The sequence below is a fragment of the Sarcophilus harrisii genome, chromosome 2 (assembly GCF_902635505.1).
Source record: "Sarcophilus harrisii chromosome 2, mSarHar1.11, whole genome shotgun sequence".
NCBI lineage: Eukaryota > Metazoa > Chordata > Mammalia > Dasyuromorphia > Dasyuridae > Sarcophilus > Sarcophilus harrisii.
In genome coordinates, this window is record NC_045427.1 from 323,009,050 (window position 1) to 323,153,228 (window position 144,179).

At 35.6% G+C, this 144,179-nt stretch overlaps 1 protein-coding gene and 1 long non-coding RNA gene across 2 annotated transcripts; one reads left to right on the plus strand and one right to left on the minus strand.

Moving 5' to 3' along the window:
* Positions 1-15,293: 15,293 nt before the first annotated feature.
* On the minus strand, positions 15,294-39,298 carry LOC100916945 (tripartite motif-containing protein 15-like). The gene is made up of 7 exons (XM_003756349.4): positions 39,161-39,298; positions 38,245-38,340; positions 19,857-20,087; positions 18,812-18,834; positions 17,824-17,939; positions 17,070-17,102; positions 15,294-15,994 (listed from the first exon to the last, which is right to left on the minus strand). The coding sequence occupies exons 1-7, from the start codon at positions 39,161-39,163 to the stop codon at positions 15,429-15,431; spliced, it is 1,068 nt and encodes a 355-aa protein (XP_003756397.1). The 5' UTR covers positions 39,164-39,298; the 3' UTR covers positions 15,294-15,428.
* A 125-nt stretch (positions 39,299-39,423) lies between these two features.
* LOC116421590 lies at positions 39,424-105,059 on the plus strand. Its single transcript, XR_004232035.1, has 3 exons — positions 39,424-39,574; positions 57,991-58,145; positions 104,837-105,059. It is a non-coding gene; the product is annotated as an uncharacterized LOC116421590 (long non-coding RNA).
* The last annotated feature ends 39,120 nt before the right edge of the window (positions 105,060-144,179 follow it).

Here is a 144,179-nt window from a genome sequence, read left to right on the forward strand (position 1 = left end):
AACAAGGATGTCCATTTTCACCATTTTCATCAAATCACCAACCATTTCACCAGAGTTGGAAATACTGCTTTTTCATTTAGATAGGAAAAATAAATTAAAGCAATAAGAATCAGAAAAGAAGCAGCAAAAGTAGAGGTTTTATTTAGAGAAACCTAAAACTACAACTAAAAATGCATTAAATAATTTGTAACTAATAAAATAGCAGTATTTAAAATAAAGCCATACAAAATTCTCTGTCTTTATGTGCCAATAAAACACAGAAGGAAAAGATAGAAAAAGGAAATTCCATTCAAGATAACTAAATCTAAATAATTTCTAGAAGTCCAGCTATCACTATTGTGTTTAGTAAACTCAAATACATCAATTACTAGGTCAAGGACTTTCTATTTGGCGGAATTGTTAAAAAAAAAAAACCCAAAAAACCCAAAAAACCTGGTATTATTAGAAATTAGATTTAGACTGACATCTCATGCTGTTTATGACAATAAGCTACAAATGGATCTAAGACATATATATATATATATATATATATATATATATATATATAGTTATATAGTTATAACATAAACAAATTAGTCAAGGGAAAGAGATACTATTTAAAAGTGAATGGAGTAGACTTCTTTACCAAATAAGGGTTAGAGATGATCACAAAAGGTAATATGGACAATGTTTATTATCTAAAATGGAAAAGATTTTGCTGAAACAAAATTAACAAATTTATGATTATAAGGGAAACAGTTAACAGGGAGAAATATTAGTGGCAAATTTCTTTGATAAGGTTTTCAGTAATAAATCATAAGAATTTATTCAGTACTTGCTATGTGCTAAGAATTATATTGTACATTAAAAATACAAATGTAAAGAATAAAACAATTCTTACTCTCAAAGATCTTACATTCTAGGAGAGACAAGTATGTATGTATATGTACATACACCATATATACATACATATATGTAGAATAAATATAAAGATTTTATATATATATATGTATATATATAAACACAAGGTAGTTAAATATGAGATTGTTAAGAAAAAAAGGCACTTGTTTTTGGGGAAAGGGAAAGACTTCATGTAGAAAGTAATGCTTGCTCTATATCTTATGAGAAAAGAAGGATTCCATGAGACAGAGATGAGAAAGGAATGGATTCAGGGGAGGAAGGACAGCCAATGCAAAGTCACAAAAATGGGAAATGGAGTGCTCTATGTCATGCAGAGTGCAAGAAGGGGAAGAGATATAATAAAGCTGGGAAGACAGATTAGGTACAGGTTGTAAAGGGCTTTAAAACTTTTAAAAGAAGCTTTCATTTATCTTAGAGGCAACAGGAGCCACTGGAGTTTATTCAATAGGGGAGTAACAAGGTTAGATCTGACTAATTCAGGGGTCCTCAAACTACAGCCCATGGGCCAGATGCCTCAGGAAGATGTCTTCCTGACTCCAAGCCTGACACACTATCTATTGTGCCATCTAGCTGACCCTCTCTTTATATACATAAACACATATACATATTATCTATCTATCTATCTATGTGCTTCTCTATTGATCTATATGATATGCTGATGTTTATGATCAGCATAATGATGATAATGAGCTGAGGGACCATAGTTTTTGTAGCTCCAGACATTGCATAATCTTTAATATTAAAGACCAATTTAAAAGTCCATAACTCTTATACCTGTGACCCTTAAGGTCACATTTTGTCAGTTTTGAATAAATAAAAGCTTTTTCTTTGTCCTCCTTTGAACCACCAAACTATTTACATACAAAAGAGATACTGTCCCAAATTGTTTTTAAGGTGACACAGGCTCTTATACTTGTGCCACAGTTTATTTTCCATTTATTTTTCAATCAAATTGTTTATAAGCTACCTGAAAACTGTTTCTTCATGCACAGATTTTGCCAATTTTTATTACATTCTTTTTAAAAATTATATTCTTTTCTTATTTCTTTTAGGCATCAAACTTTATTTTTGAAAGAAATACCTTATTTCCTTTACCAATTGATTTAACTATTTTTCTATATTAAAAAGTACTTCTTATGCCCATGTCAGCATCATCCTCTTCCATATGAAATGCCAGTTCAACACACAACACTTTTTACATGACAGAAATTCAGTTTCATATATGGTCCTCTTATTTTATATATTATACATTGAAACGTTCATGTTTCATTATATTTGTCAGTCATAATTGAAAAGGAAATTTAAATAAAAAAATAGGAAAAAATGTTTGAGAGTCAGTGATAGACTGAAAGAACTATTCCTTCTCTCTGACAGTAGAGAAGCTTTCTTATCACAGCATTCCTAGGGGATATTGGGTAGGGTATTAAGTAATCTTCAACATAATGGAAGACCAGTTTTAGTGAATATGTACTTGTTGGGGGGCAACTGAAATGTGATGTCTGGAAGGGAGCACTGGGAAATAATGTTCTATGGATAATAAGCTCAACAGAGAGCACAAACTTGACTAACAAGATTCTGGAAAGTCAAAAAAAAAAAAAAAAAACTAAAGGTTTGCTTCTCCTTTCTCATATGTGTGATCACTATGCTTCTTACTTTTCTCATTGATCTCCAAATGTATGGGGAAGAGTTCTGCTATTATTTTAAATAAATTTTTACTTATTTACTAAATGTTTTAAACTATGTCAATTCTTTGATTGATTAGTAAAGATAGGGAGATTTAGATAGAATGACCTCTTTGCAGTTCTATATTCCTAAATAAAGATCATCTTATAGAAAATCACAACCAAAAGACAGATAGAGCTTGATTTTTATAAATAATTAGTTCTCTAAAACATTTCTAAGTAGAATTGAGAAGTCTATGAAAATATAAGATTATTGATTAGACAAGTCCATTTCTGTAAGGAATCAGAATCTTATAATTCCTTATTAGGCAAGAATAGCTTGTGCAAGTACTAGAAACAACTCTTTTTAGTTCACAGGAACATACTTGCTGCCATATTCTGTGCCACCTACTCACTAGGCTTTTTAAAAATTTAATGATGGTATCCTTAGCTATCTTAACCTTCACTTTAATCTTCGTAGCTGAATGGCGCAGCTGATAGAGCCCTGGACCTGGAGTCGGGAACACCTGAATACAAATCCAGCTATGTGATCTTGAGCAGAGGGGAAAAGACCCACATGTGCAAAAATGTTTGTAGCAACTCTTTTCATGGAAGCAAAGAATTGGAAAATGAGTAGATGCTCCTCAATTGAGCAATGACTGAATAAGTCATGATATATGAAGGTAATGGAATATTATTGTTCTTTAAAAAATTATGAACAAGGGGCACAGTGGATAGAGCACCAGCCCTGAAGTCAGAAAGACCCAAGTTCAAATCTGGTCTCAGACACTTGACACTTCCTGGCTGTGTGACCCAATTGCCTCAGCCAAAAAATAAACCAAAAAAAAAAAAAAAAAAAAAAAAGATGAACAAAGTAATTTTATAAAGGCCTGGAAAGATTTACTTAACTGATTTTGAGTGAAACAAGCAGAACCAGGAATACAGTATACTCTGTAACAGCAAGAATGTGTGATGATCAACTATGAAAGATTTAGTTCTTCTCAGTGGTTCCAAAGCAGTCCCAATAAACTTTGGATAGAGAATTACATCTGCATGCAGAAAAAGAACTATGGATATTGAATATAAGTCAACACGTGTTCACTTCTTTTTTCTGTTTTTTTTTCTCTCTCATGGTTTTTCCCTTTTATTCTAATTTTTCTCTTCCAACATGATTCATAAATCAATGTATATTTAAAAAAATAAAATGAGTTCCTAAGCAAATCATTTTATTATCTGTCTGCCTCATTTACTTCATCTATAAATGAGATTAATAATAGCACCTTATCTCCCAGGATTGTTGTGAGGATAAAATAATATTTGTAAAGTACTTTGTAGGCCTTAAAGCAATATATACATATTAGTTATCCTTAAAACGTGATTTATGGGTTACATATCAAACCCCTTGTGTATGCACATTTGGAAATAGTCATTAACTTATGGCCATATGGGAGTAAAGAAGAGGAAAGGAGAAAGAAAGTGGTATAACAGGAAACAATAGAATGAGATCTTTTTGTTCATTGTAACTAAGTGGATATAACAGAACACATGCCAGGTGCCATCTGTTTTTGGCAGGAGGGCACCATTGTGTCATGGTTGCCATCTCAAATCCAACTGCCTTTCCAACTGTCAATATAGATCCTGCTGCCAGAATTCTGAGCTACACTTGATTAAAAAAAAATCTTTAGTTAGCTGTTTTGTGTCCAGCACATTCTGTTCACTCACAGAATAGCTAAAGACACTATAATTTCCAATCCCATACCCCATTCCAACTCCATGTTGCTCTATAAGTATTTCCTTTTTTTCTTAAAAAAAGTTTAAAATATTTAATTATTTATTTTGAAATTCTTTTCTTTTTAAATTTTGAGTTCCAAATTTTCTCCCTCCCACTCCTTTCCAATACCCATTGAGGAAGCAAGCAATATGATGTCAATTATAATGTGAAATCATCCAAAACACATTTCCATATTATCCATATTAAAATAAAAGCAAGAAAAAAGGTGAGAAAATTATACTTCAGTTTGCATCCAGAATTCATCACTCAGAAGCCAATAACATTTTTTCATCTTGAGTCCTTTGGAATTGTTTTGAATCATTGTATTGATCAGAGTAGCCAAGGTCTTTCACAGTTGATCATTATTACAATATCCCTGTTACTCATCACAATGATCTGATTCTTCTCACTTCATTTTGCTTCAATGCATAAAGTTCTTGCCCTGTTTCATCTCCCTTCCTTGTCATGTCTTATAGCATATATAAGTACTCCATTCACAATCATATACCACAACTTGTTCAGCCATTCCACAGTTGATGAGCATTCCGTCAATCCACTTCTTTGTTACCACAAAAATGGCAGCTCTTTTTGTAACGGCAAGAAACAAACTGAGTGGATGCCCATCAATTGGAGAATGGCTGAATAAGTTATAGTATATGAATATTATAGAATATTATTATTCTATAAGAATCAACCAGCAAGATGATTTCAGAGAAGCCTGGAGAGACTGACATGAACTGATGCTAAGTGAAATGATCAGAACAAGGAGCTCATTGTACCCATTAATTATGTGATGATCAATTCTGATGGACTTGGTTTTTTTCAACAACAAGATGATTCAGGACAGTTCCAATGATCTTATGATAAAGAGAGCCATCTACACCCAGAAAGAGGAGTGTGGGAACTGAGTGTGGATCACAACATAGTATTTTCACTCTTTTTGTTGTTTTCTTGCATTTTATTTTCTTGTTTCTTTTTCCTTTTTGATCTGATTTTTCTTGTGCAGCAAGATAATTTTATAACTAATATATGCATATATTTGATTTAATATACATTTTTACTATGTTTGGCATATAATGGGTTACTTGTCATCTAAGGGAAGGCGTGGGGAGAAAGGGAGGGAAATTGGAATGCAAGATTTTGTAAAGGCCAATGTTGAAAAATTATCCATGTATATATTTTGAAAATAAAAAGCTTTAATAAAAAAAAAAAGTAGTTGCTATAAGTATTTTTGTACATATGAGTTCTTTCTCTTTATTCTCTTTGGGATACAGATCTAGCAATGGTATTCCCAGGTCAGAGGGTATGCAGAGTTTTATAACCCTTTGGGCTTAGTTCCAAATTGTTCTCTGGAATAGTTGGATCAGTTCACTAATCTACCAGTTGTTCATTATGTCTATTTTCTGTAGCCACAGACAAGTCATAATTCAAGATCAGTGAGGCAATATATATTTCAGACATATTGATTCAGAGGACAAAGAGCATATTTATGTTGATGTTTCTATCAGTTTTGTATTTTGTAATTATGGTTTTCCTAATATTCCTCTAGTTCATTTATAGACTGCTGCTGCAACAATAAAAGAATAATGAGAGAGAGAGACATGGCTTTGAAATAGGCATAGAAAATGACATGTCTGGTTTGGGAACATGTACAAAGAATACAATGTCCTTTGTCCACTAGACAACCGCCTAAGGAAGTTCCCTCATAAGTCAGTTTGCTCCTCTATGGAGAATTTTCTCTTGGTCAGAAGAACCAGCCAACAACATTTATTGAAAAGGAATGATTCACATTTTAAAAACACTTTTTTTTTAGCAGCCATCTTGTGAGGTCATCAATACAATTGTTATTCACATTTTGATGTTGAGAAAGCTAAGGATTAGACTTCCTAGCCTGACTACAGGCTAGGAAGCTGAGACACAGGGAGATGAGGCAGTTTTCCTAGAGTTTCAGAGACAAGCTTATAAGTCTGGCATCTCCCAACTCCAAATCTAAGCTTACTAAATGTGTATTTTTTTTTAATAGATGCTTTAAGGAGTTATAAAGGAAACAGGAGATATTTGCCCCTAGCTCCTCCCCAACTTTCCATTCCCCAAAGTTGCTGAGGAATTTAACTATCCAGGGTAGGACAAAAAATAAATAAGGCATCTGTATACTTTTGTTGTTGTTCCATCATGTCTGATTATGTGTGTCCCAGTTTGGGGTTTTCTTGACAAAGATATTAGAGTAGTTTGCCATTTCCTTCTTCAGCTTGTTTTATTAATGAAGAATTGAGGCAAATGGGGTTAAGTGACTTGCCTGGGGTCACACAGCTAGTACTGTCTGAGGCCAAATTTGAACTCAGGAGGATGGGTTCTCCTGATTCCAGGCCCAACTTTTTCTTCGCTGTAGCACCTAGCTGCCCCCTAACTAAAATATAGCCACCTGCAACTTCAAGCCATTATTCACAGTTCTGACATCTGAAGTCAGGCAGAGCAAAGCCAATCTCTCCTCCCTTTCCACATGACAGCCCTTCAAATATTTGAAGGCATTTACTATATATTTCTAAAGTATTTTCCAGGTTAAAAGTCTTCAATTACTCCAAGAATAAGGGCAATTAAATAAGTCTGACTGAGTGAATGAACTAAAGGCTCAAGGTTAATTACTTAAATTTGATACAGGTAGTTGTCTTCATTTCTATAAACAGTGGTTTGTCATATTTATATAAGTTCTTGTATGAATATTAGTGGATAGACTCCTGTAATATTCAGGCTAGCTTTCTTGGAGGTCCTTCAGACAGGCCTTGGTCTCAGTAAGATAGTCACCATGAGGATAATCAGGAATAAAGTCTAAAGTCTTTATTCTTGAATCTAGAGTCTGAGATGGAGCTAGAGCTCACTCACTCAGTCTAAAGTCTTTATTCTGGCCCAGTTTTGATCTTAGTGGAGGAGTGCAGGAGGCAGGACAGCCACCAGGAGGCTGGTTAAAGATGGAATGTCTCATTTCCAGTCCTTCTCAGCCCTTAAATACCTTGGTATAATTACATCATTACAACATACTGATTATGTGTGAGCTAGAGAACCATTACATCACCATACTAAGTACTAAGTATATATGTGAACTAGAGAACCATCATCTCATCAATTTCCCTGAGTTAACACCTTGTTGTAAGTATCTTTGTTTCAAGGATACTTTTCCAGAGTTCTGGCCCTCTACATCTCCCACTTTCTTTTGTTTTAGAACACAGGTGGTCACATCCTCCCTGACTTCTCAGGAATAGAGGTGAAAATACCAAAAAAAGGAGATGATCATGCCCTCCCTGACTTTTCAGGAAAGGAGATAAAAATCCAAACCAGATATTGTTAGCAGGTTTCCTGCTTACAGCATGTGTCAGGAAATCCAATGATTCCTGCAGGTTTTGAAGTCCTACAGCAGTCTCAGTAACAATTTTTGGTGTTCACTGTCATGCTTTTTCAGTGGCACTTGTAGTCAGAGATGGAACCACCAGATGTTTCTTGGGTCTTCTCCTTTTCTCTCCAATGGACAAGACAAATATGGCTTGTTGACATGCATCTGATTCCTTCTCCATCTGTAGAGATACAAGCAAACCCTTTCCCCCAAGCAGTTAACCTATCTGTTCCCTTCCATTCACCACTTTCTGGATCCCTCCACATCACCTAGTGATTATCTAAAGATAGCAGAGCTGCTCACACTGGAACTGCCCTTCTGATGGGTTATAAAACCTGTCTGCCAGAGCCAGTGAATCTTTATCAAAAATCAAAAAATTAATTGTATAAAGAGCTACATTTAATTATTGTTCTGTAAGAAATGACCAGCAGGATGAATACAGAGAGGCTTGGAGAGAATTACATGAACTGATGCTAAGTGAAATGACCAGAACCAAGAGATCATTATATACATCAACAACGATACTGTATGAAGATGTACTCTGATGGAAGTGGATTTCTTTGACAAAGAGACCTAATTCAGTTTCAACTGATCAATGATGGACAGAAGCAGCTACACCCAAAGAAAAAACAATGGGAAATGAATGTAAACTGCTTGCATTTTTGTTTTTCTTCCCGGGTTATTTTTATCTTCTGAATCCAATTCTCCCTGTGCAACAAGAAAACTGTTTGTATCTGCACACATACATTGTATCTAGGATATACTAGGACATATTCAACATATATAGGACTGCTTGCCCTCTAGGGGAGTGGGTGGAGGGTGGGAGGGAAAAATCGGAACAGAAGTGAGTGCAAGGGATAATGTTGTAAAAAAATTACCCTGGCATAGATTCTGTCAATAAAAATTTACTATAATTAAAAAAAATCTACATTTAAAAGTTCTCTAGGGTTACCTGTGGCTCCCCCTTTCTTTTGTTTTTGGAGGAGTGTCTTAATGTCTCTATTTCTCCTCTCTACTATTGCCTGCCCTTGAGGATTAAAAGGTATGCTAGTGGTGTGTAAAATCTGATACTGTGCACAAAAATGTGCAAAATGTTTAGAAATATATGCAGATCAATCATCTGTTTTTATTGCTTGTGGCACACCCATAATTGCAAAAACTTGTTTAACAAAAGGGATCCATAGCCTAGAGAGGAACAGATTTCACTTCTCCAGGGGATATCTTAGTTGTCCCAGCTGCATACAACTCTATTCTCCCCAATTGTAATCCCTTTCTCTCATCAGGTTGTTTCCTGGCTGATTGATTGTATAATCCCTTTCTCCCATCATATAGCTTCCTGGTTGATTGGTCAGGTCTGGGTACTGGACTTCTAGGCACTCTCTGGGCGCACCATCGCCTGCCATCATGCCCCAAGTATTTTTTGCCTGGATCCCTGGAGCTGGGCCCCACTTCCTATTTTCCTGAATCAATTTACATTCTGATGCCCAATGGAAGTCCTCTGTTGCATTTTGGACATGGGGTTTGGGGTCTTGTTCTCCCGCCCTGTTTTTTTACTCTCTCTGTGCCAACATTGAGCTTTCAGATGCCCTACTTTACCACACCGAAAGCATTAATGAAGTCCCTTGCCAAAAGGGACCCTGTCTTCCTATGTTTAGATCTTGAAAAATCTGCATCATAGCCTGGCTATAAAAGGTATTTGTGCCTACTGTGGCACAGTGTCTTATGATCTCCTTTAAAGGAGCATCCTTGTGTAGTCCTAGTATAATTCTTCTACAAATCTCATTTGCATTTTCTTTAGCAAGTTGTCTTATTATTTCTGTTGCTGGATTTTCACCAGTAGTTCATATGACAGCTGTCTGCAAACATCCCATGAAATCAGCAAAAAGTTCATTTAGATCTTGTGCTATTTTTACGAAGGCTTCCCCTCTATCTTGCCTTCCTGGGAGGGTGCTCCATGTTTTGATAGCAGTGGAAGCAATTTGTTCATATGCTGCTACAGGGTAATTATTTCTGTGCTAAAGTGATCGAAGGTGAATGGTATATTAACTCCAAGTTGCCTATTTCATTGGGCTTGTATTCTACATAGTTCATTGTACTCAGAAAGCCACAACAAGTTTTATCCAGGTTCTAAACATGTCCTTGCTATAGATTTCCAATAACTAGAGGTTAAAATTTCATAAACCAAATTCTCTAATACCATCTTAACATAAGATGATGTAGACCCATAAAGAGTGCCAGCTTTTTTCAGATATTTGATAATTTCCAGATTAAAAGGAGTGTATCTTCTTTTTTCTTGACCTGAAGAGTCAAACTCTTCAATTACAGGGTATGCTTCTATTTTTAAATCAGATGTATCCTGTCCTTTATCTTTAGCTTTAATTAATGCCTTTTGTAATCTTATCATAGGGAGTGGACAAAGCTGCTGCATGGCTGGTGCTGATTGAGAAGCACCACACTCCTTAATTTCACCAGCACTGTACTTAACTCCTTTCTTGTCCAATTCTTCATGCTTTTTAGCTCCTTTGTCAGTACCATCCCTCTCCTCTTTCTCCTTTTTCCTTGTTTTAAAACTTGTGGGATTTCTTAAAGCCAATTGTATTATGTTGTATATTTAGAATGTTTCCTCAGGAATTGAATCAGGACCATTATCATTGTAATATTCAATTGCTCTCCCACTAGTTTCCACTTATATGGCTTTAATTTTTCTTCCTTAGAGAACCAAGGAGACATGTACTCTAATATTTCTAAGAGTCCAGTGATCTGCTTCCAGGTTACCAACAAACTTTGCTTCTTTATTAACCAAACTATGCATTCTACATACTTCCCTTGAGGTAGGGAAGGCTCTTTTCTTAGTATTTGCCCCATTTTAGTAAAAAACCAAAGTGACTAGTTTACTCACTCTATTTACTCACCCTATTTCCTAGTCACAGGGACTTCTCCACTGAACTTACGATTGGCATCAGTTGAACTGCTGAATGTAGGTCCTGACATCCATGTTTGGGTGCCAAAATGTAATGTTCAGGCTAGCTTTCTTGGAGGTCCTTCAACGGGCCTTGATTTCAGCAGAATAGTCACCACAAGGATAGTCAGGAGTAGAGTCTAAAGTTTTTATTCTTGAATCTAGAATCTGAGATGGATCTAAAGTTCACTCATTCAGTATAAAGTCTTTATTCTGGCCCAGTCTTGATCTTAGTGGAGTAGTGCAGGAGGCAGGACAGCCACCAGAAGGCTGGTCAAAGATGGAATGTCTCATTTCCAGTCCTTCTCAGCCCTTAAATACCTTGGTATGATTACATCATTACAGCATACTGATTATGTGTGAACTAGAGAATCATTACATTACCATACTAAGTACTAAGTATATACGTGAACTAGAGAACCATCATCTCATCAGTTCCCCTGAGTTAACACCTTACTGTGTATCCTTGTTTCAAGTATACTTCTCCGGAGTTTTAGCCCTCTACAGACTCCCTACTATTTTATAAATCCTGTAATTATTTTTATTATTTATTAATTTATTTTTACTGAGACAGTTGGGGTTAAGTGACTTGCCCAGGGTCATACAGCTAGGAAGTAGGAAGTGTTAAGTGTCTGAAACCAGATTTGAACTCAGGTCCTCCTAACTTCAGGGCTGATAGTCGATTCATTGTGCCACCTAGCTGCTCCCCCTACCCCTGTAGTTATTTTTAATGGAATTTCACTATGGATTCTTGAGGAGAATAATACTATCTAATGAAAATAATGTGCTTGGGTAAAACATTTTGCTACTCTTTAGGAAGAATTGTGGAATAATACTTTTTAAAAACTTTTGTATTAGTTTTAGTATGAATTGTTTAAGGACTGGATTTGGAAAATGACTATGATTACTAAGAAGAAAAGGGAGGAGTTAATATTCTGAAGAAAGAATTGACAATGTCCATAATGAAAAAAAGTGAAGGAGAAAAAAATAGAATCTTGAGAAATTAGAAATAAGAATAACATCACTGTTGCTGGTGGTGAGGATTCAAGTCATCTTAGCTGCATTTGTAAATAAAGCCATCCTTGTAAATAAAGCTTTCATCAAACTTTTCTCGGCTCTGACCACTAGATGCAAATAATAATTATCCTCATTTGTTTATTGAGCTATTGGGCAAGAATATGGTAGTAGTCCACATTAATAGATACTAAATCCCTTGAACACAAATAAGTGGTTTTATAATGATTAAAGTTTAAAAAAGGACACTGACAACAGAGGAAAATGTCGAAAAAATTTATTAATTATACTAATTTTGTAAGCTTAAGGCAGAATACTAATATGTGTGAAAAGCAACTTATTAATGTTCTTATTGGGTGATGGACTTAGAATTGAAGAGGACCTTAGAGATGATCTAATTGGACTTCCTCTTTTTACAAATAAGAAAATTGAGGCCTTAGCTATACCAGACCTAAAACTATTATAAAGCTGTGGTCATCAAAACTATTTGGTGGAATAGTTGATCAGTGGAATAGGTTAGGTTCACAAGACACAATAATCAACGACTATAGTTATCTAGTGTTTGATAAACCCAAAGACCCCAGCTTCTGGTTTAAGAACCCAGTATTTGAAAAAAATTGGTGGGAACATTAGAAATTAGTATGACAGAAATTAGGCATTCATCCACACCTAACACCCTATACTAAAGTAAGTCAAAATGGGTTTGTGATTTAGACATAAAGAGTGATACTATAAGCAAATTAGGAAAACAAAGGATAGACTACCTCTCAGATTTGTGGAAAAGAAAGAAATTTGTGGCCAAAGAAGAAGCAGAATACATTATGGAATGCAAAATAGATAATTTTGATTATATGAACTTAAAAAGGTTTTGTATAAACAAAACCAATGCAGACAAAATTAGAAGGGAAGCAGTAAACTGGGAAAAAAAAAAAAAAAAAAAAACTTTATATCTAAGAGTTCTGATAAAGGTTTCATTTCTAAAATACATAGAGAGTTGACTCAAATTTATAAGAATACAAGCCATTCTCCAACTGATAAGTAATCAAAGAATATGAACAGACAATTTTCAGATGAAGAAATTAAAATCATTTCTAGTCATATGAAAAAATGCTCTAAATCGCTCTGGGTCAGACAAATGCAAATTAAAACAACTTGGAGGTATCACTACATACCTCTCAAATTGGTTAAGATGACAGGAAAAGATAATGATGAATATTAGAGGGGATATGGGAAAACTGGGGCACTAATATATTGTTGATGGAATTGTGAACGGATCCAACTATTCTGGAGAGTGATAAGGAATTATGCTCAAAGGACTATCAAATTGTTCATACTCTTTGATCTACTGGGCTTGTATCCCAAAGAGATCATTTAAAAAAAAAAAAAAAAAGGACCTTTATGTACAAAAATGTTTGTGGCAGCCCTTTTTGTAGTGGCAAGGAACTGGAAACTGAGTGGATGCCCATCAGTTGGGGATTGACTGAGTAAGTTATGAATATGAATGTTTTGGAATATTCTATAAGAAACGATCAGCAGGATGATTTCAGAGAGACCTGGAGAGACTTACATGAACTGATGCTTAGTGAAGTGAGTAGAACAGGAGATCATTGTACACAGCAACAAGAAGATTATGTGATGATCAATTTTGATGGACTTGACTCTTTACAACAATGAGGTAATTCAGGCCAGTTCCAATAATCTTGTGATGGAGAGAGGCATCTACATCCAGAGAGAGGACTGTGGGGATTGAGTGTGGATCACAACATAGCATTTTCACTTTTTTGTTGTTGTTTGTTTGCATTTTGTTTTCTTTCTCATTTTTTTCTTTTTAATCTGCAGCACAATTATTGTAGAAATATGTATAGAAGAATTGCATATGTTTAACATATATTGGATTGCTTGCTATCTAGGGGAGAGGGTAGGAGGAAGGGAGGAAGAAAAAAATTGAAACACAAGGTTTTGCAAGGGTCAATGTTGAAAACTTTGCATATGTTTTAAAAATAAAAAACTTTAAAAAAAAGAAAAGAAAATTGGGGCCCCAGAGGTATAAACAAAGTTATTTGGGAAGTAAATAGCCAAGGTAGGATTTGAACCTAAGTCTTCTGTTGCTAGATGTATCATTTATACTGCTCTCCCACATTGTCCCCTCCTCATACTTATGAAGACTATTTCTTTTTGAACTGGATTTGTGATTTCACTAAGGTAGGGAACTCTTAGAGAGAAAGCTTCTTTAGCCAGTGCAGATTGGGGGCCTGCTCTTCAACCTAGTCTTAGAAAACTTCCTGGGGCATTGATAAATTAAATCACTTGCCTAGGGTCACCCAGCCAGTTATGTGTATGGGGTGGGAACTGAATCGAAACCTCAACTCTCAAGGCCAGCTTACCATCCACCTAGATACACTACCCCTCTTTGATGAATACTTGTCAGAACTCATAGAAGGAAACTGTAAGATTTCCCCCAAAAGATAGATTCCTATTGAATGGAGAGGCTTTGATTGAAGGCATGTGAAAGGAGAGATCTTCTATCCTTATGATTCTATAATTTATAGACAATTGAACAAGTCCAAAAGAGACTGAAGTATTAGTATGAATATTTGTACTTACTAGGGTCACAAGATAAAGAAGGAAGTGTGGTTGATGATATAAAAATATTACCAATACATATAATATTGATAACTGTCTTATAGTATAATGTACAGATATATGAACAAAGTGTTTATGGAGTCTTGAATGAGAAAGAGACAGGTCACTTTTAGCCAAGGGAATCAGAAGGTAGTGGAGGAAATAGCATTGAAAATAGGTCTTCAAGGTATGGATTGCTCTCATCTCCTACTCTACCTTCTTTGAAGTGTGTTGAAATTCTAATCATCCTTCAATACCTATTTTCAATGCATTTGCTCATGGTTCAATTTAGCTTTTGAGAAAAAGGAAATCTGAAAGAAATCTGGAAAGCATTTAAGCGATTTTTAGAGTATTTTCTACTTAGGAGTAACTTAAAATAACCCAAAATATCCATTTTGAGTTATTTAGTTGTAGCAGAGACCATATTACCATATTAAAAAAGGGAACTGGACACCAAATTACTTCTCTATTCTGTGACTTTTGTAGTGTGGACCTAACCATGACTGTCAGAGTGGAACTGGGCAAAAAGATAATTATATATTTAGATTGAATTAATATATCTGACTCATATTGATGAGTTTGGTCTACAAGGGTGTTGGTCCATTTTTTTCTCAATAGAGTTAATTATTTTTGTTGTTAAGTTGTCTCAGTCATTTCTGACTCTTCATGACCCCATTTGGGATTTTCTTGGCAAAGATATTATATTTCCCAAATTCATTTTAATTTGGTTTCTGCAACACTGGAGATTATTGTAGGCCCCGTGTTTGACACTTCTCTGTTCTCATCTGGATGATTAGTGAAAACTGCTCCATAAGTTCAGAGATTTTTACTTCTTTGGAGGAGGTTTCTCACAACCTGGGGCTTTCAGGGAGGTGGGTTTTGTTTGATGAGAGGAAAGTGAATTGTAAATAAAGTTGGATGGATGAAGTGGAAGAAAAAAACAAGAGTTCAGAAAATATTACTTGACTACGAACACATTAAAACAGGAAAAGGCTCTAAGTGTTCATGGGTGGTGAGTTTCATTTACACAACATTTAAACCCCCAACGAGGAATAGAAATCTGAATTCCGTCATGCAGTCATGAAGATGGCAATGACAGTAACTCCTAGGTATTTGTCATGTTGTAAATTTCTCAGAGAGGAAGAAATGTTCAGGGAAGCGTGACTCCCTACTGGGACAGAGTGTTAAATAAGACCCTTTTGAGGGCAGCCAGAAAAAGGGGAAGAGTTTCTCAGTGAAAGTAGCAGAAAAAGTGAAGATGTGATTCATAGTCTCAGTATTGTAGAATGATATCAAGTCCTCTTCATAATCCAAGACAACTGTGATCTTCTTGGGTTTCTCTTTCAACATAATACTAGTGCAGGGGGAGGTAAGAGCTTGGTACTGATTTTGATACAGCCCGATAGCCCAGATTCCTTCTTCAGGTCTTAGCTTAAACCACTGTTTCCTATTCACTGATTCTTTCACAACTCCCAGTCCCCAGTAACCTCCATGAGTAACCTCTGTATCCCAGTAGTGCTTGCCTGAGTTGAAACCTTGAGACCCCAGGACACAGGAAAAATAGGAAAATCGCTTTGGGTTTTTGGAGACATCCTGTTTGGTCCCTACGTTTCTCACATGCAGGTGATCCTCTGTCACCATAAGAAAAGCATTGGCAGTTTCTGGGTCCAATGTCATAAAATCTGGGGAGAGAAAACCAGAGAGAACTAATTTTTGGAGAGAATGTGATCATTCAGTGGGAATGCATAGCTTGGTTACGTGGGTATGAGTTAGTCAGGGGGAGGGAGTGGAAAAGGGCTCTGGCTAGATAACCGCTGGGATTGATTCTTCCTTCTTTTACCCTATTTTCTCCATAAGAAGGTCCCTTTCCTTCCAAATCCAGAGATATTTCTACTGAACTATGTCAGATGCAAGATGATTTCTCAGCATCTCTTTCCACAGCAGGAAAGACCTGAGGATCACTGGAATCTGACTTAGTTTCTATTGGCCATGAGTGATCATTTCTAAGAGTCTTGAGGCTCCTCTGAAATTTAAAAAAAAAAAAAAAAAAAAAGCTGAGCTTTGTTTGTGGAAATTGGAGCTGTCTGTGGTATAAACAGAAGAACCAATTTTTTTTTTCCAGTCAATTTTATAGCCTTATTATCTATTTAACTACTCACTTTCCTTGGTTTCAGATTTCATTACCTTCAGATGTCCTTTCTCTATTTTGAACAATGTCAATTTGTATTGTCCTCCTATAAATGCAATTTGAAAGCAGTCCCTGCCAGCCAAATGCAGAATTTGCACCGAAGTAAACTGGGCTCTGGGACCCAATCCTATTTTCTTTGAATATGATAGTGAATATGAAAATGATAGCCTGATAACTGTCATCGCTTCTGCTCTCTCCCTTCTAGCCCTCAAATCTCCAGGTTATGGGAAGGAGTATGCTTTCTTTGCTTTTCTTTAAAAAAAGAAAATAATATAGTGACCAACCATAATTACAGAGCACTAATGTAGAAGAATGCTTCTCACCACAGTTTTGAGAGGGAGGTGGTAGACAATTATGCAGGAGACACAAAGTTTTGAACATGGCCAATATGCAAATTTGTTTTGTTCCATTATGCATATTTGTTACTAGGGTTTTGTTTTGTTTTGTTTTTCAATTTGTACATAGAGAAGATGGGAAGGAAAAATAAATACTTAATAGTTTTGAAAAAAAAATTACAGGTGATATCCATACAGCTAGCCTTACCAGACTTGTTATTTTCAGCAATTTACCTCTTATTTCCACCAGGGGAGATGGCAGATTTTCTAGAGGGGAAAAAAAGTTAAAATGTTTTGAGGCACTAAGGTGCTAACTATTTTAAAATGTCACTAAAAAAGAACAGTTAGTTATGTATCATAGCAAAGACACAATTATCATCTTCTAGGTTAATAATTGTCAAACTTTTTTGCTCTTAACACTTTTCCACACAAAAATTATTGAAGACCCAAAGAGCTTTTGTTTATGTGGAATATATTTATGTGTATATACTTGATAGATATACACACATTTATTTATATTAGAAATTAAAATAGATAAAAATTTAATTATTTATTAATTCATTAAAATAAATCCATTTCATGTTAACATAAATGTAATATTTATAGGAAAAATGCTATGTTTTAAAAACAAAAAAGAATTAGTAAGAAGAATGGCATTGGTTTGTATGTATTGGCAAATCTCTTTAATATCTGGCTTACTAGAAGACAAATGGATTTTCATCTGCTTCTGCATGCATTCTGTTGTGATATATTATTTTGTTTGAACTATATGAAGGAAACATGGCATCAATATATAGTTAGGAAAGGGATACTTTAATAAGCAAATAATGTTTTAGAATTATTATGAAAATAGTTTTAATCTTCTGAATTTCCTGAAAGGATCTCAGGTATTTCAAGGAGTCCTGGAACCCCTTTTTGAGAACTGTTAGTCTAAATGGCCATGGATCAATAATAAACATTTCATATGAAAACAATTATAATCCATTACCTTTGAACTGTTGTAAACAATAGCTGAGATACTGATGTTTCTGGGAGAAAATCTTGATTCTCTTGTCCAGGTCAGGGAACTTGGAAATTGGCATAGGGGGCTTAGTATTATCATGCCTAAGGATAGACATGGAATTTTGAAAATCAAGTGAGGATTTTCTATTTCTTATGTGAAAGTGAATTGTATATTGCTGGTTTGGTTTCTCCAGTATCTAGCACAGAGTAGTAGGTGCTAAATAAATAACTTTATAAATACTTGTAAATTGATTGATTGAATTGAAAGGGTCAAGAGGAATAATACCTTTTTCACTAGAAATTACATTTCCAGAACAGTAAGGCTTGTTTAATACTTTCTCCTAATTTCTTTACTATTCTTCTTCCCCTTCATGGAGGTTCTGAAATCTCTCAGAAAGTCTACTCAGAATTTAGTGCTATAAAGCCACCAGTGCATAAAAGGCTTAGCTGAAAACCCTTATTCTTCCCACAATGGTAACTAGGCAGCAAGATACTATGAGCATTGTTTTGGGTTGGTGGCAATAACAAAAATAAAAATGACTAGTATACTAACATTTTACCTGCTCCCCTTCTTTAATGGCAAAAGTTAAAATGCTTTTAATAAGGTTATAAATTTAAATTCAAAAAAAGAAGCTTACTTTTTTTTTGGACACCTAGTCCAAACTTCTCATTTTATAGAGAAACTTAACTGGAAGAAGTTTCTAAAGGAAAGTTAGAACTCAAACCCAGGTCTTTTGACTCCAAATAATGTCCTTTCTACTTTTCTTAATCCTTCCCTCCAACTTTTCTAGGTTCCAGGCAAAAGAGCTTCAGGGCAAGGTAAGTGGTTATTATTCATTGTTTTGCTAATTTAGAATCTACATGTGTCCCATAATGTGGCCACTACTAATGTTGCATCATCAGGTTTCCCAAGACTTTTTCAAGGGACCAGGTTGGCCATAGCCCCTTAGAATTCTATCTGTCCAGGTACATACCTGTGCAAGATGGTCCTGACATCCTATAAGGAAAACAAAGAAGATGAAGGTTCTTATCTGCATGCCCTGAATTTCCTCACTTTTCAAAACATACCACAGCCTATTAGATTAGCATTTATCTAGCAAAGTTGTTTACAATTTAAAAAATTAGCTTCTCACCATAGGTACCTTTAGTGGGAATACAGATATGGATTCATTCCTACTTTCCTGACTTTTTCACACATATGTTTTAAGTTTGTTATTTGGCAAGAAGATTCACTAAGATAGACTTAATCATCTAACAAAGCCATGTCGCTCAGTAAAGTCTCTATTTAGATATTTAACTAAGATGGTAGTAGTGGAACAGTGCATATACTGGAATATATAGCTGCTTTGCTAGTTGGGTTTTGTTTAATTTTCCATTATGACAAGTAATTATCAGTGTGCATGTGTGTGTGTGTGTGTGTGTGTGTGTGTGTGTGTGTGAAAGGGAATATAGATTGGGAAATGATTCTCTTAAATATGGTATAAGTTAGTAAGGGGGGCGGAATTTATCATGTTCTTTAAATTTATTACTAGTCATTCAGGTAAAATTTGGACCTGTTTCTTGCCAGTCTTTACATAATTTCTGTTTGCTAGTCAGAAATGGGTATTATTGGTACCATCAAGTTAATAGAACCCAGAAAGGAGAAATCCAAAGTAACCAAACAAGTAACAGGCAGAATTAGGCTGACATTTCAAATCTAACTCCCAACTTGATGCCTCATGTACTGGACTAGCAGTCTCCTAAAGGTGGAATGATCTTGTGAGTGTTTTGTGAAAGCTAATTAATTACATTAAGTAACTTCTTTCTACTTCAAACTGAATCACTGAATTGTCCTTTCTGCTTGGATAATACATTCCCACTTTTGGAGATGGGGAGTGCTTTGCTAGGGTTTCTTTATATGTCTTTTCTTCAGGGAGATTAAGTGAGCTGTCTTGGGGTTGCCTAGTTTTGGCTGATAGTATAGAATACACCCCTTTTATTCCTATCCTTTCTCTCTGATTCACAATTCTAACAGCCAACCTCTAAGAATTCATTTTCGGGCTTTTGATGGTTCTTTTCCATTTCTTTTAAAAGGTTGCTGAGAAGGGTCCTCTCTTCCAAGAGCCTATTAATATTCTCATCCTGTGTTTTTAAAATAGCCTTGTCTATCTCTTTCAGCTGGGCCAGGAAGTCTTGTTCTTTCTGCACTAAGAATTGGTGGAGTTTTTCAAATTCAGATGTTATCTTCTGCCTCTCAGTTTCTGTTTGTCTCTGAAATATACAAAGATAAATGGGAAAATGAAAGCTATTTTAAAAAAAAATTTCCACTCAACACAAATTTTTCATTATCACGCATAAATAATATCACATTGTAAGTCTTTTTCCCCATAATACTACAGTATCATTTTTACATAAGATAGGACTTTCTGAGATCAAAACATTTGATTCTTTAAAAAATATGTGAACTTCAAGCATATAAACATTAGTTGATGTCTTCCTGTAGCAGTGATGTCTAACCTTGATTTTATAACATTCCTAGAATGTCTCTAGTTATTTATAAAAGCAAAATTAATTTTAGTTCTCTTTGATTTTTAGGAATTTATTTATAATTCATTTATTGATTAATTCATTTATTAGGGGCCTGTTATATGCAAAAACATTATGCTAGACACTGAAGATACAAAGAAAGAAACCCAGTCCCTGCCCTTATCCCTGTCTTACATTCTATTGGGAGAACTATAATGTTTCACAGAGAAGCATGAGGTGGAGTCTGAAATATGTTTCATCCCTGTGGGATTCAGAGGGACCCGCAGCAGGAAAAACTGAATTGGGAGAGTATTGGAGGCAGGACTCTGCATTCTCAGGACAGAGATAAAGTCATATGAGAGTCTGGGAGATGGGGTGAGATTTGCATGCAATTATTCAATTTTGCCTCTCCCCCTTCCCTTCTGAGGGGAGGGAGAGGGTGCTGTATTCTCCTTTGGAAAGCATTGCTGATCTACCATTCCATCCAATCTGATTACTGAGAGTAGGAACAGAATTGGCAAGAAGGGAAACTGGTTACCACACTGGCTGTCCCTGGCCACTCAATGCTGAAAGTTGCTGTTGCTTCAACTTAATTTAAGTTTGTCAAAGGAAAATCTATCATAGATCTCCTGATCTGTAAGTGGCTAAAGTGAGAATTCTGGGGAAGACACAGGATATAAAGGTGCTATGATGGCAAGGAAAAGCAACGGGTGAGCCAACACTGAGATGGAGCAGGACTGAACCAGCAAAGACAAGAAGCATGAGAGCATGCTAAGAGATAGTTCAAAACCCCTGTTTTCAACAGTTGTTCAAAAAGCTGATCCTAGCGAGTTCCAAATGAGCAACCTTTTCCCTAAATTTTTCCCCACAACCTACCAGCTGGAATGAGGTTTAGGGAAAATAATTAGGATTGATAACTAATTTTTTAAAATAGTTTTTACCTCATTTTAACAAAACATATTGTCACTGAAAAGTCTTTTGAAATATGAGTCTCATGTAGGCAGTTGGTTAAACAGAAAGAGAGAAAATTTCCAAATAAATCATGATGGGCACTAGAGTCACACTGAGATTTCTGTGATTTTGATATTTCAGACATTTTCTTTTCATACCTCTACATGAATATTGAATTGGGAACTGTGCTTTCCCCAACATAAGCATTTTCATCAGGGGTAAATAGTCCAGGAGTTCATAGGCTTGATTGAGCACACTCTGGTAAGTGATGGGGATAGTGTAACCTCAGTGAGAAGACCTTGCTGGTGCTGCCCTGGACCCATTTATGTAACACGACGTGGTTGGTGGCTTGAATGCCACCTGCTGGTCATCGTTTATACCACATCCTCTGGCTGGTTAACTCATAAGGTGACAACTTGCTTTCTGTCTGTAGATGATTCGGACACACGACACTCCCCAACATCATCATGAGTACATATAGTTTCATTTGAAGCGAGAAAAGGACACTAACAACTTAAAGGACCTGAAAAGGTTTCCCATAGAAGCTTATGAGAAAAAAAAAAGTGCATTCCAGCTTTGAAGGATGGATTGCAAGGTGGGAAAAGGAATGCTGAGTGGGGAAAACAGCACATGGACCAGGTTAGCTGGAAAGTGGAGTTCCTGAAGGGCAGTGATGGGGAAGAAATGTGAGCAGGAGGGTGAAGTCAGACTGAATGGCTTTAAGGGCCGAGCTAGAGGGTTTGTGCTGTACTCTAAAGGCAACAGGCATCCCTGAAGACTTTTGGAGCAAGAAGATATCATGGTGCACCTGTGTTTTACAAATACTGCTTTGGCAGCTGTGTGTCTAGGAAAGATTTGAAAACAGAAGCATAGAGAACAATTGGGATGTTATTGCAGCCAGGGTCAATTTGATGAACTAAGTCTGAAGCAAGGTGGCGGCTGTGGGACTAGAGAGGGGGTGTCCGGGAGAAATGCAAGACAAAGAATCAAGGATGACTCCAAGGTTATTATCCAGGGAGACTAGAAAGATGGCAGTGCCCACAGCAAAGCTTAGCAGAAGAACCAATTCTTTGTTATTGTTTTGAGGTTTCTTTCTTTTTCAGTAGGGAAGAAAAATGGGTTTTGTTTTGGAACTATTAAGTTCAAAATGTTTATACAACATGCAGGTAGAGATCTCCATCAGGAAGTTTAATATATAAGAAGACCTGAATTCTAATCCTGCCTTAGATGTTTAGTATTTATGTGACCCTAACTTCTGAATCTTAGTCCCCTCATGTGTAAAATGGGGATAATAGTTGTATCGCTTGATAGATAGGCTGGGAAAAGCAAAAGAGATAACATGTATAAAGTGCTTTGCAAAGCAACATATAAGTGCTATCTAGTATTATTTTCATAGGGATGATAATTGAACTCATGAGACTATGATAATGTCGTTAATCAATCAAATATTTAGTAATAGCCTTTGTGCCAGCATATGCCAAGTGCTAGGGACAAAAATATAATAAATGAAACCATCTCTACTCTCAAAGGAACTCTTCCCCCATTCTATTGGGGAAAACAAGTTCATATGCAAGAATTTGTACAATCAAAGCAAAATAAATACAACAGCATTTAGAAATAAGGACATTGGAAAATTTGGGAAGATCAGAAAAGATATGTTTTGAAAGAAGGGAGGTATTCTGTGAAACAGAGTTAAAGAGGGAGTTAATTCCAGGCAAGGAGATGGGGCACACAAAAGTGTGAGGAATAGAGACAAGATCAGTTGGCTGGATTGTAGAGTATAGTAATGTATTATGAAGCTGGAAAGATAGGCTAGATATAGTCCTCTAAATATAGGAGTTTATATTTTACCCTAGAAGCAATAAGGAGTTACTAGAACTTACTAAGTAGAGAAACAGTATAGTCAGATTTGTGCTTAAGGAAAAACACTTTGCCAACTGTGTGGAAGAGGGATTAAAGTAGGGAGAAACTTGAAGTAGGTCCAGTTAGGCAAGGGTATAGAGAACAGAACACAAGAGAAGGAAGGGAAGGGAGAGGGAAGGGAAGGGAAGAGAAGGGGAGGGAAGGGGAGGGGGAGAGAAGAGAAGCGGAGGGGGAAGAGAGGGAGAGGGGAAGGGAGAGGAAGGGGAAGAGGAAGAGAGGGGGAGGGGAGGGGGAAGGAAGGGGGAGGGGAAAGGGAGGGAGAATTTTGGGGGAATGCTCATCTAGATTTTTGAAGATAAGGCAACTATTTAGCAGTGTCTGGCACATAGTAGACACTTAACAAATCCTTCCTTCCTTCCAGTATTATATTTAGTTTATAAATGTGTGAATGGAAGCGGGAAGAATCTGTGACTTTTTCAAGTAACTGGGCAATCTGGACAATAAGCCAGCAATAAGTTTTCAATATTATGAATTAAATCAATCACCAAGCATTTCTTGAGATCCTTTTTCTGAAACTAGCAATATATTAGGTTGTCCAGGGTCACACATCTAGTAAGTTTATGAGGTTGAATTTGAATTCAGATCTTTCTGACCTAAGGGCCCAGCTCTCTATCCATTGTACCATCTATCCTTTGCTGAATCTTTATCTAGGTCATACTTACTAACCATGGGTGTCCCCTCAAGGGTTTATATTGAATCCTCTTCTCTTATTCATCGATGCTATTTCATGTGATAATCTCATCAGCTAAATTGACATCTCTATGCAAATTACTCTCAGATCTTCATGTCCATCCCTAACCTAGTTGCCCTTTCTGGCATTTAGTAGGTACTTAATAAATGCTAATTAACTAACTGATCTTCTCATACTGTTTTATGCTTCTCCAAGGTTTTTTTTTTTAATTTTTAAAAATTTATTTTATGTAAAAAACAGAATAAGAAAAAAGAAAAAACAGAAAAGGATATAAAACAAAATGAAACAAAACAAAAGAGAACATTGTCATGTGCCCAGCAGAACATCAGAAAGGTTTCAAGATATATAACAACAAATACCAGTTCAAGCATATATATATATATATATATATATATATATATATATATATATATACACATAAATAAAAGAAATTATATTCTTGAATGTCTGTCTTTTCTTTACTTCCTTGTAAATTATTCTTTTGTTCTCTGCTGCACATGTTTTAAATTTTATTCTTTTCTCCTCCTTTCATCCTCCCCCCCCCCCCAAGCAGGCTACAGTTAAGAAAGGATATATTTATATATACATATGTAGATATATGTATACACATACATACCTCCCACATACATATACATACTTTCCTATCTCTGCTGACTCTTTGCTTTAATTCTGATCCTTAACCTTCCTTGCTATTATTTAACCTCTTCCCCCCCATGGATCCCTCTCTTGTCTTCTTCCCTCACCTTTTGCTTCCCTGTCTGCCCATCTCTGCCCCCCTCATTTCTTTATAGATTTTAGAGGGTATTATATCTATCAAGGTATATATGTAGTGTTGCCTATTTAATCTGTTCCCAATGTTAGGTTTTCAGAACTATGAGTCCTCTTCCCTTCTGCCCCAATGCCTCTTCTGTCTCTGTTTTTTTCTCTGTACCTCATTTGTATAAGAATTATTATTTTTACCTTAACTCTGCCCCAATCTTTCTTTTGAGCTGCTCTATTGTAGATGTCAATCATAAACATATAATATACATTTCCCATGTAAAAACAAACAAACAAACTAGATCTTTGATATTGTCTCTTATATATTATATTTTCTGTTAAGTTCAGGTTTGGTTGATAGAAAGTCCTGAAAATCTTCAAGTTTGTTGAATATCCATTTTTTTCTCATTCAATATTGTAGATAATTTTGCTGGATATGATATTTTTGGCCATAGGCCTAGTTGTTTTGATGTCAGTAGAAATGATTCCAGGACCTGCAGTCTTTTATTGTGGCTGCTGATAAGTCCTGTACAATTCTAATTGTATCTCCAGTGTATTTAAATTGTTTTTTTCTTGTTTCTTGCAAAATTTTCTCTTTGATCTAGGAGTTTTGAAATTTGGCAATAATGTCCCCATGTGTTTTCCACAAAGGATCTTGTTGATGTGGTGGGTTTTCTCTTATTTCTACTTTCCCCTCATGTTTTATCACTCCAGGACAATTTTTATGGATTATTTCTTGCATTATTGTGTTCTTCTTTTGGTCACAACTTTCAGGCAGTTCAATTATTCTTATATTTTCTTTTCTTTATCTGTTTTACGTTCTATTCTATTTTTTCATTCTTTAGAATCTGTTTTATTATTTCTTGGTTTCTCAAAGCTTTACTGGCTTCCCCTTGCCCAATTCTAATTTTCAGAGAGTTATTTTTACCTTTGAGACTCTGTATATCCTTTTCTAGTTGGTTAGCTTTTTTTTTTTTTTTACACTGATCTTATTTTTCTTGGATGGTTTTTATTTTTTAGTTTTTTCTCAGTGTCTCTTATTTGATTTTTAAATTCTTTTTTGAGTTCTTTTATAAATTCCTTCTGGTCAGAAAGCCATTTCATGTTACCTCTTTGGAGTAAAAGCTTTTTTTATTTCAGTGTCCTCCAAGTTTTTGATTCTATGAAAAATATTCAGCTAACCAATTGATGATCTTCTGTATCATTTTTAAAATTTTATTGACATTCTTCTTTCTACATTGCTATAGCTTCTCAATACCAATGCTCCAATAGAACTTTATCTTATAAGAAAACATATTTAAATGATTGCACATGTATAACCTATATCAGATTGCTTTCTGTCTTGAGGAGGTGGGAAAGAGAACTAAAAAATCTTATAAAAAGATAAATGTTGAAAACCATATTTACATGTAATTGGAAAAATACTATTAAAAAAAAGAGTATAGTTAAGCAAGGCAAACTGACACATTGTCCCATGTCTGACTCCATTTGTCTCCTTCTATACTTATAGTTCAAGACTTGTCTACCTAAGAAAGCTTTCATTATTAGCCCTCTGAAGTTTAGCTTTTTCATTGTGATTTTATTTCTCATATCTTTTAGTGAAATTTTCCTTTGTATTTTTGTCATTATATATGTTACTCTCTTGGCTCTATTTGCTTCATTCTACAATTCACAGAGGTCTTCCCAAATTTCTTAGAAATCTTCATATTGCCCACAAGTCAATAAGCATTTACTAATCACTTAAGACATGCTAGTCTAACAAGGGGAAACACAACATGAAGACAACCATGTACAAACAGGTATATACAGAATGCAATGGAGTTAATCTCACAGGGAATTCAGCAGCACTAAGGAGGGTCAAAAACAGCTTTTTGTGCAAAGTAAGATTTTATCTGGGACTTATAACAAGTTAAGAAACCCAGGAGGCAGTGAGGAAGGTGAGAATTCCAGGCCTGGATAATGGGTTGGAGATGGGGATAGTGGAGGAGTAAAGGAAGCAGTGAGTGAAAATGCCTGGAATAAAGAGACGCAGTGACTTTTAGAGGGACAGCAAGGAGGCCATTGCCATTATATCAGACAGTAACACATGGTAGTGAATAAGGTATAAGAGGATTAGAAAGATAGGAAGGGGGAAAATTATGAAGGTCTTTGAATACAAAACAGAGAATTTTATTTTTTCACTTTGGAGTTGATGATAGGGATCCACTGGAGTTTACTGAATGGTGGGGTGGGATAGGGTGACATGGTCAGATTTGTAATTTAGGAAGAAAAATAAGAAATGATATATTTGTTGTTTCTTAATAGCACAATAATATTTTATTACATTGATATACTAAAATTTGTTCATCTATTCCCCGATTGAAAGACACCAATTTTGTTTCGAGGTGGGGAGTTGTTTTTACAGAAAGATGCTTTGAATATGTTATTATATATGAAAATTTTTTATCATCAGTTCTTTGGGAAATATGCTTTAAAGATGTGGCCCTGGAGCAAAGGGCATGTTAATTTCCTCACATAGTTCCAAATTACTTTCCAGAACAGTTAGATCAATTAGAACAACAGCTCGACCAACAGTCTATCTTTTCAATAACCTCTCTAACACTGACTGCTTCTGTTTTGGATTTTTAGGTTTGTTTGTTTGTTTGTTTTTGTCATCTTAGTTTGCGGGATTGTAAGGTAAAGGCTTAGAGTTACTTAAATTTTCATTTCTATTATTAGTGACTTAGTCACTAATAGTTTTATATACTTGTGAATTAATTGAATTTTGGAAAATTATTTTATTTTAATTGTGTGTGTTTTAATTCACCTCACATCTCCAGCAAATTAGTAAAGATAGACCAAAATGACATCACTATGTTAAGAGTCATAAGTGTGTCCAACTGTAGCTGATCAGACAAATAAATACAAGCTCAGAATGCTCTGCCACAGGTTGGAAACAAATAGGCTTAATGAACATTTGAGATGAATTTGTGTTTTGCTTTATTTATAGAGCACAGTATCTTCTCCCATATCATACAATCATTTCTAAAATTTTTAATAGAGATCTTGAGAGTGGTCTTGTATCAATTTTTTCTGACCACCTTGTGAGCGTTTGCCCTGTGTGAGTTCTCCATAAAATAGTCTTTTTGGCAAGCATACACATTCCAACAATGTGACTAATAGAGTTATGTTCTCTGCAGGAAATTTTGAATGTTTGCAGGACCTTTATTTTAAGTGTGATTCTCACAAGGAAGTTATTGGGATTTAGTATTCTTATGTTCCATAGACACCGATAAAACATTTAGCCTTTCTATATCTAATTCTTTGTTCTTATTACAGAACCAGCCTCACCTTCTTCTCTGATCATAAATTTTCTCAATGATGCTGCTGTATGATTCCCCTGATTCTATTTCAGCAGACTAGTTTATTCAAGTCTCTTTAAATACCAAATGATATATTATGAACGGGTTTCTCAGAATAAAAATGTATTAATCATTCAGTACTTTAGTGTAATAAGTAGTTTCTTCCTTATCTACAAGCAAATAGAGCATAAGCTTTATGTGTAAGATAGATGAACACAAAATAAAGATTAATGTTACCCTAACTTAATAGAGAGAAAAATGTTTAAACCATTGCGATAATCTCCCACCTTGACCTCCACCTTGATTTAGACTACTCTTCCCTTGAAAGTCAACAGTGTTGTTCCTAGGTTTTGATTGTACCACTAGGCTAAGACCCACATTGTACATTTCTGGCCATCTTCCTGATAATCCCTTGAAGTATTGGCCTACTCAGAGCATAAATGACCTACCTAATTGATATCAGGATCCTTCATACTTGGTGGATATCCCAAGACCATAAGAATCATCACATTCAGCCCTGATGACTAGATATATTTCCATATAGAGATAAAGAAGAGCTATTTCTAACCAAGCCAAATGCTGGAGTATTCTTGTTGAATATCTTTTATGGCTAAGTAAACTCCTTTTTAAATGTCAAATAGTAACTCATTTCATCCTTAAATTAGACCTAAACTAAACAGAAGATCAGTCAGAGTCAGGCCCACTCTGAATAACCATTTATATTAATAAAAACATTAATTTTTAAATAAAGAATGAACGTGACAATATCATAGTTCAACTGTTGTCATAATTTTAGGCTATTATGTTAAAAAAAAAAAAAAAAGCATCATCTCCTTTCTACAAAGGAAATGAGCCCAGGAAGGATGGAAAGTTCATGAGAAGAAAATCTTTTGGAGATTGTAATATTCCAAGATTTGTAGGCATTTGGCATTTCTGAAGTACATCTGTGTTTAAAAGATTGGTCTTTGAAAATTAATTAACTAATCAAAAGACAAATCTTTATACCACAGAATAGTTTGATTTTATTAAAAGCACTACAATTTTAAGAAATACAACGTAGCTTACTTTATTTTCTTTTCACTTCCTGGCTCAGTGTCTGCCCAAAATATGGCCCACACATCAGTGAAGTGAACCAATTGCATTTCATTATTTATATGAAAAGTATTTTTTTAGCTATTTAGTTTTTCCTGTATGAAAAACCAACTTCTTTCGAGTAATCATGAATTTCAATAAGAAGGATCACTCAATAATTTTCAGAAGTGTCATGAATTCTTGATAATAATATCCACATAAAGAAACATCTAAAAGGACAACCTTCCAAGATTCACGTTGTATAGGGGAACATCCTCTCTGACAGTGGTGACTACCTCCGTATACACAAATCTCCATGCTTATCTGAATAAACAGAAACTTATTAGAAAAATATCTCTGTAATTTTTTATGTTCTTAACATACTCTTCCTTATTAAAAAAGTCAGTCAATAGCCACAAGTTATTAAGTACATTATATGTCAGGCACTATGCTGAATGATGGGGTTACAAAGAAAGGCAAAACCAGTCATTTTAAAGTTGCCTTTCACTTTGTAAAATAGGGATAAAACTATATTATAAAGTACAAATTTATAAATCTTTAATCAGTAGATAGATGTGAATTATAATTATTGAGAGTTTTGTTTGATTTTGATCCAGACCTAATTTCTCTCCTCTATCTATGCTTCCTTCATTTTATTACAGTTATGAAGTTGATTCTTTGTATCCAAGTGCAAGATTTTACATTTATTCCTAATTAAATTTTGTCATCTACTATGTTCCCAGATTTATTTCATCTGTAAATTTGATGAACATACTATTATCCCTTTATTTTTAACGCTGGCAAAAGCAAAAACAAAGACAAAAAACAAACAAATAAAATAGCAGTGTAGGGCCAAACATAGCTCCCTGAGGGAATGCCTCTGGAAACCTATCATGTTGATTTTGAACCATTAACAACTCCTCTAAGTCTGGCAGGTCTTTTATGTATATGATTGTATAATTGTTTAATTCATTTCTCTCCACATTTTCCATGAATAGTATAATTCATTGATTTAATTGATTTAAAACTTTCCTAAAATTTAGGTAAACTATATCCACATTATTTCTATCATCTACTAATTAAGTTCATATGTAAGCAATTGTCTAGGAATATGGTGTTTCTAAGTCTAGGATTATTTGTAAATTATCCATTGATTAGATATGCTAATGGAGGTTAAAAAAAAAGATTCTTTAATGAAATAATCAGTGATCTCTTTTGAGGTCTCCTTTATGTCATCAGAGAATTTAATAAAATCTTTTGGTGTCCAGGGCAGTTGATCATACAGAATCACTTTTTTCTTTCCACTCTTAATTTTCCTTTCTTATCTATGAACAAATTTGTTTGGAATGCAGTAAAAATCAGCTTATCTTTACATGAAGATGCAACCTATTATGAAAAGATGGAGCATTTAAAAAGACCATAAGCCTTAGAGGATTATGATGGCAGGAGAGTATGGAGGAAGGAGAGAATTGATCAATTCACCAGGTCCCAGACACAAAGAAACAGGCACATTCAGGCAAACAGCAAATTCTGTGTGGGAGGGTCAATCATTAATCATTTGGTAAGTGCCTACTATGTATTCCACAAGGTTCTAAAGGTACAATTTGTTTTAAAAGTTTCTTTCTATTATATCCTTCACTACCTTATATTCTTTGTTGCTGGCAATAGAAATCTGCTACCAACTAATTCCTTCTACTTGTGAACAATGTAGATAACCACATCAAACAAGGCTCCTCTGGCTCATAAGCATATTTGATACTTTTTCCTATTCAGGTAGCCTCTCCTATTCTTGCTATTCATTTCTACTATGTATGCATCTGTAGGTTTCTAGACCTAGAGTCTCTCTCTCTCCAGGGAGGATCCTGTGGAGCTTTGCAGTTCCCAGGCTTCCATCTTTTCTTACAGTTGGGGAAAGGCATAGATCCCAGCATCCCTGCTGCCAATATGAGATCATACTTCAGTTTAAAATGTGTTAAATATGTTATATTAATATATATTAAATATATTGTATTAAATCTATAAAATATATTTATCTTACCAACCCCTTAAGTTCTGGGACCAGATCATATCTCTCTATAGTTCCAGGCTTTAGCATAATATTTTACATATAATAGGCACTCAATAGATTTTAGCCATAGAATTTTAAATACATGTAAACATACATATTTAAATATATACAAACACATATACATGTATGTATGTATATCTATTATGTATATAGTATTATTATATGTCAGGTACTAGGGCTTAGCATTTCACATATGTCATCTCATGTGATCCTCAAAACAAATCTAAGAGAGAGGAGCTATTATTTATCCCTATTTTACAGATGAGAAAACTAAGGCAGAGATAAAATGACTTGCTCAGGGTCACACATCTAATAAGCATCTGACGCTAGATTTATACTTACATCTATTTGATTCAGTTTAACTTCCTTATTTGTCAAATGTGGAAACTAAGGTAAAAGTATTTTGTCCTAAATTGTACAGTTAATGGCAAAATTGGGAGTAGCTTCCAGATCTCTTAGTTCCTAGCCAATTCATCTAATCATTTGACTGTGACATTCTTGAGAGCATCAACTAGTTTTGCCTTTTTTGGGAATCCTCCAGATTTAGCATAGTGCCTGACACATAATAGTTAATGAATACATGTTGACCTACTAAGTGTTAGGGATGCAAAGATAAAACAGATGCAAAAAAGAAATGCCTTCATGGAAATGGCAAAGACCAATATCCCTGTCATGTAAGGTTAGGTGAAAGTTAAGTGTTTAGATTGGGAAAAAATGTTTTCATTTTATGAAAATTTTCATTTAATAAAAACAATTTAACAAAACTCAGGAGTGACCTAAGTCACCATCATCAGGGAAGACAGTTATGTTCAAGTTTTGGAAGGGTTGTCATTCATCTCTATAAAAGGAATTAAGACTTGTTCTCCTTGGCCCCAGAGGGCAGAACCAGGAACTGTGTTTTATGGGTTACAAGAGGGACATGTAAGCTGGATATCAGGAAAAACTTTAGCTTTTAGTGCTGTTCAAAACTGGAATTGGCTGCTTCAGAAAGGAATGGCTTCTGTCTTCCTGAGAGAGTACAATATTACATAAACCTCAAAAGGGATTGGACAAAGGTCCCTTTGATCCAGCAGTATTACTACTGGGCTTATATCCCAAAGAGATATTAAAGAAGGGAAAGGGACCTGGTATATGCAAAAATGTTTGTGGCAGCCCTGTTTGTAGAGGCCAGAAACTGGAAAATAAGTGGATGCCCATCAATTGGAGAATGGCTGGGTAAATTGTGGTATATGAATGTTATGGAATATTATTGTTCTGTAAGAAATGACCAGATTTCAGAAAGGCCTGGAAAGACTTACATGAACTGATACTGAGTGAAATGAGCAGGGCCAGGAGATCATTGTACATGGCAATAACAATACTGTATGAGGATGTATTCTGATGGACATGGCTCTCTTCAGTAATGCGAGAATCTAAATCAGTTTCAATTGAACAATAATGAACAGAAACAGCTACACCCAATGAAAGAACTCAGGGAAATGAGTGTGGACCACAACATAACACTTCCACTCTCTCTGTTATTGTTTGCTTGCATTTTTGTTTTTCTTCCCAGGTTATTTTTACCTTCTTTCTAAATCTGATTTTTTCTTGTGTAGCAAGACAACTATATAAATATGTATGCATGTATTGTATTTAACATATATTGGTCTACCTGCCATCTAGGGGAGGGGAAAGTTGGAACAGAAGTTTTTGCAAGGGTCAATGTTGAAAAATTACCCATGCATATATTTTGTCAACAAAAAGTTATAATAATTTTTTAAAAAGGTAGGCATTGGGCTTTGAGATACCAAAATGTATTTTACCCTGTAAGTAACCAGGAAGTCCTGAAAATTCTTGAGTGTAGGAGTAACAAGATCAACTTTGTGCTTTAAGAAGAATTGAGATGGAGGAAACTCAATTTTGTGGAAGATATATTGGAAAGGACAGATTATAGAAGCCAGAAGTTCAGTTAGGAAACTATAGCAGTAGCCCAAAACAGAGGTGCCAAACATACTGCCATGGGCAGTGCACAATACCCCCCGGTGTGATTGAACCTGATTAAAGTGTAATTGGGGAATATTTAACTTAATAAATAAAAATAAAACAAAACATTGGTAATACTACATTTTAAGGCTAAATCAACATGCTACCCATAGAAATCCTCATATATAGTGTAGTAGTTCCGGTTTTTCTTTGAGTTTTGGCAAGAAAGAGGTGATATAGTTCTGAAGTAAGGTGATGACTGTGGAAGGGAAGAGGAGAAAATAAAAGATATATGTTGTGGATGTAAAATTGACAAGATTTGATTTTACATTGGTGATGGTGGGAATGAGGAATAAGAAAGCGTCAGGAATGGCTCCAAATTTGCTAACCTGGGTAACTAAAAGGATGAAAGTACCTTAGGTCCAGTAACATTTCCACTATTATCACACTATGATTATTTAGTGGAGTATTTAGAAAGAATTTTTTAGAACTTATTCTAAAATCTCAACTCCTTAAGGTGATAAGCATCCCTATGTCTGAATTAGACTTCAAAATAATGGGTTTGAGTATATATTTGGTTTTTTAAAAAATATACAGCCACACTGCAGGTCAGATTTTCCTTATTCCATATGTAGTCTGGAGTTGCCTTTTTTTGACACTAGATGGTGTTTCTATATCAGTAAAAGATAAAAAGTGGGCTTTGTATATGTGGGAGCTAATGGAAGCTGATGAAAGACTCAAAATGATGAATGAACATGAGACTATGAAAATATAGATCAAAGGTTTTCTAAAGCAAAGATCGGTACCCACAGATGAGCAGAACAGTGAAATATAGAGTGGTCAAACGCCCTGTTTTTATTTCCATTCTGCTTGTATTGAATTGCACTTACTTATACATGTCTTTAAATTTTCTTTTTCAGGTATAGTCCTATGTTCTTCATTAGGCTGCAAGCACATTCTAGTCATGGATAGCCTTCTCATTATTCTTTCTTTTTGTCAACAGAGAACAAGCCCTTAATAAACATCACTGGTCACTAGGGAAGACTATGTATGGCAGTAGAATATTTATGTAGTCTTTGAGGGAGAATCTACTATGTTGTTTATTTGTTTTGTTTTTGCACTACAACACCTATCACAGTTCTTTGAACATAGAATGAGCTTTATTTAATTCAGGAGGCATTCAGTGTCTTTTATGTGTAAGGCACTGGACATTAGACATATAAAAACAAAACCAAAATGAGATCTGCCATCAAGGGCCTTATATCTTGTTGGGGGAATTATCATGTATGAAGGCCCCTGAGCTCAACTTTAAATCAAAAGTGGCTTTCTTTGAGACAGAGTTGTAGAGGAAGAGCATTCTTAACTTTTGAAAAGCCCAGACATGAAAAGAGGAGATGATACACTATGCACAAGAAAAGGTCATTTTGGCTGTAATGTAGAAGGGTGTAAGAGAAAAATTAATATATGTCTTTGAATAGAAGAGGAATTTGTATTTTTCTCTAGAGACCATAAGCTTTTGGAACAGGGAAGTCTTGGTTACAACTGTACTTTAGGAATATCAATTTGACACCTGTGTGGAGAATGATTTAGAGAGAGGAGACTAGAAGCAGGGAGGAAGTTATTGCACAAAAACCTTTAGATGAGAAGATATGAGGGCCTGAACTAGAGTTTTAACTCTATGAGTAGAAAATGGAGGGGACATAAAGGAGAGATATTATAGATACAGAATTAATTTTTAGAACTTAGCAATTATTGGATTTGAAGAATGAGGAAGCATAAAAAATAAAGGATGGTTCAGAGATTGGAGGAATAGTAATACCATGAATAGAATTAAAAATAAAAATAAGAATAAAAGTTGGGGAGAAAAGAATAAGTTATATGTTCTGGACATATTGAACTTTAGATGCTTATGGGACATCCAGGCAGAGATTAGCTATCATAGCAATGATGGAGATTTGAACAAAAGAAAAAGAGAAAGGATAAATATATAGATTTGGTTCAACATTAAGAAAACTATAAACATAATATGATTATAGTATTAACAAAAAATTACAACCACTTGACAATGTCAACAGATACAAAAAAAGCTTTTGACAAAATATGACATTTAAATCTATGTTAGAAACGTTAGAAAGCATAGGAATAAATGGATCTTTCCTTTTTATAGTAAGCCATTTATTAAAAAACAAAAACTAGAATTATCTGCAATGGAGAAACACTGGAGGTCAAGGATAAAGTAAGTATATCCATAGTTACCACTATAATTTAATATAGTGCTAGAAATGCTAATTAGAGCTGTAACCCCCTAAAAAAAGAAATTGATATAATCAATGTTGGTAATGAGGAAACAAAATCATTGCTATTTGCAGATAATAGGATAATTTATTTAGAGATCCTAGAGAGTTAATCAAAAATTTATTGAAGCAATTGAAGCAATAATATAAAATAAACAAAAAAATTGTTAAAATTCCTGTATATCTAACAAAACCCAGCAGTAAGATATGGAAAAAAAAAAAGTCCATTCTATGTTATGGAATATTATTGTTCTGTAAGAAATGACCAGCAGGACGAATACAGAGAGGATTGGCGAGACTTACATGAACTGATGCTGAGCAAAATGAGCAGAACCAGGAAATCATTATATACCTCAACAGCGATACTGTATGAGGATGTATTCTGATGGAAGTGGATTTCTTCAACAAAGACAAGATCTAACTTAGTTTCAATTGATCAAAGATGGACAGAAGCAGCTACACCCAAAGAAAGAACACTAGGAAATGAATGTAAACTGCTTGCATTTTTGTTCTTCTTCCCAGGTTATTTATACCTTCTAAATCCAATTCTCCCTGAGCAACAAGAAAACTGTTCGGTTCTGCACACATATATTGTATCCAAGATCTACTGTAATCTATTTAACATGTATAGGACTGCTTGCCATCTTTGGGGAGAGGGCGGAGGGAGGGAGGGGAAAAATCGGAACAGAAGTGAGTGCAAGGGATAATGTTGTAAAAAATTATCCTGGCATGGGTTCTGTCAATAAAAAGTTATTTAATTAAAAAAAATAAATAAAATCACTAAATAAAATAAAAAAGTATTTGTCACGTTAAAAAAAAAAAGTCCATTCTAAATAGTACTCAAGGCTTAAATGTGTTGAATTAAAAATATTCTTTACAGAAATGAAAAGATAAATAATTGGATAAATATTAATTCTTTTTGTGTATACCATGCAAATCTATTATAATTACTGTCTAAAATAACTTACATATTAAATATAATACTAATGAGAATACCAAAGGGTTACTTTACATAACTATATACAATAATAGCAAAATTCATCTGAAAGAACAAAAGATAAAGACTCTGAAGAGAAGTAATTTTAAAAAGGTAAAAATGAAAGAGACTTAGCAGTAAATGATTTCAAACTATTCTCCAAAGCAGGTACCATACAAAATTTTTGATACCGATTAAGAAATAGAAAAATTGATAAGTAGAACAAGTAAAATTCAGAAATAACTGAAAATAACATTGTTCAATAAACCCAAACATGTCAACTATGGGGGGCTATGCCTTCATATTAAGAAAAAACCCACAATATTTGATTATTTATTTATTTAAGATTATTGATTATTTAAAATTAAAAAGCTTTAATACAACCAAAATAAATGCATTTATAAATAAAAGAGGAAAAATGAGGAAAAACTCAACAGATTTCTCTGATAAAGGTCTAATATTCAACTTATATAAAAAGATATGAGAATAAGATCCATGAAAAATACTTCAGATCACTAATGATTAAAGAAATGCAATGTAAAACAATTCTTAGGTTTGCACCCATCAGTTTGGCAAAGATAATGAGAGGACAATTGTTGGAAAGGATATAAGAGAAAAGTCATTCTAATGTACTTCTGATAAGTCGCTAAATTGTACTTAATCTTTGACCCAGTGATGTTACTGTTAGCCATCTATTCCAAGGATAAAGAATTTTTTCAGCAGTTCTTTTTGTAATAACTAAGAACTGAAAACAAAATAAGTGCTAAACAATCGGGGAAAGGCTGAACCAGATAGAATACAAGTAATAAGAGTACCATAAGATATAAAAAATGTGATACTCAGAGAAATGTGGAAAATTTTTTAAGAAACAAAGAATGAAATGAGCAGGGCTAATTTATAAGCAGAAGAGTTTAAGTGATGATAACAATAATTTGAAAAACCTCAGAATTTTGATCAAAGCAGCAAACAATAATTATTTCATGAAGAAATATGGTTCTCACCTCTTAAGAAATAGATTTGAGATTCAGAATAATTAATAATATAATATATAAATAATTAATTATATATTAAATATGTGTGTGTATGAAGAAAATGGCAAATTACTCTCTAGTATTTGCCGAGAAAAACTCATACGGTGTCACGAAGAGTAAGACATGACTGAAACAACTGAACAACAACAATATATGTATATAATGTTTTAATATGACCTATAATCTCCTGTTCTCAGATATGGCCAATTTATTGATTTGTTTTGCTGAACAGTACATAATTTATTAAACGAGAAGGCTTCTATCTGGGGAAGTGAATGGGAGGTAGAAACTAGTCAATAGACACAAAAATCAATAAAACATTTTTAAATGCACATAAGAAAACAAAACAAAACAAAAGTATGGAAGGGACATAGATAAATGGATGCATTTTGTTACTGCCATATGTGTGTGGGTGTTATGTATATTCATAGCCATACCCCCATATACATTTACATACATGTGTATACATATGTATGTATATGTGCATATGTGTATTATGTACACATGTTGTACAAGCATACATATAGACACAGATAAAGTTTAAAAACAAGCTTTAAATGCAAGATCATGATTTCTTTATGCAAGCCTCTTATTCTATTCTGGATGTTGAATTGTTTAATTTACTAAGGCTGTTAAGCTCACAAAAAATTTTTTAATGTAAAAAGACATGCAGATTACTTAGTAGTTTGTTCAAGTGAATATAACAACTTTATGCAAAACTAAGAACTTTTTACCAAGCATAAAACTTCTCTTTCTAGAGATCACATGCTACTCACTATTGCACTAAAGGTGAGTGTCTGAGAAAACCAGCTGAGGAGCCATGCCCTCTTCCTACCAGTAGTTCCTGACTCTTCCTTACTCCTCTGATTTCAAGTTCCAAAACAGTATCCCTTTTTTTCTTCACCATCTCCAAAGGGTTTTCAATTTTTTCCTAAAGAAACAAAGATGGATTAGGACTCTCTTTACAACTTTGGAAATCTCTAAAAACCAGAATGCTGCTTAGACTCAATTTAAAGTGAGTATATTCTCATATATAATCATTGATCTGGGAGGAACTTTAGAGATTATTTAATCTACACCCCTCATTCTACATTTGATGAAACTGAGTCCCATCTAGATGAAATGACTTGACTAAAAGTCACACAACTGAATGGAAGAACTGAAACTATTGGTCTCTGGCTTCCTAGACCAGTGATCTTTTCAGTCTTCTATATTGCCACTTTAAAAGAGTAGCTATTAGGAAATGAGATGTTAGACTAAAGGTCTAGAGAACATTTTTCAATTCCCTGATGAAACTAAAATTTGGGTTATCAATAATCCTTCTCATAAGAATGATGTGTCACTGTGATAATTCTTTTGGGAGGGTAACCAGAACAATTTGCGATTTAAGTAGAAGATATCTCTTTCCCATTTCCCTTTTTAATTGCCTCAAGGTATACAATGCCCCGTTCTATTTCTTATTTCACATAGCTTTTTATTGTAACACACTCATCTACTGATCAGCCTTCCTTAGAAGAATTCACAATCTTTCCTAATCCCTTTCTCCTCATTCAGAATTGACCTGTCCTACCTCTCATTCTCAGAGATACCAGCTAATATTTATAATTAGTTCTAAAAGGTTAACACATCTTCTGACCACCCGTTTTGCATTTTTAACAGATAATTTTCCAGAGAAGTTACTACTGGTAGGAGTTTTGGTAGCAAAGAAATTTGGGAGCAGAATAGAACTTTTAGTAATTTAAAAACCATACCATTTTAGCTGTACATAAGAGGAGCCAGCCATGTATCACTGGCGATGTCTCCACGCCTTCCCCAGGTGAACTGCAGTAGAGTGTATCCTTATAAAGGAAAGGGGTCCTGAATCAGTATATGTCACTCCATGTCTGGTATATGTAGCACTATGTCTAAGTCCTGAGACCACAAAAATGGCATTGTGACCTCTGCAGCCTTCTACCCACTAGGAGCAGGACTAAGGAAGTTGTGCTAGACAAATTTCATTTCTGTGGTGTTTCACCCCTAATGTAGTTTAGTGGAGTTGGGCTAAGTTGTAGAAAGGATCCAAGGTACCAATGGGGTATTTCACATTAACCTTACCTGATTTTTAAGTGTTTTGCAGATTCCTGTTCTGATGGAAACAAAGAGAATTTACCACAAGAGAAAAGAAGGTAAAGTTAACATCCTATAGTCATATAACATATCAAATTGTGAATTTGGGAAGAAAGTATCTCTCTGATCCCTTAACAGGTTTGGTGTTCTATCCATGGAAATCTCTGTGGATGCTGATCAAGCATAAAGGGAGTTGATGTTTTTCTGTCTAGTTTCTACTGGAAAAACATAACTAGTACAGTCATGCTGTAAAACAAACATCCTTTCCTCAGAAATTTTACAGGATGGGCTTTTGCAGCTCTGTAAACAGATTGGACAATAGTCTGAACTACCAATTCTTTTTCCCTGACAAGCATTTTAGGAACCCATTCTACATTGGTTCACATGCTTGACTGATGAAACTATTTTTGTTGTTCTTTTTTACAAATAATTTTTACAGTGATTTGAATAAATTGCCTAAAAGGTGCTGAGATGGCCTATGAGACAAATTTCTATTGAAGATGTCTTCCACCTTTCTTTCTCTTATATTCCCTCAATACTATCCCCCAAAATGAAAGGATAGTTTTCTATCCGAATCAGAATACTTATTCTTAGCTTACAGGAAGCCTCATAACTAGATAGCAAATGTGTAATGTAGTTTCAATGTCTTCAAATGAATTTTGGAAATCACTATGGTGAGGAGTTCTATCCACTCTAAAGACTGTAACTGCTTGACAGTTCTTGAAGTTCCCAAGCTGGAAGAACTGCCTACAGTGGAGGCACAAGACGTTAGAAACTTCCCTTTCCTCACAACAAGCCCAGTAGAGGTTGTAGCAATAGTCTTTGATCACTGGATGTTGGGAGAATTCAAGTCAGATGGGATAAAGAGACCTGTTTGAGGGGTGCAGCTGGATATGAGGTTGCCACTGCTATAAAGGAAAAAGGGAATAATCTTCCTGGGAAAGTTTTACTTTCTTCAGCTCAGAATATAAACTATCAGCTGGTTGGTCTCAACTTGTCGCCAAGTGAAATTTGAACTGCTTATTTGAGGGAGAAGCTGTCCAAGGACCTTTCTAGTCATTAAATCAAAGTCAAAGGAAAAACATTCCTTCCTGCTAGTTTCTGTGGCTTTTATTTTGTAGTGACTTGTTTCCTTTAAGTCTGAGGAAAAGAAGCCTGTCTACAAATAAAACTGCATCAGCTTTTGAAAACTGGGGAGAGAAAGACTGGAGTGGATGTGATTGCAAATGCAAAAAGTCTTCTCTTTTTTCAGATCATGATGAAGCTTTGGAAATTGGGGGAAGAATCACAGACTTAGAGCTTGAAAAGATAATTATTCATCCTCTTACTTTATACATGAGAAAATTTGAAGTTAAGGGAAGTGCAGATTTAGGACACAAGGAGTGTTGGGTAGGTTTTGAACCCAAGTTCTCTGACTATAGGGCAGAGCTCTGTCCATGGTACCAGAAGGGGTTGTTTCTTTGAGAAACTGAAGTACTGGAAAGAAACTTTTGGGCTATAAGATCCAATTTCACGCATATGGTGTTAGCTTCCTATAAAGATATACTATTCAGATCCCTATAGTGGTAGCTTTTATTTTTATAGAGTGATCAGAGTGACCTTTTTTTCCTATAGGAAAGGCTTTGAGACTGAGACTAGAAAGAGAGAGATACTTTCTTTGGGAGCTCTATATACCTGTAGAGAGCATGAGGCAGATAAACTTGCTGTGTTGTTGCCTGCCTATAAAGTGGGCTTTCAATTTGACGGAAAAAAATACATTTGATATATGACTGAAGAGAGAAGATCTGTTTTGAGATAGAAAGGATTGATTGAATCATTTTAACCATTAAGTCAGTATCTCAAAAGAGGCAGGCATAATTCTGAGTTAGAGAAAGTATAAGCACTCATTGACTCATAATGATTCTGGCAGGGCTGTAGCAACTGTATGGGTTCACAAGATTGAGGTGGTTCTCTAAATGTAAGGAAGAGAGAAACAAAATAAATTTATCTAGAATCTAGACTAACCACGCTCCCCTTAAAATGGTGTTGCTTAAAAGGTAGATATGCCATTGAGTGGTAAGTTCCATCAGCCATTTTTCTTAAATTAAGAGACCTTGAAAATAAATCTTGTAAGTAGGGTCCTCAGGTCAGAACTTCACAATTTCTTTAAATGAAGAATCACTAAGAGGAAGAGATTATCTGCTTAGGAAATCAGAAACAGAAAATCAGAAAGTCAGAAATTTTTTGACCAGAAAAAATGGAAAAACAAAAAGTGATGGTAGTAAACAAGCAAAATATTAGACACTTATAGAGGAAATACTTTCTTCATAGCATCCAGCCAGAAATGGTTTTTAATGAATATAATGTCTCTTTTTTGACAGAAACATAAACACAAATAGTATTATTCAGGAGTACAAGTGTTGGCTACTAGCACAAAGGACTTTAATAAGCCTTCCTTGTATAAGAGAAGAAGCTCAGCCCACTGAATTTTTCTTTCTGGTTCAGAAATTTGTTCCTGCTTGGTAAAGGGATCTTTGGGTTTTGATACTTTTTGCCATATCAATATCTCATCTCTGTGAATACTTAAGAGAGAAAAGGAATCAGATATCCCCTCCTCCCTTAAACTTAATTGACAATTTCCCTTAATTATTTTCTCCCAAAAGTGAGGATATAAAGACCTCCTGATTTTATAATAGTTAAGTCTTCCCTCTCCCACCACTAACCTTTCTACACAATGAGATGAAAGTCTTTCATAAAAAAAGAAAAAGAAGAAAAAAGAAAAGCAATGGGGTAACCTTGTCTATAAAAATGGAAGAGAGGACCCAAATTTTAGTCAGACTATTCTATCTCCCCCTGTGACCTACAGTGGGAAAATATGCCTTGTTCTAAGAAAGTAACTGATTTTAAAGTCTGATCTGTGACCTGTTAGTGATCCACAAGGACCTTCAGGTGGTTTCTCTTCTAATCATATAAAAATGTACATTATCTATTTTAAAAAGTGTTCCCCTTAAATTCAATTCCAAATTTACAATTCTCTGGATGAACATTAAAAAAAACAAACAAACCAGAATCTCACTAATGGTTATTTATCTGGGCAAAAATTCCACAATAAATAACTTGTTTTGTTTGAAGTGACAAGAGGAAGCAGGTACTATATGAGTGAGCTATAGAGCCTGATGCTCTACCAAAATGGACTGCAGTTAAAAAATACTGAGGATTGGAATTCAGGAAGAATGGGTTCTACTACCAGCTCCACCTTGCTTGAAGGATTACAGAGTTCATTTCCTCCATATCTCATTTTTATTGTCCTCAGAAAAGAGATAATCAATTCTTCCCTGTTTTCCTCACTGCAGAACTATGAAAATCAGTATTTTGGTATCTGTTAAAGGATTCTGGAGAGATATGAAGGCTAAAAATAGGTTGGTTCATTTATTGGAAAGGACCTACCAGAAGACATAAACACAGATCTTAAAGACCTTTCTCAGATAAAACAGACATTTGGAGTTGGAGATAGGTGGGTGGTAGGAGCAGAGAAGAATCAGTAATTTGGGCTCCAGGAAGAGATATCATTGAATCTGGAGGGAAAACTGTTGCAGGTTTAGCCACCCACAGAGATCCTACACCCTAGAGATAAAGATCAAATAACTAGGGATAACCAAATTTTTTGGGTTTGAACTAAGGTATCTTGGAATTTGAGCCCACCCTCATAATGGAATTTATGAGTTTCTCAGGGAATACTGTAATTGGGCTTCGTTCTACTCAGATTGATTTTTTCTTTTTTTTAATTAAAGTTTTTATTTTCAAAACACATGCATAGATAATTTTCAATATTCACCCCTGCAAAACCTTGTGTTTCAAATTTTTTCTCTTCCTTCCCCCTACCCTGTCCCCTAGATGATAAATAATCCAATATATGTTCAACATGTGCGGTTCTTCTATATGTATTTCTACAATTATCTTGCTGTACAAGAAAAGTGAGATTAAAAAAAAAAAGCAAAATGAGAAAGAAAATGAAATGCAAGCAAACAATAAAAAAGTGAAAATACTACGTCGTGATCCATACTCAGTCCCATAGTCCTCTCTCTGTGTGCAGATGGCTCTCTCTATTACAAGTCCACTGGAATTAGCCTGAATCACCTCATTGTTGAAAAGAACCACGTACATCAGAATTAATCATTGTATATTGTTGTTGCTGCATAGTGTTCTCCTGGTTCTACTCACTTCACTAAGCATCAGTTCATGTAAGTCTCTCCAGGCCTTTCTGAAATCTTGCTAATCATTTCTTAAAGAACAATAATATTCCATAACATTCATATACCACAATTTATTCAGCCATTCTTCAATTGATGGGCATCCACTCAGTTTCCAGTTTCTTGCCACTACAAAGAGACCTGCCACAAACATTTTTGCACATGGGGGTCCTTTTTTCTTTTTTTATGATCTCTTTGAAATGAGATCCTCTATGGATAATAGATAGGGGAGACTTGGATGGAAGGAAGCAAGAGAAATGCAGTCAACTCTGTGGGAGTAACTGCCTGTACCCTTGTTTCATGGGCCAGTGATGATACTAGTCAGATTTGAAGAGCAGGAGTGAAAGGAAAACAAAATGGATCTTTGGCTAGAGCAGGCTAAAGATAGAAGACTGGGTAAGAAATTGGCAATTTTGGGTCCCAGTCTTGTTTGGACATCTCTCTCAGGAGGTGCTGATGTATTTATTCTTTCTCATGGGACAAGCCCATTTCACATGGATTAGCTATGGTACTCAACTGGTCAGCTGGTGTGTCAAGGAAGTACAACAAGGGGAAAAAAAGCAGAAGCTTTTCTAGGCTCAGTCAATAGAGGAGGAAGATGAGAAAATTCATTCATTCTAGAAGCAGAGGGACTATTTTCTTGTTAGTTTGAAACTGATTCCCATTGCTGTCCTCTGAGCATTAATGAAAGGCAAGCAGAGAGAACATCTTCCCTGTGGATGCAAAAGTGTCCCCCAAAACACATGTGAGGCAAAAACTCCAGTCATCCAAAAGGAATCCAAGAATAATAGACTTTATCTGTTAAGATCAGATTTAATTAGACAAGAACCCTATCTGTCAGAGGACTTGGGAAAGGGAGACGCCCCTTGATATTGCTCAGACCTTGGTTCAAAATGTGCATGGGTAAATGCTGTCAGAACTTGCTTGAACGTTTACCTACAATGTTAAATAGAACTATTTTGGCCTTATTTTTCAAAGAGAAAAATGTGTACTTCTTGCTTCAGAAATTAATGTCCCATTTTACTAACCAAAAGGTCCTCTCTAAATCATGTAACATCCCCATTTGCTGGAACTCATTCTGCCTAAAGGAGAAGCATTTCTAAGTGCTGTATTTGCCTAAACATGGCCACAAATGGGAAAGCAACCTTACCCATGTTATGTAGTCTTCCATACTCTTGACATGTATGTTTTTCCTTCCTTATTCTAACCCATCCCTTCAACATGTAGCATCAGCCTTTTGAGTGTTTGGATCACTTAGCTCCAGGTCAGTTAGGCAAAAAACAACAAAAATACTTTGAATTATATTATTTACTGTACTGTAAATACTGTGGCCAAGGAATAGTTTTATAATCTTCAAAGAAAAAAGAAAAGTCACCAGTAGTGAATAGCTAATGCCCTCTTTGGTGGAAGTAATGAGGTGACAATGGGAGGTGGGGCAGGCTTTCCTGTGGCTCTCATTTGAGACATTGTGGAGGTTCCCTCACCTATCTCTCTTTTTTCTTCCTCTTCCTTTTACCCAGTTCATGGATACTAGTCTGGGATTCATTAGGCAAGATTTTCTTTTCTTTTTAATAGGATAGTGTTAGTTCTCACCTCATTCTCCTTATTGGAAATTTGTAGCGGTGAGATTGTTATCAGCAGGGGGCACTGCAGGACAGGTAATCCTTCCTTGGTACCCACTGTGGTGATAGTTACATCTTCCTGGCTTTGGGGGTAAAAAAAAAAGGAAAGCTAGTCTGAATTAGTGAAAATTTCAAGTTAGGAAAAATGATAGTTCTATTCATATCAAGTCCATGAGTAACTGAAGGTAGCTGCAGTTTTTATTGTGGTTGTTGTTTTTGTTATTATCCAACTTAGTAAAAGACAAACAGAAATCCAGTCCAATTTTTATGACTATATGATACTAATTTGTAATCATTATACTAATTGTTTGCTAATGATTCCTACTAAAGTGTCTGGAAACTCTTTGTTGGTTAAACATTTTCCTGGAATTCTTGTTTACACTATTAATTTGCTTAATGAACTCATTCTTCATAGATAATGAAGTTTATATACTTAAACTTCAGCTCAGACCTGACCTATGTGAACATGATTCAAGATCTTCAATTCTTCTTTAAGTGAAAAAACTAACTCATTTAGCCAAGCCAGCCAGGGAGATTTATTCAACAAGATTTCAAACTCAGAATATTCAGTTTTAAAAGGAGAGAATTAAAATGACTTAATAAAGTCAGTCTTAATGGATGATTATCTTATGCTTCATTTCCTAAAATATCCATCTCATTGAATAGGAATGAAAGTAGTGAAGTAGTCAGACTCCCACATGCTGAGGCTTGTGAGAAGAGTAGATAGAGCAATATTTGGTTTCTTAAGTTTAGTCTCCAGGAGGTCACTCTGCAGTTTTTTCATTGACAATTGGTCCTGCAGAAATTAGACATATAACCAGCACCTAACATGCCATACCAAGATAAGGTTGAAAGGGGTTCGTGATTTAAAGATAAAGGACAATACTATAAGCAAATAAGGAGAACAAGGGATAGGCTTACCTCTCAGATCTGTGCAGAAGGAAGGAATTTATAGCCAAAGAAGAACTAGAGAACATTATAAAATGCAAAATGGATGATTTTGATTATATTGAAAAGTTTTTGTATAAACAAAACTAATGCAGTCAAGATTGGAAGGGAAGCAGAAAACTGAGGGAAAATTTTTATATCCAAGGGTTCTAATCAAGGCCTCATTTCTAAAATATATGGAGAATTGACTCAAATTTATGAGAATACAAACCATTCTCCAGTTGATAAATGGTCAAAAGATATGAACAGACAATTTTCAGACTAAGAAATTAAAGCCATTTCTAGCCATATGAAAAATGTTATAAATCACTCTTGATTAGAGAAATGCAAATTAAGACCACTCTGAAGTACCACTACACACCTTTCAAATTGGCTAAGATGAAAGGAAAAGACAAGGACTAATGTTGGAGAGGCTGTGGGAAAACTGGCACACTAATATATTGTTGGTGGAATTGTGAATGGATCCAGCCATTCTGGAGAGCAATTTGGAACTATACCCAAAGGGCTATCAAACTTATCCTTTTATCCAGCAGTGTCTCTAATAGGTCTGTATGCAAAAGAGATCATAAAAAAGAGAAAAAGATCCACATGTTGCAAAAATGTTTATAGTAATCCTTTTTTGTAGTGGCAAGGAAATGGAAATTGAGTGGATGCCCATCAATTGGGGAATAGCTAAATAAATTATGGTATATGAATGTTATGAAATATTATTATTCTATAAGAAATGATCAAAAGGATGATTTCATAAAGTTCTAGAAAAACTTACATAAACTGATGCTGAGTGAAGTGAGTAGAACCAAGAGAACATTGTACCTACACAGCAGCAACAAGATTATGTGATGATTAACTGTGATGAACTTGGCTCTTTTCAACAATGAGGTGATTGAAGTCACTTCCAATAGACCTATGATGGAGAGAACCATCTGCATTCAGAAAGAAGGCCATGGTTGATTGAATGTGGATCACAACATAGTATTTTCTTGCTTTTTTTTGTTTTTTCCTTTTCTATCTGATTTTTTTCTTGTGCAACATGATAAATGTGGCAATATGTTTAGAAGAATTGCACATGTTTAACCTATTTTGGATTACTTGCTCTCTAAGGGAAGAGGGAAGTGGGGGGAGAGGGAGAAAATTTTGGAACACAAGGTTTTTGTAAGGGTGAATATTGAAAACTATCTTTGCATATATTTTGAAAATGAAAAGCTATTAAAATTTAAAAAAGAAATTGGTTTGTACAAACAATGGATTTCAATGCATATTTTGTACATGTGTTTTCTATTGTATAAAATTAAGCTTTGAATTTAGTTTATTTAGCTATTAGAGGACACAGAAATCTATTATCAACAATATTGCTCAAAATTAAATTTGGTTTGTTCTAACTATTTTCAATGGAGGTTTTTTTTATCACCTATAAGCTGAATTTGTATTTTCTGTAATTTCCCTAATAAAACATTCTTCATTAAAAAAACAAACAAAAAATTGGACCCTGGTTACAAATAACTTAGTTATAGGCCAAACAGCACCATTCAAATCTTGCCAGCTTAAAAGTTTTCTATTCTCCTTTAGCAAAAGATATTTTATTTCCTGAGGCTCTGTCCTCACAACAATCTACATAACCACCTATATGCCCCATGGATGTGAGAGCCAATTAGTTTCAACTAGGACTCAATTTCCTAAACCTATCCTTTTGAGATTTGTCCTGACAAAAATTAATGAGTTTTTATTTTCTAATAATCTGGTTATTCTCTCAGAGCATCCATGAAGTCACTGATATCATCCAGTCTTGTTTTTACTGATTGATCCCAAGAATTTTCATCATTTCTTAGAAATGACCATTTATTTTAGTGTTGGCTCAGAACATTAATAGACAATTGCTATACAGAGATAATACAGGAAGAAAAATCACTAAAAATATACAGTGAATCACAGAAAATTACATCTTTTAAAGCCCACAGTGCATTCCTATTGCCATAGCAACACCAACTGGTAAAGACAGAGTTGATTTATTGCATGCTTTCCTGGTGCTGAAATCTGTGGAAAACTCCCAGAGTCTCTGGTGTGAGTCCCAGCCAGAAGAATGATGGAGACATATAAAATAGCAAGCTTTCTCTTTTTCTTCATTCTTCCAGTGATGGTTTAGTGGTCAGGCAGCTCAGCTTTTTTCCTCTTATCCTTTTTTTAGCCTAAGATGACTGTATTATTTAAAATGCAATAATAATAGCCCTATAGCTCCAGTGTACTAGGTAGTTCCTCTGAGAAGGATTTAAGGGAAACATTCTTAAGTAAGAAAGATAGCTCATAGTTCTAGATCTATAGAACTGAATTTTAATTCCTAGTATTTGTCAAATTTGAATTGGGACTAGATGAATACTTATATTCTCTTATTTTGCATTCTTAAAATACTTGGTGCAAAGCTGCAACTGGAGTAGAATGCTCAGGGCTTGACCGATAGCACCAAAATTTAAAAGGTAGAAATCTATAAAATAATTATTTTTAAAATTTGTTCTGTTTTAACAGTCATTACAATTTAATAGAATAATAGAATTTTCATTCCTTTTGGCAGTATAGAGAATGCTGACTTTAGTACCTTGGGTCATAAAGTAATTGAATTGTTCTAAAGAAGCCATGATAACCTATGCAGATATTATTCCTAGTCCAGTTGACCACATGAGAACCTTGATGTCTCCTCTTGATAGCCCAGCTCTGGGAGAACTTGGCATTTTGGTATGATGTGAAAATCCTGAATAATCATTTCCTTAGTGTTTTCCCCAACCTTTGTCAAATGCAGACATTGAAAAAAGAAATAGATTTTGCCTCTTGCTTTGCCTCACCAGTGTAGTAAGGAGTTTGTACTATCTTTAGGCTCATTGTCACAAGTTGAAGAAATAATAGCGCTCATCTCCTCAGCTCTACTCATCAGTACAACTATTCCTACTTGGATTATGAGTTCAAGCAGGAGACTTGGCACTTGGACCCTTTGGTAATTTTTTTTTTACTTTGTATTCCCCTTCCAAAAGAGATGTCCTTCAAGAACAATAGTTACCTCTTAGTCTAGGTATATACATGACAAGAATGATTTTGAGAAGCCCAGTAGCCTTGGTCCTAGACTTAATTGATGTCAAGAAAAGCTTCCACATTAGAGAGAAAGGCCAATAATAAGAGAAGTGGTCCAAGGGCTGGGCATATTAATAATAGACTTGTACTGGGGCTTTTTTAGACCTTGAAGAACTGAGATCAAATGTAAAATATTTAATTACCAGTCTTGTAGTCTTCTTTATGTTCTGAAAAGTTTTAAGTAGCCCCCTCTCAGCATATTGTAACAGTACTTATAAGTTATATATGCTTATTATAATTATAAGTAATTATAAGTTGTTATTGAATCATGTTTGTCATTATATTAATAAGATAGCACTTATATAGCAAATATTGTGCTAGGTGCTTTATAAATACTATCTCATTTGGTCCTCATAATAAAATGGGAAAAAAATCTTATCCCCATCTTATAATTGAGGGAATTGAGGCAAAGACTAAGTGACTTGTCCAGGGTCACACAGTTAGTATCTGAGGCTTCAGGTCTTCTGACTCCAGAACTAGCACACTATTCACTGGGCCATCCCGTTGCCTGATGCATTCTGTGAATCTTTTAATAAACTATACATAATAAAAATACTTAAACATAGACAAAAAAGGTAGTAATAAACTACCTCTTTCCACACCTGATTCATATTGTACATTGAGCAGCCAATTGTATTCTCTCTTTTTGAGTGGAAGCTCTAGAAGTGAGCCATAACATAAGCTATATGTAAAATTATCACTAGATTAGAGAAAAATAGTTAGCAGAAGAATACCAAGACCAGCGTGCCCACACCAGAGGCCTGGGAACAGAACAGGGAAGGGCCCAGTACCCCAGCTCCTGAAAACTTACAGTCATTCTTCAATATTAGACTAGGAGCATAGAAATAGAGTCTCAGGTATAATCTAGTACAATCCCCTTAATTTATCTTACTTTATGAAGGCCTGGAGAGATTAAAAATTAGTCCAGAGTTATTGAATCCTGGTCCCCTGACTCAAAATTTAATACTCTTTCCACTCTACTACAAGGTCTCTTTAATTAGTAAGAGTAATTAGCTAAACTATGAAAGTTGGTGTGCTCTTCCTCTTCCTGCCTCCCATTATCCCCAGAAATTGCTGACCAAATATTCGCTTTTTTGGCCTAATCTTGCCTTGCTTCCTTTAAACCAATAGCCTCAGCAGTAGCACCAAAGTGTCCCAGATTATCTCCCTAAAGGAGTCAATAAGCATTTATTAAATGCTTACTGGGACTTAATACTTAATTCAACCCACGGAATACAAGTGCTAGCAGAATGATAAGATGACTATCTTTATGACTAAAGGAATTTACATGCTAATAGAAAAAGTCAGTGAACAGAAAAAAGCTAAAAAGAGAAGAGGAAAAAGTGGTTGTCCTTGGTATTGATAGAGAAAGTCAAGAGTATGCAGCCCTGGAGAGTTATGAAGAATGAAGAAAGTGAGTGTTCCTGGGTATGTGTTCTACACCTCCTTCCCTCCCCTTCAACATTCAACAACACCTATCTAGGGGTCAGTGTTCTGGGGTTCCTTCTCAGCCTGTGTTCTAGGCCCTTTCCTCCTTTCAGTAGAATTTTTCTTAATTAGTTATACTATTTTTAAATTATGATGAATAATAATTATAGCTAACATTTATATTACACTTTAAGGTTTACAAAATACTTTACATGTATTTTCTTCATTTAATCTTCACTGCAACCCTGTGAAGTAGGTGCTGTTATTATCCTCATTTTACAAATGAGAAAACAGGTTGAGAAAAAGTAAGTTTGCCCATGATCACACAACTAGTAAGTACTAACTATAAAATATCATCCAATAACAAAATGTGTCAAAAAGTTTAATTATGATTCTGACCTGATGTCAATACTAACACAGCACCACTCAGTTTCCAGTTTCTTGCCACTAAAAAAGAACTGCCGCAAACATTTTTGCACATGTGGATCCCTTTCCCTTCTTTAAATCTCTTTGGGATATAAACCCAGTAGAAACACTGCTGGATCAAAGGGTATGCACAGTTTGATAATTTTTTGAGCATAGTTCCAAATCACTCTCCAGAATGGTTAGGTCCATTCACAACTCCACCAACAATGTATTAGTGTCATCATATGCTTGTCTAATGAGAGTAGGACTAAGATAATGGTGAAAGGTGGGGAAAGGATGATGGTGGGTGGTGAAACATATCCAGAAAGATGCATCTTCCAGCTTAGTGACCAAAAGCAAATTCAGGATAACGCTGACCCCAGAGATCAGGCTAAGAAAAACAAAATGGTATTAGCTATATGTGCTTTTTTTCTCAAGCTGATAGTATACATATGGATCTGCAATTAGAACTGAGCTTATTTTAAGAATTATAAAATCAAAAACCACAAGTGGGGATGATTATGCTGTGACCAATCAGGGTCACATGGCGCTGCCATGGTTCTTTAGGATCAATTTCCATTTCATAGAAGGTAGCCATTTCACAGAAATCATGAGACACTTTGGGACACACAGAATAAGGAAGCGAGTCAGGATGAAAAGTCTTCTGGAACCTCAGGACCAGGATGTTTGTGCAAGAGTTCTGTTCATTAGGAGCTGGTAGGAGCCAGTTCAGCAGTTGGTTGCACAGCAGAGAAGTTCCAGGTTCACTTAATAGACTTTCCAAAGGATCTCTGGTATGTCAACCTTGAGAAATATTTAATCTATCTCCTGATTGGCTGATTCGAATTCCCAGATGAGTCCAATCTCTTTAATTTTTTTTTTTTTTTTTTGCTGAGCCATTTGGGGTTGTTTCCCAGGGTCACACAGCTAGGAAGTGTTAAGTGTCTGAGATCAAATTTGAACTCAGGTCCTCCTGACTTCAGGGCTGGTGGTCTATCCACTACACTACCTAGCTGCCTCCCATCTCTTCTTTTTAATAAAGGAACAAATCAAGATGGTTAGTAAAATCATTATAACTGTCTGTTTCATGACGACAAGTTAGATGTTAAAGTGCTCAAATCATTTTACTAAATTAAATGAGACTCTCTTAGTTTCTCATTTTAGGATTCAAAATAAATGCAAAACCTTAACCCAGGTGGAACACACCATGTCATTTATTCATTGCAAAACAAGGTCAGAGCTTGTTAAATGTGGGAAAACAGTGTTAGGAAGAGTACTGAGTTCTCCCCTCTCCCTTACTGGTTCCCAATTTCTCTTCTTCCTTTCTATTATTCAAACTCCATGATTTCCTAGCTGAGGTTTCCTTGCTGACTAGGAAACTTCGTGAAAGGACAGTTTCCTTTAAGAAAAAGATTTCTATCCTGCAAAAATTGCTTCTTTGGATTCTATGAAATAAACCTGGAAAATCCAAAACCCTGCTTGCTTTTGGCTTCAGAAGACAAGGAGAAATGCAGATCACACAATGTTCTTTGCTTTTTTTTTTTTTTTCCCCCTCAAGGGACTTGGTACCTGGCAATTTGAACCACAGTACTTACCCCGATGCCCATAGAGTACTGATTTGCATGAAAAGACACTAAAGGAGAAACCTGCCTTGTGCTTCTTTAAAATTCATTCTCTCTCTTCCTTAATAGCAATTTGCTTTAATTCACTCATCTTAGTATCGTGAGCTGCGGCAGAGCAGAGCTGCTATTTATAAATGATCCTGATCAGATGAAATGATGTCTTGAATCCTTCTGGTGGTCTGATCACAATAATAAGGGAAAGAAAGGTCCAAATGATAGGAACTTGAGAATGGAGGATGAGGAATGCTAGGGAGGGGATGAGTTAGCATCTGTTTAAGTGACTGATTTAGCTTTTGTGTCTTTCTTTTTTAATTTAAGTGAGGCAGGGAGAGAAGTGGATAAAGTAAAGGAATTTTCCATACTAAAAAGATTGGTGTTTATCTCAATCCACCACGGGTAGCTAAAAGTGAAGAATATAAGTCATACAGTCATAGGACTGCAAACAGTGTCATAAAAAGGAAATTTAAGTAATCAAAAACTGGTCAGTTTCCAAATTTTTCAGGGAAAGAGAATAGAAATTTTAGCTCTTTTAAATGAGGTGTTAGTCTATCTGTATAATCCTATCTTGTTGGAGGGCATTCCAAGAGGATAATTCACTGAACCCAAGGTTATTCCACAATTCTAGAAGACTTTCTGCCTTCTATTTATCTTAATGAATTAACAAGTACTTATTAAATCCCTACTATGGGCTTACTATGTATCAGGCACCCTGTTGGGTGATGAGAAGACAAATAAAATGAATAAGCAGTCCTTACTTGGAAAGAACAAGCATTCTGTCTGGGAAGACAAATAACTATAAACAGATATATAAGCAGAGCATTTATTAAGTGCTTATCTGATGCCAGGCACTGTTCTAGGTGATTAGATACCAGATGATAGCAGGCAACAAAAGTTGGGGTTCGGTCATATGAAGAATTCATGATGGCCATTCTCTTTGGCAAAAAGTGGATTTATTTAGGGGGAACAGGTTAAAGACAAAATGAAGGGATACAATAAATACTGGGAATGGTAGATGTGAAATAGAATTGGGAGAGCCCAGAAAGGGGGTTTAAAAATTAGTGATGGAAAGGGCAAGTTTCCAAGTGGAACTTGGCATTTAATCAGGAGAAAAGAAACTCCCCATGAATTTGGGGCATGTCCTTGACTAGCCCGTTAAGCTCTGAAAGGGACTTGGCACTCTTAGTTATCTGTAAGGAGGAGAAGGGGGGTTGAGGAGAGTAGTGGAGTTAGGAGGACATTACAAGGCATGGTGGGGTCTTATAAGAGAGACCACATGGCATGGATTAGGATAAGGAGAAAGCAGAGGGCCGGGGCACCTGTAATAAAGGAGTGGCCATAGAGAGAATTTAACTTCAGGGACACGACTGAGATTTCTGATAGGACATGGCAAAGTGAGGCTGCCCAAGGCCCTACAGAGGCTGGTCTCAGGGGGTTTCCATAACTTGGATTTCAGACTGGACAACTTCCCCAGAGGGTAGGACCATGCAGCTAAACTGATCTCCATTAGGGCCTTCTCCTTGTCTGCCTCAGGGATCAGTTCTTCAGTGTCTCTCACAACCACCATTCAGACCTCATGACCAGGTACACAAATAAAAGAATGCGAGATGGTCCCTGCTCTCAAGGAGCTTATATTCCAATGGCGAAGGCAACACTTAAATGGTTGCTGGGAAGAGGAATAAAGGATATTTATATGGGGAATTGTGATGAGATGTTTAGGAAATTATATAGAGACCAGGGCCCCCAGCTGGAGGGCAAAGCTCACCAGTCACAGCTGAAGGATGCAGGGTTGAAAGTCCAAGATTCTGGGAGGGAGTGGCGGTGGTGAGGTTTTGGTCCTGGCAAGACAAGGCTAGAGTCAGTCACAGAGGCTAGGTAAGAAGCATGTGGATCGCAGATTATTCTCATAAAAGCACAGGTCTTAATAAATTTGCCCTTTATCTGCCATCTTGGTTTTCCTTGGGTGCATTGCTCTGGGGTTGTTCAACTTCTCAAAAGAAGTAGGCTTCTCAGTTTTACCATTCATTAGCTTCCACCATGACTACTCTGGAAAAAGTTGCTAATTATGGAAATGGGTATAGGCTCTAAGTGAAGTGGTAAAATTGGCACCAGGAATGGTCATATGAAATAATTGGGGAGAACAATAGATTGTAAAAGAATATTATATAAAAATAGCATAATGGGGATTCAGTTCACTGCATAAGAAAATTTTGTCATAGGCATCCATCACGTGTTACAAAGGTTTGTTATTTATTTAATGTGAATTGCTTCACAGATTAAGCAGATACAACATAAAAAGATAGTGGTACTGAGTGAATGGTTTGCATTTCAGGTACACAGCTTTTGAAGTCTCAGAGGAACAGAGGTAGGATCTATGAAGTAAGAGGAGGAACCAGGAAGGAATTTGAGGAGATAAAGGTGGGATCTAGGAGGACAGGTGAAGATCAGCTGGCTGACCTAACAACTGACCAATCAAAATAGTGTGGGAAAGCCAGCTTTCTTTTTGTATGCAATTATGGTTGATAGAATTCACATCTGGTGATGTAGACACCAGATAATGTTAGGCACTAAAAATTGGGGTTAGATCCTGTGAAGAATTCACAATGGCCAGTCTCTTTGGCAAAGGTAGATGTATTTAAGGGAACAGGTTACAGACAAAATGAAAGGACACAATAGACACCAGGAACAGTAAATACGAAATAGAGTGGGAGAGCATATGAAAGACAAGTTTCTCAGTGGAATTCACAATTACCCAGTAGAAAGGAAGTACCCCATGAGGTTAGAGCATGCCCTTAGCTAATAGGCTAAATCGTGAAAGGGATTTAGCACCTAATAGAGTTAGCTGTAAGGAAAAAAAGGATTGGGAAGCAAAGTAGAGTTAGGAGAGATACTACATGACATGGGAGAAGGGTAAGAGGAAAGATACGAAGCAATATGTCAGTGGTGGACTGACCCAAAGGAAGGCAGCAGTCATGGAATGTCTCATAAATAGATTTTATGGGGAAAATTTAACCTCAGGGACATGACTGGGATTTCTAATAGGGCATGGCAGGGTGAGACTGCTCCAGACCTCTACAGAGAGTGGATGCCAAGGGTTAGACATAACTTGAATTTCAGACCAGATGACCTCCCCAGAAGGTGGGACCATGAGCTAAATTAATCTCTATCAATGCCTTCTGCCTATGTGCCTCAGGGATCAATTTTTAAAAATTATTCTGCACACCTAATAATGAAGACCTCATCATTATGTTTAAACTTATGGTAATAAGACAGTTTAAGAAACAAAACTAAGTTCCCATTAAGATTATGCTAACTAGACAGTTTTGAGAAGTTGACCAGATCAGACTTGTCCAAAGAGCAGGATGGGATTCACATCATAAGAATTTTCTCTAGCAAAAGGGAAAAGTAAAGAAAAAAGTTACCCAATGTACAAATGAATCAGTTAAGGAGCAGAAAAGGCAATACTTACCCATAAAAGGATCAGACAGCAGAATCCAATTTATCATTACTAATATGATCAATTTGGAAGCTAATATTAAAGTCTTATTGGTATATAAACATTTATGTTTTACCTCCAGTGAATATATCCCATAAAAGCATCAAGAGGGATCTTTCATGCTAGGGTCTTTCTTTCTGATGTTAAGGCTTTCTTTGTTGTACTCTATCCTGATTCTGTGCCTGCAACCATAACTACAACTGCTCCAGTTGCTGGCACTCATAGGTGGTCTTGAACAGTGTTCATGAGGTTGATGCTACAAAGAGAGGCAAGGTAGTTAGAGACTTCAGACACCATGTGGGAAGTAGAAATTTGGAGGGCTCCAGTCTTGACATTAATCCGATTATCCTTCTTTCCTTCACATCCTGGTTGAAGTGTATATATATTTTATATTTTTATGTTCTTGCAAGCCCCAAATAAATCCACCAGCTGGAAACCATCTCTTCTTCAACCAGGTATGGTTCCCTGCCTGAATCATCAGCTTTTCTGGCTCAGCAACTAATCTGGGGGATTTAACCCAGAAATGAGTCACACATATATAGATATAAGCAGGCAGAGGCTGTCTGCATGCCCAAGCTTCTATGTTCAAGTTTCCTAGACTAGATAAATAGATCTGAGAATCATTTGTGTAGAGATGATAATTAAATGCATGGAAGCTGGTGAGGGTACCTAGAGAGACAGTTTAGAGGGAGAAGAGTAAAGGGCCTAGGACAGATTCCGAGGTAACTCCCATGGTTAGAGGAATGATCCAGTATGGTATAGTGGAAAGAATGTTAGTGGAAAGAATGTTAGATTTGTAGTCAGATGGTGGGCAAGTCAATTAATTGGCCCTCAGTTTCTTCATCTGTAAAATGAGGTAGATGACCTGTTAAAGTACCTTTCAGCTCTAAATTACAGGTCAGCAAATCATAGCCTATAAGTTAAGAATGAGTTTTTAACATTTTAAAATATAATGAAATTTCATTTAAAAATCTAAAAAAACATATTTTTAAAAAGTGGCTGGATTTGGTCCATGGCTTATTTAGGTTGCCAACCTTTGCTCTAAATCTGTGATCCTCTACATTTCTTGGTATTGCATAGATATCAGTATTATACATAGACTTTCACTTATCCCTTATTCTTTCTATATGATCGGTCTTCCTTTTGTTTCTGGTCATATTTTTATCTAAGGATGATCTTTATGCTTCTTCTCTACGACTCTTTGTTAGTAATAACTTGCAGCCTCCTCACATCCCTGGGATTTTGTATTCTCTGTACCAATTGTGCCTCTCACCTGTGAGAATATAAAAATATGGTCCACTATAGAAGGTTATTTTATGGAAACCTGGCAATTTCTTGTTTCATGCCTTCATCAAGGATGCTATTTTGTACAGATGGAGGGATAACAGAAGAGGAACCAGGTGCCAAAATATAGGTTACCATTTCTTCCCCTAGCTATCATTCACCACGGAATGGCTGGTATCTGATATAAATAAAAGCAGCCAAACCTCCAAGGAGATTCCTTCTGTTTCTCAGACCACTTGTCTAATGGGGATATGCCTTCTTCCTGCTTGACTCTACTTCTGCTCTGAATATACCCTTAAGATCATTTTCTCTACTCTTCTGTTTTAATAGAATATTTGAAACAAAACAAAATCCATTAAAGACAAACTTCACACAAAAGTTTTTTGGAATCAAGTCTTCAGAATATTGAAGTTAAAGCAGCAGTATTTTAAGCAACTCCCCTAAAGATACTGCTCCATTTACCTCATCATGTGGTCTTTGGAGAGGTAAGCTAAACAAAACAAGATAAAGCATCTTTTTACTTTGGCTACTGATAGGGTTTGGGTCTGGCACAGGCTTCTACTGAAAAAAAAAAAACAATTTTTTTCCTGTCACTCAACTTCTAACATCTAAAGCAATAAGGGCCTGACTTCCCAAACAGCTTCAAAAGCCCCAATATTAGGGATCTGTTCATACCAATTCAGCAACTTGGGGCAGAGAAGATTTGCCATAACAATTGAAACAATTTCTCTACTTTCTACTTACCTTGCTTTTTTTCCCCAGTCAAATGTTTTAAAAATTATTTAAAGCTTAAATACAAAAGAGATACAAAAAATTCCCATGTGCATAGCAGAACATAAGAGAGAATTCAAAATATAAAGCAATAAATTTCCATTTCAAGAAAGCCTATATAATAGAAATTACACATTGTGTTCAGAGCTGTCCATCTTTTCTTTGCTTCTTTATAGGTTTTCTTTTGTTCTCTGCTGTGCACTTTGTACTTTGTTTCCCTCCCCTTCTGCCCCCCTCTTCAAGAAGGTTACAATTAAGAGTAGTATATATATATATGTACACAAACACACATATACACATATACATTCATACATATTTATATAAGATTGTTCTTTGTTTATTTGTCTTCTGTCTCTCTGAAGGTGGATAACATCTTCATAAGTCCAAGCCTTTCCATATTTTTCTAAATCTATCAACTCATTTCCTACTTACAGCAATATTCCAACCTTATATAGTCTAGTTATTTTAAAGTCTAAAATGATATTGATTAATATGGCTGCCGTATAGTGTGGTTTCCCTATTTTTCTCTTTTGATTAAATCTGTTATAGCTTTAACTTTGCCTGAGATTATGATTACTATCCCTGCTTTTTTATCTAATAAATTCTACTCCTCATCTATATTATTATGTTTATGTATATCTCTTAGTTCCTATCCTTTCTGACTTCTCTGCTTTACTTCTATCTGCTACTTTGTCCTCTTATTACTTAACCTACTTTCTCTCCAGATCCCTTGCTTATCCTCTCCACCTGTCTTTTCCCCTTGCCCTGGTGTTTCTATCTGAATTTAGAAGACTTTTATAGACTTCCAAATATATGGTATCTTTCCCATTACCATTAATCTACACACCTTTCTATATACCTCCCTCCATTTTATTCTCTCACCTTCTTATTTCTTTATAAATTTAGAAGACTTTTATTCCCTTCTTAAAGTATATGTTGTTCTCTCTTTAAATCAGATATGATGTAAATAGGGTTTCCTCTAAAAATTCTTCCCTTATTCTCTCTCCCCTCATTTTCCCCTTGGTTTTTTATTTCTTTATGAATGTAGAAGACTTTTATATTCTTCTAGATATATATATATATATATATATATATATATATGAATCTTTCCCTCTTTAACTCATTTCCAATATATGTAGAATTCCAGAACTACCAACTCTCTAACTCAACTAATTCTTTTGTCAATTCTTCTTCTTGTACCTCCTTTGTATGATAACCTACATGCTTTTCTTTTTTAGAATCACATCATGCTCAGTCTTAGACATACAGTTTACATTTCCACATATAAAAAGGAAACAATTTGTCCTTATTGAGTTCCTTGTAATTAGTCCTTATTGTTTACCTTATATTTCTCTTGAATCATATATGTCAAATTTTCTATTAAGTTCAGGTCTTTTTGCAACAAAATCCTAAAAGTCTAGCAATTCATTAAATATCCATTTTTTACATTCAAGATGATGCTCAACTTTTCTGGGTATGGTATTTTGGGGCATAATCCCACTTCTTTTGCTCTTCAATATATAGTGTTCAAGACCTGTAATCTTTTAGTGTACCTAATACTAGGTTTTGTATGATTCTAATTGTGGTTCCACTATATTCAAATTTTTTTTCCTTGTTGCTTATAAAAATTTCTTCTTGAACTGGGATTTTTGGACTTTGGCTATGATATTCCAGTAAGGTTTTCCTGGTAGGATCTCTTTCAAGTGGTGATTGGTAGACTTTTTTTTTTTTGATTTCTTCTTTTCCTTCTTATTCTAAATGCTTCAGTATAATTTTCTTTAATTATTTCTTACATTATATCAAGATTTTTTTTTCATTTTAGCTTTCAGGCTGTTCAATTATTCTTATATTCTCTTTTTGATCTGTTCTCCAGATTGGTTGTTTTTCTTATGAGATGTTTTACCTTTTCTTATATTTTTTTCATTTTTTATATATTTTGTTTTATGATTTCTTGGTCTCTTATAATTTCATTGGTTTTCCCTTGCCCAATTCTAATTTTCAAGGAATTATTTTCCTTTTTAAGCTTCTAGATCTCCTTTTCCAATTGGTTGAATTTCTTTTCATAATCTTGTTTTTCTTTAATTTCTCTTTTTTAACTTTTCCTTCCATCTCTCATTTGATTAAAAACATTTTTTTTGCTTCAATTTCCTCCTCTGAGATGAACACCAATTTTTTTCTAGTTTAATACTTTCTCCTTTGCCTGTTCTTTTTTTAAAAAAAAATTTTATAAGAGTTTGTTAGCATAATCACCTCTAGTCCTAGGGTATGGGGATGGTACCTATAAGGTCAGGTTCTTCTTTAATTATCCCCTCTGGCCTGGTCCTGAAAGCATGAACTCTGCCCTCCTTTAAGTACCTGTAGCCAACAGCATCCTTACCCCATTGCTTCTGCACTTACCAGAGACATACCGGTTTCTCTTTGTCTCAGCAGCATCGTTGAGCTTGGCTCTCTTACCAGCAAAGGTTCCCTCCATTTTCCCTCACTCAGACACTATATTCCCCACACTATCCAAGAAGTGAAAATTCCTGTGGGTGAGTAAGAGGGTACCTCCTAAATCAGCTAATCCCAGGGCTCATCTCGTTTCTACCTTACTTTTTATCATAGTTATTGACATACTTTTTCCATTCCCCAATTAAAGTGTAAGTTCTTTGAGAACAGGGACTATGTAACATTTTTAAAAATTTAATTAAAATTTGTAAAAATAATTTCAGTTTCAAATTCTCTTCCTCCTTCCATCACTCCCCTCCCCAATGAAAAGACAAGAAAATACAAGAAATATGATACTCATTAATCATATGACATCATGCAAAGCACATTTTTACAAATAGGTACAAAAAAGCAAAAAAAAGGTGAAAAATATATATGCTTCAACTTTTATGAAGTTCATCATATCTTTGGATAGCATTTTTCATTATGTGTGCTTTGGAACTGTCATGTATTATTGTATTATGCAAAGTAGAATATCATTTTCAAAATATATGTTTTTTTATTGCTCAGCAAAGTGCCTTTTCATTGTTCATAGTGATGCTTGCTAAATTAAATTGAATGAAGGCATGCATGTTATGCATATCAAATTGACAAATGATGGGAAACTGGGAGGGATAACTAACATATTGGGCAATAGAATTCAGAATCTAAAAAGCTCTTAAGGTCAAGGGATTTGAATAAACAATTAAAAAAAGTTTCAAAAGGAATTCAAACTATTGGGGACCATCTAAGAATCATTCTAAATAATAAATAGAAAAATTCAAATTAAAAAGTTATGAAGTATTTTGTCTTCATCATACTAGAAAAGATGGAAAAATTCAAAGTTGGAAGGAATTATGGGAAGAGAGATGTACTAATTGATTGCTTGATGTGGTTTCTTAAAAAAAAAAAACTGTTTGGAATTATGTCAGAAAACTTACTTGAATATTTCTAACTTTTAACTGTGATATCTCAGTTTTGCAGCCCCAAGAAGGTTAATGACAGCAAGAAAAGACCTATATATGTGAAAATATTCATAGCAGCATTATTTGTGATAACAAAATATATTCCCAGTAATTGGGGAGTAGCTAAACAAACTATGGAATATATGAATGTAATGAAATATTACTGTGCTAAAAGGAGTGACAACTATGAAAAATTCAGAGAAATGTTGGAAGGACTTTATGAAATGATACAAACTGAAGAGAATATAGTTGTGTGTTTGTGTGTGTGTGTGTGTGTGTACATACTCTTTACTATATTCATTGTAAACACAATGATTTATAGAGAGGAAACTTGAAAAGGCAACAATTTTCACATCAAATAAAATAATGTTGATGCAAAACTATCTGTTATAAGATAGATTTTAGAGTTGAAAGGGATCTTAGAAGCCTGGTCATCCAGTTTCTTCCCTGAAACCTGGGAGCTCTGACTCCAGTCCATGAGCTCAGGCCTCTCTACTGTGCTTCTTCTTCCACAAATCCCTTCTATCAATAATTTGTAAACTATGAAAGTAGAACACGACATATATTATCAATCATAAACTTGCCATTGGGCTTTTGGCCTGACTGTGTACTTAGAGAAGATAGCATGGTGGAAGCAAAGAACACTGCATTAGGAGGCTGAAGACCTGGGTTAGGAGCCCAGCTCTGCCACTTACTACTTACCGTATGATTTTGGACTAATCAGACGGACCTCAGTTTCCTCATCTGTAAAAGAAATTTATTTGTCTAGGAGTATCTAAGGGCCTTTGTAAATTCTAAATCTATTCTACTTTACAGAAGGATATTTGTTGGGAAATGTATGTTGTATCATAATAAAAGGTATACTTTTTTCCCCTGAATTTTATAAGATGAATAAGACAGTCTCTAAATCTAACAATAGGAATAAGTACAAATCTTAACTTGAGTCCAAGCAATTAATTAAACAAAGATAATAAGATGGGGAAGACAACAGGCCCTTTGAAAAAGACCTGGAGGTTTAAATGGACTACAAACTCAATCTATATTAACAGTATGATGGGACACTCCAAAAAAGCTAATGTGATTTTAGGCTGTATTAAGAGGCATAGTTTTCAGAAAAAGGAAAACTTCAGAACAAGTTTCACTATACTATGACCCTCTTAAGACATCCTGGGAGTATTATGGTCAGTCCAAGGTACCACACTCTAATGAAGACATTGACAAGAGTATATGCAAAAGTCAACTTGTGACAGGGCCCTTCAAAACATGTCTTTAATGGGTTAGATGAAACAATTAGAGATGCTTAGCAACTAGATAGTGCAATGGATAAAGTGCTAGACTTTGAAACAGGAAGACCTGAATTCAAATCCTGCCTGAGACACTATCTCTGTGACTCTGGACCAGTCATTTAACCTCAATTTACCTCTCTTTCCTCAATCATAAAATGGGAATAATGATGGCAAACTCCCAAGATTGTTGGGAGGATCAAATGAGATATTACTTGAAAATAACTTTGCCAAGCTTTAAAATGTATAAAATATTCTTTTCATTTTTGCTTTTGTTCAGTCATTTCCAAATCTTCATGATCCTATTTGGTATTTTCTTGTCAGAGACATGGAGTCATTTCCTTCTTTACTTCAGTTTACAAATGAGAAAATTGAGACAAAATAAAGGTAAGGGATTTGCCCAGAGTCACACAATTAGTAAGGCCAGATCTGAATCAGAGAGATGGGTTTTGCTAACTTTGGGCGTTGCACCTTATCCACTATACCACCTAGCTGCTTCAGCTATTTTTATTAGCTATATTTTATTAAGAGATTGATGGGGAAGGACATAAGAATTGTCTCCAAATACTTGAAGGATTATCATATGGAAGGAGATGCGTCTGACTGCTGCAATACTTCTATTAACATGAAAAAATACTCCTAAGAATTATTCCAACATGGAAGAGACCTCATTGGGAGATAATCATTCTCCATTGCTGGAGGTTGACAGGTGTGTTGGAGGACCACTTGTCAGGGAGGTTGTAAACCTGGAATTTGTGACTCAGGTATGGCATTAGATAATCTCTAAGGTCCTTTTTATTCTTAAGATTATCTGCTTTTGAATGGAATTCAGGGGAAAAAAAAACCCCCAGCATGGTTACTTGTCCAGTGCTATAGAGGAAGTCAGTGGCAGTCAGGAGTATAATAACCAAGCCTAAGTCCCAGTGCTTTGCTCTAGGCTAGTAGGTCAGACAAGCATTGAAATCATTTTCCCTCAATCAAAAGTTTCTTAAAAGGAGGCAATTACCCATGCCCCTCCACTCCATTAACTGTGTCTGTTGATATATTGCTCAGCATTAGGGGAGGTTGTGCACTTGGTGAAATTGCTAGTCTTGTCAGGCTTGGAATTTGGTCAACGAAATGCTGTAATGTTCTATGCTTCCTGAACACATAGTCTCCTGAATTGTCCTAAGAATATTAACCCTTTTGTTCTCACAAAATCCATAGTCTTCCCATCAAAAGATAAAGGGATTCTGAAGACCTTATGTTGAAAAATGCTATCTCCAAGCAATTTGGAATTATGCCCAAAGAGTTATCAAACTGTCCATAGCCTTGATCCAGAATCCATTCTCTATTGGGCTTATATCCCAAAGAGATTTTAAAGGAGGGAAAGGGACCCACATATGCAAAAATGTTTGTGGCAGCCTTTTTTGTAGTGGCAAGAAACTGGAAACTGAGTGGATGTTCATCAATTGGAGAATGGCTGAATAAATTGTGGAATATGGATGTTATGGGATATTATTATTCTGTAAGAAACGATCAGGAGAATGATTTTAGAGACTTAAATGAAACTGATGTTAAGTGAAATGAACAGAGCCAGGAGACCATTGTACACGGCAATAACAAGACTATATGAAGATCAGTTCTGATGGATGTGGCTTTTTTCAACAATGAGATGATTCAAACCAGTTCCAATGGTTTTATGATGAAGAGAACCCCATTTGGGGTTTTCTTAGCAAAGATATTGAAGCAAAAATACACTTAATGATATGATTTAGGAAAGCAAATTCTAGTTCCGAAAGATATATATTTGGGGTTAACACCAAAATGAAGAGATTGATGGAGGAACCAAATGTTGGGGTTTGATCATATGAAGAATTCACAATGACCATTCTCTTTGGCAAAAGTAGGTTACACCCAAAAGGAAGAGATATAATAGACACCAGGAATGGTGAATATGAAAAAGTTGGGAAAGAATATAATAATTAATAATGGAAAAGACAAAGTTCCCTACTGAAATTTACAATTAACCAGGAAAAAGGATATACTCCATGAGGTATGAGTATGCCCTTAGCTGGCAGGTTAAATTTATAGAGGAGTTTAGCATCCTAAAAGAATTAGTTAGCTATGAGAAGGAGAAAGAGACCATGACGCATTGGGGGCGGGGGTGGTGCTGGTGAGGGAAAAGTTACCATAAGGCAGAGTTCATGGCAGCGTACTCCAAAAGGGATTTAGTAAAGATGGTATGGGTCATAGACAGATTTATGAGGGAAATTTAACTTCAGGGATATGACATAACTTGGATTTCTGATTGAACATGGCAAGGTGAGGCTATCCAGAACCTCCACACAGGATGGGACTATGAGGTTAAACTGATCCCCAGCAGTGCCCTTCCCTGCCTATTTATTTTATTTTATCAGTACTGCAGGCTCTCTCTGCAAACCCATCTAGTATCCCAGGACTTCTCCAGCTCATTTTATAGATGAGAAACTGAGTTGAATTACTTGCTCAACACAGCTAGTAAGTGTCTGCGGCCAGATTTGAACTCAGGAAGAGCCTCTGCACCATCTGACCATGATTTCAGATGTATAATGTATATCAAAATTCTTGCCTTCTTGAGGGAAAAGGAGAGGAAGGAGGGAATTTGGAATACACACAAAAATATAAAAAAACAAATACTAAAAAATGTTTTACATATAATTGAGAAAAATAAAATAAAAACATTCTTTAAAAATGATAAAAGAGTTGGAATTAGGGAGAGAACATTGCCTCAGAGTAAATGTTGGGATACAATCTCTAGGGGAAATATAGTAGTAATCCTGAAGTCCCCTGATCTTAAAAGTGCTATTGTTCTAACAATCTGTCTATCAATGATTCTAAACACCTTCTGGCCTTAGGAATATAATAATATTTCTCCCCCTAGATTTTTGTTCGAACAGTCTGTCTGTCAATCATTTTAAAAGTCTTCTGGCCTTAGGAATATAATAATCTCTCTCTCCCTCTGGGAAGATATAACAGAGATCCTGAGGTCCCTTCACCTTAGAATGCAATTGTTCTAACAATCTGTCTGTCAATGATTCTAAAGTCTCTTGGCCTTAGAAATATAATATTTCTTCTCCTAGAGTTTTGGGAAGATATATAGCAGTGATCCCGAGGTCTTCTGACCTTAAGAGTGCAATTGTTCTACCAATCTGTCTGTCAATGATTCTAATGTCTTCTGGCTTTAGGATAGTCCTACAAACATTACTGACTGTCAGATAATCTGTTGGTCAGTAATAACCAAGTTCTTGAGGCAATAGTGAATAGGTCACCCTTCAAACCTACCTGTAAACCCCAGCAAATAATATTTCTCCCCCTGGATTTTTGGGAAGATATAGTAGAGATTCTGAGGTCCCTTGACCTTAAACTGCTATTGTTCTAACAATCTGTCTGTCAATGCTCCTAAAAGTCTTCAGACTTTAGGAATATAATAATATTTCCTAACTTGTCCTTTAAATTTATCTTTTTTTTCTCCTGGTTCTTTGCTAAATTCTTTTGGAACTAAGCCCATTTCAATTGGTGTTACAATTACAATAAACTTTGCCTCTTGACTTGGAGATGGGTTCAAGTCTGCAAATTCTTTTTGAGACACTGTCTATGACCCCAACCTTTTGGGTTCTCCTTTTGAACCTCAACATATACATAGAGAATCAGAAATAAACAAAAGTAGAAGTAAAGTAGTAGTCCTTCTAAGACAACTTAAGAGAATCCTAGGAAAGACTGGATCTCCAGGAGTGAAAGTTTGGCTTGAATGAAGTGCAAACTGGACCAGTCTGACCCCACACCACTCACAGAATCAACAAACAACAAGCAGCGGATTGGGAAGGAATCCTCAGCCTCAGGAACTTTCATCACAGCTTTAGGCCACTAGTCAGTAGAATGTTGGAAGTCCTTTCCTCTGCCAAGCACAGCCGTCCTGGGCTGCTCTGCAGAAGAGAAGGTCCTTGCACACCTGGGGAATGCCATAGCAGGGGGGGAGACCCTGCTGGCCGTGGGCATTTGCCAGAGAGCGGCATTCCTGGTTTTAGTTTCAAGGCAAAGAGTTCAGCTGAAGTTAGTGTCCATCAGAGGGGCCCTGCAGAGCCACAGCATTTGTTGGACAGAGTGGTTAGGGAAGCCCTTGCCTGGTTTATAGAGCAGTGCCCAAGACAGAACTCAGAAAATAACTGTAAGAAGGACCCACACCATGGAGCTAGAACTTGATTATAATAATAAGCTGCTAAAAATAAAACAAAACAAAAATAAAATAAAAATGAGTAAATAGAAGAGAAAGAACTCAACCATAGATAGCTACTATTAGGATAGAGATTTGGGTTCATATTCAGATAATGGATAATGGAACTAAAAAAGCCATTTCTTTTTCAATTAGAAACATCAAATGGTAATAAGTCCCCAAAAGAGTTCTTGGAAAAACTTAAAAAGAATTTAAAAAATCAAATAAGAGAATTTGAGGAAGAAATAGGGGAAAAAATAGAAGCAATCCAAAAAAATTATCAACCAACTAAAAATAGAGAATCAAAAACTTAAGGAAGAAAATAATTCCTTGAAAACCTAGTACTGGACAAGGAGAAGCTAATAACATAAGACACCAAGAAATAATAAAACAAAACCAAAAGAATGAAATAGAAGAGAATGTGAAACATTTCACCAGAAAAACAACTGATCTAGAGAATAGATGGAGAAAAAAACAATATAAGAATTGTAGGACTATGTGAATAGTTATGATCAGAAAAAAGAATCTTGATATATTACAAGAAGGTAAGTATTAAGGAAAATTGCTTTTCAGTTCTAGAATAAGAAGGTAAAACAGAAATAGAAAAAAAATCTAACCAATCACCACTTGAAAGAGATCCTCAGAGATAAACTTAACAGGAATATCATAGCAAGTCTCAAAGCTTCCAGATTAAGGAGAAAATATTGCAAGCAAAAAGAAAATAAAGAAGTTTAAATATTGCAGAATTACAGACAGGAGTATATAAGACCCACCAGCTTCTACACTGAAGGACCATAAATCTTGGAACACTTTATTTTGAAGAGCAAAAGCAGTAAAGTTTTGACCAAGGATGAGTTATGCAGCACTGTATAATCCTGAATGGAAAAAAAAAAAGACACATTTTATGAATTGAAAGACTTTCAGGCATTTGTGACAAAAAAGCAGAACTTAATAGAAAATTCAGCATATAAGATTCAGAAGAAATATTAGGTAAACATTAACGACTAATTATAAGGGACTTAATAAGGTCAAAATTATTTCATTTTTTTAAAAGTATTTTTTGAACTAAATATAAAATAAAAAACAAAATAGAAAAAAGAAAAATAGAAAAAAAAAAAGCAAAACATTGTCAAGTGCCTAGCAGAACATCAGGGAAGATTCAAAATATGTAACAATTAAATTTTCATTTCCAGAAAGCATACATAATAATGGAAGAAATTATATTCATGAGTGTCCATCTTTTCTTTGCTTCCTTGAAGGTTATTCTTTTGTTCTCTGTTGAACACTTTTTATTTTATTCATTTTTTTGCCTTTCATCCCTCCTGCATACCCTAAGCAGGTTACAGTTAAGCACAGATATATATATATATAATCACACCCACACATATATACATATATATTCACACCTATACCTATATATATCTATATTACTCTAGGACCTGTGGTCTTTTATTGTGGCTACTTATAAGTCCTGCACAATTCTAATTATAGCTCCAGCATATTTGAATTATTTTTTTCTTATTTCTTGCAAATTTTTCTTTTAATTTAGGGATTTCAAAATTTGACTATAATATATCTATGCGTTTTCCACCAAGGATCTCATTTTTTATTTTATTTCTACTTTCCCCTCCTTTTCTATCACTCCAGAACAATTTTCATTGATTATTTTTTTGCATTATTGTGTCAAATTCTTTTTTTGATCACAGCTTTCGCAGTTTTTCCAATTATTCTTATATTTTCTCATCTTGATCTGTTTTCCAGATCTGTTGTTTTTCTTATAAGACGTTTCACATTGTGTTCTATTTTTTTCATTCTTTATATTTTGTTTTGTTATTGCTTGGTCTCTTCTAGCTTCACTGGCTTCCCTTACCCAATTCTAATTTTCAAAGAATTATTTTCTTCTTTAAGATTATGTATCAGCTGATTCAGGCCAATTCTAATAGATGTGATGGAATGAGTCATCTGCATCCAGAAAGAGGATTATGGAGATTGAACATGGATGACAACATAGTATTTTTACTTTTTTTGTTGTTGTTTTACCTTTTTTTCTTTCTCATTTTTCTCCTTTTTGATCTGGTTTTTCTTATGAAGCATGATAATTGTGTAAATATGTACATAAGAACTGCACATGTTTAAGATATTGGATTACTTGCTATCTAGGGATTGGGGGGTGAGATGAAGAAAAGGAGAAAAAATTTGGAATACAAAATTTTGCAAGGATGAATGTTGAAAATTATCTTTGCATGTATTTTGAAAATAAAAAAAACTATTATTAAGAAAAAGACTGTATATTCTTTTCTAGTAGATTACCTTTTAATAATCTTTTTGTTTTTCTTAAATAATTACTTTTTTTTCTTTTTAGTTTTTCCTCAATCTCTCTCACTTGATTTTAAAAGTCTTTTTGAGTTCTTCTATAAATTCTTTCTGGGCAGATAGCCATTTAATGTTACTCTTAGAGGTAGAAAAGACTTTTTTTTAAAACTTCACTGTCCTACTCTAAAGATGAACCTTCATCTTCTCGATTCCCATAGTAAGTTTCTATGGCTGGAGTTCTTTTTTCTTTGGCTGTTCATTTTTTTTTTTTAAAATAAGAATTATTAGTGTAATCACCTCTAATTGTGAGGTGGGGAGGATGGTACTTCTAGCTTCACTTCAGGTCTCTTCTTTGACCTGAAACTCTAAACCAAAAACCCTCCTCCTGCAAGTGCTCCCAGCCAGCAATGTCCTTCTGCTTCTGCACTCACCAGTTGTGCTGGCTTCTTCTTCCCCAGCCCCTTGTCTCTGCAGCACAGCTGGGTTTGGTGTCCCTAATCTTCAGAGGTACCCTCAGTCTTCTTGGACTCAGAGTTCTGCTTCCCCACACTTCCTGGAGGAAGTGAAAGTTCCTGTTCCAGCTGAGGCCCCAACCAAACCTAGCTTGCCCCCGGGGTCCCGATTTGCTATTTCTGTAGAGCTAACCTGGAGGTGGTTGTATTTCACTTGGCTAATCCCTGTCCTGAGGTCTTTATTTTAGTCTTCCTGGGTTATCCTAGGAGAATCCCTGTTCTGCCCCAAGTTTTCTTTGTTTTTCTCCAGTTTCTGTTTGCCCCAAGTGCAAATTTCTTCTATTTATGGGGAAATCTGGAGAATTTGAAATTTTCTGACTTACTCTGCCATCTCGAATCCTCCCGTTTCCTTCTTTTAAGTGAAAATATTATCATTACTCTTATGACTGACATCATTATTTGGGTAGTTTGAAAGGAAGGCTTTGCTTGAACTGTGTATGATGGGATTAAACTGCGGAGGAGAGACAAAAAGGAGTAATTATATAAATGAAGCAAGAAAGGAAGAATTGATACAGAAGAAGCAAGTGGGGGGAAGGGCTGGTAGAGGTAGACCCTTACTCTCATCAGAAATGGGTTAAAGAGAAAACAACATATACATCTAGAAGGATATAAAAGTCCTTTAAATTTAGAAAGAAATAATAGGACCAGGGTCAGGAAGAAATAAGAGGGCAGATAAGGGAGGGAGTTTTATAAGGGTATGTAGAGTAAAAATTGGGAGGGGGAAAGTTTATGGGAGAAACTCTTAGGTAGATTAAGGTGGAGAGTGGAGGGGACATTAAGACAGGTGTGGGTAGGTTAAGGAATAGGAAATCGAGATGGAAGTAGAAATAAATTAGGAAAGTGAGAAGGGATAGGGTACATAGGTGAAGAAGAAAAATAAGAAAAAATAGGTTGGAGGTTTGAAGTACCACTACATACCTGTCAGATTGGCTAGAATGACAGGGAAAGATAATGCTCAGTGTTGGAGGCAATGTGGGAAAACTGGGACACTGATACATTGTTGGTGGAATTGTGAATACATCCAGCCATTCTGGAGAAAAATTTGGAACTATGCTCAAAAAGTTATTAAGCTGTGCATACCCTTTGATCCAGCAGTGTTACTACTGGGCTTGTATCCCAAAGCGATTATAAAGAAAGGAAAGGGACCTGTATGTGCACAAATGTTTGTGGCAGCCCTCTTTGTAGTGGCCAGAAACTGGAAACTGAGTGGATGCCCATCAATTGGAGAATGGCTGAATAAATTGTGGTATATGAATATTACGGAATATTATTGTTCTGTAAGAAATGACCAACAGGATGATTTCAGAAAGGCCCGGGGAGACTTACATGAACTGATGCTGAGTGAAATGAGCAGGGCCAGGAGATCATTTTATACTTCAAAAACAATACTATATGATGGTCAATTCTGATGGACCTGGCCATCCTCAGCAATGAGATCAACCAAATCAGTTCCAATAGAGCAGTAATGAATTGAACCAGCTACACCCAGAGAAAGAACTCAGGGAAATGAGTGTGAACCACCACATAGAATACCCAATTCCTCTATTTTTGTCTACCTGTATTCTTGATTTCCTTCACAGGTTAATTGTACACTATTTCAAAGTCTGATTCTTTTTGTGGAACAAAATAACTATATGGACATGTATAAATATATTGCATTTAACATATACTTTAACATATTTAACATGTATTGGTCTACCTGCCATCTGGGGGAGGGGGTAGGGAGAAAAAGGGGAAAAATTGGAACAAAAGGTTTTGCAACTGTCAATGCTGAAAAATTACCCATGCATATATCTTGTAAATAAAAAGCTATTAAAAAAAAGGTTGGAGGGAAATTTAGAGCAAGTAATTATATAACTTAGAATGAAAATGAGATGAATTTACCCACAAAACTGAAACAACAGAACTATGTGGTATTGGTTAAAAAATGGAGAGGAGGATTAGAGGAACAAAGTAGAAATACAATACATAATGTGGAAGGACTAAAGTGACTTTGTGTTTGACAAATGCATTATTTGGTTAAAAAAATTGTTGAGAAAATTGGAAAGCAGACTAGAAGGAATTGGGCATAGACCAATAAGATAAGATCAAAATAGCTACATGGCCCAGAAAGTTAGAAGAACATGGAATAGGCTCATGGATAGGACAATAACGTGAAGAAATAAGAGACAGAGAGTTGAGGTATAAAGTGGATAATTCTATTATTTTAAATTTAAAAGCTCTTGTATAAATAAAGCCAATGTAGCTAAGATGAAAAGGGAAATAAAATTGAGGGTATGGGGAGGAAGCTTTCATAGAAAATGACTCAGAGATCTCATTTCTCAAGTATATGGAGAACTTTATCAAATTTATAAGTATATGAGTAATATCCCAATTGACGAATGGTCAAAGAGTATGAATAGGTAGTTTTTTGATGAAGAAATCAGGACTATTTATAATTATATGAGCAAATACTTTAAATCATAGAAGAGAAAAATACAAATTTAAAAAACAGATATAATCTTATACCTCTCAGATTGACTAAAATGATAGATGCTTTTCAATTGAGGCATAACTAAATAAGTTGTGGTATATGATTGTGATAGAATACTGCTGTGATATAAGAAATGATGATCTGGTTGATTTAGAAAAACAAGGAGAGACTTGGATCTATAAGGAAAGATGCTATTCTTCTCCAGAGAGAGAACTAAGAAATAGAAATGTACATATGTATAGCATATACATGAATATATGTATGTGTGTATGTGTGTTTATAGTTGTGTGTAACTGTAGCTTTCACTGGAATTTGGAGGTGGGGAGAGGAAAAAACCAAAAACAAAAATACACATGAGTGAACAAAAGAAAATCTAAAAGGAAGAACAGAAAATCTGGGTTGTTTTGAAAATAATGTGTAGGATTTATTACATAGATTTTCATGAATTAGAAATTTATTGTTTTATATTTACTCTTCTCTTTTATTCTATGTGTATGTGGAAATGTTCTTTTTTGCCCTTTTAAAATTTTTGTAATTAAGTTTGAAATGAATAAAACATTAAAAAAAAATAAGAGTTGGCGTTAGGACTCCATCCTATAGAAAAATATGAGATCCAAACAGATGAAACAACTCAATAATGATGATGATTATGATAATTAATAATAATAGCAAACATTTTAAATATAATATAATGCTTTAAGGTTAGTAAAACACTTTATAAATATTGTCTCTTTTTATTTTCACAGCAACGTTGGGAGGTAGGTGCTAATTTTATAATTGAGGAAACTGAGACAGGTAGCATTTAAGTGATTTGCCTATTACCATATAGCTGATCTTCCTGTCTCTAGGTCCTATGCTTCTTTCCTGTATACCATCTAAATGCCCAAATCTCCAAGGAGCTGGAAAGAGCCTACAGGACTTAGTATCTCTTGCTCATGTGATGTCAAAAAGTCTTTTCCCCTCTCAAATTCATCACCATGTTCCACTCTCATTCTTACTATTCTCCTAGCTATTTCAGTCTCTGTCCCACAGTGGGCAAAGCATGAAAGTCTCCTAAAGCAAGCAAATTCAAGGCCTGTGTTCAATTTACATAATTTAGGAAACAGGAAGAACATGAGACTGGGAATCATTCTATTATTCTGTGTATCATTTTATAGAATCAATCATTCTCTGTTTTGCAGAATGCTCCCCTTCCTCACCTCCAACTTTTAAGGTCCTTGGTTTCCTTCACATCTCAGCTCAAATCTCATCTTCCACAGGAAGCAAGAGGGCTTTTCTAGTTTCCCCACCTGGTAGTGTCCTTCTCAAGCCAAAATCTTCCTCTTGACAAAAAATTCCAGAGCTCTGAGTTTTGTTTCCTATAGCAAGGTGCCTGTCTAATCCATCTTCCATGTGAGAGCCATTTGAAGACAACTCAGGTCAGTCAGTCAATAGGTATTTATTGTTTCTTTGCACTATATTTATTATTTATTGTAAATAAGCACTACTATAGTACTGTGCTAAGCCCTGGACACTTAAAGAAAGGCAAAAGAGAGTACCTGTTCTCAAAAGCTCAGAGTCTAATTAGGGAAACGATCTGCAAATAATTATGTACAAACAACATATATACAGAATAAATTTAAGACAAACAACAGAAGGAGAGACATTAAGGAGGATGGAGAAAAATTTCCTATATAAGGTAGAATTTTAGCTAGAATTTGAAGAAAGTTTTTTCTCTTCTGTATCATCTCCAAATAATTTTCTGACAAATGTTGGGGGAAGAGAAGGAAAAGTCTCATATAAGAAGGAACATTTAAGTCAGTGGTTCTCAAATTCTTTTTCTCAGTATCTTTACGGTATTAACAACTATTGAGAATATGTCCAGAATTTTTGTTTATATAGGTTACATAATAGATATTTATCATAAATAGAAAAAAATAATTTTGAATTTGTAGACCCGTTGAAAGGATTTCAGAGACCCTCCAGGGTTCACTGCACCACACTTTAAGAACCACTGATTTAAGTTGAGCTCAGTGTGGCTAATAAAAGCTAGGAAAGTTCAGAAGGGTCTTTAAACATAATAAAATAAGTGAAAAGTCTTATCCTAGACTCAATATGAATCAAAACTTTTGGACCCCTACCATTTGATTTAATAAAACAATATTCTAATCATTGGACCAGATCTGCTGATGTGATTAGATAACATTTATAACAAACATATAAATCCAAGTATCTCTTCTTTTTTTTAAAATAGTATTTTTTCTCTAATTGTAAAATCAATATTTAACATTTGTTTTTTCTTTTTAAATTGAATTTGAAATTCTTTTCCTATCTTCTCCCCCAAATCCCATCTTTCCCCAACCAGTAAGCAATTTGATAGATGTTATACATGTACAATCTTGCAAAACGTATTTCCATATTAGTCATATTGTGTAAGAACATAATCCCCGCCCAAAAAAAACCCCATAAAAAATGAAGTAAAATTAGGATGTTTTGACCTGTATTAAGTTTTCATTAAGTTCTTTGTCTAATTATAGATAACATTTTTCATCATGAGTCCTTTGGAATTGTCTTGGATCATTGTTTTGCTAAGAATAGCTAAGTGTTATTCACAAATTATCTTCATAAAACATTGTTCTTACAATATTCTCTTTGTTCTGTTCACTTCATTTTGCATCAGTTCATGCAAGTCTTTTCAGGTCTAAGCACCTCTTTCGAATGTCTAGTTCCTTCAATCTGTCCTCATACAGCAGAATCTCAAGGCCCTAAACCATCCTGGTACCCCTCCAATAAACCTTATTCTACAGTATCAGCATCCTTCTTAAAATGTGGCACCTAAAATTAAGCATAAACTAAAAAGTGTTTGAGTCAGATAAACATCTAGGTTATTTTCCTATAATCAAGTTTCTTAAAAGGAGATATTTATTTATAATCCTCATCGCCACGATATTTGTCTATTAATATGTGGTTTCAAAATAAGAGGAAGTTGTGTGCTTGATGAATTATTAGTCTTGTCAAATGAGTTACCTGGGACTTGGTATTTGGAATGCCATAAACTCTGTGCTTTCTGAACACAGAAGGAATACATATCATTAGACATACTTTTCCAAGAGTGTGAACAAAAGACTATAATAGTTCCTTCACCCTGAAGCCTAAGCAGAAAACTCAGTAAAGTTAATATGGGGCATTTCTAGTGAATAAATAATATTTTATCCAGATGATGCCATAGACTTTATACCATACCATTTAAGATTTGGGTAAGAACCACCTTATCCATTGGCTTATGCTTTAGAGTCTTAAAAGATTATGTAAAGACTTAGAGCCATCCCAAATAGACTTTGGACTTTGGACAGAAAATGCCATCTGCATCCAGAAAAAAAAAAAAAAAAACAACTAAGGAGACTGAATATAAATCAATACATGTTATGTTCACTTCTTTTTTCTGTTTTTTTAAAATTTCTCTCGTGGTTTTTCCCTTTTGCTCTGATTTTTCTCTTGCAAGATGATTCATAAAGCAATGTGTATTAAAAATAAATAAATTTACTAGGGAAAAAAAGACTTAGAACCAGTAAGAACCAGTATATTTCTTAGTTGAGAGATCAACTTAGTTGATTCTTTTACTTACAACCTATGTTCATGAAGGCTGTGAATGAAACAAGGGAGAGAATATACCTGTTTGTTACCTAGATTCTCAGAAAGGAGATAATTTTGCTAAAGAACCTTGATAAGCAAGGTACACAACAGACAATAGATTTCACATTGATCTTTTAACCATAAGTACTGTTATCTTTGCAGGTATAATTAATTGTTGGAAGGCCCAGATTTCTGGTGCATGCATATATATATATATATATATATATATATATATGCTAGTTTCCAAGTTCTTATGTTAGTCCTGTAGGCCTGAATAAATAAGGTAATGGATTGGGTTCCCTTCTTCATTATTATGAATCTAGCTCTATCAAAGCTTCTTGTGCCTTCATCTGTAGTGGATCAGAGAAAGTAAAGTGGTCCTATGAGAGGATGCCCATCATGGTGACCTGGTAAAAGGTCCAAGTGAATAAATAAGGAGATCAAGATAAACTGCGGCTTGAGATCATATAATGTGTCTTCTATCTCTCTGATTCTAGTGGAAGGCCTTGGGGTGTTACTGTAGGTTGGTAAGAACCTGTCAGATAGCCAACAAAGTCAGATTCCTTAAGAGCAGATCAAGTCACTTTTACTTGACAAAGCAAGTCAAAAAAAAACCCCATTTATTAAGCAGCTGCTATGTAACCTGGCACTATGTTAGCATAGTGGAGTTACCAAAAAAAAAATGGAATTATAAAAAGAGACCAAAGATAATTCCTTCCTTCAAAGAGCTCACAATCTAATGGAAAAGACATTAAGCAAATACAAACTATATACAGGATAAATAAGAAAAAGAGAGAAGGCACTAAAAGTAAGAAGATTTTAGAAAAGTTTCTTGTAGATGAGATTTTAGCTGAGACTTGAAGTCAGGAAATCAAAGAAAACCCGGGAAACAATCTATTCCTTGGAATAGATGGAGATATCAAAATAAATTACCATCTCCTGGTCTTGTAGGTTTTGGAATATATAATTTGTAAAACATTGCTGAGGGGGCAGCTAAGCTGGCACAGTGGATAGAGCACCAGCCCTGAAGTCAGGAGGACCTGAGTTCAAATCTGCCTCAGACACTTAATACTTCCTAGCTGTGTGATCCTGGGTAAGTTTTTAACTTAACCTATTTGCTTCAGAAAACAAAACAAAACAAACATTGATGAGGTCTTTGGATATATCCCTACTGGAACTCATAAATATTGGAAAATTTTATATCAGTGATGTGTGGGGATGGCGACCAACAAACAACCCAAAATAATTCAAATGGACATTTCTTGAAGCCAGAGCAGAAAGCAGTTTATTCATTTCCTGCAGGAAAAAGGTGTTGCCTTCACCTGTATCTTAGTCTAGTGAAGGTAGGCAAAGTAGAGGTAGCAAAGCACAGTTTTTATACCCTAAACAATTTTTACCCCACCTTGGGTCCCACTGTCTATCCTGGGAATCCATTCCATCCTCAAGGTACAAGAATAGGGAGGCTATAGATTACAAAGCAATTTGTGTGAGATTAAGCAAGCATACAAACAAGTGGGGGGGTGGGGCGTGTTCCTGGAACTGTAGCCCTAAACTATGTGTCAGTTTTCCGAGAAGGCCTCAGGCCAATCCCACTTAATCCCTCCTTTTTTTGTGCGTCCATTTGAGGACTTCTCACACCAATCCCAATACAATTTTTTTTTGTTTGTTTTGCTGAGGCAACTGGGGTTAAATGACTTGCCCAGGGTCACACAGCTAGGAAGTCTTAAGTGTCTGAGATCATATTTGAACTCAGGTCCTTCTAACTTCAGGGCTGATGTTCTCTCCACTGTGCCACTTAGCTGCCCCCCAATACAATTTTTAAACTTCTATATTTCACCTTCAGGACTTCCCCTATCTTCTTGACTTATGGGCTCCCACCCTTTATTCCCCATTAATTGGATGTTACAGAAATTACAGGACATGAATTTCTACCTCTCCTTTCTGAGCCAGTCCCTGCTCCCAAGGAGCTTACATTCTTTTGGGAGAAAATAAACTCCACCCTTGATTATTCCTTGATGTCCTTGGGAGTTTCAATTTTCTTATTTAAGTTTCATTTCTCCAATTTAATTTTCATAATGTGAAAAACAAATGCCCTTCATTTCTCACAATCCCACTTTTTTTTTTTAAATAATTTGGTTTCCACATCCGTTTCTAACGACTCACATTTGGCTAATTTTCTTTTACATCCCACTTCATAAAAGTCTATTAACCCCTGCACAGATCTCCTTACACAGGATGGATAATTAATCCCTCAATTCTCCACTAATTCTGCTGTATTAGGAGTGAAACTTCCAATTGTAACACATGTTCCTCCTCTTCCTGCCATTACCTTTCTAGAATCATTTCATTTTCCCATGCCATTCTGCTAGTAGCATCTAACTATTGTGTTATTCCCTTCACTGCCTCTCTGGTGTAATTTATCCAATAATATTTACTCATCAGAGTAGGAATGACTCAAATCCAGAACTAGATTTCTAGCCTTGAATTCATCAGTTATTATCCTTGACTTAATTCTTCCTGATTCAATCTTTCTTATTTCATCAGATGCTAAGGTAAAAGGAATAGCCAGTTGGATTAGTGCAATTCCTTGGCAAAGCAGGTTTGAGAGAATTACCTCCACTCAATGTTTGCTTGGGTTATGCTCATCTGATATATTGCCAGAGCTTTCCTCAGTTATACACCAGACTTGGGTACATACCCTTATAGTCCCTAGAGTTTTGAGTCTTTCACCCTGCTTTGAGAGGCAAGCTGATTGATCTCCAGAGGTAAGGGACCAGTATAAAGCATTGTAATTCTCTCCAGAAATGTTATTTTGGGCACAGGAGGAATTCACTCTCATGTTTTTCCATACCCAAAGGGAATGGTACTATTTGGATTGGGGCAACCTATAGCTCAGACACAGAAAATGCTTTTTGTTTAGACTCTTTTACAGAATACTTTACCAGTTCTACCCAGGTATTGGTGTCTATCACTTGTCTTAAGTCCTTAATTTGATTTCAAATCTTCCTAAGAGATCTATACCTATTACATGAATAACCAACATATTCTTTGATCTGCATTTTCTAAATATCTGTACCTTGTAGCAAACTAAATAGTATTCTAATTTGGTAGTTCCATAAAAACCTCTTTTTCTATTAGGACACAATTGACAAGGATAGTCAGGTCTCTATAAGTCTATAATTTGACAAGCTTCAAACTGAATTGTTTATGCAATATCCTTTAACTCAAATCTTAACCCAATGTCCCCATCCTAAACCTCAAATGCTATTGTAGCAAGGGAATAGCATTAATCCTATATAATCTCTCCCTTTTTACAGGGTTGATGGACTCTTTACAGGAAATCCACTCAGACACTGGGTTGTTTGTGGTCCATTCAGCAACCAGTTCCAATACCTTCCCAAACATATGGGACCCAACGTTTCTTGGGGTATGGGGATGATGATCTCAATTTTCTGAAACTACTTTCTGCTGAGAATGACCATTGAGCTGGGTCATCCTACAGGGTCATATTTGAAGGGGCTTAAGCTGATTGAAGATCCACTAGGTTGTCATATGCCTGAAGTTGACCAATACAGATATCTAGTGCTGGTGAACTGCTCAAAGTCTAGAAGAAAACAAACTTAAGAGAACTATAGAAAGAGGGTGAGAGAACACTAAGAGAAAAACTCTCATTCTTGGGAGGTGTGTTTATACCTTCCCTGAAGATCTGGTAAATATTTAGACATCTCTTTTAATAGAGACTACATTATAGCCCAAAGCAATTTTCAGAAAGGGAATCTCATTAGAATAATAGAGATATTTATAAAATCCTTCCTTCACAGATCTCATAACCCAACTTCTTACATGAGGTAATATATATGTTTTTTAGATAAGTACCCCTATAATTGAACAAGTTTCAGGAGAAAGAGGTTCAATGGCAATTTCAGGAGTCACTTGAGTCCTTAGCCTAGGACCAATAAAAATAGATTTCACAAGAGCCTTTGTAGCCTATTTGTAGGCTTGGCTTGGCTCTGGGATTAGAAGCGAAGATGCTTAAAAACCACTCAGATTTCTATAAATTTTCCCACGGATGCAACAAAACATTCCATAAGTTATATCTCTCCAAGAAAACTTGAATATATTAAAATCCTCTTCTCCAAACCAAATATCAATAAAATAACAAGTTCCACAGACAGTTGTATCAGTTGTTTTGGCATTTACATAAGGTCCTTAAAAGCCCTTATTTCATACAAACACATACATCTAAGCAAGAGATAGATGACCAGGCCAAATACTCATTTACCTAATTATATAGATAGAATGACTACATATTTTTAGATCGAAAACAGCAAAATATTACATACTTGATCTATGCTTATGACTACTATTGACCACTTATTCTGATTACAGAGATTACAATTTTCTATAAGAGGAAAAAGCAGAGGCATGATTATAATAGTATCAAAATTGATCCTTCAGGGCCTCAGCCCAAGGGCACAGTCGACAACTAAACATGTAGTAACAATCCTACTTTAGCCGATTGAGCTCTCAAATGGTGGATTACTAATTTAATAATTCATTAGATAATCATTCCCAAATTCAAAACTCAAAACAATAACAGTTATAATCCCAAGATTTCATCTCAATTGCAAGTTTCACTAATAAGGTTTTTCATCCTAAACTATTCCATGTGCCTGTAGAGCAGGCATTATATTCATAAACAATGAGACCATGATGCACTTAATAAATATTAGTTAATTTGCTGACTGGGTTTTGAAATAACCACTTTCAGAGAATTTGCAGTTAACCAGAAATCTAACAAACTTCTCTTAGAAGTTCCTTGCATTGCTAAGCAGTTGAACCTTTGATATAGCATCGCAAATGACTTTGCCTTAAAACTTGAAAAATAAAAACATACATTCAGTTATTAACAACATGTAAATGTAAGCTATTCCTTTAAACAATAGAAGCAATTAATTTTAAAGTAATTTCATTTAACCAACGGGGGTGGTGGGTGGTGGCAGAAGTTGAGGGGGTAAGCTCCAGTGGTGGGTTTGTTCTCTCACTAAAAAGAAGCAGCCACACCTAGAGGGCTTCACCTTCCCAAGCCAACAGATCTTACCCTTTCCCCTTTCCTCATGTCATGTAGTGTCCCTCCTAACTGTACTATGCTTTGCGACCCCATTTCTCCTTACAGCTAACTCTTTTAGGATGCTAAATCCCATTCAGGTTTTACTTGCCAGCTAAGGGTGTGCACCAACCTCAAAGGGTATTTCCTTTCTCCTCGCAAAGAGCAAGTGTCATTAAGGAACTTGCCCTTTCCATCATTAATTATCAAAACCCCTTCCAATGCTCTCCCACTCTCCCATTTACCATTCCTGATGTCTATTCTATCCCTCCATTTTTGGGACCTGGAACCACATCATTTGGTGCCAGCCAAAAACATCCTGCTCCTCTCTGTGCCCTCCAACATCTCTTCTCTCTTTCTCCAACAACCTATCACATCAATAATCCTTAACAATTTTAGGTTTCAATATTACAGCAATAACCCCAAACAACATAATTATTAGTTTCACAATTTTCATTAGTGATAGCCAAATCAATATAACATAGCTTATCATAAAAATGGATAGGAATTTCATATAATTTACAATCAAGTCTAGTTTTAACATACATACCAACTGAGAAAAAAATTATTTTAAAAATCAGTACATTAGCTTGTGAGATTCTAACTAGATGTTCCATTCAAACTATCAATTGTTTTTGCAAATCAATCTTTCTTGTCTGTTTTTAAAACCACCTTTTTTTTTTTTAACTTTAAGATTCACAATATAGGCAATATTTAAATAACTTTGGCCCAAATTTCATAGAACTTATACATATATGTCCCAGCAGAGATGACTAAATTTTAAAGCATAGGTCATAATTTTTACAAATTACCCAATATACAATTTATAAATCAATATATTTCATTTAATCAGGAGATACAAACATGTGATCTCTTTAGTTAAGTTACCAGAGAACTTTGTTTTAATAATCATATTTTTAACTTTTAACTTATTTTAAATTTAACTTTCTAGTAGCAATACTACAATATTAATGCACACATATTTCTAAAATCTTATTCCCAAATGCATCAGTTGAAAGTAATTCTATCATATGCCATTTAAATTTAAAGACACAGTAATTTAGGTCACATTTTTGGGAGAAAATTCCTTTTCCCCCTCAAAAACTCCATTTTTCTAGACTGCTTGAAATCTTTTAAATAAACTATAAAAATATTGGATTTAACGTATACTTTTATCATGTTTAACATATATTGGATTACTTGTAATCTAGGGGAGGAGGAAGAGAGAAATGGGGGGGAAATTAAAACACAAGGTTTTGCAAGGGTTAATGTTGAAAAATTATCCATGCACATCTTTTGAAAATTAAAAAGCTTTAATTTTTTAAAAAATTAAGCTAAGAAAAGCATAGAAAATGGGGCAGCTAGGTGGCATAGTGGAGGGAGCACCAGCCTTGAAGTCAGGAGGATCTGAATTTAAATTTGGCCTCAGACACTTAACACTTCCTAGCTGTGTGACCCTGGGTAAATCACTTAATCCCAATTGCTCAGCAAAAAAAAGGAAAAAAACCAACATAGAAAACAAAACATAGACAACACAGACTCAAACACAAACTGCTTTTTAAATTCCTAAAGTGCTGCATAGGAACTATCTTCCAGATTGAAAGACATTTACATATGAATTTAACTTTTGACATACTCAATTCTCAGAGGATCTATTCTGGGCCAAATGGTACCTCCTCCTAAATAGTGTCCTCCCAATGGAGCTACAGTATTTTATCATTTTCTTATTTTTTCAGTTGTTCTGTGTTCTGATATTTAATTTGGTATAGGTCATTTACAGTGGGATTATCCCCTTCCCTCAATCACCCAGAGTGGCTTACTAGGTGCTGCCCCTTTCGATGGATCACTAATAATCCCAAGAGCCCCCTTTCAGCTCGGTTTACTAGGGGATGTCCCTTTCAGCATTTACCTGTGGGCTATAGGCATATATTCTGTGTGATTGTTCCTCTCACCAGCCAGCTTTCTCTCTGTTAGTCTGTCAGAGCTTCTTTTGGTTTCTGCTCTGGCAATTCCCTTTCTCCAGGCTCCTACTTTCCCACAGTGGGCTCTCTCCAGTCAAGTCCAAAGATTACTGGGGCTGCTCCCCTGACAGGTGCCTGCCTTTGGGAATGGAGAGTCAGTCGCCAGTGAGTAAGCACAAATCCCGGATGAGTCCCCAGAAAACTGTATGGGACAGTGAACACTAACCCAAAATAACTCAAATGAACATTTCTCAGAGCCAGAGCAGAAAGTAATATATTCAATTCCTTCAAGAAAAAGGCAGCACCTTCAGCAGTATCTTAGTCTAGTGAAGGGAAGCAAAACACAGGCAGCAAAGAGCAGTTTTTATACCCTAAAGCAATTTTTACCCCACCTTGGGCCCCAGCTGTCCCTGACTTCATATCAGGGCTCACTGTCTATCCTGGGAATCCATTCCACCCTCAAGGTACAAGAACATGGAGACCATAGATTATAAAGTGGTTTGTGTGAGATTAAGCAAGGCTACAAGCAAAGGAGGATTTTCCTGGAATTATAGCCCTAAACTATGGCAAGGGTCAGTTTTCCAAGAAGGCCTCATGTCCATCCCACTTGGTGGTCCAGAACAATTGGAGAGATGTATAAGAATTGATCCACCCAAGGAGAGAGGTAGACAAGGGATGGGAGCAAAGAGAGAACAATATTATTTCAACCATCTTAAACCCAGTGTTAGCTAAGCATGGTCTGGGTATTCTTGTCTCTGGGTGGGGCTCAAAGCCTGGGTGAGCTAGAGATGAACCATCTTCCCTAGGCTACACAAGTTCCTCATTATGTTAGGAGCAAGAAAAATACTTGAGGAAGCTCAATGGTGGAATTCCTAAGTGGAAGCAGGTTTTGGGGTTCCTACTTTTCTTCTGATTAATGTGATAAAGTGTGTTTAACCATCTACAAATTGTTCATTTAGTATAAGGCTATACATAACTAGATCTGGTTCAGTGCTTGAAATAGTTCCTTATGGTTTTATGTGGGTAGCTATGTGGTACGGTGGATATAGTATCATGCCTGAAGTGTCAAGAAGATTCATCTTCCTGAGTTCAATACTGGTCATTTAACCCTGTTTGTCTCAGTTTCCTCATCTATATAATGAGCCAGAGAAGGAAATGGCAAACCATTCTGTCTTTGCCAAGAAAACTCCAAATGAGGTCATGAAGAGCCAGACAGGACTGAAACTACCAAACAGCAATAAAAATGGTGTTATGACCCTGTCTGGACTGCCTAACATAATGGCTGGCAACATCTGATCAAAGGAAGAGAGATAATCAAAAACCTCCTTGAGATCCTCTACATTGGGAAATAGAAATAATTTCTTGTCAGATAACAGGTGACTAAGTGAGATAAGAATCATGATAATAGTGCTTTAAAAATGTAATGTTATTTTTAAATTTTCACCTAGTGGGATATTCATGAAGTGTTGAAAGTATTTAAACAAACCCCTCATCATGTTATGTGGGATCCCCTCTGGCAGATTTTTTGAAAGGACATGAACATGAATTGCACAGAACTGGTCGGTATATATTGTTTTCAATTTGCATCATAGGAAGGATATTTCATATAGATAAGAAAACAAATCTACTGGAATATTGGAGGTTTACAAGATGCTTTCCATATGATAATACTTCTATACAGATTGAGCAGGAACAGATTGAGGAAGGAAACTGAGGCTCAAAGAGAAAAATTGACCTGTCTGTTTTCAGACAACAAATAAGTGACAAGACTACCTTGACAATGAGGTATGGGGGAAGCTCCAGAGGTATAGGTATATAAGGGAAAGGAAAAAATCATGTGCCAGACACTGTGCTAAGTGTTTTACAGATGTCTCGTTTGATTCTTACACTAACCCTGGAAAGAGTTGTCATTATTATTCCCCATAACTTATCCAAGTTTACACAGCTAGTAAGTGACTGAAGTTGGATTTGAATGCAGGGATTCCTGACTCCAGGTCACCTAGCCACCTCAATTCATAAACAATTTACATTGGTCCAGAAACCTTGATCTTTCTACCCTGAAAGACTCTTGGACACTCACCATGCTGCTGATAAGACAAGCAGCTGATTCAACCTCTTATCATTTGTTTTCTGAAAGATATTTTAATGCTTCTTAGAGCATATGCAGCTTTGCAAAGCTTTATTCCAAATATGGCTCTGATACTTCAATCTTGACTCTTAAGTCCTCACCTATAGGATTGCCTAGGTGGCAGTGATGGGAGATTTAAACTGAGTTTCAAGGGATGAATTTCAAGAGAAAAGAGAGGCATGGACCTATTATTCTTTATTTTTTATTTTTTTTTATTTAATAGCCTTTTATTTACAGGATATATGCATGGGTAACTTTACAGCATTAACAATTGCCAAACCTCTTGTTCCAATTTTTTACCTCTTACCCCCCCACCCCCTCCCCTAGATGGCAGGATGACCAGTAGATGTTAAATATATTAAAATATAAATTAGATACACAATAAGTATACATGACCAAAACGTTATTTTGCTGTACAAAAAGAATCAGACTCTGAAATATTGTACAATTAGCTTGTGAAGGAAATCAAAAATGCAGGTGTGCATAAATATAGGGATTGGGAATTCAATGTAATGGTTTTTAGTCATCTCCCAGAGTTCTTTTTCTGGGCATAGCTGGTTCAGTTCATTACTGCTCCATTGGAAATGATTTGGTTGATCTCGTTGCTGAGGATGGCCTGGTCCATCAGAACTGGTCATCATATAGTATCGTTGTTGAAGTATATAATGATCTCCTGTGGACCTATTATTCTAAGTTCCTGTGGGATAGGACTATCTCCTATTTCTACTATAAGAACTTCTTGGGTGTTTTGTTTCTTTTTGTTTGTTTGTTTTTAATACTCACATTATTTCTATTTGGTTGGATTGGAAAGTGGTATTAAGGTTTTCTCAAATACTTTTGATGATGCTTAGGAAACTATCAGATTAAGGTATTATATATATTTACAAGTGTAAGAGTTAATTGGGTTTGGATTTTCCTCCTCCCCCATGTTTGGGTTGGATAACCACTGAAATCCCTTCCAAGCTCCCTTAAATTCTGTGATTCTGTGATCATTTTGTCTCTACTAAAGTAGGGCAGTATTATAAACACAATAGATCTCAGTAAAACTTGATGAAAAAATAAATGTGACTTAGAAAAAATTAGTCTTTTGTGTGAGGTGAGAGGAAATGTATTTTATTTGCTACTAACTTAATTCTTATCCTCTAACCATATAAGGATGAACTCCCCCCCACCCAACTCTTGAATTCTCATGCTGAATTTCTACCTGGTTGGAGAGGAAGGATAGTATTGAAGGGACTTTTAGTGATGCTTAGGAAATTGTCAGGTTGTACTTTGCAGGTGTGGAAGAAAATAATAGTATTTTACAGGCATGCTGAGATGCTGGTGGGTGAAGGGAAGAATGCATTGTTCTTATATGCCTGAAAAGGGTTTTTCTCTATAGGTTTTGCATAGTTCACATAGGGAAGAGAATATAATTCGTTAATTGTTATTTTGTGAAATTTTAGAATCACAGATTTAGGACTAAAAAAAAATCTTAAGGTCATCCAATTCAACCCCCACATTCTATAGACGAAGAAACTGAAACTCCAAAAAGTTAAATGTACCTGCCAAGTTATAAATGTGGATAGAATGATAGATGCATTTATTAAGTTTTTCTACATGTGGAATATTGTATTAAATACTAGTGCTACTCGAATGTTTGTGGCGGCCCTCTTTGTAGTGGCTAGAAAGTGGAAACTGAGTGGATGCCCTTCAGTTGGAGAATGGCTGAATAAATTGTGGTATATGAATATTATGGAATATTATTGTTCTGTAAGAAATGACCAACAGGATGATTTCAGAAAGGCCTGGAAAGACTTACACGAACTGATGCTGAGTGAAACGAGCAGGACCAGGAGATCATTATATACTTCAACAACAATACTATATGATGATCACTTCTGATAGACCTGGCTATCCTCAGCAACGAGATCAACCAAATCATTTCCAATGGAGCAGTAATGAACTGAACCAGCTACGCCCAGAGAAAGAACTCTGGGAGATGACTAAAAACCATTACATTGAATTCCCAATCCCTATATTCATGCCCACCTGCATTTTTGATTTCCTTCACAAGCTAATTGTACTCAATTAATTACAATGTAATTGTAATCAGAGTCTGATTCTTTTTGTACAGCAAAATAACAGTTTGGTCATGTATACTTATTGTGTATCTAATTTATATTTTAATATATTTAACATCTACTGGTCATCCTGCCATCTGGGGGAGGGGGTGGGGGGTAAGAGGTGAAAAAATTGGAACAAGAGGTTTGGCAATTGTTAATGCTGTAAAGTTACCCATACATATAACCTGTAAATAAAAGGCTATTAAATAAAAAAAAAAAAGAAAAAGAAAAAGAAAAAAAATACTAATGCTACTAATAAAAGCATACCAGTTACTGCCCTCATGGAATGAACATTCTAGTGAGGAAAGAGAATACATAAAGGAAAACTGAAAGACAGAAGATTATGGCTAGAGATAACCAAGAAATGCCATAGAGAGCTGAAACTGAACATCAGCTTTATTTATGTTTTTAAGATATTAAAATAAAATTTATTATAAGTTAAAAAGGAAAGTGTGTGTGTGTGTGTGTGTGTGTGTGTGTGTGTGTGATAGTAACAAGAATATCATGATGGGATTGCAGCAATCTCGTATTTAAAGCTCAAAGGGGATGTAAGTGGAGTCCCAAATAGCTAAAACACAGGCCAAAATAAGAATTTTTTAAAACGATAGTGTTAACTCTGAAGTCCATTCATCTTCAACATCCCAAATATTAATAAATAACATATTCCACTCAACTAGTAAGTTATTAAGTACTTACTATGTATTGCCAAGCACTGGAGATAGAAAGAATGACAAAAACCAATCATTACTCTTGATATGTTCACAGTATAATGGGAGAAACAACATGCAAACAACTATGTGCAAGCAAAGTATAAAAAAAGAGAAATGGGGGCTAAACTCTAAGGGAAGGCACTTAGATAAAGAGGAGGGGGAAGGACTTGTTGGAGAAGATTGGACTTTAGCTGAGACCACAAATATCATGAGAAGTTGCTGATAAAACTAGTATTGGATTTTACCTGAGACCACTAATATCATGGGATAGCTGCTCATAAGACTAGCAATTCTGACATTGGATTATCTAGTTACTAAGTTTTGACCTCCAGATTTTTCTTGGTCAACTATATTTCATATATTTAATTATATAGGACCTCTAAGTTTGGAACTCAAAGAGATAAAACCTAGCATCTAGGATAGCTACATATTCCTCAAATTAACCAGTCAAATGATGTTTTGCAAATAAGGCTTTTCTTCCATCATCAACAGTTCTCCTTGGGGAACCTTCATGATGGTTTAACAGAAGCAATTCCAATTCCATTTGATTTAATTAGAATTGAACATTTAGATAAAGTGGAAGCTGACTTAACACAGCACAGGATTATTCCATGGGTAGAATCCAATTTTCTGGTGAGGAAAGAATGGAGGCCCAAGTGGAGTCAGCATGGCTGAGATATCCAGGAAGGGTTATAGAGGCCTAGAACTGAGAAAGATTAGATCTAAGTTAGCCTATCATAGCACAGGGGTTTCCAGGGGTTAAAAAGCCCAGTTTTTCAGTTACAATAATCCAAGTGGCAATGGAAGGCTGGAGATGTCTAAGAAGTTAGTTAACTAGAAAAATCAAAACATACTCAGGTCCTCTGATGCCAAATACATTTTCTTTCCAAAACTGTGCTCTTACAAATTATCCTAGAACCTAAACTCTAAAAATAAAATTAAAACAAAATAACACTCTAGATCCTCTGTCCCTGCTTTCAACCTTTCCTCATCTGCCCTGGATATCATAGATGGGAGAACTACCTGTGGAGAATGGACTCATCGAAGTAGCACACTGCCCTAGCCACCCCCACCTGCCCTAGGATCCCTGGGGAGGCAATGTCTCCTTCCCACCTTATGCCACCACCCACCAGCCCCACTTAGCCCAGCTCTAGCAGACATCATCCAGGGAATCAACTTTATGGGCATGTGACCCACAATTTCAGGGGCTAATTCCTCTCCAGTCTTAGTCTGAAGACAGAAAAGATAAAGTCCTTGCCATTGTCAGAGTCTTCAGCATCAAAAATAGATATGGTTTTATCAGTGGAAATATGATAAAAGAAAAGACATTACCATCTGTTCTGCTCTGGTACCCCAAGGACCATGGAGTCTTTCCATCTGACTTACACTGAACATCCTTTAACTATGTCCCCTTATCAGCATATATTAGCTCCCCGAGAGCAGGGATCATCTTGCTTTTCAGTTTGTATCCCAACACTTAGCACCAATATTTTGCACAAAATAGGTGCTTAATGAATGCTTTCTCTCAACCATTTAAGCATAGAAAATCATTGTCAATTACTAGCATATTGGGAAAAAAACAGCTATGAAGGGACAGCGGAAATCGATCTTTCTCACCCTGTGCTCTGAATGTCATCATACTGGGGCTTTGTCAGTATAAGGTAGGCTGATATTGATTTTTCTGCAGAGACTCCATACTGTTTTTTAAGGATTGGGGCTGCTCCATTAATCCTTCCTCAAATCTTCTCTTTCTGGCCCTTTGTGATTCATCTCAGCTCTGGTATCAGTTAATACTTTTTTCTTGTTATTTTCCAGTTTGAGCTTCCTAGATGAGGTAAGATTATTAGCCAGGGACCTAAATGTGAAGCATGAGGAAAAAGGATATCTGACCCAACTAGTCAGTTAATAAACATTTATTAATCATCTACCATATGCCAGTATAGCAACATCTGGCTAAATGTTGCTATAAAAAGAGACAAAAGGCGATCTCTGTTTTTAAGGATCTCATAATCTAATGGAAGAAAATAATAAACAAACTTCTATGTACAAACAAGTGAAATAAGCATAAATGGTATTATACCTTAGTTTCCTTACATTAGTTACCCTGAATTATTCTGCCTCAGTTTCCCTACATTGTTCTGTCTCAGTCTCCCTGATGGTAAACTCCCTTCCTGACCATTAGGACTGAGATAATTAAGACTGGAAGCCCTGTCCACTAGCATTCCAAAGAGTCATAAAACACCATATGGCTTATCTCAGATACCTAGATGGGATCCTCTGAACCAGAATTAGTGGCTCCTAGGTTCTTCCCAACTTGTCAGAATTTATTATCCAGCCTTACCCCCAACCTGTCAGAACTGAATTTATGGTCCTTTCCTGGAGTTTCTGCTCACAAAAATTCTAACCCCCTCTGCCTTTGTTTCCCTGATCACTGAAGCACTATAAAAATCCCTGGAATCCCTTACTCACTGCTGGACCCTTTGAGACAAAAGTCCAATACAGCCAGCTGGGGTCAGCATGGATCCTGTTTTGCCTCCAGTCCAAACTCTCCCTCTAATAAAATATTAAAAACCTCTAATCTCTATCTTGCCTCAGTTTCTCCAGCATTACAATGGGAAATAATAGAGGGAAGGAACGGAATTAAGAAGCACTGGGAAAGGCTTCCTGTAGAAGATGAGATTTTAGTTGGATCTTGAAGGAAGTCAGAGAAGTCAGTAAGTAACTTAACAGCCAGTGTTTCTTTGTCCACCATTGCCTAGGAGTTCATAACAGAAATTCAGTGCGTTCCTTATTCCTTTTATTCTTTTTGTTTTCCTTTGAGACTGAATCTGCATATCTCACCCAGGCACTGCTAATATACTTGGAAGCCCGGACCAGAACAAATGACCCGAGTGAGTTCATCCCTCTTTAGGGAGCATCCTAGACAGACTCTCTTGGCTTAGTGTAGACACCCAATTTGCCTTTAGATCCACTGTCACTCAGAACTTCTGAACTCAAGTGATGTCCTGGCTTCAGCATCTCCTAGTAGGAGGTGTTAATGCCCAATCCATTCCTTTTATTCTTCAAGAGATCTGGAGAAAGGGGTTCTACCCAATATCAGAGGTTGGAACAGGATTAGAAAGACAGCACAATCCATTTGAGAAAGGGATAGGGAGCTCTGGAAAATGTCAAATCCAATCCATCAAAGCCTCCATCATGGATTAATATAACTATCGTTCAGCAGGAGATTCCCAAATAGCTACTATGAGGATGCTGCTTGAATGTTCCTATGCTAGGACTCCCTTAGGCAAGCAGGACATTTCCTGCTGAATCAATGTAGTCTACATCCTGAGATTTCCACCCAGTGTCAAGGATAAATAGAAGAAACCCTTCGCATCCATCAGTTCAATTCATCCAGTATTTATTAATCATGTTTCTTGTAGTCATCCTTTCCTCCTAGGATGCTTCTATTCAATATCTTTTCCATTTAAGGCTTCAAGTTCTTCAAGTTCTTGAATCTCTTGCTTCCTACTTCACCCATTTGGCAGCCTCTGTCTTTTCCTGGGCAGTAATGAGGTTTCATTTCTAGTCTCAAACAGTTGTGCTATCTTTCATCCTGCTCAGCATCCCCCTGGCTGCATTCATTTTTCTTTCCATTCTTGGGTTTATTCAGCTGTGCTCTCCTCTGCTCTGCAGGCTATCTGTCATAGAAGGCTGTCACAGACCGATTGGAATTCACTTTATCTCTCACTCCGCCTTATTCGCTGAGCAAACATGTGGGTACTTGGCATTTCAGTCCTGAAAACTCCCTGGCACTTTCCTTCCCCCCAAAATAGAAACCTTCATAGTTTAGCTGAGTGTCGAAGTCAACATTTTTCTTATAAATAGTAACATGTTTTTATTGAAGAATTATTAATAGTCAATTAACAAGAATTTATTAAGACAAGGTGCTAAATGCTATTTACACAAAGAAAAAAGTCTTTGATCTCAAGAATCTTATCTTCTGGGGGTGGGGGGAGAGGGCAAGGATGCTGTGTGAATACACAGCCTGCCACATAGTAAGCACTTAATAAATATTTATTGACCGGTTGATTAATAAGATAATGAAAGCTAATATGAGGTGGGGGAAAGCACTGACAATTCCGGAAATCAGAAAAGGCTTCTCATAGGAAATGATATCCAAGTGGAATCATCTTTGAAGAAGGATTGAATTTCCAGCATTCAAGATAGACTATGAGAAGACATGGAGGTGGAAGATGGAATGAACTTGCTGTTCAAGGAAGCTGAATGAAATTGTGAGCTGAATCAGACTGTGAAAAGCTCTAAATGCCAAGTCTGAGTAGTATGTGTTTTACCCCAAAGGTAATTGGGAGTCCCTGACAATTCTTGAGTGAGGAATGATATAACCAAACATGTTCTTTTGGAAATCATGTGAAGGATGGATTGGAGAGGGGACAAGCTGGAATTAGGGAACCCAATTAGGAGGCTATTATAATAGTCCAGGTCAGTGGTTCTCAAACTTTTGTTTTCAGTATCTTTATCCTATTAAAAATTATTGAGGATCTCTCCAAAGTGTTTTTATTTATCTGGGTTATATTTATAGACATTTACCATATTGGAAATAAAAACTATTTTTGAATTTGTAGACCCTCTAAAAGGGTTTTAGAGATCCCCAGGATTTTCTAGACCATACTTTGAGAACCACTGGTCCAGGTGATAAAAGTGAGGGCCTGAACTAGGAGAGTGGCTAGATGAGTAAATGTGAGGGATCATGCAGGACATATTGAAAGTGAAGAGACAGGACTTGTCCATTCATTAGATATTGGGGGAGAGGGGAAGGAGAGAAAAATGCCTACAATGACTTCAAGATCACAAACTTGGGTGGTTGAGTGGATTTGGTATCTTCATAAGCAATGGGAAATATAGTGGAGGATGGGTTTAAAAAGGAGATGGGTTCTGTTTGAAACATGTTGAGATGCCTCCCGGGGTAAACACTGGGAGATTCCCATTAGGCAGTTGGCAATGTATCTAGTAATGAAGGAGACACAAAAGAAACCTATATCTTAGAAAGATTCAGTTATTGGAAAACCAGGATGTGTCCATGCACATGAAACAATTGAAGAATACTATAATTAAACATCTGGCTGAGGGTAAAATTGTGTGTTACTAGGCAGGCAGTGACTGAGGATTGAGGTGGGAAGTCAGAGAAGGGAGAAATATGGATGTGTCAGCTGAACCTATTTTATAGAGTCAGAGTAGGGTAGCTGAGTTATTTCCAGAAAGCTCAACATCTGACATAGGTGAAGTTCACAACTGAAACATGGAGATTAAACCGTATTATTTCCTTGTTCAGGATTTGTCAGAAAGGATTTCAGTGATCAGGCTCCATCCACATCCCGTCCAGCTGTTGACCCAGCCTATCTCATCACTTGCCTACTTCTGCTGTTTCTTTCTACCTGGAATAGACTCTTAGACAGAACTGCCAGAAAAACGGGAGAATTAACCTACTCAATTGGGAGTAGGTTATGCCCTGGACTAAGCCATCTTGATTGGGGAAAAAGTAATTGCAAATTTAACCAGCTTACTATTATTTAGCCAGGCACAGGTTGCCAGATCAGATCATGCTTTGTTTAGCCACCTAGTTCTTCTCTATGCTGTTCCTCCCCTCAATCATGTTCCATCTCATATTCTGAGCAATAGTAATCAAACCAATCCTACGTCACCACCATTATTCCTATAAAAGTGTATGGTAATTGACCCCTAAAGATCAAGTCATCAAATCTGGTAGTATAGAGCTAAAGAGAAAAGAATCCAGGGCAGAGTTTTGGAAGTAGGTTGGCTGAAAAATTAGAAAAGGAGATTGAGAAGGAGCAGTCATAGAGATAGGAAGAGAACCAGGAGAGAGTCACAACATGAAAATTTAGAGATGAATGTTTAGGAGGAGAAGATGATCAATGGTTTTGATCGGTAGATTACTGTAGAATGATAAAGTCATAAGCAAAATATAGAAGAAGAGAGGACTGGAAGTGTAGATGAGTTTTTTTCTACAAGACTTTTTTTTATTGCTCTTAATGGTTAAAGCCTTCCTTTTGCTGATTATTTCCATTTATATTGTATGCATCTTATTTGCAGATTATCTTCCCCATTAAGACTGTGCTTTCATTGAGAGCAAGGGATTTTTTTTGTCTTTATATTTCCAAAACTTAGCACTATGCCTAGTATATAGAAGGTGCTTAATAGATGCTTAATAAATGAATGATTTTCTCAAAGAATTTATCTGTGAAGTTGAGACATAGAGAAGATATGGGATTAAGAATTCACCTTGACAAAGAGGACTGTGTTTTCATTAGAGACCATAATGAAGGAGGACGTAGTGTTAGAAAAAATCTGTCTTTGAAAGTCAAGTAACAAAAAAATTTTATTGAGAAAGTTCAGAGAAATTGGATGTTTCTGGTCAGAAGCAGGCTCCATCCTTCTAATGGGAAGAGGGAACTCTAAGTACAAAGGCAGACTAGCTTTAAACTGTTAGATCATCACAGTTCTTTCTCCCCAAAGAATGGATTACTTAATTCCTCTTAGGGTTATATCATTTCTTACATGCTACTCCTAAACATGTTCCCCCCCCATACATCCCATATTCTGTTAATGAGGTTCTAATTCTATGCAGGGCTTGTCAGCTTATATGCAAGAGGTTTATTAAGCAAGAGCAATCAATTGAAGCCTTTTCCTGATCTTTGAACCTAGTTGGTTTAACCAGTTTCTAGCCTAGACATCTAATTTATTTGGCATAGGGGAAATTGAGTCCAAAGAGATGAACTGCTTAACATCTGTAAATAGCACAGATGAAATTTAAAATATATTACCATAATTCCAGACTTAGTACTTTTTCTCCTCTGCCTCATTGGTTCCTAAGGAAGTTAATCTGTTCACTTTCCATTCCTTCCTTTCCCTTCCTTTCCTCTTCCCTTTCCCAAATTGACTATCCTAAATTTGATCTTGGTGCCCAGAAGGAAAAAAAAAAGAAATTTTGAAAGCTTTTTCTAAGTCAGGATCTAGAACTCAGTCAAGTCAAGAAGCATATTAAGTGCCTGCTATGTGCCAAATATTGTTCTAAATGCTGAGGATACAAAGAAAGGCAAAAACAAAACAATAAAAATATCCAGTCTCTGCTCTCAAGAAGTTCACAATCTACATCCACAAATTTAAGGAGGAGAGAGAACAGAACACTTAATAAATGACTATTAAGTGATAAGTACTTTGCTGTACAATTTACAAATATGATCTTATTTGATCCTCACAACAGTCTTGGAAGGTAGATGTATTATTTTTCCATTTCACAGCTGAGGAAACTGAGGGAAACAGGATTAAGTGACTTGTCTAGAGTTGCATAGGTATTAAGCTTCTGAGGCCAGATTTAAATTCATACCTTTCCAGGTCCAGTGTTTACATAGCTGAGTCGTAAATAAACTCTATAGAGGTAAATCGGAAATAATCTTAGAGGAATCAAGAAAGACTTCTTGTAGAAAGTAGGACTTGAATGAAGTTAAGCAAATCAGGAGGTAGCCAGTGGTTATATGTATATCCCCAAATTTAGCTCCAAAAGGGAGGAGAGATTTAGGGACAATAGGCCTTTTTTGAGTATATGGGAAATATGAATGTATTTGTAGTCAGTAAGAAAGCAGAGGGGGTACATAATCTGATGGAGAAGATGGTACTGGATATCTCTTGTATATGTAGACAGATTAGCCTTGGCAAGAAGAAAAGTCACTTCTTCATGTGAGACAGGAGTGAAGGATGAAATAGTGGTGGAAGGCATCTGAAGGACAGGAGATTAGGAGGGGATAATAGAGAGCCTTCAGAAAATAGCCTTAATTTTTTCTTCAATGAACTATGAGGCAAGATTTTCTGCTGAAAGGATGAAGGGAGGGGAGCTGCAGGTTTTGTGATGTATACGAAACTTGAGACATAGTTTCTAGGTAATTTTATTAATAAAGCTATCATGTTATTAGTAATAAAAATTATATATATTATGTCATAGTGTTATATAATATAATATTAAATATAATATAATGTATAATGATAATAATTTTAATAGTATCACTATAAAAATCACTGTTGCTCTGGAATGCCAAAGACCCCTCATGGTGGGGGGCTCACAGTTTAAATGCTCTTGCAAGAGCAGTATTCCTTAGTGTAGCGATCAACTCTGACTGGTTAACAATTAATGAGAGAATTAATATTATAATGAGAGATCAGCTTTATTGCAATGAGGACTTGGAGGTAAATGACACCATGCCACCCAAATCTTGGTCAAAGAAACTTAGCAATTTCTATAAGAACCCACATTTTCACAAATCTTTCTGAGTAAACACAATGAACAGAAATCTATCTATTACCCTAAACTTAAAATTTCTTTTACTGTCTTTGCTTAGATCTAAATCCTGGATAAGTCTATGAGAAAGATTCCCCATGCTGATTGATTTCTGGATGAGGAAAGTAGAAAAGGGGAAAAACCTTGGTTCTGATTCAGTAGTTAGTTAATATGCAAGAGAGAGATAATCATTTCTCTCAGTTTGAAAAGGTTTGGAAGACCCTCTGGGTGAGTTCTATATAATGAAATGATTTTGTTGTGGAATCATTTTCAGTTGTGTGTGATTCTTCATGACCTTATTTGGGATTTTTTTTTTTTTTAGCAAATATACTGGATGATTTGCCATTTCCTTTTCCAGTTCATTTTACAGATGAGGAAATTAAGGCAAACAAGATTAAATGACTCAGGGTTGGATTTGAACTTAGCTCTATCCACCTCCAGAGAAGACACTAATGAACAGTTATCAGGGCAGACTGAAGCATATTTTTTCACTTTATTTTTCTTACTTATTTTTTGTAACATGGATAATATTGAAATGTATTTTGCATGACTTCACATGTATAATGTATATCATATTGCTTGCTTTCTCAGTGGTTAGGAGCTGGTCTAGAAACAGGGAGAGAATTTGGAATTGAAAATAAAAATGAAAAAAAAAAGGTTTGAAATATAGGAATTCAGAATCACCAGGATGGGGGAGAGAATGATGGGAAGGGAATGTTATTCACTAAGGAATGAATTAAAATAGGTTATCATCTTCCCTAGGAGTTTCACTTTGGGATAGAGTCATCTTGAGGCATCACCTGCATGTATGTATGCAGCTGGAAATCAGGGAGGAGAAGTGGAAAGAGGTAATCAATAGCATAAGGGTCAAGGATGAGAAAACAACTGGTGTGGAATTATGAAAGGCAGGAAAATTTTCAGGAGTGAGTTGACACAGCTGACTTGTGGAGGTTAGGATGCTTTAAAACAGCTAGAGGGCTAAGGTCAGCTGTCAGAGACATCCAAAAGAACTAGGGTAAAACGTTCCACTTATTGGTTTATTCAGTTGGGTTCTTTGCTCTGGGACAGACTTTTTTTAGCATGATAGGTAAAGTAGAAAATGAAGAACAGGTGAGCAATCAGCTGTGAAAAGCTTTTAATGGGCTAGGCTACCCTTTGGGGAATGAGACTGAAGCTCTCTAGTGAGAGCTAATGACCGGCACCTCTTCCAGTTCAGTGGGCTTTGTTTTTGTAATAGGTATTTAACATCCTCTGGTGGTCTCCGGGCAGAAAGATAATAAGGAATATTTCCCCCAAGCATAGTGCCCTCTGCACAATTGGCACTGTGTAAACTCTTATTGAATTGAACTCAACCAGTCTGATAGCTGAGATTTCTTTATATAGACTTGAAGTCTGCTTCCTTATAACTTGGTCCCTGATCTGTCTTCAGAAGCCATAGGTTGAATCACTATAAATATATATCAGGTTAGTTGCTGTGTATAGCATTTGAATCTAAATTTAGCAGAATATAAAATTTTCGGTTTTTTCCCTAAAACATGGTTTTTTCCTAAAAGAAACTGCTACTACTACTATTATCACCACTCCACCACAATTACTACTACAACTACTACTGCTGCTGCTACCATTAATTCTCCAAGTATACTGTAAGAATCCATTTTCCCTGGATCTTGTTATTCAAGTTCAAAGATTTCCCACCCTTCATTCTAGATCTAGCTATACTGCTTCCTTCCCTTCAATGATCACATTCCCAATTCTCCTTAATTAATAGCTTTATCTCCTCAATATCATCTGGATTAATATTACATGACCTAAAGCAACTACCTTCTATTATCTAAACTTGCTCTATATTTGATCTGACTAAACCAAACTGGGAACAAAACTTTGAACTTGGATAGTGATTCCTTAATAGTTTGGGGGAATCTCTTTCTCCTTCCTGGGATACTTCCAAGTTTCATTCTGTGTTTTCCAATAAGGCATCCACTAGAATGAAATGAAGATTAAAAAAAAAAAGATGTGGTTGTTTATTGGAATTATAATTATTTAAAAAGTGGTATCAGGATTATATCTCTATATAGTCCTTCCTCTAGTAACTCTAAAGATAATCATTCAATAATGTTTAAGTTGGAATTTTTTCTCCTTAAGTCAGTTTTCTCTGGCTCACAACAGATACTGGAGTCACCTCTCTGAAGAAAAGGTTCTAATAAATTTTATCTCTCAGATTAGTAGTGGGGCATTTAGGCATCTACAAAATTTAAAACAATAGAATTACAGTTTTTTCCCCATCTCTGCATTTCCCTCATAGTGGACTCAGGGACAGCTATTATTAGTACAAGTAAGATTACTTAAAAAAAAAAAAACTTACTAATCTGACAAGTCTAGTCACTGGACAAGTCACCTAACTGTTTGTCTCAGTTTCCTTCTTTGTAAAATGAGCTAGAGAAGGAAACGGCAAGCAACTCTAATATTTTTTCTAAATGGGATCATGAAGAATCTAATCTGGCTGAAATAATTAAATAACACCAACAACATTTTTCTGTCTTCTTCAGTGATGTTAAATCATTCAGGCTAATGTGACTTTTAGGTTTTGAGTGAAATAATGCGCCATATTTATATCAAAATGTGTTATTCAATTCCAAGTAACATTTTTGTATCAGAATGTCATATATTCAAGAGGTATCATCCATGTTAATAGGTAGGAAACTTTACCATTCAGAAGAGAAATAACACAATGGGAAAACTGTGTCAAGAGGATCTTGCCTTCAGTTTCCTAGCAGTCTACGCTCATTTGACTGAATGTAACATTTGGAGGTGGTTGGTGTGGGCAGCTATTGGCAGCTTCCTCTTCCTGATGAACTATTGACTCAACATTTTTCTGGATTCAAAATTGAGAAAAAATTAAAATTATAGTCCCAAGAAATCTCACTTTACACAGCAAGTTATACTGCTTGCATCTTAAAACAGAGTAGTTTTTCAAATTCACATTAAATGCCAATAAGCCATTGAAAATATTCTTCTTTTATCTATATATGTAAACTATATCTTTTCTAAAAGTATTCAGTTCTTTGCTTTCCTTACCAATTTGTCTCCTTCTGAGGCAAATGCAATGGAAAAATTAACAATCACAAAAGTAAAATTAATCACGTCCGTGATTTTGATCAAAAAGGGATTACACAGAAATTTACTTACAATTAGAAGGTCATTTGTTAAGATTAGAATAAATGATAATATCTCTTAGGGAACTACATATCAACTCATAGAGGGTAAAATTTTTTAAACTGGGATTTATTGATCCAAGAATGTTCTAGTGATTATCAAAAGGACTGGTGGCCTGGGGTCTCTTCGGAACTTTTCTAAGTATGTTTCAAAACTATCTCTATTCTAAATGACGTAGTGAAAAGATGTGGGAGTGAAACATTTGTACATATCTTACATCAGCTAAAAACTTTATCTTACACATAGATGTGATCTAGTGCTTCATTATTTTTTCCATGTTTATCAAAATTATATAATTAGCAGACAGGACAAGTTGGAAAATAGGCTGATAAATTATCAGTGATGAGATTAATAATTCTCCACAGATTACTTAATGAAGTAAGTATTATGATCATTCATTCAATAAACATTTATTAAGTGCCTACTACATGTCAGTCACTGTGAGGATACAAAAGAGACAAATGACAGTCCCTGCCCTCCAAAAACTTTCAATCTAAAGGGAGAGACAATATGTAAAAAATATTATATATATATATATGTATATATATATATATACACACAAAGCAAGCTATGCACAGAATAAATAAGAAATTATAAAAAGAAGGAAATTACTAGAATCAAAAGTGGTTAAGAAAGGCTTCCTGTAGGAAGTGGGATTTTAGTTGGGATTTAAAGGAAGCTGGCAATATCTTTAGTTAGAACAAAGAAAGGAGAGCATTCCAAGAATGGCAGACAGTGAGAGAAAATGCCTGGAGCTGAGAGATGGAATGTCTTTTTTTTGTTGTGTGTGATAGATCCAGAAGGCTAGTATCACTGGTTTGACAAGTTAGGGAATAAAGTACAAGAAAACTGAAAAGGAGGGGACTAAGTTACAGAAAAGCTCTGAATTCCAAAAAAAAAAAGTATTTTTTTCCTGGAAGCAATAGGAAGTCACTCGAGTCTGAGTGGAGAGGATGATACGATCAGACTTGCATTTGAGGAAAATAACTTTAAGTGTGTGAATGGAGGATAAATTAGAATGGGAACAGTCTTGAAGTAGGCAGATACACCAGCAGACACCACCATGCAATAATCAAAATGTGAGGTGATAGGGCCTGCATTAGAGTGGTGACGGTGTTAGAGAAGAAAAATGAAGATGGAATCAGGAATGACTTGGATATATAGAAATGACAGAGTGAGACATCGAGGAAGGCAAGGATCTTGAGTGGTGTTGCCCTTCACAGGAATAGGGTAGATGGGAGGGGAGGAGGGAACTTTACAGGGAAAGATAATGAGTTCCATTTTGGACATATTGAATTTCAGATGTCAATTGGACATCCAGTTCAAGATGTCTTGAAAAGCAGTTGAATATTTGAAATTGGAGATTGAGGCAGGAATGGTAGATTTTAGCATCTTCAGTATTGTGGTAATTAAATTCATGGGAACTGATAAGATCACCAAGTGAAGTAAGTAGTGTAGAGAAAGCATAGGAGTAGCGGGATCCTTACATTTGGAAGGCAGGGTCTGGAGGAAGATGCAACAAAGGAAGCAGAGGAGGAGTGATCAGGTAGTAGGAGGAGGATTAGGAGAGAGTAAGTGTCCTGAAAATTTAGAAAGAGAAAAAAGTATCAAGTTGAAGAAATCTATCAATAGTGTGGAAGGCTTTGAGAGATCACGGATTGATATAAGACCTTTGCATCTGGCAACTAGGAGACCATTAGCAATTTTGGAGACAGCACTTGCAGGGGAATGATAAGTTTGGAAGCCACATTAAGGGGTTAATAAGTAGTGAAAGAAGATAAAGTGGAGGCACCTATTATAAATGATCTTTTCAAGATGAGGACAGAAAAAAAATAAAATTATAGTAGGGATGGAAGGATCAACTGAGGTTTTTTGTTTGTTCAGGCTAGAGGAAGGAAGGGCATGTTTTTAAGCTGCAAGTAAGAATCTGTACAAAGGGAGAGACTGAAAATTAGGAAGATCGTTGAGATAATATTGGAGCAATCTACTGGAGAAATTGGCAGGGGGGAACAAAAGTGCATAGACTGGGACTGATCTTGGCAAGGAAATTTTTAATAATTGCCTTTTTAATAAAGACTAGAAAAGAAGATGTTGAAAGGATGTGAGATGAGGGGAAAATTCTTAGTGAATAGCCTCAATTTTTTTCAGTGGAGTACTAGGGAAAGTCCTCAGTTGAGAATTTGGGTGTTGGGGTATTTTGAGAGTCTTGAGAAGAGGAGAGAAGATATGAAACAGCCTCTAGGATTAGAATAAAATAGGAAAGAGCCAAAAGAATGCCTTGCTCTTTGTAAAAGTCTAGTTAAAAGATAATTCTATAAACTCTGGGAGATGACTAAAAACCACTACATTGAATTCCCAATCCCTATATTTATGCACACCTGCATTTTTGATTTCCTTCAGAAGCTAATTGTACAATATTTCAGAGTCTGATTCTTTTTGTACAGCAAAATAACGTTTTGGTCATGTATACTTATTGTGTATCTAATTTATATTTTAATATATTTAATATCTACTGATCATCCTGCCATCTAGGGGAGGGGGTGGGGGGGGGTAAGAGGTAAAAAATTGGAACAAGAGGTTTGGCAATTGTTAATGCTGTAAAGTTACCCATGCATATATCCTGTAAATAAAAGGCTATTAAATAAAAAAAAATATTTCTATAAATAATTCTATAAATATGTATTCATATATTGGATTTACATTTATTTTTACCATCTTTAACATATTGGATTCCTTGCCGTCTAGGAGAATGGGTAGGAGGTGGAGGAAATTGGAATACAAGATTTTGCAAGAGTCAATATAAGAAAAATTATCCTTGCATATGTTTCGAAAATAAAAAGCTTCAATAATTTTTTAAAAGAGTCTAGCTGAAATTATATAACATATATTTGTAGTGTATCCAATCAGCATAGTTTTGGGGTTTTCTCCAGTTCAGTTCGGCAACATGTGAGTAAAGAATGAAGGAGGTGGGTAGTGGGAGTAATCCAAGATTAGGATTTGGCAAGGAGGAATCCATGATTGAATAGGGTCAAAGGGATTTGAGAGTAGAGAATGGTATAGAGTTGAATTGGTTTACCGAGGAATTGAGACTGGGAAAGTTGAATTGTTTTACTACTGTGTCCACTCAGAATTTATGTTACATAACCTTAACCAGATGCAGCTAGGCAATCCTACTATACCTTTCTTAGCAACTCACAATCCCACCTCTACAGCAGCTCTTCCAAATCTTCTCATCACTCTTCAAACTTCCCATGGCTTTGTCTCTCCCTCTTCTTCTTACCTCATATTTTACTGAGGACATTCAGTATGAATTCTCTTTTTCCCTCTCTTCCTCAGTTTCTGTCACTAAAATGCCTCCTGCCCTTTCTCTTTCACTCCTGGTGAATCTACTCCTGGTTCACATGATGAAATGGCTTTACTCCTTACTAATTCCCTCTACTCATTTAAGTGATTCCATTCTATCCTGTCTTCTTCAATAGTTTACTTCCTTTGTCCCCTCCCCTTTATTAGTTCTTTCCAATTTCTCCCTCTCTACTGGTTCCTTTTCTACTGCTTGCAAATATGCCCTCGTTTGGTCCAACCATTTCCACTGACCAATGTCCTATTTTTCCCCTTGCCCTTTCCTTGAAAAAGGTGTCTATATTCAGTCCCTCCACATCTTCTTCTCATCTCTTCTACAATCTTCTATGCATTCTGTAATCTGTTTTTTTCTGACTTCAATATTCAATTGAAAGTGCTTTCTCCAAAGTTGTCGAGAATCTCTTAATTGCCAAATCCAGTGTTTTTTCTCACCCTATTTTTCTCAAATAGGGTATTTGACCCTATTTATTGCCTTCTCTTTCTCAATGCTCTTGCTCCTCTGGGTTTTCATTTCACTGCCACCTTCTCCCCTTATCTCTTTATCAGTATCCTTTGCTGGATCTTCTTCCTTGGAATACTCACAAACTGATTGTCACTAATATGGTTGGGGACATACTCACTTTGCTCTGGGCTGTCTTCTTAATCTGCTCTTGGTTATTTCATCAACTCCCATGAGTTTAATTATCAATGTAGATAATTCCCAAATCTGTTGTCTCTAACCCTAGCGGCTCTCTGAGCACCAGTCCTGCATCACCAACTGTTAAACGTGTCTAACTTGATATTCCATAGAAATTCCATGTGGGGACTGGGAAAGCTGAATTGTCTTACAGTCTCACACTCAAAATGTCCAAAACAGACTTCTTTATCTTTTCTCCCAAATCTGCCCCTATTACTTTTGAAGATAATCCCATCCTCATAAGTAGCCAGCCTCACAATCCCAGTGTCATTCTCAGCTCTTCACTCTCACTCACCTGGGGATCCAGTCAGTTGCCAAATCTCACCATCTCTGACTTCACAACATATTTTGCATATGTCTTCTTTTGGCTACTCACACAGCTTCTATTCTAGTCCAGGTCCTTGTCACCTCTTGCCTAGACTATTGTAGTAGTTTTCTAAAAGGCCCCTTCCCTCACCTTGTCTTGATTTTATCCCTCTTCCACTTGGTCACCAGAGTGATTTTGCTCAAACCTGATCATAGCACCAACTCACTCAATTCCAGTGACTTTCTCCCTGTCATTCATACAGTCAGCAAACATTTAGTAGATTGCCATGGTGCAAGACATTGTGCGTGGATTACTTGTTAACTAACAATATATCACCTTCCCCCATCAATGGGTATATTGTGTCCTTGTTTATCTTCTTATTTAAAAAAAAAAATTTGTAATAGCTTTTTATTTATTTATTTATTGCTGAGGCAGCTGGGGTTAAGTTGTTATGGGCCAGAACTCTGAACTTGAAATAAGGATTCTTACAAGATGCTAACTCAGTGGAATTGATAAATACAATGATTGTCTAGTTTAGCATGGTGATTAATAGTTCTCTAAGTTCAGTATGAGTGATTCAATCTTACAACAAATAATGTTTTCCTAATGATATAATGATTGATTTATACTCAGTATGGAACATATAAGCAGGAACTGAAAGCACAGAGGAGAAGATTTCAGAGCCAGAGAAGACAAGTGGATAGAAGACTGGAGGCTGGAGCACAAGTCCTTGGACCCAGATTCATCCCATCTCACACCATCCACGTGGCAGACTCTCCTCCCGTATTTCTCCACTGAGACCAAGGCTAGTCTGAAAGGAGACCAAGGCCAGTCTGAAAGGCTCTCCAGAAAGCTAGCCAAGCCCTAAGTAAGGAGACAAGACTTTGAAAGAGATAATAAAGGATTTGGACTTTACCCCCTGGCTGTTCTTGTGGTAATTACTGAACTGAAATGAAGGCTGCTCCCAAGATCTCCAGAAAACCAAACACTACATTAAGAACATTACATTAAGTGACTTAATCCCACAGCTAGGAAGTATTAAGTGTCTCAGGTCAGATTTGAACTCAGGTCCTCCTGACTTAAGGCTAGTGCTCTATCCACTGTGCCACTCTATACATGCAAAGATAGTCTTCAACATTCACCCTTGAAAAACCTTGTGTTCTATATTTTCTCCCTCCCTTTCTCCCTTCACCCTTTCCTAGAAGTAAGTAATCCAATATTGGTTAAACGTGCAATTCTTCTAAACATATTTCCACATTTATTATGCTGCATAAGAAAAATCAGATCATATGAACAGACAATTTTCAGATGATGAAATTAAAACTATTACTACTCATATGAAAGAGTGTTCCAAATTACTATTGATCAGAGAAATGCAAATTAAGACAACTCTGAGATACCACTATACACCTGTCAGATTGGCCAGAATGACAGGGAAAGATAATGCAGAATGTTGGAGGGGATGTGGGAAAACAGGGACACTGATACATTGTTGGTGGAATTGTGAATACATCCAGCCATTCTGGAGAGCAATTTGGAACTATGTCCAAAAAGTTATCAAACTGTGCGTACCCTTTGATCCAGCAGTGTCTCTACTGGGCTTATACCCCAAAGAGATACTAAAAAAGGGAAAGGGACCAGTATGTGCCAAAATGTTTGTGGCAGCCCTGTTTGTAGTGGTCAGAAGCTGGAAAATGAATGGATGCCCATCAATTGGAGAATGGTTGAATAAATTGTGGTATATGAATGTTATGGAATATTATTGTTCTGTAAGAAATGACCAACAGGACGAATACAGAGAGGATTGGCGAGACTTACATGAACTGATGCTGAGCGAAATGAGCAGAACCAGGAAATCATTATATACCTCAACAGCGATACTGTATGAGGATGTATTCTGATGAAAGTGGATTTCTTAAACAAAGACAAGATCCAACTGAGTTTCAATTGATCAAGGATGGACAGAAGCAGCTACACCCAAAGAAAGAACACTAGGAAATGAATGTAAACTGCTTGCATTTTTGTTCTTCTTCCCGGGTTATTTATACCTTCTAAATCCAATTCTCCTTGAGCAACAAGAAAACTGTTCGGTTCTGCACACATATATTATATCCAAGATCCACTGCAATCTATTTAACATGTATAGGACTGCTTGCCATCTTTGGGGAGAGGGCGGAGGGAGGGAGGGGAAAAATCAGAACAGAAGTGAGTGCAAGGGATAATGTTGTAAAAAACTACCCTGGCATAGGTTCTGTCAATAAAAAGTTATTAAAAAAATAAAATAAAATAAAAAAATAAAGAAACCAAGTTAAAGAAAAAAAAAAGAAAAATCCGATCAAAAAGGGAAAAAAATGAGAGGAAAAAAATAAGCAAGGAAACAGCAATAACAAAAAAATTTAAAAATATTATGTTGTGATGCACATTTAGAACTCCATATTCCTCTCTCTGGATGCAGTTGTCTCTCTCCATCACAAGTTTATTAGAATTGGCCTGAATTATGTGGCAGATTGTTGGTGGTGAATTGTTGAAAAGAGCCAAGTCCATTACAATTGATCATCACATAATCTTCTTGCTGCTGTGTACAATGATGTCCTGGTTCTATTCACTTCACTTCATATCAGTTCATATAAGTCTCTCAAGGCCTCTCTAAAATCATCCTCCTGATCGTTGCTTATAGAACAATAATATCCCAGAGTATTCATATACCATGATTTATTCAGCCATTCTCCAACTGATGGGCATCCACTCAGTTTCCAGTTTCTTGCCACTGCAAACAGGGATGCTACAAACCTTTTTGCATGTGTGAGTCTTTTTCCCTTTTTTGTGATCTCTTTGGGATGTAGACTCAGTTATCTTTTTACTCTTAACAAAGCTTAAATATACTTTCTGATTTTCCTGAGTAATTTGTACGAATTCCTTTTAAAATATTCATCCTTGGTTATATGCCTTAGCTTCCACAATTTGAATATGTCTTTTTAAAACATGAGGTCATCAGAGAAATCACATTCCCTTGACTTTGTCATACAAAGCCTAAGCAGACCAGGCAATGGCCCAAAATAACCTTGTTTATGTATCCTGTTATTGCTAGAACAAAGAAAGGACTCACTATCAGATGAGAAAGAAGATGAGAAAATCTATACAAACAAAGGCTATGAGAAAAATGGAGAAACATTACCCAACACAAAAAATGTTTTTTCTCTTGGCACCTGTTCCTTACAAAAATAATTTAAGAAAATAGGTCTTACACAAACTCTGGGATTGAGAGTCCTGTCGAAACAAAACAAGACAAAAAATGCTATCAGTTCAAACTTGATAAATGACAATTTAATCAATATGTTTTCTTATTTTCTTCTCAGCCTCTGAAGTGACCTCAGCAGGTTCACTAGAATGAAGTCCCACAAAGCTATTTTCTTCCTTTCTTCAACTAAGCAGCTGTCACTAAATAGAAAGGAAGAATTCTTAGTTTAAAACATGCCTTTAGAATAAAATGGAATTGGAAATGCCTCAAATCCATTTTAGAGACATCTTCCCTGTCAAGAATCAATATAGCATTTGCATTATACAATGTGCCAGTTCATAAAGTATAAACTGCTAGGACCCTCAATTTAACATTCTCCAAGATGATATTAAATTCCAGATTTTATATCTGCTATTGCCTATTTAAGATGGAGTTGTAAATCTAACAACTCTCTCTAGCTTACAAATCTGACAATGCTCAATAAAAACTTTTATAATCAGGTTCAATAAAGAATCACAAGTCTCCATCTTGTGATTTTTATTTTACAACAAACTTTGTAAATAACTTTGCCCTGCCTTGTTTGTGTCCTTTTTTAAAAAAAAAAAAGAAGAAAAATACTATGTAAACTCTCCACCTTGAGCTGAAATGATTCTTAATGAAAGATTCAGAAATGATGTCTTTATGGCAGTTTTCTTTGATTCTGTCACACAAAGAGTCAGAAAAGTGAATCTTTTTATAATGTGTGTATGACCTGTCATTTGTAAAGAATGATCACCTGGCAAAGAAAGATAGTATTTTCCTAAAATTTTCACAAAGCAATATTTTTCTTTTTTTTTAACTTATTTTTTCAATACTATTTTATTTTTTCCAAATACATGCAAAGATAGTTTTCAAAATTCACCTTTGCAAAACCTTGTGTTCCAAATGTTTCTCCTCCCTTCTTCCCCTCTCCCCTCCCTAAGGTAACAAGCAATTTGAAATAGGTTAAATGCTCTTTTTTATTATCATGAAGTTGATAAATATCAATGAACATGAATTTATTTTGTAGTAAAGAACAGAAAAGAAAGGATTATATATGTCACCAAGAGATTTTAATATAATTCAGCTTGGGTTTTTTTTTTTAATGCTTACTTTGTGTTCACTTTCTTACTTCCACTTAAACTAAACAGGTTAGGTTCTCAAGGCTGGCTGACTACTGCTCTCTTCTGGACTTTGGAGGTAACCTTAACAGATTGTAACTTCTAATACTATCACTCACAATTACCTCACTTAGAATATTCCCCAAATATTGGTCAGCCAGTTGATATCAGCTTTTACAAAAAAGGTATTTACTGAAATGGTATATAATAAACAGTAGTTACAAAATAATATATATTATATATTTGTATAATATATAAAAACAAAATTATATATATATAAATATATATATATATATAATAATAATCCCTCCCCCATATTGTACACTCTTTTCTGACACATGCAATGTTCAGGTTTTAAGTACAAAAGTAATGAGATTCACATGTAGTGGATCTATAAAAATTCTGTGTACCTCACAACTTTTGACACTGGGCAGTCTTTTCTCTGTTTTTTTGCAGAATCATCATCAAATTTTATTTGGGGCAATATCTGGACAATGGTAGACTTACTCCTTTACTCCTTACATGATGTCTCAACTGATATATCAATCTGCTATTTACCTGGATTGCTTGTGTGATGTGCTGACTTCTCATTAGACTAAAATGTTGTTACCATTCTCTCCATGATTCTGGTTGTTTGTGAGATGTTGAATGGTTTTGATGGATCTCCTGGTTACTAGAGCATTCCCATTTCAGGATATTCATTCACCTAAGTTAAAGAAAAAATAAACCCAAAGGAATCCTGAAGAAACAGAAGCACTATGTGTTCATGGATACATAGTGGTCAGGTAGGAAGAACAGGTTACTAACTCCTTCTATTACTAACTCCTTCTACCTTCCCCCCATCCCTTCATCCCCCAATGTGCCCCTCCACCCCCTGTTCCACTCCAAGCACTTCACAGCAGTCCTTGAAAGCTTTCAGGGAAGAGGCACGGGCAATCTGTTCAAATCTTTTGTATTTACACTCAGTTCTGGTTCAGACTCCTATATCATCCATCCTTCTGATTCCTCAGCCAATCAGATACTTTTTGTGACTCCACATTACCAGAATCCCAGGATCTGATGAACTCTGATAAATATATTAATTTATTGAGAAGCAAAATCATTTTGGAATCATAGAAATTCCCAAGAAGAGATGAAACACTGTGCCACAACCTTGCCCAATTCCACATGTGAAAAGTTAAGAAATTTATCCAAGAGACGGAGATAAACATATTTTAATGGCCTTGGAAGTCACTTGATTTCAACCCCATTAATAACTCATGAACTATAATCAAAACTAAACTTAAAAAAATGGATGTTTGCCAAAAGTACACTTAATATCTAATGTGAAAAAGAGCTATTTCATGGTAAAGAATGAAAGAATATGTGTCAACATCTAGTGAATGCAATCCAAATCATGTAAAACAAGTGATTGCACTAAATGGAGGACATATTACACATTGAAAGTATTTTTAATCTATAAAAATTGTATGGTTTATTTCATCTCAGTGATTTTTGGTTATTTACTTTGTTCCAGTTAATTTACGTACTTCTGTATTTCTCTACTTCTTCAAGCACCAGACAGTTTTTCTAATTATAGTTTATAGTATATTTTGAGACAGAGTAGTACTAATCCCACTTTGCATGTTTGTAGTTCTTACATGCTTGCCCCTTTTTTCTATATAAATTCTTTGGTGGTTTTATCTTATTCAGTGAAATAATCTGTATTTTGTTAATTATAAAAATAATTTGAGAAACCTTAACAGTTCTGATATACTTGCTGACATAACCAATAGCAAGGAATATTTCCCTATTTGTTCTACTTCTTTATAATTTCTGTTGAATTAATTTTGGGTTATCATTGTATAGGTCATTTATGCATCTTGATAATTTATTTGGTACCTGCATGTTTGATGGCTTTTATCTTTATTACAAAAGGCAATTGTATCAGTTTCCTTTAGTCTTGTGGATGATGTATTGGAATTTAGATGATTTTTACAGATTAATTTTTTGTCTCATTACTTTACTAGTCATTTATTACCTCCATTAATATTTTGTTGTTGTTAATTATCTTAAGTTTTCTATTATGCAAGAGATTTTTTAAATATATTTGTGGTTAATATGTTGTTTTAATTTTATGTCTTTTTGTTATGAGTTCTAAAACAGTTAAATAGCAATGAGAAAAATAGAAATCCTGTTTAACACCTCTTTTGATGAGAATGCTTCTAATATTGTTTTACTGAATATAATAGTAGGACATAGTTTCTGCTACTTACTTTCTACCATAATTTTTCTCTTCTCATATTAGATTTTAAAATATAAATGAATGCTATATTTTGTTTTTAAAGGCTTTATTCTTTAGCTAATGATATAATCATCATGTTTTTATTTTTTTTTTAATTTTGTTTCTTTTTTTTGCTGAGGTAATTGGGGTTAAGTGACTTGCCTAGGGTCACACAGCTAGCAAATGTTAAGTGCCTGAGGCCAGATTTGAACTCAGGTCCTCCTGATTTCAGGGTTGGTGCTCTATCCACTGAACCACCTAGCTGTCCCATGTCTTTATTTTTTTACTCTTGTTGATATTATTTATTGGTAGAATGTAACTTCCTTGAGGGTAAGGCCCATTTAATTTTATTTTTTATATTGACACCTAGCATAGTGCCTGGCACAGAATAGGACCTTCATAAGTGTTATTGATTGATTATCTTTCTGGTATTCAACTATCCTTGCATTTGATCATGCAAGATGAATAATTTTCTTTTATGTACTACTACATAATGATATAATATTAATACTATTTGTATTGATTTTATTTATTTCATTATTTGTTAATGATAAAGAAATATAGTTTTCTTTTTCAGCTTTGTCCTTATTTGATATAGGAATCAATATGTCTCATAAAATGATTTGGGCAGTCTAACATTAAAACACCTCTATGTTTTGAACCAGTCTATATGATAAGGAATATGATATGTCTTAAAAAGTTGGGTAAAATAATTTGGGGAATGGCTAAACAAATTTTGGTAAATGAATGTGATATAATATTACTGTGCTACAAGAATTGAGTGTGGAGAATACAGAGAATGTTGAGAAGACATATAACTGACAGAATTAGAAAACAATATATACAATGACTATAGTGTAAATGATGAACAAAATAGATCCCCGAAATAAATACTAATTATAACATACAGGCTTGTGTTAAAGAAAAGATGAAGAAATGCATCCTTCTCTTTCGTTTCCAAGGTAGAAACTATTGGTATGGAAAAGTGAATAAACTGTCAGATTCAGTTGATACTTTTGCTGTTTTGTTCTTTGTTGTGGGGGATTATTCTCTGGATGAAGGAAAAGGGAGGGATATATTTGGAAGTGAAGGGATATTTAAAAAAAACATACTAGTACAGAATTTTAAAAAGTTTAGTAGCTTTCATTTTATGAATCCATCTAAGGACAATCTCTTTTCAAGGGTATTTTTAATGGCCTGTCATTCTCCTTCTGAGATTGGTCTATTCAGTTTGGGTATAAAACACCCAAACTGTTTTATACTTATGTGGGTATTCATCCATTTATTTTAGATTTTGCAATTTATTACATAATGAGAGTAGGAGGAACAGGCCTCTTTGGTCAGCTCTTCCTAGAATATACCCCATGGGAATATGAGTTCATACTGGCCACTTTCAGGGGAAGAGATAGCACAACTTTTAATGATTTATCACTTTGGAATGATGTAGTAAAGCTTGGGTGATCTTTGGTCTTCCTATGCCATGACAGGACATCTGTCAAGGTCACATTGGAAAGAATTGGCCACTAAATCAGGAGCAGCCTGTTCAGTAGGCCATAGAGGGAAATGCTTTACCCTTTAGATCACACTATTTCCTATCTGACAATCCTTTGGTCTTCTCCCTGGAATTAAGGAGAAAGGGTTGGTGCTTTCCCCCACCAGCAGCATGGTAGTGCTGAACACATGACACCTAAATTGAGCCTGAGCCTGTGGCTTGGGGTCTTGATTCCCTCCTCTGTTCCATTTTCTTTCTCTGGGTATAAGTGATTGAATATCAATTCTGAGATGCACTTTGAAGTCTTGGAAGTAACTTTGTGAGAGCAAGAAGTTGGAAGCTTCTAGGATCCATGCAGTGCTGTCTCTTCGTTGGAAGTAGTCCCCAGAAACTACTCCAGTGCTTCCTGGAGAAAATGATGGATGACCACTGGCAAGAAGATGAGCTCAATCTCTGACCTAACTTGCCAGAAGGCATGAACTTGAAAGGATTTGTTTAGACAGCCGAGAACTGAGGGGAACATGAAATGCTAGTCGAGTAGCCCTACAAAATACAACACTTGAAAATCAAAATCTTGTGACCTCTTTACCAAATTTCAACTTCTCAAGTGCATCATTACTGATGCTTAAGTCTTTGACAACTAATGCTTGTATTTGTTGTGTAAAAATATCTTTGTGTAAAGAATATAAATTGTGTTCCTGTTCTATCTGATTAACATTAGCTTCTGTGATTCATTGTTTAAATTTTGATGGCTTAGAATGAATGTCAATTGCAATTGTTTTTTGTTCCCGTCAACATTTTTCCTTCCCATATTGGAACTTTTATGATGGTAAATTAGACTATCATTCTTACCTTGCCTTAGTCATTGAAGGGCATTGCTTCAGACAAACTGAAGCTGAGAAAGACTTTAATTTAGAAAGACTCAGGTCATCCACCGTATCTCTTGTCATCTTGATTTTTGCCTGACTCGAGGAGAGAGTGAAGCTGACAACTTTGAACAGCGTTGCCTCATTTAAATCCAATTCACCCAAAAATCAAGCCTCAAGAGTGTCATTGGTTCTCTTCAAGATAAACAATAACATTATACTTTAAGTACATTTCTACTCTCCTCTTTTAGGAAGACCCTAGACATGTGCCAAAATGATTCCCTTGAGAGCTCCAAGTTGGATGGGGATGGGATGGGTATAAAGAGCAAGAGAGTATTAAGAACTCTGGGAGATGACTAAAAACCATTACATTGAATTCCCAATCCCTATATTTATGCACACCTGCATTTTTGATTTCCTTCACAAGCTAATTGTACAATAATTCAGAGTCTGATTCTTTTTGTACAGCAAAATAATGTTTTGGTCATGTATACTTATTGTGTATCTAAGTTATATTTTAATATATTTAACATCTACTGGTCATCCTGCCATCTAGGGGGGGGGGGGTAAGAGGTGAAAAATTGGAACAAGAGGTTTGGCAATTGTTAATCCTGTAAAGTTACCCATGTATATATCCTGTAAATAAAAGGCTATTAAATTTAAAAAAAAAAAAAAAAGAGAGAGTATTGTAAGAAAAGGAGTCCAGACGCTCTTGTTAGGGGCTAGAACCGCCCAGGAATGCCCCTGGTCCATATGTATGGGTCCAGAATTGAGAAGGGTGCCTTACGAGACTTACATGAACTGATGCTGAGCGAAATGAGCAGAACCAGGAAATCATTATATACCTCAACAGCGATACTGTATGAGGATGTATTCTGATGGAAGTGGATTTCTTCAACAAAGACAAGATCTAACTTAGTTTTAATTGATCAAGGATGGACAGAAGCAGCTACACCCAAAGAAAGAACACTGGGAAATGAATGTAAACTGCTTGCATTTTTGTTCTTCTTCCCAGGTTATTTATACCTTCTAAATCCAATTCTCCCTGAGCAACAAGAGAACTGTATGGTTCTGCACACATATATTGCATCCAAGATCTACTGTAATCTATTTAACATGTATAGGACTGCTTGCCATCTTTGGGGAGAGGGCGGAGGGAGGGAGGGGAAAAATCGGAACAGAAGTGAGTGCAAGGGATAATGTTGTAAAAAATTACCCTGGCATAGGTTCTGTCAATAAAAAGTTATTTTAAAAAAAAGAGAGAGAAGGGTGCCTTAGAGGAGAGAGGGAGCACCCCACCTGCCGGTCCCAGCAGCAGTTAGTTGATATTGTCACAATCAGCATAAGAACTGTGCATAGTCCACTCATTTCTCAAAATAGAGGACTCATGAGGTTATTTATAGGCCATGAAAACTTTTCTCTTTTTTTCTTTGGAGTAACTTTTGGCCTCTGGTTCACTATCAAAGTTTTTCTTCTTGAGATATCAGCAATGAATACTTTCCCTTACCCTAATCCATTCTCAGGAAACTTCAAAGTTTGCTTTATGTTTAGATGAGTTGGCAGAGGAGCAACATACTTGCTGACAGAAGCTCTCTCCTCATTCTGGGCCATATGGGCATGTGGAGATTACCCAGATGGCCAAGCTTCCAGCCTCATTGAATGAGCACTCTTTGGGATACTTCTGATTCAGCTTGGTTCCTATGGCTGTCAGAGCTAAGCATGGAGATTTCATGGAAATTTCCATGAGAAGAGGGCTAATTCGGGCTGGTTGGAAAGCTGGTGAATATCCCCTGGAATGAAGCACAGTCCTTTGAGTTCCATCCAGAGACCTCCCTGAGGTACCTCAATATAGCATCAGTTCCAAAAAACTGCAGACACAAACTCATTGTAGAGCTCTTATTTCATGAAGAAACTCTTACCTCACTTTCCAATTGTTTGTTTCCTATTCCCCTTCCCCATTTCCTATTCAACCACACAGGGACCATATTTCCCATATCAAAAATTGGTACACATGATTTGAAGAGCATTCATTTGCAAAGCCTCATTAAAACTTGTTTTATTTTCCTGAAATCAGTACTGTCCCAGAAAACCCAGGGTGTAGGATACCTTATCCAAAGCCCATCAAAAGTGATTCTGCACATGATCCTGTCCATGAAATGGTCTGGCATCCAAAAATATTCTGTCATGAAACTCACTCACAGTCAGAAAACACCCAGCAGGAGCTGGCGTGGACAAATGAGATGCCTAGTGTTTGAAAGGGAAGCAATGAGGTGAATCCTAAGGGTTTTCACCTGTGCAGACCCAGCAGAAAACAATATACTGGAAACTCTTCAGGACACAAAGCAACAGAAGACTTTTTCAGGTACTATTATCAGTTGTCTTCATCTCACTTTCCCACTTCCCTACCCTTACTCAAAATGCAGAAAGACACCGTCATTCTTCCTGCCTCTTCTAGGAAGGAAAAGGGGGCAGATAGCAGCAGGATTGTACTGAGAATGAGCTAGGCGGATCGTGAGCTTCCCCTCAAACTGACATTTGGAGCTGAAGGGACAGTTGATTGTGCTTGCAACAGAATACTTAGGGAAAATAGATACTGGAAGAGAATTGTACTTTTGGGACTAAATCAGAATAATATAAGAATATTTGCATAACAATATAATTTTTACTTAGGTTATCTCATTTTTCAGTGGTGAGTGGAGCTTGTGCTAAGAGTATATAATGAGTGCCCTTATGGAAACTAGAAGGAATACTCTATCTGAAAGCCCTTAATTAGGAAAGTCCTTTCCTTTCTATTGGCATTGGGATAAATAGGATATGGTTGTTTCTGTCATTCTGGGCTTGTGACTTATGCTCTTCCAAAGCCCATGGAAAGCATGCTCCAGAATCAGATAAATAAGTGCTGATGAGAACAATGATTAGATATCCCCTTAATAAGTTGTCATCTGAGTTTTGCCCCAATTAATATAATCAAGTTAGCTAGATGGCACAGTGGATAGAGTACCACCCTGGAGTCATGAGGATCTGAGTTCAAATCTAGCCTCAGACACTTAACACTTCATGCTTCCTAGCTATGTGACCCTGGCCAAGTTACTTAACCCCAATTGCCTTGCAAAAACAAAACAAAAGCTAATTTACATGATCACTACAATAATTGGGAAAAAAACAACTCTGAAAGAGTTCAGAAGTCTGATGAATATAGTGACCAATTCTAAGTTGAGGTGATAGACTAGCAGCATAGAATGAGACATCTTCCTCTTCTCTTTTATTTGAGGCAGAGAAGGAGAACTGGAGGATAGTGTTAGAGATTTTTTAAAAAAGACTTATTCACAAATGGTGATATATTATATGGTAACAAAGTATTAAACTAATTCTAAAATTTTATCCACAAAATTATTTATAAAGTGTTAATCTTTATCAGAAACACTTGCTATAAAAGATTTTTTCCTCTTAATCTTGTTTCTGTTTTTGTGTTAGTGCAAAACCTTTTTGATTTAATGTAATCAAAACTATCAATTTTGCCTTTCATAATGTTCTCTAGTTCTTCAAAGATCTAATAGGTAAATTATCCCTTTTTCTCCTAATTTGTTTATGGTATTATCTTTTATGCCCATCTGATAAAGGTCTCATTTCTAAAATATATAAAGAACTGCATCAAATTTATAAGAATACAATTCATTCCCCAATTAATAAATGGTCAAAGGATATGAACAGACAGTTTTCAGATGATTAAATTAAAGCCATCTATAGTTATATAAAATATGCTCTAAATCACTATTGGTTAGAGACATGCAAACTAAAACAATTCTGAGGTACTACCTCATACCTCTTAGATTGGCTAAGATGACAGGAAAAAATAATGATGATTATCAGAGGGGATTTGAAAAAACTGGGATACTAATGCATTGTTGGTGGAATTGGGAACTGCTCCAACTATTCCAGAGAGCAATCTGGAACTATGCCCAAAGAGCTATAAAATTGTGCATACCTTTTGACCCAGCAGTGTCTCTACTAGGTCTGTACCCCAAAGAGATCATAAAATAGAGAAAAGGACACATGCATGCAAAAATGTTTGTAGCAGCCCTCTTTGCAGTGGCAAGTAGAACCCCATCAGTAGGAGAATGACTGAATAAGCTGTGGTATATGAAGATAATAGAATATTATTGTTCTATAAAAAATTATAAACAAGTGGATTTTAGAAAGAACTGGAAGCATTTACACAAACTGATACTGAGCAAAACAAGCAGAACCATGAATGCATTGTACACAATAACAACAAGAATATGTGTTGATCAACTATGAAAGACTTGGTTCTTTTCAGTGATTCAGTAAAACAAAGCAATCCCAATAGACTTTGGATAGAAAATGCTATCTGCATGCAGAAAAATTACTATGGAGATTGAATGTAAATCAACACATGCTTTTGTTCACATTTTCTTTCTTTTTTTTCTCTCTCATGGTTTTTTTTTTCCTCTTTTGCTCTACTTTTTCCCTCCCATCATGATTCATAAAGCAATATGTATTAAAAATAAATATTTTTTAAAATAGTAGCCACAAATAACCCATTTCTCTTTTCAAATTGAAGGAAGCAACCTCATTGGATTTTTCTCATCTCCTCTTCTTCCTTCCTAACTTCACTGGCCATGGCATGGCTAGTAATTTTTCCAGGAGACACTCTAGGACTCTCCCACAAATACACACATTGTCTTTGGGAAGAGTAGGTTCAAACTTGTACTGTACAATAGTAACTCACTGGGCCTGGAAGAACTTGTTTCTTTGTATAGTTTTTATGTGCAGCTCATCCTAAGTGCAGTGTTTTTAGTGGATGGGTTTCTCAGCTCTTAGACTCTCCACTCCACAGTTCAATTTCCCATTGCTAGGGATCTCTTGAGCCTATAATTGTATCTCTTCTTGGCTGTCAGGGGTCCTTTCCTGCTTTTTCCTTTGGTTGACTACCTTTCTATATCCATAAAAGTATGTCTTCAATTCTCAACTGTGCCTCAAATCAACAAATTTCAAACTGCTGGATGGAGTGTCTTGCTCTGGGCAAGTTGCTGATAGACCTCATACCCAGAGAGAGAAAAAAAAAACAAGATCTCTTCCTTTTTCCCCCTGCACATTTCTCTCCCAGAAAGCTCTCCTGAGCCTTCATTTTTGGCTCAGAACTCCCTACAGAGCTTGGCTATTTAAAGTCCCACAATGATATGTCTAATTCTGTTCATCTAACAAGGTTGTTAGAGAGAAATGGGGTTTACATTTTATAATAGGATTGCCAGTTGTGGCAGAAATTTTCCAATTAATTTTGTAACTTACAATAATATTAAAAACATCGTCCTCTATGTTAAATCCTATGTATATATCAACTAAGTTGAGGGTATTGGTAGATTATATTTCCCCCTCCCTTATACTTATAAAAATTTCATAACAAGTTCACAATTTTTTACATAATCCTTTATATATAAAAATGGTGATGTTTGTTGGTGTTAAAGTTCATAATTAAAAAAAAAAAACATTTAAAGATGAAGCTACTGTCCTAGCAGAGCTAGTATACCTTAAATACTTAACACTCAGCACAGTACCTGGCATATTTGTTATGATTGTTCAGTTGTTTTAAGTTATGTTTGACTCTTCATGACCCCATTTGGATTTTTTTTTGGCAAAGGTACTAAAGTGGTTTGCCATTTCCTTCTCCGACTCATTTTATAGATGAGGAAACTGAGGCAAACAGGAGTGCCTTACCCAGAGTCACAAAGCTGGTAAGGGTCTGAAGCCAGTTTTTTATTCAGAAGATGAGTCTCCTTGCCTCCAGGCCTGACACTCTATCCACTACACTCCCAACTGTCCCACCTTGCACCTAGTAGGTACTTAATAAATGTTTACTGATTGATTAATAAAATTAAGATTGCCTTCCAAACCCCAGAAGAAAAGGCCAAAAAGCTCTGATCCAATCCTTTTAAAGATGTCACCCAAAGTCTTGGTTCCCAGGAGTCCTATAGGGTCTGAATCTGATTGTAGATGAGATTCTAACCATTTCCCCTCCCTTTTCTAATCTCAAATAGACCTAACAACCATACCTGTCTACTTCACTATATCCTCAGGTCTAGTTCCTGTAATAAATCAAGGTTCTCTGGAACCTGTAGACCCTAACTTTGGAATAATTTCCTTTTTCACAATGAAACACAGCAATGGGCTGGAGCACAAATGGGATTGCCTATAGGGAATCCTGGCAAGATTCCTTGGACACTTCTACCTCTCTGAAGCTGTAGAACAGAGGTGTCAAACAGCTGTCTCACTGGCTGGAAGCTTCCCATAACAATGCTAAATTTATGCAAATTAAAATGTAATTGGGAAATATTTAATAGAATAAATAAGCATACAATGAAACACATGATGTTAACATGTGGCTTTCTAAGTCAGTATGTGGCTGTGGATCCTTCACTGAGCTTTGTGTTGCTGCTGTAGCAGATGGCTGGGGTAAGGAGAGGATTGATTGTGCAAGTGTTTATGCCTGAGCCTAAAGTTACCAAATGTGGTAGAGACAGAGCAGAGCTGGTGTATTTTCCGTCAGACGATCATACAAAACCATAATCAGAGACTAGGTACAGCAGCCGGATGAGGCTGGAAGGGGCAGGTGGTGCAGCTGTATGCCCCTTGGCTTTGGGATTTCCTTCCCTTGTGTCTTCCCTCTGGCAAATGTGGGTGGTTTTCAGGTGTCTGAATGGGTTATGTGCTTGTAGTACCCTAAAGTTCCCACGCAAAATGGACCAGAATAAGGGAAGCTGAATAATAATGAAACTCTGTTGTGTATTCAGCGTATAATAGGCTGGGAGGCATTGTTGTTTTGCTTACATCCCAAGTGAGAGGTGCCGGGTAGTCATCATGGGATCTGATGGTTACCCCAGCTTACCATGCCATCACTCTCCCATTTTCTGTCACTTAGAGACTTTTGTGGGATGATACCCCAGCAAAGCCAGGCCGAGCTGCTTCATAATAAAGCTATGGGGTTCTGGGGTTCTTGTCTAAATTCCTGAGGAAATTTTACGTGGTGGACTCTCTTAAGGACTGCCTGAGCTCTTGAGCACAGACAACAGCAGATGGTCTGAGTGATGATCATTTTGTGGAATAAAGTTAGTGATAACTATGTCCTTGAGCATAAGACCCTATAGGACCCCCTAGATACCAAGTCTTTGAGTGCCATCTTCTAAAGGATTAGATCAGAGCTTTCTGACCACTTCTTCTGGGGGTTGGAGGGCTACCTTAATTTTATTAATTGTGATCAGTCAATAGACATTTATTAATCACCTACTACATGTAGTGTTGTTGTTTGTCCTTTGTTCATAAAGAGGATCATGATGTCAGGGAGGGGATGCTATGACATGCAGATGAATTAGATTTAAGTGAGGGAGGGCTATGCAAAATCACCAGCTCATTCTTTCCTCCAGAGCCACCTGGGTCCAGTCAGCAAGTGTATTGTGAAGCATTTAAAGGAATGCTAGCCATTCTTGGCTGTGCCTCTAGACAGAGGAAAAAGGACACCAAGAGCAGTCGTTTGGGTTGCTCTTGATGGAAAAAAGGAAAACACTTTCAAACTTTTTTAGACATTTTCATTTCTATGCCAGATATAAAGCTGAAAACAAGACCATTCTTTGCTTACACTAATAAGTTCTGCTGCTAAGAGTAATTTGGGGTAGGAAGAAGGGCAATGATATAGTCAAGATTTTTTTATACATATAAATGTATTTATTTAATAGTATTTTATTTTTCCAATTATGTATATAGTTTTCAACTTTCATTTTTTGTAAGATTCTGAGTTTCCCAATTTTTTGTCCCTTCCCTCTCCACTCTCCAAGACAGCAAGCAATCTGATATAGGTTATACATGTGAAATACTTTAAAACATATTTCGATATTTTCCATGTTGTACACGAAAAATCAGAACTAAAGGAAAAAAACATGAGAAAGAAAAAACATAACAAAAAAGTGAAAGTAGTATGCTGTGATCTGCATTCAGTCTCTATAGTTCTTTCTCTAGATGTGGAAGACATTTTCCATCATAAGTTATAATAAAGATTTTCAAGAAGAACCAGAAAGAGAAGTTCTGACCTGATTACCAGAGTATACCCTCTAGAATTCTGGGCTTCTTAAACTTTTTTCTACTCTCGACACTTTTTCACACAAGAAAAAAATGGAAGAGTAAAAAATTCAGCAAAGTCAATCAATATATTAAAATGTGAAAAATCTACAAAGTACACCACATCCAGAGATGGACTTCTTCTTACCTCTGCAAAGGTAGGGGGGAAAGTTTCTTCTCATATCTCTTCTTTGGGATTATACTGGTTCTTTATAATTCTCCAATAACAACTCTCAACTATTATGTAGGTATTTGTTCTTTCCATTTACATTGTTACAGTCATAATGATGTAATATATCTTCTAGGGGAGACAGCAATAATTTTAAAGTCCCCTGACTTTAGGGGACTTCTGTTCTAATAATATGTCAATGATTCTAAATCTTTTGGCTTTGGAATCTGTGATCCTGAGGCCTTCTGATCTAAGAATGTTATTTATTGTTTTATCGATAATTGTAGAAGTCTTCTGATCTAAAAATATAATATTATTTCTTCCCTTAAACTTTAGAGAAGATATCTTAGTGATCCTGAGACTCTCTACCCTTGGGATGCTCTTGTTCTAACAATCTTGTCTGTCAATGATTCTAAAGTCTTCTGGCTTTAGGATAGTCTTAGGTCTGCTGGTCAGAGATAATCAAATTCCTGAGACCACTCTTCAGTTCCACCTCTAGACTATAAAATTAGCATATCAATAACATGAAGAACTAGATAAATATGTCTTCTAACTTCAGCTTCCTTGCTAAATAAACTCTTGGGCTTTAGCCCACTTCAATAGGTGTTACAATTACAATAAGCTTTTCCCTTTGATTTGGATATGGATTCAAGCCTGCAAATTCTTTTGAGATACTTTGTAACACTCCTCTGTCATCCCCAACCTTTTAAGGTCCCTTCCCAACCTCAACAATAATATATATTACTTTCTTGGTTCTGCTCTTAATTCTCTACCAGTGCATGTCTTTATGTGCTTCTCTGTTGTTTAATATAGCGAAATGAAATCGTTACATAAAAAAGTATTAGTATTGTGTTCCTTGTAGTATTTAGAAAAGATGAGCTACTTTTTTAAAAGGTCTAGCACAAAGAGTGTCCCCCTGCTAACACAGATCCCCCTTGGCTTGTTTTTGCCTTAACAACTCATCTCTACAAGGACTAGCAGTCAGTTCATAATCTATCTTGGGTTATAAATTTTGTATTTATGTGAACTTGAAATGGCCAAAGGAAAGTCTTTAATGGACAGCCAGCAAAGTGTCTGCAATTTTCCCATTTGTCCCTTGCTATCTAGCAGGCAAGCCTCAAATCCAGCAGTGATATTCTGAGACTTCCTTAAAATGTCACTTTTAGATAGAATCATGATCTTCTTGCCCAGTCCCATCCCACCTGGCCAGCCTCAGCCACATGGAGATGGGAATGATGTTCTTCCTTGACACAGATCCAAATTTTTACCCAGATATTAATATATCATAATTAATCACACATATAAGGACTGGTGGCCACTGGGTTTTCTGTTATATAATGAGGGGAAGTAAATAATAGTATTTCAAAGAAGAGTGAACAGTGGGGAACACAGTTTGTACATATAGGAACAAGCCAGAACTCATGCAGCCTTTGCAGAGGCTGAATCAGCTTCTTCCCCTTTTCACTTCTTACCTTCATGAAAAAGAAAAGATAAAATTCAGAAAATTTGGGGAATTGATAAGAGATGTTCCCTTGAATTATCTCACCAACCATTATTGTCATCTCCTAATTGTTTCTTTGGTACTTCATCATTGAATAGCCACAGAAATACCATCTCATCCAAGACCCAGAACAAAAGAGGAGGGAATAATCATCCAGTGACCCTATATCTCTACAAGACTCCAGGATGAAGAACAAACTTCCTCTTCTGGCTCCTCTTTCCCAGAATCCTCTCAAAACAGGGATTCTTAACCTGGAATCCACAAATTAACATTTTAATTGATTTGTGTAAGTATTTTGGTCTTTTTTGAATTACTATATATTTTACTTTATGCATTTAAAAATATCCTTCTGATCCAATTCTTCTTGTGCAACAAGAGAACTGTTCGGTTCTGCACACATATATTTTATCTAGGCTATATAGTGACATATTCAACATGTATAGGACTGCTTGCCATCTGGGAGAGGGGGTGAAGGGAGGGAGGGGAAAAGTCGGAACAGAAGTGAGTGCAAGGGATAATGTTGTAAAAAAAAAAAATTACCAGGCATGGGTTCTGTCAATAAAAAGTTATAATAAAAAAAAATAAAATAAAAATATCCTTCTGAGAAGTCCATAAACCTAACCCTGACTGCCACAGAGGTCCATGACTTACAAAAGGTGGGGAATCCCTGTCCTAAAGCAAATTCCCATAAATCCAGATTCAAAGCTGGATACCAAAGGACAAATTTTAACATAGCCTCTGCTTGAGTCCATCATCTCCATTGTAGTGTTTGAGTTACAGATGCTACATCCTGAAAATGATGATGCTGATACTGGCTGAATTCATTGAGGCTTTAAGGTTTTCTGATTTGTTTGCAGACATTATCTATAGATAATATTGAGCCTAGGGTTAGGAAGACCTTGTTCAAATCCAGCTTCAGAAACTTGCCAGTTGCATGATCCTGGACAAGTCATTTAATCTCTGTCTTATCTTTCTTATCTTTAAAGTGAAGATAATGATATAGCATCTATCTTACAGAGCTATGGTAAAGAGTAAATGAGATGATATTTGTAAAGTGATTTGTAAACCTTAAAATATATATATATGTACATATATATACTAGTTATGAATATTATTATCTTACTGGATCCTCACAATAATTCTGTGAAGTGCAGGAACAGCAAATATTATTTATCTTCATTTTACTGAAAAGGAAATAAAAGCACAGACATTCTCCCAGACAGATACTATAAACAAGATACTTTGGAAATGTTGTGGTAAAAGGTGAAATGACTGGGGAAAATAAAGGCAGTCTCTTCTGAGCATATCGATTTATTAAAGCAATGTATGCCAATTGTCTAACAAATCAGAAACAGACAATTCCAATAGACTTGTGATGGAAAATGCCATTTGCATCCAGAGAGAGAACTATGGAGACAATGTAGATCAAAACATAGTATTTTCATTTTTTGTTGTTGTTTGTTTACTTGTATTTCTTTCTTTCTCATTTTTTTTCCCTTTTAATCTGATTTTTATTATGTACCATGACTATGGAAATATGTTTAGAAGAACTGCACATGTTTAACCTATATCATATTGTTTACTTCCTAGGGGAGGGGAAAAAGGGAAACGAAGGAAGAAAAAATTGGAATATGAGGTTTTGCACAGGTAATGTTGAAAACTATCTTTGTATATATTTGGAAAAACAAAATACTATTAAAAATAATTTTTTTTAAAAAAGAAAGAAAAACAAACAAAAAACCCAAATAGATCTTCCTTTTTAAAAATCTCTTTGAGATACAGACCTAGTAGTGGTATTACCATGTTCCTCACCCCCTTTTAGATTATTTAATATTTATTTACTTATTTTCTTTTGAACTTAAAAAATAAAATGAACATTTTTATAACATAGAAGAATGGGGGGGGAGATGATTGTATGTAAAACTGAAAATCTATTATATACAACTTGCTATTCTTTTAAAATATATAATAAAGTTATATAATTAAAAACAACAACAAACAAACAAACAAAAAAATCAGGACCAGATCTTCTCAATTTAGCTCTGGACTCCAAATACAGGGGGAGACAGACTTTTATGTATTAAAAACAATTAATCAAATAAGACCAATTAATTAAAAGAAAACAATGCGACATTAAGTAATCTGATTTCTAATTGGATGAAAGATAAGAGACTTTCCAAGTTGGGAAGGGGAGAATGAATATATTTCCTTGAATTCAGAAAAAGAGGTGTTTCTCTCCCCTCCCTCAAATGTTTATGTATAATCAAATGGACATAGAAACAATTACTGATTGATCATTTTGGGGCTAGTTTTCAGATAAGGGATATGGATTACTTAGGATGTACAATAGTGAGAAGATTCTTTACATCAGTCTTTGGACTTGACCAGGTTTCTGGTTGCATAAGCTAAGAAAAACCTTGGTTAAGAGTTTCTAACAGCAAGGAGAGGTAGTCCAGTTTCCCAGAGATACAGGGCTAGGTTTGTTGAAGTGAAGGATAACCTACCAATGTTAGGGTTCCCAAGTTGGTGTTGCAGGTATGGTGAAAGAATTCACAAACTCAGTTTGTCTCTAAGTTAAGGGGCAAAAATTTATTATGTTACTAATTTCAAAAGAAATTAGTAAAGAGCCAGAGGCAAGAAAGTATATAGGAAAAAGTTAGAGAAGCCAGGTGCTTCATGTCTCTGATATGCTAGTTTTATAGTTTAGAGGTGGAGTTGAGGAGTGGTTTGGTCTGTGGCAGGTACAAAATGTTCATAATTCTCTGAGCAGAGCTTGGGTGGGGGACCTTCCGGAGGTATGTTTTTAGGTCTGAAACATCACTTTACGGACACCAACTTTGCTCTGTGCCTGTGCTAACTTTAAGCACCTCATTATTGCTGCTTATTTCTCTCAGAAACTCTGTTATGGCTATCTGACAGTCAACAATATTTGTAGCCATAGCATCCTGGTCATATAGAGAAACTAGGGCAAGATAACCTATGGGAAGAAATATATAATTTCCAACTACGTCACTACCAAAGCCAGGTGGCTTTAGGGTTATGCTACATCTCCCCTAGAAGCTGCACCATATCAGGTTCAAATGATGAATAGGATTTGTCCCAATTCCCACAACTGAATAAAGATGTATTATAAGACAGAAATTTGAGTAGACCCCAAATTGAATATAAACTAAGCTAGCTCCAGAATTGAGTCAAAGATGGACGTGTGGTTTACTCAGTTCCCATAATTGGCCCCTTGCTGTCCTAATCTCCTCAATTCCCTCAGAGGGCAGACTCAGACACATCACTGCAGAACACAGTGGAATGCCCACACAGTTATAATTGTACCCTTCTTCCCCTTGTTATTGGAGTCAGTTCTACAACTTGGTTACACTTCTGCTCAGTGTCTTCCATCTGCTGACAATAGTGATTATTCTACCTTTTTCTTAACTACACCCAGGCAAATGCTGTTTCTATGAGTGAAAATGGCAAAATAGTCCCTCACATAGTAGTTCCCCTGCTACTCTCATAGCTGAGGCCACGTGAAATTCTCCCAGTTTCCATGAGAACAGAATTTGTATGGGTTTGGGGACACATACTTATGCTTCTCCAGTATTCAACCAGTGTTCAATAGAATAAAAAAGGGTTGAGTAAAGAGTATGTTCTAGGTTGAACCTAACCCTACCTATCTCATTGATAGTGTTGAGCTCATTTGTTCTGATCCATCACACTGAGTGAGGGTCTGCCTAACAACAAGCCCTACAGTCTCACTCTTTTTTTTAGTTTATATATTTTTAGACATGTACAGGTATTATGGCATTATATTAAACCTGTTTTTTTTATTTTAAAATATAACACTTTGTTATTTTATTTATAAATTGTTGATATCATTTGATGAATGCACAAGGATAGGAGAAGAAAAAACAAATAAGAAATGAGAGAATGAGCCTTAGAGTCAGAAGGATCTGAGTTCAAATCCTGCCTGACACTTGGTACTTGCTATGTGACCCAGAGCAAGTCACTTTTGCCTCACAAAATACTCATAGTCACACACACACTTAAAAATACACTGTGATTTATAGTTCACAGTTTCATATATATATATATATATATATATATATATATATATATATATATTCCTCTTTGTTTTGGTTCTTTGCATACTACAATGTTCATGTTATTGTTAAGTTCATAATAAAATGAAAATTTAAATTAAACTACAAAAATGAGTCTCAATAAAAATTAAATTTTTAAAAGAAAAAATAAATTGAGTGAGTACTATTCTGCTCAAATATAGACTTAAATAATATACAAGTATTTGTTCTGAGGGTCAAAGGAGATAATGATTGTAAAGTAGAAAATAATTGCTATTTTAATACCCATAATTGAGCATAGCACATTGACCCATTAATGACCCTTTTTTTCTTTCCATTCAATAAGCTACTTGTATTACATGTTAGCTCACATCTTTCTACTTTTTTCCACAATAATAATATAAAATATATGAAATATTTTATCAAATGCAACTCTGGACAGGTCATTTAACCCTGTTTGCCTTGGTTTCCATATCTGTAAAATGAGTTGGAAAAGGAAATGGCAAACCATTTCAGTAGCTTTGCCGAGAAAACCCTAAATGAGGTCACAAAGAATTAAATATGACTCACATTACTGAACACATATGTTACCAAAAGCTTGACTAAAATCTAGTTAAGCTACATCCCTCTCATTTACTACTGTAGTTTGGTCGTCCGGTCAAAAAAGGAAATGAGGTTCATCTGGCATGATTTATTCTTGAGAAGATGTGCTGGTTCCCTATAATCACTTCCTTTTTAAAAAATGCTCAGTGCTCCTTTCACTAGTGATCTGTTCTAAAATTTTCTCTGCAATTGAAAGTCAAATTCTCTGGTTTATTTTCAGATTTAATTCGTTCCCCTATTTTGAAATTAGGATATATTTTCCTCTTTTTCAACAGTTACATTCACCAGTTCTGTCAGTACCCCAGGATATAGTTCATACCGTAGGGCCAAATGACTTGAATTAATCAAAGGAAATTACATACTTTCTAATCAATATTCTTACTTATCTTGGGTATGAAGATGGCCCTTTTAGTCATCTTTGTTCTGACATTTTCAGCACAAGAAAGAAGCCAAAGAAGGTAAATTAGAATTGAGGAACCCTGACTTTCTTCTGTTGTCCCTTATTACAGAATTGTAGATTCAAAGAAGGGATATAGATGTTAGAGGCCTTTAATCCAACTCCCTCATTTTACAGATTAGGAACTGAGACCAGAGAAATCAAATGACTTGTGCAGCCTTGAACAAGTAGTAAGCAAAGATTTCTGGGATTAAATTTCAAGTCTTTTTTGATGCAAAATTATTTCATTTCCCCAACTGCTTTTTTCTACCATCCATCCCAACCAATAATTCTATTTCACTTTTGAACTCCCTCTTTTCTCCAAAACAGCTTAAAAGTGCTTTTTGTTGTTATTTCTGTCTTCAAATGAGTTCCATGGCCTTATGTTCAACTTCCATTACTTGCCTTTGCTTCCATCTTCTGTGCATATCTTTTAAAAGTCTTAAGTTTATTCATGAGTTCCTTGTGCATCAAAATTATTCCTTTAAGATAATTTCCATGTTTTCTTTGGAATTGTTTCTCTTCATGTTTTTCAAATGTCATTCTTGAATGTTTTTTGGATTGACTTCACTTTTTGGATGATGAAACTGCCTAATCTTAACTGGATTTTCTTTCCTCTATCAAAAATTCTAGGAAGAAATCATTACTTTTCCTACCTCCCCTCTCACCCCACCCAAAGTTCCCATCATTTCCACCCTAGCAACTTCCTCTGTTTGTGAAAACTGGATGCAGGATAGAATTTCTTCTTTTTTTAGTCTTGCCTCTGCCATTTAAAGGATGAACGTATCATTAAAGCAAGCCAAGAAGTTAATAGCTTCTCTTCTTTTGGCAGAGGGAGCTATCACCAGCAGATGTCTGGAAAATCTAATTCTCCCATCAATGCTAAATCATGCCCTCTGTGCCAGGCTTTTTCCAGACTCAGACATTTGTTCTTTCTGACCAGTTATTTCTAACTCTAATGAAAAAAAATTGTATCCATTTCTCCCTCCATTGATTTTCACCTCAATGTTTACCATACTTCTCCACTTTGGTTCCTGGATTTCTTTACATAAGTATACTCTCTTAAAACCCAACGTGGTTCTCAGCCGAGAGCAGCTGGCAAAAAGGACTATGTTCACTCTCTTGTACCTCCCAACAAATAGAGATTAAAAAAAGAAATTCCTTTCAAAATAATCATAGATCACTGAACACCCCCCACCCCAATCAATTGCAAACCATATTTTTGGGGTAACTAGATGGTGAAGTGGATAGAATACCAGCCCTTAAGTGAGGAGGATCTGAGTTCAAATCTGGACTCAGATATTTAACACTTACTAGCTGTGTGACCCTAAACAAGTCACTTAACCCCAATTGCCTTACAAAAAAAAATTGCAAAATAACCATAGAATATATAAAATATCTGAGAGTTCACCTACCAAGACACTTGGGAATTATATGGATATAACTACAAAATGCTCATTGCAGAAATAAAGGCAGATTTAAAACTTGGAAAGCTATTAATTGCTCATGGTTGAGCTACAGCAAGATAATATTTAAATTAATTTGTAGATCCAATGCTTTATCAAACTAACAAATTTTATTTTTATAAAACTAAAAAAAAATACAATTCCTCTTAAGTAAAAGTCAAGAATATTAAAAGAAATAATGGGGGAAAAAGTTCAGGGGTAGGGGAAGAAAGGAGGCCTAGCAGTACCATATTTCAAACTATATAACAAAGTACTATTCATGCAAACTCTTTGGGACTAATTTTTAAAAAATAGAATAATTGATCAGTGGAACAAACTAAATGCATAAGACCCAGAAACAATAAAAGAATGCTAATAGAGTGTGTTATACATCTAAGGGCTCCAATTACTGGGGTAAAGAGACATTATTTGACAAAAACAGCTGGGAAAACTAAAGACCTGTCTGGAAGAAAGTAGGTTTAAATCAATACCCCATACCATATATCATAGTAAGCTCTATATGAACATGCAATTGAGTAACAAAAGGCAATATTATTTTTAATTTAAAGGAAAAAAGAGAAAGAATTTCCTACTATGTGTAAAGGAAGATTTCTTGATCAAAAAGAGGAATAGGAAAGGTTACAGGATACAAAATGAACAATTTTGATTAAATGAAATTGGAAAGCTTTTGCACAAAATCAGTGTAATTAACATTAGAAGGGAAGCAGCTAACTTGTATCAATTTTTTCTGATAAAGGTATAATATGATAAAAGATACAAGATTCATATGAAATTTATTAAAATATAGAAGAACAAATTACCCTATAGATAAATAATCGAAGGATATGAATAAGCAGTTCTTAAAGGAAGAAAAGCAATTATTGGCAACTATATGAAAAAATAGTCTTAAGATATTGATTATAAAAGAAATAAAGATAAAAATAACTGAATTTTGACCTTACACCTGTCATATTGGTATAAATGACAGAAAAGAAAAATAACAATTGTTGGAAGAGCTGTGGGAAAATAGGTATAGTAATAAATTGCTGGTGGAATTGTGAATTAATCCAACATTTCTTGAAAACATTTTGAGAATATACTCAGGAAGTCACGGATCTGTATATTCTCTTTGACACAGTGATATCACTACTATAGATATACTCCAAAGGGATCAAAAAAAGACAAAAAGGATACACACACACACACACACACAGATACCTACATGTATATGTATATATGTATATATTTGTGTGTATGTATGTGTATTGAAAATAAATTGGTTGCCCACCAATTGGAAGTGGCTTCTAGTATATTAATATAGATAAATATAAGAGGAATAAGACATAAGAGAAATAGCAAAAGGAATGGATTAAAAGAAATCTTGAAAGATTTGTATAAACTGATGCAGAGTGAAGGAAGCAGTGCTAGAAGGAATAATTTATCAAGTGAGTATAGCATTGTAAAGAAAAACAGTTTTAAACATCTCAAGAACTATGATCAATGTAATGACTAATCACAACTCCAAAGGAAAGATTATAAATCACACTTTCTACCAAAAGTTAGAATTAAATGATTGAGAGCTGCAAAGGAAGATTTTTTTTTCAGCTGTAGCCAATGTGTGATTTGTTTTGCTTAACTACATTTATTTATTCCAAGAGGAAACTTTTATGCTTCTTTTTTTGTTTGTTTGTTTTATTTTGTTTTTTTTTTTTAAGGGAGAAGAGTTACAGGGGACCTATAAGTAGTAATAATGATTACCAAAAAAAAAGAAGAAAAGAAAGAAAAAACTGTTAATGAAATATTTTTAAAACATGGAAGCAAACAAAAGGATGTTCAGAAAGGGAAGCAGACAAGTGAGATAGGGTTAGAACTACTATAATAAAATTAATATGTATTTTTTAAAATGTTTAAATGCTTTGAAAAATAAAGATTCTATGTGTAATGTGCAATCTTTTTTCTGTTTTTTTTTATATAAGAAAATGCCCATGATTGCTGATATTTACTAAGTTCATGATTTAAAAAATTGTGTGTGTGTGTGTATGCATATAATATGTTTAGCAGAGAGAAAGCACCAGTAGATAATTGGATTATTGACATTCTGCACCACTATTGTATCATGCCTATTGTACCAGACTTGAGATCTGTTTTCCAAACTCCTCATGTATTTTCTCTTTCTATTTCAGTGATCTGTCTTATATTCAAATGAAAAAAAATTTACTTTTCCCTCCATTGACCTCCAACAAATATTCTGTCACATTTTCCCCTATTATTCCTATTTCTCTCATGAATGTATCTATCTGTACATATGTATATATGTACATAATGTGTATATGCATATACTTTGGTATGTTTTTTAAATATATATGATGTTATACCACAAAAACAAAGTATGTTTATACAGAGCCATAGTCCAGTCATGAATTTTACTCCACCAAAGTTCTACCAGTGATATATCTATGAGTTCAAATTTGTCCACTTATATTATGATCTCTAGTTTCTCTTCTTTGTTACCTAAACTCCAGAACATTTATATATAGATACTTAAGATATGGGTTTTACTATTACTATTACCATTAGTTCCTTTTCTAGATTTTGTCTCCTATAAATTTTGGGCTGCCTACTGTTCTTTTTAATCTGTAACAATTCTCTGTAGTAGTTTTTCAACTTTTTGGTCTCAAGACTCCCTTAGATTCTTAAAAATAATTAAGCACCCCCCAAATATCTTTTGTTTATGAGGATTCTATCCATCAGTATTTACCAGATTAAATGAAAACATCTTAATGGTGAAAAGAGTTTTGATCTTTAGGACCTCCCGAAAAGACCCCTTGAATTCCCAAGATAACATTTTGAGAATCATTACATACATACACACACACAAACATAAACACACACATATATATGAAAGCATTATATAGAATGCCTGAGGGAAATGAATAATTATATATATTTGATATTATATATATGTGTGTGTCTACATATATACATTATATATATACACATATGTATTTATTTATACACACACACACACACATATATGCATGTATATACACACGGAGAGAGAAAAATCCCCTCTTTTTTTTTTTTTTTTTTTTTTTTTTTTTTTTGGTAAACTAATTAGGATTAAATGACTTGCTCAGGGTCACAGGAAGTATTAAGTATTTGAGGTCATATCTGAACGCAGATTCTCCTGACTTCAGGGCTAGTGCTCTAACCACTGAACCATCTAGAGGCCCTTACCCATCCTTACTGGTTAAAGCCCTTTTGATTAGATTTGCAAGACACCTGGCAAATACTCCATCTCTGGCCAGGAATTTGTCAACCACGATCCAGAAATGCAAATCCCATTTTCAGACACCACCTTCTTAACCAGCTGTTCATTTCCTAAATATATTTTTCTATTCACATCTCTTGATGTCATTGACCAACAGTGAAGTAAGTCCACGTCCCTGTGGTCTTAAATATATTGACCGAGCCTTTATGGTCAGTGATAATAAACACTTTTTTATGTTCCTTTTAGCAGTGTTATTTGTGACCGCATAAATTACCAGAAATGGCTAATTGTCATTCATTTTAATAAACCTTGTGAAGTTCTCTGTTATGCTTCAGAAAAATAGCAGACTTCTCCTGTTGCTAACAAGGAAGAAGAGAAGGAAGAAAGACTGCATTTCTAAAGTACCTAATATATGCCAACTACTGTGTTAAGTGCTTTACAATTATTTGATTTTCATAACTCTGGGAAGTAAGTATTATTATTATCCCCATTTTACAGACGAGGAAATTAAAACAAACTGAGATTAAGTGACTAGAATAGGATCACCAGCTAGTAAGTTTCTGAGGCTTTATCTGAACTCAGATCTCCCTGGTTCTAGGCCCAGAGCTCCATCCACTGCCATTTAGCTCCCTTAAGTGGACAAATAGCTGGCTTAATACTACTGCACAGGCAATTATCAACTGTTACTGCTACTCTTCTTCCTCTGCTCTATCTAGATGATTTATTTCTTAACTGATTACTTCTGGAGCTCTATTCTCTCATTGGAAGGAGAAACAGTTTCATGCTCCTTATATGGTTCTCAAACTCTGGTCCAGTGATCCCTAGATGGGAGTTAGTTGAGTTCTTTCAGGGGGTCTGTAAGATCAAAACCATTTTCATAATAATAAGATCTTCTAATTTCTAATATGGTAAATATCATAAATAAATATTGATACATGTACTCATGTAAACAAAAGCTCTTTGAGGAGTTCTCAATAATTTTTAATAATGTAAAGGGGTCCTGAGATCAAAAAATTGTATAACAGCAGCCTTTTAAGATCTAGAGCAACAGTCTTCTTTTCTTCAGATAGTCTTAAATCTATTTTTGGGTTCTAATTGTACAGATGTCCTTTTTCCTTCCCTTCCTCCTCTTTCACTCTTTCAATCTATATTTCCCTGACAAGGATCAAACCTCCACTTTTTTATGTCAGGTTACTCCCTCTTTGGGGGGGCCATTGGAATCTTATTTGTATTTTCTTATTCATAAGAATAAATGGAACAAAGCATTCTCCAAGTCATTTCACTTTCTCTTCCAGAAAGGAGATAGGTCTAGACTTAGAACACAGATAATAGTCACATAGAAATATAAATATCTGATACTCCATGCAAGTCATGCATAATTTCTTACTCCCTATAATGATTGATATTTTTTCTTTATTTCTTTAAATTATTTGTAGTTGTTTATACTTCAATCCTGGGCACCTGGTTCAGGATTTTATATCCACACAATCTGGGATTTCATTTGTAAAAGAATCTTTCTTATCCAATTTGGATTCAGAGTAATTTCTGTGCCTTTGTAATTTATAGTCAGAGAGTTTCCCAGGTGAAGTACCCAAAAGTTGATGATTTGTCTAATATAGACGAGTTATTGGGCTTGAACTCGGGTCTCCCAGAGTCTAAAAGCAGTAGCTTTCCAGACCCCTATATTACACTACCTAGGCATAGTTATTTGAATTGAAACTGATTTTAGTACCTAAAAAGAATCCTTTCTGCAGTATCCCAGGACTTTCAGCCTCTACTTGAAGACTTCCCATAAATGGTATTTCCCCTGCCTCTCTAAATAGCCCACTGTACCACAAGTTAGGAAACATCTAGTTAGTTAAGGATGTGTCTGATTTTCGGGGAAGACTAGCATCTCTGGTGTGAGAGCTTGCTGAGCCCTTTTGTGGGCTGCTTATCCAATCTTTAAAGTCTGCCTATCATCTAATTTGCACCTGGGACTCCAAGAAGCTATAGCACAGTGGTCACACCCTGTTAAACCATTTTGTCAGAGACAGATGGGCTAAAAAAGGCTGAAGGTAACTGACAGGTCTCAAATGCATTGGTAAATTAGGGATTGTCTGTCTCAAGACTTCCCCCAGCAGAATGGATGGATGAAAATTATTCCAATATCCATTAAGGTGGTTGAAGAAGGCACTATGCTTAGAATTTGGTCTGACATTGAAGATATCAAGGTCATCTATTGCATCTTAGGACATCCCCAATCATCTTGACTTTTGTCTTGGACTTCAATGACTCTGGAGGAGATAGTGAGACTGACACAACTCTGCCCCACTTTGATTCAATTCACGAGCAAATCAAGATATTAACCCTTGATGTCAATGGTCGTCTTCGGAAATGAAGAATGAACAACAATAAGAGACTTTTATTTAATCCATTCACTAACTTAAAACTTTTATTACCTTCAATAAGTCTTTTAATCTGTCTGGGTCTCAGTTGCCTCATTATTAAAACTTGTCTATTAGATTTTTTTTTGTTGTTGTTGTTGAATTGTTTCAGTCATCTCTGAATCTTTAATTGGGGGGGGGGTTTCTTGGCAAAGATATTAGAATAGTTTGCCATTTCCTTCTCCAGTTCATTTTATTGATGAGAAAGCTGAAGCAATCAGGGCAAAGTGACTTGCACAGAGTCACACAGCTAGTAAGAGTCTGAGACCAGATTTGAACTCAGCAAGATGAGTCTTCTTGACATTAGCCCTTACTCTATCCACTGTGCCATCTAACACCACTGTCTATTAGACAAACAAGGACAATTCTGTTTTCTCCAAATTATAAGGATATTAAAAGAACCAAAGAAGATAATTGCTGTGAAGGCATAGGATCTGTGATTATATAGATGAAATGAAATCCTGAATAATGAAATCCCTTCTATTAATGCAGGTCAGCATCTTCTCTGCAAATTGTCATCTTAAGATTTTTCTCAAGTATTGATAGTGACTCCCCTATGGTCATGCAAACCATACGTGTCAAAAATGGAACCCGAACCCAGATCTTCCTGATATCAAGACCAACTCTCTATCAATTACCAGTGGTATCAAGTTCAAATAGAAATAGATCCCTATGGCCTGAGAAAACCTCAGATTAACATCTGTTTTTATTATAACTGTATTTATTTTGTTAAACATTTCTTAATCATTTTAGTCTGGTTTGATTACTAAAGAGTTTTTTAGGAGTATTTGGGTCATGGAATTTGGATATCATTTTATACAAAAGGCTTCTCTTTATCTTTGAACACTTGGAAAAGCACAAAGGAAGCATATCAAAGGGCAGGTAAAGAATATAGTTTTTTTTTTTTTTTTTTTTTTTTTTAATAAAGAAACCAATGTTGAGTTGGAATCATAAGATTTGGATTTGAATCCTGGTTTGACTATGTTCTACTTATATAAGCTTCCCTTAGTATCCATATCAGTAGAATGAAGGGGTTTAATTAATGATCCCAAGAATATTTCCCCAATCTAAATCTAAGAATTTAAATTAAATACCATACAAATTATAATTATTATATTAATACAAATTACAATTTTTATATTAACACCTCTGACTTCCAGAGGTCTACCTTCCTGCAATATCGAGTATCTGGAACAGAACCAAAACTCTTAGTGTAATGTTTAAAAATAAAAATCTTTGGTGATGAAGATAGAATCTTAAGGAAGTGACAAAAATAGCAGAAAAGAACTGAAGCTACAAGATGAAACCTAATACAGTCTGTTGACCACATCTCTGACTGGAAGGAAAGGAGAGCTCTCATTAGCTGTTTGAGGTTGTTCAGATGAAAGAGGAAAAGGCACATAGAAACATCAGGAAGGACAAAAAAGCAAAAAAGATGAGAAAACAAACAACAAATAGAAGAAGAAACCACAAAGATCAGAATTGATGAAGGCAGCAAATTCAAACATGAGAAGAAAGCTATCAGTTTCCCCCCACCCCCAAACTTAACTAGGCTCTTTTAAAAAATGTATTTTCCCCAATTGCACATAAAAACATTTAAAACATTGTTTTTAAAAAAATGGGGGGATTCTATTCTCTCCCTTCCCTCCCTTCCTTTTCTTCTCACTTCACAGATTACACCTGTGAAATCATGCAAAATATTTCCATATTAGTCATGTGTGAAAAAAAAAAGCACAGACCAAAAAAAAAACCACCCCATCCCAAAAAACATACAAAAAATAAAGTTTTAAAAAAGTATGCTTCAATGTACATTCAGACTTTTTCAGTTTTTCCTCTGGAAAGTAGATAGCATTTTTCATTGTATGTCCTTTAGAATTGTTTTGGATTGTTGCATTGAGAATAGCCAGGTCATTCACAGTTGAACATTGTATAGTATTACTGTTACTGTGGATGTTTTACTGATTCTGCTTATTTTATTTTGCATCAGTCCTTCCAGGTTTTTCTGAGAGCACATATCCTATATATATACATATATATTATACATAATAATATCCTATTATAGCATAATAGTTTTCTGTCACAATCATAAGCCATAATTTGTTCGGAGATTCCCCAATTGATGGACATCTATCAATTTCCAATTCTTTGCCCCCACAAAAAGAGCTGCTATAAATATTTGTATTTATAGGTCCTTTCCCTCTGTTTATATCTTTGGGATACAGATCTAATAGTAGTATTGCTGGGTCAAAGGTTACATACATAGTTTTATAGTCTTTGGGGCGGACTCTTTGTGACCTCATTTGGGATTTTCTTAGCAAAGATACTGGCGTGATTTTCTATTCCCCTCTCCCAGCTCATTTTACAGATGAGGAAACTGATGCAAACAGGAGTTAAGTGACTTGTCCAGGGTCATACAGCTAGTAGGTTTCTGAGGCTAGATTTGAAGTCAGATCTTCCTTACTCCAGGCCCTGTGCTCTGGAAATCCAAAGACAGAAAAGAGTTAGGACAATTTTGTATCTTCCCTCACATCCCAAGGCTTACTTATGTAGAGAAGTCACAACAACTGCACACAATTCTGCCACATCAGGGCACATCCCACAGAGATAGGCTGATAAATGTTTAACAACCTGCTGGGGAATTGAGAATGTATGCAGGACACACTTTTAAATTTAATCTGCATCATTAACATTTTCTCTATGGCTTTATTAAGTCTAGACAATCAACCAAATAATAAATCAAATTTTGATTTGTAGCACTTGCCAATGCATATTCCCACTGAAAATTTAACCATCAGCTCTCCTGAACTGATAGGAGTTGCCTCTAGCACAGTTGTTTTTCAAGAGCCTTTGGGGGCCTGTCAGTATTACAGCATGATCCCATCATTGTTCATACTTCCTTTCCCCCTCCTTTTCCCCCCCCCCCCCCCCCCCGAGGCAATTGGGTTTAGTGACTTGCCCAGGGTCACACACTAAGAAGTGTTAAGCATCTGGGCTCAGATTTGAACTCAGGTCCTCCTGACTTCAGAGCTGGTGCTCTATCCATTGTGCCACCTAGATACCCCCAATTCCTTTTTGAAGAGACATCATGGGGTCCAGTTAGACCAAGTTCTAAGTGTTCCTTATGCTTTCTTTAGTCATCTTCATGGCCTTTGGAACAAATTGTTCTCATCCACCCATTTCTGTGGTTGAAGTTTCCACATGCTTAGGGTGAACATCTCTCTAACTCACCAAGAGGTCTGAGGCTTATTGGTTACCTTCACCCCAGTTTAGCCCTTCTGCCAAGATGGTTTTACCAAGATGTCCACTGTGCACACTACAGCTTCTTGGAGCCACAGGTGAGAGTTGGTGAATCAGGTGAACATCAAAGGTGAATGAACAGCTCTGAAAAGGGCTCAGCAAGTTCTTACACCAGAAATGCTGGTCCTCCCTGAACAATTCATGCACCCCATAATTTATGCTTGGAATGAGGATGGAGTCACCAAAATTTATTTTCTATAGACCTTCTAAGAAGGCAGTGTAGTACTTTTTAGAAAGTTTCCATTTAAAAACATTTTTTAAAAATTTGTTTACACTCGAAAACTTGAACTTTAGTAATGTGGAATAGATTATTATCTAGAAATTCCAGATAACTGAAGTGCATTATCAAATTAAATATTTACTGATCAGGAGTACAAGAAACCAGAAAATTCAAAGATTTTTCAATTTAGTCATGGAGATTGAATTCAGCAAGCATTATTTATTTTTTGCCTACTATATGTAATACATTGTGCCAGGCCCTGGGGATACTCAGATATTTTAATGAATTCTATGATCGCATTGATGTGTGTGTTCATTCCATCTGTGAAGATCACAACTGAACCTTATCTTGTGTGACTAGCCCAGGGGCTGGCAAACTATAGCATCTCAGGCCAATTTGAGCAGTACACTGGCCAGACTTGACCCTCAGGCCTTAGTTTGCTGATTCCTGCTTTAGACTATATCTATCAAAAATTCTCCATAGAGATGTACCTAATATTCTGTATATACTCTAGTTCTCTTGTGATTAAGTGGATATCAGTAGACTTCCTTTGTCCACTGACTATATATTCCCTCTTTCTTTGTAACCAGCCCTTTTCTTTTTCCTGTATAAAACAGGCTACATAATATATTGTGGTTTACTTACAGTTGTCATGTATCTCTTTGTTGCCCCTTGAGTGATCCACAGCTTTAATTCTTTGGACAATGGTTTTTAATGATAACAAACCATACATCAACCACCCTCCCCACTATACTGATATTAACCCTTTGTTTCAGAGAGAAACTTGATATCATTAAATCATTACACAATTTCCCAGTAGGAATCCTACTCACTTCCTTCTTCCTTTTCAATTCTGAATCTAACCCGTTGTCCTTAATGTCTATCCATATTATACATTCTGATGGTTTGGTCAGCTATCCATCAAGCTACATACCATATTCTGGATAATAGCCATGCTTTATCCAATTAGTTTTTTCCTATATTTGGATAGGTAGGCAGAATTCTTTTGAATAATTTTAGATCCCATTTAGGAAACTGTAATGTTTCAGAATTTGGGAAAATCAGCACAAGATAATCCACAAATAGAAGCGTGTAGAAATTTTCAAATTTTATAGAAAAACCTTCTTCTATTTGAATTCTGCTCTGAACATCGTCCATGATAGTAAAGGAAACATACCTTTGATAAATAAATATCTACTTGTTTTATATCTTGCTTCATATGACTAATTAAAATGTTTTTTTAAAATAGTATTTTAGTTGTTAAATCTTTCAAGAAAGTTTGAATGATTTTCACATATGCAAGAGAGAAATTTTATTAAAAGAGAATTTTTACAACAATGTTTTGTTCTTTACCAAACTTTTTATAGTCATCAAATAATAAGCCCAATAGTAGTTTGTATCCTCCATATCTTTTTGTCAATTGGGGCCCCATAAAAATGTGAGCTTATATAAAATATTATTTGCAAAAGCTTATTTCGTCCTTTCATGCATTAAGGATGCCTTTAGGTTGTGCATTGGTTATTCTCATAAAGATTTGATAGCTATAAGAAGAGAGGCATGTGGATTAGTAGTTTGAATTGGTAACTAAAAAAAAAAAAAGGCCTGTGATTTTTTTTTCTAAGCATTTTATGTTCTCCAAATGGATGCTTAAAATGCAAACCTGATAGAGAACTGAATGGACCATACTTTTTTCTAAGGGCAAACTTTCTGGAAGAAACTAATTCCTGGTTAAACCCCATCAGCCACTCAATGCTGAAGACCTACTGTTCTATGGTAATGGGCAAGTTGTAATCTTAATGTTTCTAGTTTCCAATTTCTCTAAGTTGGATTCTGGACTAGGGCCGAAGAGGGCAAAGATAAGATTCTGAACCTTCCATTCCTGAGGTGATGAGAAGAAAATGAAATGCCTCAGTTGGGACATAGGTGATAGAAGCATAAGATCTCTCATAATACTTGACCTATTAAGTCGACCATCTTTTTTCCCTAACCAATATGAAATATGAGTGATTTGTTAACACAACTCATAAAATAAAGTGATAAAAATTTTTTTTAGTGTACAATTTTTTTTATTATTATTATAGTAACTTTTTATTGACAGAATCCATGCCAAGGTAATTTTTTTACAACATTATCCCTTGCACTCACTTCTGTTCCGATTTTTCCCTCCCACCCTCCACCCCCTCCCCTAGAGGGCAAGCAGTCCTATATATGTTGAATATGTCCTAGTATATCCTAGATACAATGTATGTGTGCAGATCCAAACAGTTTTCTTGTTGCACAGAGAGAATTGGATTCAGAAGGTAGAAATAACCCGGGAAGAAAAACAAAAATGCAAACAGTTTACATTCATTTCCCAGTGTTTTTTCTTTGGGTGTAGCTGCTTCTGTCCATCACTGATCAATTGAAACTGAATTAGGTCTCTTTGTCAAAGAAATCCACTTCCATCAGATTACATCTTCATACAGTATCATTGCTGACGTATATAATGATCTCTTGGTTCTGCTCATTTCACTTAGCATCAGTTCATGTAATTCTCTCCAAGCTTCTCTGTATTCATCTTGCTGGTCGTTTCTTACAGAACAATAATATTCCATAACATTCATATACCACAATTTACCCAACCATTCTCCAATTGATGGGCATCCACTCAGTTTCCAGCTTCTAGCCACTACAAACAAGGCTGCCACAAACATTTTGGCACATACTGGTCCCTTTCCCTTCTTTAGTATTTCCTTGGGGTATAAGCCCAGTAGAAACACTGCTGGATCAAAGGGTATGCACAGTTTGATAACTTTTTGGGCATAATTCCAGATTGCTCTCCAGAATCGTTGGATTCGTTCACAACTCCACCAACAATGTATGTCCCTGTTTTCCCGCATCCACTCCAACAATCATCCTTATTTTTTCCTGTCATCTTAACCAATCTGACAGGTGTGTAGTGGTATCTCAGAGTTGTCTTAATTTGCATTTCTCTGATTAATAATGATTTGGAAACAGGTGTGTAGTGGTATCTCAGAGTTGTCTTAATTTGCATTTCTCTGATTAATAATGATTCCTTTGACCATTTATCAATTGGAGAATGGCTTGGTTTCTTATAAATTAGAGTCAGTTCTCTATATATTTTGGAAATGAGGCCTTTATCAGAACCTAATAAAGTGATAAAATTACCTGTTCCCTTTTTATATTTGTATGGATCATCATTGTAAAATCAAATCTTTTATTTTCCTCTCCATGTGAGCCATCTATCCATTCAGAGAGAGACAGACAGAGAGTGATAGAAAGACAGAGACAGAGAGACAGAGAGAGAGAGAGAGAGAGAGAGAGAGAGAGAGAGAGAAAGAGAGAGAGAGAGAGTGTGTGTGTCTCTGCTCTCCAGCAACTCACGTTCTATTTAGGGAATACAATACATGTAGAAAGTTTTAAGATAGACAAAAAGGCCATATATGGTCTTTTGCATCTAGATGGCAGAGCAGCAAGGCAGATCATGGTCCAGTGCTGGGGAGCACAAGTGGAGCAGATGATCCCTGACCAAAAACTGTTGAGAAGGAGGTAGTGGCTTGAGGGTTAGAGTAGAATACGACTCTACGTTACCTCAGAAATGAGAAGAGAGTCAATATCTAACTTGGACTTAAACTGGGTTGATTTTTTTTTTTCTTCTTTAAGTTCAAACAAAAGACTACCTGTAAGACAGGAAACTTGCAGCTAGGATTACCCTTCTAACCTAATGGAGGGCATTTATTCATCTACTTAGTGAAGATCATCTCCGAGAAAGAAAAGAGCTTTCTGTTAAATGAGTGAAAATAAAATTGGAGGTGCTCTAACAGGATTCCAAGGAGAGGTGTGGTATAGGTCATGTTTCCACTTGAAAATGAAAGTGTTCTTTTGGCTGAGATTGCCTGACGGTATCAGTGATTTAGAAGCATAAAATGAGTCACTGATATCCTGTGAATGAACTTGAGGGTGGAGTGAGAGAGATTTCATTGCTCTTCAACACCTGCTAACTTGCCTTAAGGTAAATAATAATAATAATAATAATAATTCTCTGTTCTGCATCCCAGTATTTTGCAACATACTTTATTTTGTATTTCCAACACTTAGCATTGTGCCTGGCACATAGCGGAAACTTAAATGTTTATTGATTGAGAGGGCTACTTTCTACTAAAGAATACTTCTTGGGGAAAGGATAGTGAGGGTGAAAAGTTGAATCCAGAAAAGGACTCATCAGATCAAAGTCAGTCCTAGCTAAAAGCTTCTTTTCAAAATTCCCTCCTTATACTCCTGACATGCCATAGTGCCTGAAATGTTCACCATGAAATGTCTTCTTTGGGTAGACATCATGTCTGCAGGATATTTCTCCATTAATAAACAAATACTTCACTTAGAAGTAAAACTTTTATGCACTGAAATAACTCAGTGGGAAACAGCATGACATAGTAGAAAGAGAGCCAACTTTGTAATCAGGAATATGTTGGTTCAAGTGTCACTTTGGACTCCTACTGGCCTTGTGATCTGGGCACTTAATCTTTTAATGCCTCAGGCAATTCATAAAAGTGTAAGTGACTGAGCAATTGTTGATTTGCTTTGAACTTGGAGTTCTCTATCTCATTTAAACAGAGACCAAGAATAAAGGTACCAACTCTAAAGATATAGGGAAGTGATTAGGGGAGAAATCTGATCAATTTGATAAGATTACAGAAAAGCAAATTTTAGTCTGGTACTTTTGTCATTCCTTATGGAGAGTGTGGCAGGATCAATTTGTTGTTCAGTTCTGCCCTATTCTTGGTGACCCCACTTGGGGTTTCCTTGGTAAGAGTGGTTTACCATTTCCTTCTCCAGCTCATGTTACAGATTAGGAAACTGAGGCAGAATTAAGTGACTCACTGAGACATAACTAAGTGGTATTTAAAGTTGGGTTTGAACTCAGATCTGCCTCATTTCAGGGCCAGTCCTTTATCTATAGAGCTACCTAGCTCCCCAGAATTAAGGATTATCTCCAGGAAATTGAGGATGTTTTGCTTCCAGGGTCCACAGAGTGTTTGTTATAGATCAGATTCCCTTTGTGCATTACTATGAAAAGCGGCTTCAATGAAACACCTCTTTCTTGGCTGAGATCCTGAGAGAGGTGAGCACAGACCAGAGAGAGGCAGAGTTGGGAGCACAATCTGGACCCGGTGAGGAAGGGTTAGTATAACCTCACACTGCCCCTTCCCAACCCCCCCACCTCACCCCAAGCTGCCACTAATGGACTTCTGGGGTAAAAGCACTTGCAGTTGCTTATTTGGTTATCTATGCAGTCAGGAGGGTGTTTAAACCACCTCCAACCAGATTGAGATGGTTACATTTTCAGTGTGAGCATTTACTCTTTGAAAATTGGCCAACAAAATCAAGCTTGATTTATTCTTTTATTGAT

Excerpts from the sequence above, each read along its gene's own strand:
- LOC100916945 (XM_003756349.4), bottom strand. Across the intron at positions 17,940-18,811 it reads GTCAGGACCATCTTGCACAG|GCATGATAATACTAAGCCCC; the intron begins GTATGTACCTGG and ends GTCTATCCTTAG. Across the intron at positions 15,995-17,069 it reads TCCCCTGGTGGAAATAAGAG|ATTTTATGACATTGGACCCA; the intron begins GTAAATTGCTGA and ends TTCTCTCCCCAG.